Source organism: Dryobates pubescens, chromosome Z (genome assembly GCF_014839835.1).
Source record: "Dryobates pubescens isolate bDryPub1 chromosome Z, bDryPub1.pri, whole genome shotgun sequence".
Taxonomy (NCBI): domain Eukaryota; kingdom Metazoa; phylum Chordata; class Aves; order Piciformes; family Picidae; genus Dryobates; species Dryobates pubescens.
The window spans coordinates 65758569-65901288 of record NC_071657.1 but is presented as its reverse complement, the minus strand read 5'-3'; the positions used below and the strand labels follow the sequence as shown (position 1 = coordinate 65901288).

The 142720-nt window shown below is 46.3% G+C and overlaps 4 protein-coding genes across 6 annotated transcripts in view; 3 read left to right on the top strand and 1 right to left on the bottom strand.

The window, feature by feature from the left end:
• Positions 1 to 22431, top strand: part of SKOR2 (SKI family transcriptional corepressor 2) — a 32176-nt gene extending 9745 nt beyond the window's left edge. For 2 of the 3 annotated variants that reach the window (XM_054178478.1, XM_054178477.1), the window contains exons 5-9: positions 1880 to 1945; positions 2340 to 2438; positions 8166 to 8233; positions 20143 to 20207; positions 22279 to 22431. In XM_054178478.1, coding sequence (XP_054034453.1) covers positions 1880 to 1945; positions 2340 to 2438; positions 8166 to 8233; positions 20143 to 20205 — 296 coding nt within the window. In that variant the 3' untranslated portion in view covers positions 20206 to 20207; positions 22279 to 22431. Of the gene's footprint in view, positions 1 to 1879; positions 1946 to 2339; positions 2439 to 8165; positions 8234 to 20142; positions 20598 to 22278 lie in introns of those variants that run through there. The other variant, XM_054178479.1, reaches the window with a different exon arrangement.
• A 33393-nt stretch (positions 22432 to 55824) lies between these two features.
• On the top strand, positions 55825 to 61259 carry IER3IP1 (immediate early response 3 interacting protein 1). Its single transcript, XM_054178485.1, has 3 exons — positions 55825 to 55936; positions 58569 to 58670; positions 59923 to 61259. Exons 1-3 carry the CDS (start codon positions 55846 to 55848, stop codon positions 59976 to 59978), a joined length of 249 nt encoding a protein of 82 aa, XP_054034460.1. The 5' UTR covers positions 55825 to 55845; the 3' UTR covers positions 59979 to 61259.
• Positions 61260 to 65292: 4033 nt separating this feature from the next.
• Positions 65293 to 83434, top strand: HDHD2 (haloacid dehalogenase like hydrolase domain containing 2). Its single transcript, XM_054178486.1, has 7 exons — positions 65293 to 65316; positions 70351 to 70461; positions 74189 to 74397; positions 77193 to 77277; positions 80640 to 80856; positions 81671 to 81734; positions 83148 to 83434. The coding sequence occupies exons 2-7, from the start codon at positions 70361 to 70363 to the stop codon at positions 83249 to 83251; spliced, it is 780 nt and encodes a 259-aa protein (XP_054034461.1). The 5' UTR covers positions 65293 to 65316; positions 70351 to 70360; the 3' UTR covers positions 83252 to 83434.
• A 3144-nt stretch (positions 83435 to 86578) lies between these two features.
• Positions 86579 to 122049, bottom strand: KATNAL2 (katanin catalytic subunit A1 like 2). Its single transcript, XM_009901696.2, has 14 exons — positions 121883 to 122049; positions 120513 to 120555; positions 119978 to 120104; positions 116926 to 117021; positions 115760 to 115858; positions 115015 to 115092; positions 109438 to 109536; positions 108855 to 108918; positions 106743 to 106861; positions 103868 to 103959; positions 100897 to 101007; positions 89396 to 89558; positions 87044 to 87146; positions 86579 to 86758 (listed from the first exon to the last, which is right to left on the bottom strand). Exons 1-14 carry the CDS (start codon positions 121953 to 121955, stop codon positions 86619 to 86621), a joined length of 1407 nt encoding a protein of 468 aa, XP_009899998.2. The 5' UTR covers positions 121956 to 122049; the 3' UTR covers positions 86579 to 86618.
• Positions 122050 to 142720: the final 20671 nt, after the last annotated feature.

Here is a 142720-nt window from a genome sequence, read left to right as displayed (position 1 = left end):
TTTTAAATGTATATGCCTGAATGAGTGGTTGGGTTTTTTTTTTTGTTAAGGAATGAAGAGAGAGCAGATGCTCAAATGCGTAACTGTTGGATGTGTTTCATTTACTGCAAGGTGTACTGGATTTCAGAGCACACTGACACTTAAAAACATGAATGTCTTACAGAAAGATTCCTGGCTACATGTAAACCAAGACTTTATAATTCAGCTTTGGATTGGTTGATGGGTTGGACGTGATGATCTCAAAGGTCTCTTCCAACCTGGTCTATCCTATCCTATCCTATCCTATCCTATCCTATCCTATCCTATCCTATCCTATCCTATCCTATCCTATCCTATATTAGCTTACTGTGATGACCTGCTGTCAAATGCATGGTGACAGTGCAAGTGCTTTAAGTTTCTATTTCTGCTCTCTTATTTGTCCTGCGATGGGTTTATATTTTCAAGAAACCCCAAGGTATTTCCTCTGCCATTCTTTGTTCCAAATACAAAAACACAGGAGCAGCTTTACCTGTGTGTCTATCTTGTGATTGCTCATCAGTAGAGTTAATCCTGCATATTCTATTTACTGGCTAGACTAAGACAAGAATTAGCTCAGTTTGTTCAAGAATAGAATTAGAACAGAATAGAATAGGATAGGAATAGGAATAGGAATAGGAATAGGAATAGGAATAGGAGTAGGAGTAGGAATAGAATTAACCAGGTGGAAAAGAATAAAATTAGCATGGTTTGTAATAGAATAGAATAGAATAGAATAGAGTAGAATAGAATAGAATAGAATAGAATAGAATAGAATAGAATAGAATAGAATAGAATAGAATAGAAGTAGAATAGGAGTAGAGTAGACTAGAATAGAATAGGATAGGAATAGAATAGAATAGAATTAACCAGGTTGGAAAAGACCTTTGAGATCATCGATATTTTCCCAATTATTGAGAGCCATTTCTACTTCACCTGTAAATAGCAGAAAACCTCCCATTTATTTCTGCTACAATGGTATTTTTTTTTCCTTTTAAAAACATTTTTAATAGGGTTTTTTTGTGTTTCAAAATGCTATTCATACAAATGAAAGGAAGTCTTTCCAGTTTCAGAGGATAGTTAAAATACCACTCTCTGTCAGAAGGTTCATATCTAAGTCATCCAGCTGAACTGAACATATTGTGTAAGTTTATTTGAAAAGTAAAAAGACTGGAATAAGCATCATGTGCATATATCTGGAACTAGTAAAATTGTGTTATCTAGAAACTTCTGTACTCCTCTATGATTAAAAGTTACACAAGCAACTTAAGACAGAATTCTCTGAATTAGTTAACCTCAGGTGTACCTGTTAGATGTAAGTGCCACTAACATCAGTTTTAGGTCATCTGGGTATACATTATATCCAGTTACAAGCCCATGCCACAGAGTTCTAGAAGATGATAAAAACCTCATGATGCAAAAAGGATTTTGCCTGTGGATCATGAAACAGGGTCCTGGTCAGGTGGACAGCATGGACTTCTCATTGTGAAGAGAGGAGGTGAGACTGAAGAGAAGCCTCCGCCTGATTCTTACCTTCCTCCTAGTCATTCTCCGGAATAAGAGCATGTTCAAGAGGGGTTAGAGGCATAGCAGGGATCGGTTTGGCAGATGTGCAAGCAGAGCTCTCCTAGGTGTCAAGGAGACACTGAGTCTTGTCTGCAGGAGGCTATGCAAATACAAGCCTTGCCAACATTTATGGTATGCACCCAGTGATACAATAGATAAACCTTGATCTTATGCTTTCTGTATTTTTCTTTTTCTCTCCAGATTCACGGAAGCAGTTGCCTGGTGAGGACAATACTGATGAAAAGCAGTATCAGTAAATCAATAACTTTTTTCTTTGGTTTGTTTTTTGTTTTCCAAGGCGAACACACACAAGAAACCAATTCACCTCATTCTCTGAAGAAGGATGTAGAAAACATGGGGAAAGGTAAAATAAATAAGGGCCTTTTACGTTACCAAACTGCTCTTTGTTTTAATAGAATATGAGGATAATAGGGGGCACTTTTGTTCTGCACCATATTTTAAGCTTGTCAAGTACCATATGAATAATATATGGACCTTTGGGTGGATATAATTGAGATTAATGCATATATATCAATCAATACATGACACCGTAATATAATACTTTAAAATAATATATTACATTGATTTATATTCATGGCTTTCTGCACAAAATCTATTGTAGGTCTATGCAACACTTTTTTTACTTCTTTTAGAACTGCTAAAATATTTTGTCTTGCAGTAATGAATTGCTCTGCAACTGTTCTTTCAAGAATTATTTATACAGATTAGCAAAACCACTTTTCTTCTCTCTTTGCTAGAAGAACTCCAGAAGGTTTTGTTTGAACAGATCGACTTACGGAGGAGACTAGAACAGGAATTCCAGGTGTTGAAAGGAAATGCATCTTTCCCAGTCTTCAGTAAGACACATGCCTGTGGTTTGGTGTTATTTGTGGGTGGGTGGTTGTTTTCACATTATTAAAGTGAGAGAAGTGTGTTCTCAATTGTGTTGCCAGGATCTTTGGCTTCATTCTGCTGAGGTTGATGGCAATCCTGCTGTGGCTTTGCACACTGCCTAAGCAGTACTTTGTAGAGGCAATCTGAAGCTGGATGCCTATTTTGGTGTATATGAGGTTTGTGGTGACAGGTTGCACAAGATGATCCTCGAGGTCTCTTCCAACCTTAGTGATACTGTGATACTGCAGTACTGTGATTTTCTACTGGTTTTGATAACATCAAATACAGTGAATAAACAACCATGGCTGGGATTTCTTGAGATTCAGTGATGTCCATGGCCTTGGTTTATTGGAAGCTTTTGGAGGCAAGGTACCTTGTAGTCATCTTTAGGTGTTTCTGGCTGATACTAGAGAATTGATATAGCTTTTGTTTAAGGAGCAGAAGACCTGTTTGGGTTTCTCCTCTTGAGATGAGCTATTTGAGATGATGCTTCCACCACAGCTGATCAGGGGGGTGCTGGTATCCAGGGGTGATGGAATGTTATGAACATGGGTTATGTAAAAGAAAACAAAATGGACACTTAATAGGGTTTTCATGAAGCTGTCAGAAAATTGAACTGTGCGCATAGCATTGGTTGAGGTCTTTGGAGGTAACGCTGGCAGCAACAGGGAAAAGTGTGCAAGAAGACACAGGGCTCTCCAAAATGCAGTGAATGTAGTGTTACAGATCTGGAGTGATCAGGACATCTCCATTGCTTTTTGACTGCCTGTAACACGGCAGCATGCAGAGATCAGTACCGTCCTGCAGGCTTTCACATCCCTGCCTTTTACAGCTCTGCAGCTCTTTGCCCAGTCTGCCCTTCAGTATTAAATGCAACCTAGAGGAAAAAGCATCTTTGAGTCCAACCTTTTCTGCTTTGTGAAGTCCAAAGGAGGTCTGACAGTATTTCCATTCATTGTTTTCCTGCTGTTGATGTTATGAGTTCTGTTTAAAACTCTTGCTTTTTGTCCTTGTGTTCCTGTGAGACTATACCCATAAGGAGCACTGCAGAGTTACTTGACTTGCAGCAAGCCAAGACAGATTTGGTATGACCCTGCCAGACTGATGTCATTTCTTTCTGCCCCTTGCTAACTTTTCTTAAGTCCTTCATGACTCAAGTGTCTCACCAGCACTCAATGCAAAATGTCCTTATGTTGGTTTATCATAGTTTCTGGAAGAGTTCAGAAACTCTCTGTTTTATTAGTCCTCTGAGTTCCTTTGTAGAAACTGGGGGGGACAAAAACCCCTGTATTACCAGTACAACCCACTGTTGCACCTCCCTGGATTGCTAGAAAAGCCACTTTCCTGTTCTTTAAAGAAAACAAAATTTTCCCTTTTCTGTAGCATCAGGTAGAGTAAGTTCAAGGAAGCAAGAAAGCATGAGGAGTCTGGGAATGACTCTGCCTTTAGCCCAAATATTGAAAGATGTAGACCCCTTCATAAATAAAGGAGAAGAGCTGCCTGAGGTGATACAGATATTAATGAAAGAAGGATAACCTCATCCTTCAATATAGATTCAGTCATTACTTGGGTTTGGGAGTGAGGTAATTGTCACATAATTTCTGTAGATCAAAACACTGCTGGTGTGGTATTGGTGAAATGGCATCTTGGAGTTTTGCCATTCAGGTCACTCATTTATCCTTTTGTTCTTTTACAGTAAAATTAATGCTCTGTCATTGCCATGTAAATAAACACTGCAATTAAACCACATGAAATACAATTCAGATAAAAGAACACATACGGCCGACCAAGGAAGTGGCGACTGAGCATGCCGGCTTGAAAAATAGGTGGTTTCAGCATACCACAAAGCAGTGGTCAATTTTCTTCAGGATTAAAATAGAAAACAGACAGTGTGCTATAAACCATGTGTACAAGTGACCGTAAAACCTCTTTGCAGATTTAGATTTACCAAAATAACACCCCGCCCCCCGCACGTGTAGTCATACAAGAGGAAAGGGTGTTTGTGAAGAAAGTAAGTGTGAAATCTAAGGTAAGTGCAGTTTGTCCTCTAGAGCAGTGTGTGCTCCAGCAAAAGAGGTAGGGTCTCTTCCAGGCTCTTGCTGCCACACAGGGTAGCTCCTTTGAGTCAAGGAGTCGGGAGGGGTTTGGCCAAACTGTTTGTTTTGCCAAGTTTTCCCAATGAAAGGAAAACTGAGGTAAAATTAAAATTGTATTGCCAGATTTATCATGGCTTGGAGACACTTCAGGAGGCTGTAGGAGAGAGGGAAGAGAAGGAAGGTAGTAGCCTTTATTTCCCAGTCTGGCTCATGCAGCATCAGGCTGAGTGGCCGTGGGGACTGGATCTCAGTCCCATCTGTGCAGATAGGAGCACACTAGCAGGATAATTTTCAGTCCCACAGCTGGTGGTTATTCACTGCCTCTGGATGAATAAGAAGCCTTTGGATTTAAGTCTACTCAACCTTTTTTATAAGGAGAAAATTCATCCCCATTTCAGCAGCAGGCAATATGTGAGACACATGTGTCTCTCTAGGATGTGCTCCTGTTGGGTTTCCAGGAGTTAACTCCAGAGTTAGGTTTTTGGGGGTCTTGCGTTTGGAACTGAGCAAATTTGGGGCATTACACATTAATGGCATCAAACCATCAGCCACAGAAGTGCTGTGGTGCCTTGTGTGTAAGTGGTGTTTGGCATGGAAATTAATGTTAAATGAGAACTGATATTTGCAAGCTCCTTCAACAGTACTATGCTGCTCACTTCTCCATGGCTAGATCTGCTTGAAATGTAGCCTGTAATAATTCACAGAACAGCAGACTATCTTCTGCTGTTTGTGCCTTAATGTTGGTGTGTTTTACTTGAAAGCTGCATGTAAGGTCTCTCAAAGCAGAGATCACTCAAATTAAAAAGGTCAGGTTACTTGAAGTAAATGAAGGAATTCGCTGTCTTGATAGAAATCTGAGTGCTGTGTGTGGTGACAGCGTACTCTTCCAGAACCTTCTGATGGTATGTACTTTTGACTTGCATGCATTTTGTCCAGCTGAATTTATCAGTGAGGTAATGAAATGGTGGAGACATAGCCTGGATAGTTAAAGTACTTAATTTTGTGTTAAGAAAACTATTTAAATATTCATATGGTTTCTCTTGGGTATTGCTCGTGGCTTTGTCTCTGAGCAGCCAGACTCAGATAAATGCTGCTGGAAAAATTGCCGTCCTTACCATGAACACCTCATTTCCACCATGAGCCTGGACATGTGCAGTGCAGGACTGAGCAAGATTTCTGAGCTGTTTGTTCCGAGAGGTGATGAGACTGTGAAGAGGCAGCCAGGAAAAAAGCATGGAGGAGGGAAGGAAGATGTCTCCACGTAGCCTACTCAGAAAGTGGAGGTCATGTGTAGAAGGTAGCACAGATCTATCAGTCTTTAGTGATCAGGACGAGAGGTGCTGACTAGAGGTTTTTATACAGCACAGATTTTGGGGGGGCAGGAAGAGAGGAATTGCAAACCTGCTTTATTTCAGTCAGCTTCTTTTTATGGTTAAGTTGGAGCAGAGTAAATAAGCTGAAAATGTCTGTGGATATTTACTTGAAATTTGCAGCATGTTATGAAAATAGTGTCATGTCCTTTTCTGTGAGGCCACGATGGACTGCTGATGGTTTCAGCCTGACAAGTTTTCTCCCTCTTTCTTTGTTTCGTTGGTGTTTTATATTCTGAAGTGCCTCATTGCCTATTAAACAACTTTCACTGATTGTTTAGGGGGCAAAATGCTTGTGTGAGAGAGTGCCCCCTTGTACTTTTCTTCCAGCCCTTTCTTATGCCCACACTTGCTGGGGACACATCCCCTTCCCCCACAGGCGAGGTACAACCTTTGTCTCTACTGTACTGTGCTGCAACTGCGCATTGATTCCCTGCTTTTGGAGTTTATAGAATCATAGAATCAAAAAGGTTGGAAAAGACCTCAAAGATCATCAAGTCCAACCTGTCACCCAAGACCTCATGACTACTAGACCACAGCACGAAGTGCCACATCCAATCCCCTCTTGAACACCTCCAGGGACGGTGACTCCACCACCTCTCTGGGCAGCACATTCCAATGGCTAACAACTCTCTCTGGCAAGAACTTTCTCCTCACCTTGAGCCTAAACTACCCCTGGCACAGCTTGAGACTGTGTCCTCTTGTTCTGGTGCTGGTTGCCTGAGATAAGAGACCAACCCCTTCCTGGCTACAACCACCCTTCAGGTTGTTGTAGAGAGCTATAAGGTCTCCCCTGAAGCTTCTCTTCTCCAGGCTAAGCAACCCCAGCTCCCTCAGCCTCTTCTCATAGGGCTTGTGCTCGAGGCCTCTCCCCAGCCTCATTGCCCTTTTCTGGACACGTTCATGAGTCTCAATGACCTTCTTAAATTGAAGTGGGTAAGCTCCCAGAACTGCACAAGGACGCAGATTATTAATAGGAGGCACTCGTCCTCACATGGACTCAAATCCTTGTGTATTTAGGCATTTCTGCAACTCACATTACTGGGCTGTCAACATATCCCACAGTTATTTAATCCACTAACCCTCCCAACACACTTGGCAGGTGAAGCAGTGCTATTATTCCTGCTTTAGTGGTGGTGAAGGGACGCATGAAGAGACTAATGCACAGAGTCCCGCAGAACAGGTGTTGAATCCAGGCTTCCTGAGTACTAGGCCAATGTCCCAGGCACAAACATGGCTGTTTAACCCTTTCAATTGGTTGGTTCTGAATAAAGTATTTTAGCTGCCTTGGCATTGTAGTTCCCTTCTCCAAGGTCTGTGTGTTGAGGTGCTCAGTGCTGTGTTCTGTTGGTATTCACCTCGCTTCTTCCGTGGTCTGGGACAGGTTTGTTGCCTAGATCAAAATGATGTTGGTTGCAGTGATTTTCTTTCCTCTTCCATTGCTCGTCATTGCACCTAGGTCTCCCATCACTCCAGTCTCCAAGTTACTTTCTTATTTTAAGTAGATCTTCTTATGTTTTTGTTTTTACCACCCTCCAAAAGCCATGTTATGGAACACAGTTAATCTTCTACCAAGTCGAATTTTGTTTGAAATGGTTACTGAGGAGGAAAGTAAGGGAAGGAGCTGATACCAGTGCAGAAAGGCTGGCCTGGGCTGTAACTGAGCTCTCTAGGATCTCTCTTCCAAAGACCTTTTCCCTTCTGGGTTCCATGTCATTGTTTATGGAGCTTTAGCCTGAGTTTTGTTCAAAGCTGTCGGCACTGTGTTACAAGCTACAAATCAAATCCTACCTCCTTGAACGCCTTCTTTCCTCTCATGTTCGGACTTTGCTGTTGATGCCAACAGATTCGTGCCAAAGCAAAGCAGAACTGCTTTTGCTCCCTCAGTATTGGCAGAAGTTTGACTAATGACTGCAGACTGTTGCCCATTGAGAAAAAATAACTGGGGGAATAACTGCTAGCAGCAGAAACTTAATAGCCTATATTTGCTAATTGGGGAATTGGCCGAATCCATTTTTTCCCAGCTTTTCTGCTACCTGTTGTGTCTCCTGCTTGGTAAGTTTTTCTTAGGCACCTCTTTTAATTGGGTGAAGGGCTTTGTAGTGCTTCATGGCTCCTCTGTGGTGACTTGGTTTGATGTAATTCGATTTATTTCAGCTCTGCAGGGTCATCTCTGTTTTAATTACTGCATCTATTTATTTTTTCCCCTCTTGCCCTGTTGCAGATAATTTTCAAGATCAGATGAAGCGAGAACTGGCATACAGAGAAGAAATGGTACAGCAGCTACAAATTGTAAGTCTGCTTTCTCTGCTAAAAATCTTATGAGCTGTCACTTTATGGTTTTTAAATGCATTCCTCAAACATCTCCGTTGTGAGCTGTGTGTATGTACTGGTACCAGCCTTGTAGTACCTTATGCTTAGCAAGGTATAAGGATGCAGTTCTCAGCTGGTTTAGAGTCTAATTACCTGGAGATTTACTTTCTTATGGTAACCAGATGGGTCTTCATGTTTCAACTAAACCAAATGCATTGACTCAAAAATGAAAGGTGCTTCCTCAGAGCAAAACTCAAACCTTAAGGAGTTAAATGTTTCTACCTTGTAGGAGTTTCCAAGGAGTGCTTTTCAGACCTCAATTGTTGCAAGACCAGCTTCTCACTGGCAAATACACTTTAGGATGAGTGTCTTTTTCAAATTTCAGTCTCCAGAAGAAGTGCTTAGCTTAGCAGTGAAGGATTGCAGACACAAGTTCCTGTTTGGTCTCTTGCTTGTTGTTTTTAAATTGACAGGGATTCTGCCTCAGTGTGTAAGTATAACTCTAGATCACTGCATACATCTGTGCTGTCTTGAAAATTTGATGTACTTAATCCAGTGGAAACAAAGGGTGGAGTATGTGAAGTTGTTTCTTACTCAGATGTCGCTTAGTCTGGTTTCAAGAAGCAGAGCATTGCCTGCTTATGCTCGTTTTGATAGTGCTCTGTCTGTGATCAGTCTGATGTTCTCAACAGGATTTTTTTTTGAGGCAGACTTGCTTCAGAGATATCCCCACTTACCTGAGTCATGCTCAAGCATCTAAATTTTCCTCATATTTGTCACAAACCCTGGTGTAGGGAAGGCACTGTCAAGCCTCCTGGTACTGTCATTTTCTAATTGATGGGCTTGGACATAAAATAAAGCTGAAGGCCAGGATTGTCAAACTTGTGCACCTGTGTTTAGAGGCGCTTAGGAGTGCCTTATTTTTAGACCAGCTGAATGTTCCTGCTCCCTGATCCTGCTGACTTGAGAGATTTCAATGAGAGATGGAGGAGATTGTTTGCAGAGGGAATTTAAGTCCAGAGCATCTTTGAGATATTTTGCTGCTGGTCTCCATTCTTTTTTTATAACACATTATTGTGTTCCCCTTTGTGTCCCAATGCCAGGCAGGGAGCTTGGCTCAATCTATGAATTGCATTGTACTTCTCCTGCTGCTTTGGACTTGATGCAGGTGGCCTGTTTGATTCCTCCTGTGAAACATGCTTGAGCACAAAGTTTGTGGGCCCGCTTCAGCCTTTATCTCCTGTGTCAGCTGAACTTGGGGCTAACTAACTTCCCTCTCAGGGAGAGAATAGGTCATCTTTGCCGTTCAGTTTGTGGCCCAGTTGTGAAGTTCTGACACTGGATATCCCAGACCTCCAGTGAGCCAGGTGTGATGATTTTTTTCTGATTTTCAAAGATGAGGAGAAATCACAGGGTTCAGTGTAGTGCATTTTCTTGGGTAGGAAGATAAATATGATGATGTAATTCACACCCTTTTCACTTACTGAAATCATTGGAGGTGGTGGAGTCACCGTCCCTGGAGGTGTTCAAGAGGGGATTGGATGTGGCAGCTGGTGCCATGGTCTAGTAGTCATGAGGTCTTGGGCTGACAGGTTGGACTCGATGATCTTTGAGGTCTTTTCCAACCGTGTTGATTCTATGATTCTATGATTAAACAGAGCTTCCTGCCTGGACTTAGAACAGTTCAAACGTCTTATGTATCATAGTGTCAGTCAGGGTTGGAAGGGACCACAAGGATCATCTAGTTCCAACCCCCCCTGCCATGGGGACAACCCACACTACATCAGGCTGCCCAGAGCCTCATCCAGCCTGGTCTTCACTACCTTCCAGGGATGGGGCTCCAACCACCTCCCTGGACAACCCATTCCAGGGCTTCACCACTCTCATGGGGAATAACTTCCTCCTCACATCCAGCCTCAATCTCCCCACCTCCAGCTTCATTCCATTCCCCCTAGTCCTAGCACTACCTGAGATCCTGAGAAGTCCCTCCCCAGCCCTCTTGTAGCCCCCCTCAGATACTGGAAGGCCACAATTAGGTCACCTAGGAGCCTTATCTTCTCCAGACTGAACAGCCCCAACTCCTTCAGTCTGTCCTCATAGGAGAGGTGCTCCAGCCCTCTGCTGATCCTCGTGGCCCTTCTCTGGACACCTTCCAGCACCTCCAGATCCCTCTACAGGGGCTCCAGAACTAGAGGCAGTACTCCAGGTGGGGTCTCCCCAAAGCTGAGTAGAAGGGGAGAATCACCTCCCTTGCCCTGCTGGCCACACTTCTCTTGCTGCAGCCCAGGATCTGATTGGATTTCCGGGCTGCAAGTGCACACTGAGAGCTCCTGTTGAGCCTCTCATCCCCCAGCACCCCCAAGTCTCTCTCCTCAGGGCTGCTTTCCAGCCAGTCACTGCCCAGCCTGGATTTGTGCCTGGGATTGCCTCGACCCAGATGCAGATGTACTGCACTGACAGTTTAGGATCTCTTCACTAACTGTGGCTGCCAGAGTTTAATTATTGCTAAATGTTGCTCACATTTAGGTGTCCCTCCCAGTTATCAGTGAAACCAATTAAAGAATGTTTGCACATGAAAAATGAAGAGACTGATGAACAAAGTGTGTTTTTTAAGCAGGTTCAACTCATCCCACTCGGTGGATGACAAGGGAGGTCAATCTGTGTAACACCCTGAATGGGCTCAGCCTGCCTGACAGGGCCACAAGGGTGGTAAGAGCCACACTTCAAAGTTGAATTCCTCCTCCAGCTTAGTGGACAATGAGGACTGTCCTTGCTTGCCGGGGCTGAAACAGCAATAGAATCATGACAGTGACCCTGAGGAAAACAAAACCCAACAATTTATTGTTTCTTTTTCTAACAACTATCAACAAGTGTTGTGGATAAGGGCACTTTGTCAGAAGAGTTATTTCCTTACCAACTGATTTACAACAAACTAGGCAATGTCTATCAAAAAAGGCAAAACAAACAAAACAAGAAGAAGAAAACTGAGATAAAAGAGAAAGAGGAGAGTGAGGTAGAAAAAAGAGAGGTTTCATTACCCTTAGACCCAGTGTTGTTGTGCTTGATCTGTAAGTGGTGGGTTGACGAAGGTCAATGCATGTGCTCACCCTTATATATCTTAGTCAGTCTGGGACCACCTTTGGGGTGGCCACTGTAAACTGGGTGAGAAAAGGAGGCAGCAACAGACCAAAGTTTGACCTGTCAGCCAGTGCATGCTCAAACTGATGTTTTCCAGCTGTTTGGGGGTGTAGAGAAAAGCAGATCCCAGCTCTGCTTCTTCAGGGCTCAATCCATCTCTCTCATGATGCCCCTAAGAATGGTTCCAGCTCAAATTGTTTTGAGACAAGACAGGCCAAGCTCCTTGTTGGTCTTAGACATAGGTGCAGAAATACTCAGTAATGTTTTGGTTAACAACTTAAATGGAATCAGCACTTCTGATGGGATAATCTGTGCAGTTAACTTTATTCATTAATGTGAATGTATCTTGTATGGGTCTATCTAGAATTAAGATTCATGAGCTGAATGCCCTAACGATAGAACTCCTTTGGTCTTCACGGGTTGTGGCGTGGATGAATTGCAGCTTTTACTGCAGAATACAGAGAAAAATATCATTACTTTGGGTTTTATGTGCTTGGTGGTTGTTTTGTTTTCACCAGAGGCAGGTTAGTTCTTTTTCCTGTGCTCCTGGGATGTGATGCTACCGCTTTAACAGAGCTGCCTTCATCTTACTTTCTTGTTAAGATAGGATTGCAAAGAGGAAAGCGAAAGCACTTAATGCATGCTTAACTCTTCATTTTACTTGCATCTTCATAGGTGTATACCTTTGTAGTACTGAGCTCAAAACATGCTGGTATACCTAGCCACAGAACTTGATGTAATTGCTTTTTTAACTTCCAAACAACAGAAGTTCATAGACTCAGCTTTCTTTTGTCTCTTCTTACCACTGACGGGTTGCACAACTTTAATGAGTCCTTCCTGAAGGCTTGTTCCATGATCATGAAGACATCTCTTACAACTGTGTGTACCAGAGGCAGCTTAGTTTTGCCAGAATCATAGTTTCACTTGCCCTGAGCTGTGGTTCTTGAAGCTGCACAACTGTGTAGTCAGGTTAAAATGAGCTGCCTTGGTGTATTTGATGCATCAGTAATGTCTGGAATACAACTAGCTGGAGATAAGCATGTAAAAATGAACCAAATATAATTGTACTTGAAAAGTCCCTACTGCAAACACCTGCTGTAACCTGACTGTTACACAGAAAGGACTGCTTGCAGGTAGTGTTTCATGCCCAGCCAGTACTGAACACCAAACGTAGTGCTTTTATCTCTCAGTTCTTGGGTGACATTGTGAAACTGCAATGCAGAAGACGATGATAAATGGCCGCGTGTGGAGGGCAGCCGCGCTGAGTGGGGTGACAGCTCCGGGGGTGCTGGCGCGGGCTCCGGCTGCCCTCTGCTGCTCCCTGGCCCTCACTACACCCGTCATTAAAAGTCTCGGTTAAAGCAGTGTTTAATCAATGAGCTTTTATTTTAAAGCTCTGTGGGCTCCAGCCTTTAATAAAAGTGGTTTATGGCTTCCTAAAAGTCAGGAGCAAGGCTCAGATCATTGGGAAGGTGGAGGGTGGGCCCTGCCCTATTACATACTCTGCACCTCATGTTTTTGACGTTACCTGGCTCAGTAGGTAGCTGGAACAGTGGGACATTGTGTGTCCATCAGCAGTATCTCTTGAGAAAGGTGTTGCCCAGTGTCTGAAGCAGCTACCGGGAAGTATTGCCAACCTCTTTGTGCCAGGAAGCAAACAGTCATCATATTTAACAGCAAAATGGGTCTTAAATCACTGAGTGTTTTTTTCTCTTCCTCTTCTTTGAAAGTGCTGCTTCCCAGGTTGGCTGAGTGCAGTGCATATACTTGGAGGTCATACGTAAGATACAGATTTTATATATGGGTTTGGGCATGGCTCTTCTGGCTTCTGTTATTAAGCCATACAGAAGGGGCCACTGAGAACAAATCACTGCCCAATGGGTTGGGGTGAATTCTAACATGGCACCTGTGGTATGACATCAGAAGAGCTCGTCTGGATTTGCAGTTGTCAGTTTCTGCCCAGTGTGACCAGAATTCATCTGTCAGGGTGGCCCAGTCAGACTAACAGGGGCCACGAGGATGAGCAGAGGGCTGGAGCACCTCTCCTATGAGGACAGACTGAAGGAGTTGGGGCTGTTCAGTCTGGAGAAGAGAAGGCTCCGAGGTGACCTCATTGTGGCCTTCCAGTATCTGAAGGGGGCTACAAGAAGGCTGGGGAGGGACTTCTCAGGCTCTCAGGTAGTACTAGGACTGGGGAGAAGGGAATGAAGCTGGAGGTGGGGAGGAAGTTCTTCCCCATGAGAGTGGTGAAGCCCTGGAATGGGTTGTCCAGGGAGGTGGTTGGGGCCCCTTCCCAGGAGGTGTTTAAGGCCAGGCTGGATGAGGCTCTGGCCAGCCTGATCTAGTGTGGGTTGTCCCTGCCCATGGCAGGGGGGTTGGAACTAGATGATCCTTGTGGTCCCTTCCAACCCTGACTGATACTGTGATACTATGATAACAAAAGCACTGAGTCAGCTCCTGTTTGAGGCTCTGTATCTGTCATACTGTCTTCTAAGCAACTGTGTTAGTGGATCACATTTTGAAAGTATAAACTTTCTTCTTAGCTGCCTGGTGGGAGAGAAAGATCAGAAGCAGCATTCCCAGCTTGACACTTTTTATTCTCTTATATTTTTGTGAATCCCTCTAAAACATTGCCACAGAGAAGTAGAGCCGCCAAGTAACAAATTTGAGCCTCCTGCTAATAGCCTAGCTTTTCATCATTTCCCTTCAGGAATCCCTTAACAAGTAGTTTGTAGATTCCCAGGAATCACTGACCACAGTTACAACCTGCCAGGAAAAGCTGCAGTGGTGTTTACCTACCCTTAGCAACCTCAGTTACTTGGATAGCTATAACCAGGCAGTGAACAATTCATCTAATTTCACGTAGGTGTAGAAGGCAACAGGTCTTTCACAGTATCACTAAGGCTGGAAGAGACCTCAAGGATCATCGAGTCCAACCTATCTCCACAGACCTCACGACTAGACCATGGCACCAAGTGCCACATCCAATCCCCTCTTGAACACCCCCAGGGACAGTGACTCCACCACCTCCCTGGGCAGCACATTCCAATGACGAATGACTCGCTCAGTGAAGAACTTTCTCCTCACTTCAAGTCTAAACCTCCCCTGGCACAGCTTGAGACTGTGTCCCCTTGTTCTGGTGCTGGTTGCCTGGGAGAAGAGATCAACCCCTTCCTGGCTACAACCACCTTTCAGGTAGTTGTAGAGAGCAATGAGGTCACCACTGAGCCTCCTCTTCTCCAGGCTAAACAATCCCAGCTCCCTCAGCCTCTCCTCACAGGGCTGTGCTCAAGGCCTCTCCCCAGCCTTGTTGCCCTTCTCTGGACACGTTCAAGTGTCTCGATGTCCTTCTTAAACTGAGGGGCCCAGAACTGGACACAGGACTCAAGGTGTGGCCTAACCAATGCAGAGCACAGGGGCACAATGACTTCCCTGCTCCTGCTGGCCACACTATTCCTTTGAGGCATGTGAGTTATGCAGGCAGTCCTTTGTCTTTTCAGCTCAAGTGGAGAGTGCTGGTTTTTTCAAATTTCTTTATATGTCCATGAACTGAATTCCTCCCTCATTGCCTCACTTTGGGCAAATAATAATATTCAGAGCTCAGAAATGGATCTAACTGTAAGTCATCTACTATTGGCCTTCTACTCCTGGTGCTGCTTTGAAGCAACTCTGTTCTTAAGAGGCAGGCAATAAAATAAATCAGGAACTATCTACCTGCAAAATTGATTTCTATTTCTGCATCATCTTTCACCCTTATCTCTAAAGATTCACATGGAGTGTTTAAAAGAGGAAAAAAACCTGCTTCATGGTAATGCTGGCAGATCTTCAGAGGCATGAGATCATGTTCCTCTGGGTCCTACTGTAATTAAGAAAAACACCAGTAGGTTTAACTCCTACTTTAGATTGTATGAAGTGTAGTAGCTTGAAATTTACCACCACATTAAGTAGGTGCTTTGTACAGTTAATGTATTCATTATACAAACAGGGAATATCCACGTTCGTGTGCAGGGACCTTGGTCATTGTATTGCCTCTCACTCCAAAAAGTAGAGGGAGGAAATAGCAGTGTTTGATTGGGATTTCTGCTTTAGTCCTCTTCTTAAATTGTTCAGCTAGATTGTTTGATTGTTGACATCTGTTCAGAACCTTGGATTTCTTGGGCTGCATCTTGTGATGAAGTCCCTGTCTCCTGTCACCCAGATAACAACAGGTGAAAGAGTGTATCTGGAGCTCAGTGTCTACTATGTCTTACAGATTCCAATACAGGTTTCATTACTTTGCTCCACCCAAGGGAAAACAAAACAAACCCAAAATGCTTATGTTTTTTGACATTACTTTCATCTATGCTTTAGCAGTTGGGATAATACAGTAGTTTTGTTTCATAGAATCATAGAATCAAGAAGGTTGGAAAAGACCTCAGAGATCATCAAGTCCAAGCTATCACCCAACACCTCATGACAGCTAAACCATGGCTTCAAGTGCCATGTCCAGTCCCCTCTTGAGCACCTCCACGGATGGTGACTCCTCCACCTCCCTGGGCAGCACATTCCAATGGCCAATCTCTCTTGCTGGGAAGAACTTTCTCCTCACCTCTAGCCTAAACTTCCCCTGGCACAGCTTGAGACTGTGTCCTCTTGTTCTGGTGCTGGTTTCCATATGTTCTGTTACCTTCATTTGATTTTTGGTGGAGTTCCCTTCCAGATTTAGTGGTACAAAATGGAAACAGTCCTTTTGATGCCACAGGTAGCATACACATCCCTGACTGTGTGCAGAAAAGTGAGCTGAGAAGTACTGCGTTTAGCAGAATTTTGTTTGCCACTGTCTGCTTTTTTAAGGCAGGTGACTGGAAGATGACAATGCATCAGGGTGTGTTGTGGGTTGGTAGGAGGGAGCTGTGCCTCTTTCTCCAGTAAAGCCAAATGTCAAAGAAGCACCATGTAGAGTTAATGACTATTAAGAATGGAAGCGAAAGCTTCCTTTCTGTTAGAAACTGTAGAAATTCTGAACAAAACCAGATGTGTATGTACCAGCCACAAGCCAGACCCTGCCACTGCCTGTGGGCAAAATAATTTTTCTATGGGATTGGTGTTCTCCACTTCTTAAATGTACATGGGATGGAGACTGAGTGCTCCAGCATTGCCAGACTCTCCATTGCCTCACATCCTGCGTGGAACAGTGCTGCTCTGAGCACATGCCACTGCCCACCCAGACAGGAACAGTCTCTGTTCATCTCATACAGCTGTAAATACTTTCACAGGGCAATAGTGGAGGCTCACACTCTAGGGCATGCTGTTGGCACTGAGATTCCTCCTCCAGCTGTCAAAGGCTCGGTGCATGCTTTTTCTTTTGCTTGATCTCAAGCGTCATTCTGTCCATAAGCACCATGGGTGCAAAACATGAAGTTTTCCAATGGCAGTTAAGCTGCACATCTGTCTCCTTCCCTACATAAATATGTACTTTGCATTTAGAGGAGCTATCCTGGCTGGATAGTCTTTTGACTGAGGTCTTAAGTGCATTCTATGGAAATGAGAATTAACTAAATACCTGTAGATACTCATCAGATAGTAGTGCTTTGGGGTGCTGAAGATACCCTCTTCAAGCAACAGAAGTCAGGGTGATGTGTCATTGTGTACTCCACCTAGAGAGGGGATGCAAAGATGAAATCTCCAAAAGAGGGTGGTGTGCAGGTAGCTACACTTTGATGTCCAAGTGTGGAATGGAATGGAATGGAATGGAATGGAATAGAATAGAATAGAATAGAATAGAATAGACCAGGTTGGAAAAGACCTCAGAGATCATAAAGTCCAACCGATCACCCAACACCATCTGATCAACTAAACCATGGCACCAACAGCCTCATCCAGTCGTCTGAAGTGTAGCAGGGATCTGACATATGCTTTAGAAGTTAATCCCCAGTCCTGTCTGGTTACTTGCACTTTGGTCATGTTGTGGAGCAGAATTGGAACTTGCAAAGAAGGATGTGTTCCAGGAGTGCACACAGGATTGTACTCTTGCTCTTAATGTGCCTAGGACCAGGCTAGAGCTAGCCCAAAGGAAGAAAAGGAAACAACAAAAGAAATGCAGTATAGGTACAGGGGTTTTCTCCATCGCAGATCCACTTCCCTTGTCATATATTTCCTATTAATGTGGACTCTTTTCCTATCAATGTGTTACTCATAAGACACAGAATGCTTGCTGCTTAAAACCAAACTGTCTTGCTTCCATTATTGCTGGCAGTGGTGGTGCACCCTTTGATAAGCATAGTACATTGGATCTCTGTGCCCATTTGAGTGCAAGACACCATGATTACACAGAAGGGGACTATATTGCCATGGAGAGCCTTAAAAATCCACTCCACTGTGGCACCAGAGTTACCCAATGCTCATCTATCAGCAAGCAGACATTGTAGGTAATGCTGTCAAGAAGGTGACATTGTAGGTGATTTAACTCAGGAAGAAAGTGGCCACTTCCCTATTGAACATCCACCTCAGTTTCATTTATCACCAGGAGGACAGATAAACTGACACATTGAAAAGATGCTGATGTGCCCAATATAGCAGAGAAGTGGATTAAGAGCAGTCAGTTTGTCAGGATGTGTGCTGCTGTCTTATCTAGGTCAGTACAGCTTGGGAGATGTCCTATATAACTGGCGGCCATGCGGACCGGTGTTGCCTGTTGGCCCTTGTGAGTGGGAGAAAGGAAGAAAGCAGCTGGTACAGCATCAGGGGTCTCAGATGAAATGTGCTTATCCAGGCAGTTCCCTTTGGAGCTAAACCGTGGAAATGGGTGATCCAGTAAAGGGGTTGTTTGCAAACCCTTCTCTGCTGTGGTTTGGAGAGGAGCTTTGTAGCCTTCGCAAACACAGCTCGGGAAGGCAGTTCAAGAACCTGGTGGAGAGGAGAGCTCTGTTTCTTGGGGGGATCTGGCAGCAAGCTTCCTGATTGATGGGGTTTATCTTCAGTTGAGGGTAGGAGTTATAAGACTAGCCAGACAGAGCACCTTGTCTTTTCAGGTCATCAGTGGTTTGAGCATCTCAGTTCTTGCACACACATTTCCCTTTCCTGAAGGCTGTTCAATGGGGAAGTATCTTCCTTTCCCTGAGAGGCTTCTGCTTTCACTCAGCCAGACAGCTCATCTTTGCAAACACAGCTGCTTTCTGGTGCTGCTGCTTCAAGTAGATTTCCCAAAAGATGAAAGGGTTAAGTCCTGAGCTGCCCATGCCCCTTTCTTCCCTCTTCCTGAGCCTTGCCTGCTCTTTTTCCTCCTTAAGAAGGTCAGGCATGGAGAAAGATGATACTGCAGCACAGAAACACTGAGCACAACTCACACAAACGTCCTCACATACTGTGGGTGTAATGTAAGTAAAACCAAAGAGGGATGCACAAGAATGTCTGTTAGGTGCAGGTACAGGTGTGGAGGTAAATGCACATGCTTCTAATGTGTTACCAAATGAGTGGGGCAAGTCAGCTGGATCCTGTGCATTTGCCTGTCTGTTCCTTCTGCTGTTTGTGCAGCTTGGGGCCTTGCTCCTGACTTCAGCCCAGCCTGTTCCATAGAATCATAGAGTGATTTTGGCTGGAAGGGACCTCTAAAGGTCATCTACTTCAATACCACTGCAGTGAGCAAGGACATCTTCAACTACATCAGGTTGCTCAGAGCCCTATCCAAACTCACCTGGGATGTTGACAGGGATGGGGAATCTACCACATCTCTGGGAAACCTGGACCAGTGTTTCACCATACTCAGAGTAAAAAGTTCCTTCCTTATATCTAGCCTGAATTTCTCCTCTACAGTTTAGAACCACCTCCCCTATTGCTGTAACAGGCCCTGCTAAGATGTCTGTCCCTAAAGCTTTCTCTTCTCCAGGCTGAACTCTCTCAGCCTGTCCTCACAGGGGTGGTGTCAGCTTGCAGTAATATATTTGACATTATTTGTGAATCTATACTGGGTGTCTGACAGCAGAAGCACATCACCTCAGTGTGCAGCAGCACCTGGGAGCGCAGGGACATAGATTTTCTGATCTCAACCTGAATTCCTCCAAGCGTCCTTCCAAAAGGCAATCTCAAAGAAGAGTGAATTTATAGTCACTTAGATTCCCAGCTAGGGAGACATCTCAGAGCAATTTAGTTTTGTTGCATTCTGAAGGCCCAGCACTGAAAAAGAGCATCCCCATACTCCATTCCCAGTAGCCTGTGTGCACATCATCCCACTTTGTTTCTAAATATAACTGTTCCCTAATATCCCTATGTTCTCTGTTTTTCTTTAATTATTTGTTCCACTTCAGTGGCTTCCCTCAGATTGGTGTGAGTCAGAAATAACTATTATGAATTTCCTAATTATGGTGATATAAATAAAAGAAGTCTCATACTCCCAACCTGCTGTATATCAGCTGTGCAGGGATCAGTGTTGTGTTGCCTGCACTGCTTCCGACAGCTGATTTTTCTCTTCACACAGAGTAGCAGACTGAGCAGTGGTTTAATTTTTGCCAGCAACTGCTCTAACTAATGCATTGGATGACGTTTTCCATGTTGGATTTCAAGACCTGTTGTTTTAATTTGGGCCATTTTAGTTTTATTTCTGCTTCAGCATTCTTGCAGTGTTGTGAAGAGTCCAATCCTTTAATTTAAGGCACTGTTTCCTAAAATTTTACAGAGAAGCAAGCAAAGCCTTTAATTTACAGGGTTTCCAGCTTGGAGGTCTCATTAGCCAAATCTTGACTTAAAGCAATGTCTTTGTTTCTGTGTCATTGCAGATTCCCTATGCAGCAAGCTTGATCAGGAAAGAAAAGCTTGGTGCACACCTCAGCAAAAGCTAAAGGTGAGCTTGTAAAAGAAGAGATCTTACTCTGTCTGACCTGGACATCGTGGTTTTCTTTGCAGGCACTTACAAGAATTAAGAGGATCTTTCTGTTGCTTGATGTTACTGATTCTGGTCTAATGATTCTGGTCTAAAAGCTCTGTCTGTTGAGGTGTTGTGCTGTGGTTTAAAGCTATTAAGAGACATGTCACTGGAATTTTGAGGCTTCACTGGGCTACCCCAGGATCGAGAACTGACAGCTGTCCGAATCCTGAGGTCTAATCTCCTAAGCACGTGCTTCTGCATTCTGGCTCTGGAAAGTGGTGCCAAGTGGAAAGAGGGAAACACCTTTGCATTCACAATGCAGTAAAAGTTCACACACAGGCAGGTAGGGATGGGGGATTCTGCTCATAATGGAGCTGCTTCATCTCTGGGAAAGGGCAGTGTGTTTTGGGAGCTTTACAGAACTACGCTGACACTGTCTTCTGCAGCTCAGTCTCCTGCAGCTACTCTGCTGCCCATGTGCAGGATCTTCCTCAACCTTAACACTGCATTTTTCAAGGGTACTTTTTAGGAGCATTCAGTTAGAGGAAACACTTTCTCCATCAGCAGCCTCAGAGATTCCAGTTTTGTGTGCTGAAGCCTTAACATTTAAAAGAAAGTGGTTTTGGTTGGGGGTTTTTTTTTGTGTTGGTTTTGTTTGTTTGTTTGTTTGTTTCCCTGTGAGTGGTTGATTTTGTTGTGGCTGTTGGTTTTGTTTGTTTGTGGGGGTTTTATGGTTTTTTGTTTTATTTTTTTCTGGTAAAAGAAGAAGATTAGGGCTTTGAAGCAAAGAGCTGGTAGCCCTGCTACTGTGTTACGCCACAAAATCTGGCTTGTGGATTCACTCCAAAAATCCCTGAGGTGGAATACATGGATTAGTGAAAAAAGGAGCTATTTGTACACAGAAACTTCACTAGTGCACAGTGTACAAGTACTGCAGAGAAAGTCAGGGGCATTTGAGAAGGGTTTGATAGTATAGATGGTGGAGTGCTACCTAAGCTATGGAAGAAGCAAATACTTTAAACCATTAGGGTTAGGATAGAGAGATGATCAAGTATCTGTGGGCTTGAGCTCTGGCTGCTGAGATAAGGAGATTCACCTAACCATCAAGCTGGTTTGTTTTGCCCTCTTGTGCATACTTTCTTACTGACTGCTAGTGTTTTCCAGTTGAGTCTACATTAATCTGAGCCCTGATTTAAAACAAATTCAGTGATACTAATATCCTGAATAAAAAAGTATGCCTCCTCAGTCGAGAAGCATCAGGTCTGGCCCTGAATGCCTTGTCCAAAGCACTGATCTGCAATAACAGTCTGCCTGAGGATGACAGCATCAAGATGCAGAGCACTGTTTGTTCCCAGCACCAGGGTTTCATCAGCTGACACTCCCTGCAAGGAAGGTGCTGGCATCACAGCTACAAGCGTTTCCTACTTGTTTGCTGAGAGAGTGAAGGATGGATGCATTTCTCACGCTGTTTTTGTTTTCAGTGGCACACCATCCCTGCAGACAACAGGGATTTCTCTAAGTAGGCCCTAGTGGTTATGAAAGATTAGTTGTTACTTAACTGCTAAGCTAAATCAGTCAAGCAGAGAATCACAACTATATTGTTCAGAAGCAATTTCAGATTCGCAGTGAGCCAAGCAGAAAAGAGTTGCTTTAAGAGGAAACATGTATGCATGTGCATACCCACACAGCACACTGCGGGGGTGAAGCCCCCAGTGTGTTGCAGAGCAGCTACTCAGGTAGTGCTCTGTGTTTCTCAGCTACCCTTTGTTGGGCTTCATGTTCCTTCCCACTGCAGGTCTTGTGTTTAGCCGTGCTTCAGTCAGTTACACTTTGCACTTTAATGTGAGCATTTCCACATTTCATTCCTACAAACTAGTGAAGTCTCAGAGGATGCTTCTGGTGCAGGTGACTTGTGTGTATGCCCTTTTTTTTTTTTGTTGGACTGTAAATAAAGATTATAATTATTTGAGTAAAGAAATCTCAGACTTGGGCTCAGTGTTGGTAACATTACATCTCTTTTTTTTAATTTTTTTTTTTCCATTCCCAGAAGCACAGAATCTTTTGCAGCTGTTATCTTGTGAGTTACAACCCACCACTCAGAAACCTGACTTGTATAAAGACTGAGAAAAATGGAAGGGCTTGGGGATTTAAAGAACAAACAAATCGGGTTTCCTCTGAACCCAAGGACAAGTGACCTCAAAGCATCATGGACAACCATGTAAAAAAATAGAATGTAGCAGCCATTTATTAGTTAAAAACAAACAAGCAAACAAACAAACAAAAAATACAAAACAGAATGGACAAAAAAAAAAAAGAAGAAAAAAAAACAGAAAAGAAAAGGGGAAAAAAAAGAAAACAGACAAAAAAAAAATCAGATCAAAAAAATCAGACAAAAAAATCAGATTAAAAAAAATCTGACAAAAAAAACAGATAAAAAAAAAACCAAAAAAAATCAGATTAAAAAAATCAGATGAAAAATATCAGATAAAAAAAAAATCAGACCAAAAAAATCAGATGAAAAAAAAATCAGATGAAAAAATCAGACAAAAAAAATCAGATGAAAAAAAAATCAGATGAAAAAATCAGACAAAAAAAATCAGACAAAAAAATCAGACAAAAAAAAAATCAGATGAAAATATCAGACAAAAAATATCTGACCAGAAAAAATCAGACAAGAAAAAACTGGCAAAAAAAATATCTTGGGGGAAAAAAAAAAGTAACAAAACAAAGGAAAAAAAAATATTTTAAAAAAAAAATGCCTGTCCTGGATCTTTTTTGGTGGTACCAAAGTTTAAGTCTTTGTGTTTTTAGGACTACTGAACTTGATAGAGCAAAATGCTTTCAATGAATGGTACAGATGAGCTGTGAAAGGAACTGCCGAGCCTTTCAGCGCTGCAAGCGATGACGGCGTCTGCCAGCTCGTCTCTTTACTTTTGAATAGTGATTGTTTTATGTTAACAAATGCACATCCAACCAGATGGGCCTGAGCCATGTTTGGATGGATTAAATGGGGATAAAGCAGCATTAGCCATACACAGTGCTTTTTAAAAGCAGACTGAAAAATTCTCACACCCTTTTTTCCCTCGGCCCTTTGCTCCTCCTGTATTTTGCCTGCTGTATGAATTACGATTGTACTCCTCTGGAAATATTTTACAATTTAATATTGAGTGTAATTAAGAATATAATCACTGTTATCAGAAAAAAAAAAGGAAAAAAAAAAGGTATTTAACTCTGTTGTAGTTTCTTTATCATTCATGTGGATAAAAAGTCTATAATAAAACAAAAAAAAAGAAAACTATGAGAAAATAGTTGGAGCTTCTCTGTAATTTAATGCTATGCTTACTCCCTTAAAGCAGTAAATCTGTAAATTTATCCCCAAGAAGACTTTTTCAGAAGTTTTTTTGATCCAGAGATACAGTGTTGGAAGTATTTCATGGCAGGAATCCTCTGCCTCTGGTTATTTAGAAAATGCTGGAAAGCAGAATTAGTGGATTTTCAGGAAGTGCCTTGCAGATCTTATGCTAAACTTAGAATTAGAATTAGAATTAGAATTAGAATTAGAATTAGAATTAGAATTAGAATTAGAATTAACCAGGTTGGAAGAGACCTTTGAGATCAAGTCCAACCTATCACCCAACACCATCTGATCAACTAAACCATGGCACCAAGTGCCTCATCCAGGCTCCTCTTAAACACCTCCAGGGATGGTGACTCCACCACTTCCCTGGGAAGCACATTGCAATGACCAATCTCTCGTTCTGTGGAGAATTTCTTCCTAAGATCCAGCCTAAACCTCCCCTGGCACAGCTTCAGACTGTGTCCTCTTGTTCTGGTGCTGCTTGCCTGGGAGAAGAGACCAACCCCCACCTAGCTTACAACCTCCCTTCAGGTAGTTGTAGAGAGCAATAAGGTCTCCCCTGAGCCTCCTCTTCTCCAGGCTAAGCAACCGCAGCTCCCTCAGCCTCTCCTCACAGGGCTGTGCTCCAGACCCCTCCCCAGCTTTGTTGCCCTTCTCTGGACACCTTCCAGCAACTCAACATCTTTCCTAAACTGAGGGGCCCAGAAGTGGACACAGGACTCAAGGTTGACTTTGGAAGACCACAGCCATAGTCTTCAAGGTGTATTCCTGAAGGTGTGCAACACCCTGATGACCAGATCTTTCCTGAGTGACATTTGTCTTCATGCAAAAGGTCTCAGACCCAAGCACAGTGTCATTTCTGTGCATACAACTGTATAAGAGATTGTCCACAGCAATATACCAGCACCAGTATCTGAAAGTGCTCTTATCCACCCCTGGCATTTGAATGCTTTGCCAAGTTGCTCTCTCATTGTTCTCCTTGTTCCTAGCAGATCCCTGAGAGGTGAAATCAGCTGGCTTTACAGTTGCTTGGTGCAGCCTAACAGATCTGGAAGGCAGGGCAGGAAGGGCACACACTGCCTGTTTTCATGCCCTTGCCCTCTTAGTTTGCTCCTTTAGCAGGTGAGCTGATGAGCCTCAAATACAGGACTCAGAGAACTGGTGGCATTGTGGTGTGGAAAAAAAGCAAGAGAAGTGCTGTAAAAGCTGGACCAGGTCAGACCAGAAGCTCATCTGTGCCAGTAGCCTGTTCCCAATAATAGATGAAATCATACACTTTGTGAAAGCACACAAGCAGTTAGAGGTACATTCCCAGAATATTGTTTTAGCTTCTAATGATTTATTGCTCTTGGGTTTTCTTATCTAGACGTGATGTCTTGTTTTTAATAACCCTCAATGGATTTTTTTCTCTCTTGAACTTGTCCAGTGACTTTTTAAATCCTAGGCACTTTTAGCAGCTTAAAGCATCCTGTGGCAACAAGTTCCACAGCTTAAATACAAGTTGTGAGTGAAAAAAGCAAACACCAGCTTCTGATGTTCAGAGCTGCCCCTTGTGAGCTTCACTTTACATCCTAGGCTTCTTTTACTGATGAGATCTCTTGCCAGTTGACTGCTGGCAATACCTGACTACCTCCTCCATGCCAGTCATGATTTCATAGGCATTTACTGAGCCTTTTTGGTTGTCTTTTATCCAGTCATCCTTCCAGCAGAAGCAGTCCCACAGCTTTGTAGCATGTACCTTTTTCTGATCAGCTACAGCTTTAGCTGTGTGGAGTATTCAGGATATAGGATACAAGACAGATGGTAGTGCAGAGTGACATGATGATACTTTCTGTGATGAATGAACTCGACTGTAGTGTGGTGGTAAAATGTCTTACCACTATAGATCAAAAATTTTGCCCAGACATAAAGTAATCCCATTGCTCAATAAGAAATTACTGCTCTAATGGCTTCTGAGTGCCAGAGCTTCTGGATGTGGTCAGGCATGCATTGTCCCTCACCATTTGAGAGCAAGCCTTTTCAGACCCAGGAGCAGACACAAAGGATCTACAGCAGATTTATTTGCCTTCTACTACCTTCTCAGCAGTGTTCAGACCATCATGTTTCCCCAGTGATTCCCATAGCAAGTAAATAGTGCATCCCTATGTTGTTGAAGTTGTGAAACCGTGTGTTAAATGGGTATTTGACACAAATGACACAGTGGTTGTACCACCAGCATGTTCCAAACTGAACATTCAGACCCAAAATGTCCAATTTAGTGGTGGTGAATGGTGCCACATCCAGCTGGCAGCCAGGCACTAGTAGCGTGCCCCAAGGATCAGTGCTGGGCCCTGTGCTCTTTAACATCTTTATTGATGATCTGGATGAGGGCATTGAGTCCATCATCAGTAAATTTGCAGATGACACCAAGCTGGGGGCAGGAGTTGATCTGCTGGAGGGTAGAGAGGCTCTGCAGAGGGACCTCGACAGACTGGACAGATGGGCAGAGTCCAAGGGCAGGAGACTGAACACATCCAAGTGCCAGGTTCAACACATTGGCCACAGCAACCCCATGCAGAGCTACAGGCTGGGGGCAGAGTGGCTGGAGAGCAGCCAGGCAGAGAGGGACCTGGGGGTACTGGTTGATGGTAGGCTGAACATGAGCCTGCAGTGTGCCCAGGCAGCCAAGAGGGCCAATGGCATCCTGGCCTGCATCAGGAACAGTGTGGCCAGCAGGAGCAGGGAGGTCATTCTGCCCCTGTACACTGCACTGGTTAGGCCACACCTCAAGTACTGTGTCCAGTTCTGGGCCCCTCAGTTTAGGAAGGAGGTTGACTTGCTGGAACAAGTCCAGAGAAGGGCGACGAAGTTGGTGAGGGGTTTGGAGCACAGCCCTGTGAGGAGAGGCTGAGGGAGCTGGGGTTGCTTAGCCTGGAGAGAAGGAGACTCAGGGGTGACCTTATTGCTCTCTACAACTACCTGAAGGGAGGTTGTAGATAGGCAGAGGTTGGTCTCTTCTCCCAGGCAGCCAGTACCAGAACAAGAGGACATAGTCTCAGGCTGCGCCAGGGGAGGTTTAGGTTGGATGTGAGGAAGAAGTTCTACACAGAGAGAGTGATTGCCCATTGGAATATGCTGCCCGGGGAGGTGGTGGAGTCTCCGTCATTGGAGGTGTTCAGGAGGAGACTTGATGGGGTGCTTGGTGCCATGGATTAGTTGTTTAGGTGGTGTTGGATTGGTTGAAGGGTTGGATGTGATGATCTTGAAGGTCTCTTCCAACCCGGTTTATTCTATTCTATTCTATTCTAATTTGCCCTTGGTTTGTTGTGATAAACCTCCCAGTCAGGAAAGGGAAATGCCAACTGCCTGGTTTGTAACTGATCTGCAGACCACAGCTGCAGCTCTGAAGATGGAACATAAGTCAGAATCCAGCATAAATGAGGTGTTTTGAACGAAAAAATCATTTCTCATGCTGATAAGGCTCAAGAACGTGATCCTAGAAAACAAACAGAGCAGCCACCACCTAAACAAATCTACTTTGGTAAACATCCGTGGAAGTTCCTTATCACCAGTTGCTTTCTGTTTGCTTTCCTCTTGTGCCAAAGTTCACACATGCTAAAGTGATGAGGATCCCATTAAAAGTTTGTGTTTCACAGACTCAACCCTCCACCAGCTGGCATCATAAAGAAAATCAAAACCAATAAAATAAAAGGATGCTGAAGGATAGTTGGACTTGGTGATCTCAGAGGCCTTTTCTAATCTAAATGCTTCTGTGGATTATCCAGTATTTGCTACAGTTGCATATGCAGTATACATGGAATGCATAAAATGGTTTGAATTGGAAGGAGCCTGAAAGATCATCCAGCTCCAGCCACCCTGCTCTACACACATACCCTAAGGCTGTGTCTGTACTGATGTTCTCCGCACTTGAACTCGCCTGTAAATTGTTGCAGTGCCTCAACAAGGGTTGTGTTTCAGCCCACCAATGTCCTGGGATGGCAATTCAGCCATGAGCTGCAGTCCTTCTTGGTGGCAGCTTGGGTATGGCCACCCTGAGCTGAAAGATCAGGGTTCTGTGGCATGGATACAGCTTTTGGGAGCCATAAGGGAGCAGTCCCAGCCATGGCTAATTTTCTGGGATAGGATAGGCTGTGTTGTTGCTGTCCCTAACATGAGATGAATGTCATGTTAATGTGGAAAATAAAGATTCAATTTCTCCTACCCATGACATAGTATCAGGGTTGGAAGGGACCACAAGGATCATCTAGTTCCAACCCCCCTGCCATGGGCAAGGACACCTCACACTAGATCAGGCTGGCCAGAGCCTCATCCAGCCTGGGCTTAAACACCTCCAGGGACAACACCCCAACCACTTCCCTGGACAACCCATTCCAGGGCTTCACCACTCTCATGGGGAAGAACTTTCTCCTCACCTCCAGCCTGAATCTCCCCACCTCCAGCTTCAGTCCATTCCCCCTAGTCCTAGCACTACCTGAGATCCTGAGAAGTCACTCCCCAGCCTTCTTGTAGCCCCCTTCAGATACTGGAAGGCCACAACTAGGTCACCTCAGAGCCTTCTTTTCTCCAGACTGAACAGCCCCATGCAGCTGATGAACAAATGCCAGGCTCTGCACATGGGTCACAACAGCCCCAGGCAAAGCTACAGGCTTGTGGGAGAGTGGCTGGAAAGCTGCCCATCAGAAAAGAACCTGGGGGTATTGGTTGATAGCCATGTGAGCATGAGCCAGCAGTGTGCTGAGGTGGCCAGGAAGGCAAATGGCATCCTGGCCTGTGTCAGGAATAGTGCGGCCAGCAGGAGCAGGAAAGTGACTGTGCCCCTCTCCTTGCCACTAGTGAGACTGCACCTGAAATACTCTGTTGAGTTTTGGGCACTCACTACAAGAAGGACTGGAACATGCCCAATGAGCAATGAAGCTGGTGAAGGGTCTAGAGAACAAGTCTTATAAGGAACTGCTGTGTGAGCTGGAATTGCTCAGTTTGGAGAAGAGGAGGCTCAGAGGAGATCTTACAGCTCTTTACAGCTACCAGAAGGGAAATTGTTGAGAGGTGGGTGTTGGTCTTTTCTCCCTAGTGTGAAGTGATAGGATGAGACAAAATGGACTCAGGTTGCACCAGAGGAGGTTTAGGCTGGATATTAGAAAAAAATGTCTTCACTGAAAGGGTTATCAAAGACTGGAATAGGAGGAAGGTGGTTGAAGCTCCATCCCTGGAGACATGCAAGATCAGACTCGACGTGGCCCTGGACAGCCTGCTCTAGTTTGAGGTGTCCCTGCTGACTTCAGGATGGGTGGACAAGATGACCTTTGGAGGTCCCTTCCAACCCAATGCAACTTGTGAACCTATGAATCTGTGGTGGAGTCACCATGCCTGGAGGTGTTCAGAAGACATGTAGACCTGGCATTTCAGGATATAGTTCAATGGCCGTGGTGGTGTTACACTGGAAGTTGAATTCTGTGATCTTGGAAGTCTCTTCTAACTGAAACAATTCAATGATTCTAGCACCTTTAAGAAACCTGAGTACTTGACCAGATACCATGTGTACATCTGAGAGGCTGCATTACACATCTTGGTTTTAGCTTTTCTTTCAGCAAACCCCCCTGAGAATCGCAAAAACCACAGTGTGGTCTACACACTGAGCTGTGATTTGAATTTTCCTGGGTGCTTGAATGAGCAATAAATAGATTCAAAAAGGTCATTAGCAATTGACAGAATCAGATTGCACATGAACTGCCCCCAATATCTTCAGACTGAGTCCTCTCAAAGTAGTGGTGCTTCTTCAAAAATTAGGACTTACCTCATTTCCCTCTGAGATACTGCAGTGCTACAGGCTGGGGTCAGGGCGGCTGAAGAGCAGCCAGGCAGAAAGGGACTTGAGAGTACTGGTTGACAGCAGCTGAACATGAGCCAGCAGTGTGCCCAGGTGGCCAAGAAGGCCAAGGGCATCCTGGCCTGCATCAGGAATTGTGTGGCCAGCAGGAGCAGGGAAGTCATTGTGCCCTGTGCTCAGCACTGGTTAGGCCACACCTTGAGTCCTGTGTCCAGTTCTGGGCCCCTCAGTTTAAGAAGGACATCAAGACTCTTGAATGTGTCCAGAGAAGGGCAACAAGGCTGGGGAGGGGTCTGGAGCACAGCCCTGTGAGGAGAGGCTGAGGAAGCTGGGGTTGCTCAGCCTGGAGAAGAAGAGGCTCAGGGGAGACCTTATTCCTGTCTACAACTCTCTGCAGGGAGGTTGTAGCCAGGAAGGGGTTGGTCTCTTCTCCCAGGCACCCAGCACCAGAACAAGAGGACACAGTCTCAAGCTGTGCCAGGGGAGGTTTAGGCTGGAGGTTAGGACTAAGTTCTTCCCAGAAAGAGAGATTGATCATTGGAATATGCTGCCCAGGGAGGTGATGGAGTCACCATCCCTGGAGGTGTTTAAGAGGAGCCTGGATGAGGCACTTGGTGCCATGGGTTAGTTGATTAGATGGTGTTGGGTGATAGGTTGGACTTGATGATCTCAAAGGTCTTTTCCAACCTGGTTAATTCTATTCACGGTATCACAGTATCACAGTATAACTAAGGTTGGAAGAGACCTTGAGGGTCATTGAGTCCAACCTGTCACCACAAACCTTATGACTAGACCATGGCACCAAGTGCCACGTCCAGTCTTCTCTTGAACACCTCCAGGGACGGTGACTCCACCACCTCCCTGGGCAGCACATTCCAATGACGAACGACTCGCTTGGTGAAGAACTTTCTCCTCACCTCGAGTCTAAACCTCCCCTGGTGCAGCTTGAGACTCTATTGAGATTCTAGTCTAGTCTAGTCTAGTCTAGTCTGTTTAGCCTAGTTAGTTATATTGGTAAAGTCTGTGCCAAGCAAAAGCAGGAAGGTGTAGGAGATATGTGCTTTCCCTCACTTGAGAAAATGGGAACAGGCCTTCTCTCAGAACTGCACTTCTATGTGCCTTCAAAACATCTCCCTCAAAGACCTTTTTTACCTTCTGTTGACCTCATGCTGGAATGACAGGTGAAATCCTCTTCATCCTGAGCAAACTATTTGAAGTGGACAGCATGTCTGACTATTTGCTGCTCATGAGACTGAGCATACTGATGGATAAATACCATGATTATCATTAAACAAAGAAGCAAAACATAACAAAAAAGCAACTCTGCATGAATAGGGCCAATAAAAGATGTTTCAGTAAAGATTTGGGAGTTCTGTGTGAAGTGGGTATGTCAATCAGGATAAAATCTCCTTTTTCACAGTACTGATCAACTCTTGGCTGTTGACTCTTGTCTTTTCTGTGAGGGACCAATGTTCAGATATACTCAAAATACATTTCTTCTCCATAATTTTCATGGAGAACTTCAAGGCTGTTGTGACAAAAGTTTTGTATACATTTTGCAGTGTGCAAAAAATTAGCACCCTCTCAGCCAATCTCTGTGGATTTTTTAGGATGTATCAAGAAGGAATTAACTAAAACAAAGCCTTAGCATTCACTCTGACCCTCTTGGACAACCACTTTTACCCCACTGGTTTTCATAGCAAAAATGTTGGGAGAGGTCCTGTAGAACACCAATTTCCTACCATCTTCTGTAGCTCTTTCTCTTCTAAGTGGTTTGTCTGTGGAATTTATGCCCAGATGAGCATGGCAGGGGTGGTGGGACTAGATGATCTTTAAGGTGCCTTCCAACCCAAACCATTCTGTGATTCTAAATCTATTCTGACACAGTTTTACTCAGCTAGCTTGGATTACTTAGTATATTTTTGAGAGGGCTTTTTGTCACTGCAGTAAGATTATCCTTGATACGTGTGCTGATGTGAAGTGTTTAATCTCCAAGCTGCTGGCTGAGTATCCACTAATAAATCCCAGAGCAGGTAAATAACCTACAGCCATACTAAGAAGCTCAGGCCCTGCATATGGCTTAGATCCTGAGCCCTGTGGTTTGAGTCTCTGCAGCCACATTCACGCTTGGCTGGTTGCCCTGGTCTCACCTGGTTTGTTTTAACTGTGTGGGCAGTTTGCAGTGGTAGACTGCACCCAATCTGCCCTAGATAAGATGTTCCTGCATGTAAGAGCAGCTTCCTCCACTTCAGCTGTGATTTCAAGCTTCTCCACAAAACTAAGTCCAAAGTCAGGCAAATACCAGGATAAAAGGAAAGCAAGAAAGGAAAGAAGGAAAGCAAGCAAGCAAGCAAGCAAGAAAGAAAGAAAGAAAGAAAGAAAGAGAGAAAGAAAGGAAGAAAGAAAGAAAAAAAGAAAGAAAGAAAGAAAGAAAGAAAGAAAGAGAAAGAAAGAGAGAAAGAGAGGAAGAAAGAGAGAAAGAGAGGAAGAAAGAAAAAGAAAGAAAGAAAAAGAAAGAAAGAAAAGAAAAGAAAAAGAAAGAAAGAAAGAAAGAAAGAAAGAAAGAAAGAAAGAAAGAAAGAAAGAAAGAAAGAAAGAAAGAGAAAGAAAGAAAAGAAAGGAAAGAAAGAAAAAGAAAGAAAGAAAGAAAGAAAGAAAGAGAAAAAGAAAAGGTAAAAGGATGTTATAGATCCCCTTCAGGAATATGGTGAGACCCCACCTGGAGTACTTCCTCCAGTTCTGGAGCCCCTATTACAAGAGGGATCTGGAGGTGCTGGAAGGCATCCAGAGAAGGGCCACGAGGATGAGCAGAGGGCTGGAGCACCTCTCCTGTGAGGACAGACTGAGAGTTGGGGCTGTTCAGTCTGGAGAAGAGAAGGCTCCGAGGTGACCTCATTGTGGCCTTCCAGTATCTGAAGGGGGCTACAAGAAGGCTGGGGAGGGACTGCTCAGGATCTCAGGTAGTGATATAGGACTGGGGGGAATGGAATGAAGCTGGAGGTGGGGAGATTGAGGCTGGAGGTGAGGAGGAAGTTCTTCCCCATGAGAGTGGTGGAAGCCCTGGAATGGGTTGTCCAGGGAGGTGGTTGAGGCCCTGTCCCTGGAGGTGTTTAAGCCCAGGCTGGATGAGGCTCTGTCCAGCCTGATGTAGTGTGAGGTGTCCCTGCCCATGGCAGGAGGGTTGGAACTAGATGATCCTTGTGGTCCCTTCCAACCCTGACTGATACTATGATACTATGATTCTAATATTCAGAATAACCCACTGCCTTTTCCTTAATGTCTCTGAAAGTTCTCACAAGAGAAATTTGCAGAGAAGGATGTGTCCCACTCACAGACTCACAGAATACAAGTTGGAAGGGGCCCCACAGGTCATCTGGTCCAACCTTTTTAAGTGACAGTGTAGTTTAAGTCAGATGGTCCAGCACACACAGAATAGAAATAGAAAAAAAGAAAAAAATAATAGGATAGGATAGGATAGGATAGGATAGGATAGGATAGGATAGGATAGGATAGGATAGGATAGGATAGGATAGGATAGAACAGAATAGGCCAGGTTGGAAAAGACCTTCGAGATCATCAAGTCCAACTTATCATCCAACACCATCTAATCAACTAAACCATGGCACCAAGTACCCCATCCAGTCTCTTCCTAAGCACCTCCAGTGACGGTGACTCCACCACCTCCCTGGGCAGCACATCCCAATGGCCAATCTCTCTTTCTATGAAGAACTTCTTCCTAATATCCATCCATTCCATTATGTCTTCACACTGGCATGTACAAGGGATGGAGATCTACAAGATAGATGTTCAGTGCCTTGCAAGAGTGAAGTCTGCTTTGTATTTAGAATCTTTTACCCTCAGGGCAAAGGTCTGGAAACCAGAGAAGTCAGTAAAGAGACTCCCTTTGACTTGACTGAGCTTTGGGTCAGACTTAAAATCACAAATGGACTTCACAAGGCAATTTAAGTTTTGGTTTGAGCTTTCTGTTTGTTTGATAAAGAAGGAGAGCATGGGTGTTTGCCTGAATATAAACTCCCCCTTTCCCAGGAAGCCTTTTGTGGCATATACAATGTGGAAATGTTTTCTAACACCATGCCTGCTCTGACTGAAAGCCAAACAAAAGGCCAGCGATGCCCTGTGGGTGGGAGAGAAGGTACTTACATAGCAAGCGCCCTTCTCTACAAATGGCACAGCATGGATAACTGGTACATGTGGCTTAACCAAAAACATACTGTCAGGCACCTGCAGGCCTTCTCTCCAGTGTTCACCTCTCTGCAAAATCTGTTTCATGCAGTTCATTCACTGGTTTCATGCACCAGAGAGGGAAACTCCCAGCCATGGCCATTTCCTAAATGTGCTGAGTGATTTGGACTGTGGACATCTGAAACGGTGCCAAACAGTCTCCAGGGGATTTGGAGAGGTGCTTTGGTCCTGTTTGATGTTAGCAGTGTGGCAAGAGGAGATGGAGTTCTTTTGCAGCTATTTATCTAAGGCACAACAGAAAAGTGCGTCAGTCTGCATTGTTAGTTTTGAAATACCTGCCAGCCTGGAGTGTATTAATGCATGCTGTGTGAACAAAAAAGGAGTCTCCACCCTACAGCACCACTCCTTCTCTGACCACAAAGCACAGGTAATCTCCTGTGTTAGAAGATAACTTAGTGCAGCTGCCTGCTCTGCTCCTGTCTGGCAGTGAGGACTAGGGGCTTTTGCAGAGCACAGCAAGGCCCAGATCTGCAGAGATCCCTACTGGAAGTATGGAAAGAGGTGGATGCTGCAGGGCAGCATTGATAATGTCCTCCTGCCCTTGGTGCACTGAAGAACAGCTAAGCCAGGCTGCAACACTAAAACAAAGCATGTTTGAAACATAACTCTAAATTTGCCATCAACAAATAACAGCCTAACAGCTCCTTGGAATTCCTACCTCCTTCCTTTCAGTGTGAACAGGCAGTCTGCATTACCCAAAAACCAAGGATGTGGCTTAGACCTACTGTGGTCCTCTAGTCACCCCTTGGCCAGCAGCCGTCTCAGCTATTGGCATTCCCTTGCCTGGAGTGCACCCAAACCATGGGGCTGCCTTCCCTCTCCACCCCACCTGCTGAAGGAGACCCAAATACGTCCCTGTTGGGACATGACATGTTTCTGCAGTTCTGCTGGAGGAGTTCATGCAATTGCAACATGCCAGAAGGAGTCCAGGGCCCAACGGAAGCTCTGGCTGGCTTCTAGGCGGAGCCTAGCTGGGTGTCCCGCTCCACCACAAAGGAATTGCTTAACAAAACAGTGGTGAGTAAAGCCTCTCTTTGATCCACCTCCACACTTTATTGATTGTCTATAAACAGAAGAGATTATTCTGCCCTAATAAAAACCATGGAGAGAAGAAAGCAATCAACAGAGGCAAATGAAGTGGCTCAATTAGTCTGAAACCCTTCAGACCAGCTTGACTTTCATGCAAGGTTTTAGCAGCATGGTGCTAATGGAAGGATCTCCAGCAGTCACAAGGTAATACAGACATTTGTAATCTTATTCTGCTCTAGATTTAAATTACTAGGCCTTAATTTCTTCATTATTTTCTTTCAAGATGAAGGGTGACACTGCAGTACTCCTTAGGACATGTCTCTGAGGTGACAAAAAGAGACCACATCATGGGAGGGTAGAGGAGTCTGTATTAAGCAAGTGATCTTCTATGCTCAGTAACACTCAGCCCAGCTCTCCTTGCACCAGCAGAAATTTCACATGAGACCCTGAGGCAGCTTATGGGACAACATTTCAGCTTACTCACAGACACATGCACTCATGGATAAGAGGCAAAGCCTGAACAGTCACTCAGCTGCAACATTGTGCTGCCTGGTTTTTGAACAAGGAGGAATTCCTCTGTCTCAGCTTTGATAGGAGGGGTAATGGCTGCAGAGAGAGGACAAGGAGTGATGGTTTTAAATTAAAAGGGGGGAGAATCAGGCTGCTGAGTATGGTGAAACGCTGGCACAGGTTGCTCAGACGGATGATAGATGCCCCATCTCTGGAAACATTCCAGGTCAGGGTGGATGGGACTCTGAGCAACCTGATCTAGTTCAAGATGTCTCTGCAAACTGCAGGAGGATTGGACTAGATCACTCTTAGAGGTCCCTTCAACTCAAAGTCTTCTGTGATTGTCATATACACTATTACAGTCTGAGGAGCATTTCAGAGCTGGTATATTTCCTTGTATAAATATGAGTATGGGTTCTGGCTTTGCTTTTTTCCTGTAGCATTGTATTTTCTGTAGTGGCTCACTTTTTGGTGGCACATGCTGTGTCTACAAAGAGTTTTTACAGTCATTCCATTTCAAGTTAAGATATTGTTGCAAAGAGAGTAGAATTTAAAATGCAGCCTTTAGGGGTAAGCTTTTCTTACACCTGAGAACATAGTGGCAGTTTTATTCTTGGGTTTATTAACTCAGTATCATCAGGCTGCATCCTGTGAGCCCACATTTCATTTCTGTTCCAGAAAAGGAACTAGAATAGAATCCAGCAACAGTCAGAAATTTGTGTGTCACACATTCAAGCTGAAAATGTGTGTGTGCATGTGTGTGCCTGTGTGTCTGTGCAGATGTGTTAGTACAAGGTAACACCTGAATGAGGCTTGAGCAATGGTTCCCATAGTACTTCTTATCCATTCCACTTTCCACTTCTAAGCTGGGTCATAGCTTTAAGCTTCTGCAAGAGGAATTCCTAACCGTGCCACAGACCTTTGACTAAATCTAGACAAGCTGTTAGTTGCAGCTTCCTGTCTTGACAGTTGTAGCCAGGTGGGGGTTGGTCTGTTCCCCCAGGCAACAAGCACCAGAACAAGAGGACACAGCCTCAAGCTGCACCAGGGGAGGTTTAGGCTGGATGTTAGGAAGAAATTCTTCCCAGAAAGAGAGATTGGCCATTGGAATGTGCTGCCCAGGGAGGTGGTGGAGTCACCATCCCTGGAGGTGTTTAGGAAGAGCCTGGATGAGGCACTTGGTGCCGTGGTTTAGTTGATTAGATGGTGTTGGGTGACATGTTGGACTCAGTGATCTCAGAGGTCTTTTCCAACCTGGTTAATTCTAATTAATTCTAATTCTAATTCTAAAGTTCCAGCCCTGCCTTACACATGTGCTGTGAGGAAAGCTTCACCAACCATTTTGGGAAAATCAGTGCTTGGATAAAAGCTTTTGTAACAAACAGTATTGCTGTGGTAATGTTTGGTTTGTTTGGGAGGTTTTGTTGTGGGTTTTTTTTGCCACAAAGCAAGACATTTGATTTTGGATCATCATCCAAATAATGATGATCATAATCCAAATAAACCCATCATTTTTCTATCCAGTTTTTGATCATTCCTAATTTCTTTCTTATGTGATGACTGAGATGTTTTACAGGAGTTTAGAACTCCATTGCTGGAGGAAGTAAAAGAAAACTTAGAACCTCAGCTCACGTACTTGGACACAGTTACCTTCTCTGCTGAAGTCTCCCTCTGTGTCCTGGGGCAGCTTAGGTGGAATTAGATAAAAGTGTGTGCTAGATGTCATGTGCTTGTCCATCAAAAGATTAGATCATAGAATCATAGAATCAATAAGGTTGGAAAGGAACTCAGAGATCATCAAGTCCAACCTGTCACCCAACACCTCATGACTAACTAAACCATGGCTCCAAGTGCCACATACAATCCCCTCTTGAACACCTCCAGGGATGGTGACTCCACCACCTCCCTGGGCAGCACATTTCCAATGGCCAATCTCTCTTTCTGGGAAGAATTTTCTCCTCACCTTGCTGGCTCATGTTCAGCCTACTATCAACCATACTCCCAGGTCCCTTTCTGCCTGGCTGCTCTCCAGCCACTCTGACCCCAGCCTGTAGCACTGCATGGGGTTGTTGTGGCCAAAGTGCGGCTCCCAGCACTTAGACTTGTTGAATGCCATCCTGTTGGGCTTTGCCCATCTGCCCAGCATGGCAAGGTCCCTCTGCAGAGCTCTCCTACCTTCTAACAGATCAACACCTGCTCCCAGCTTGGTGTTCTCTGCAAACTTACTAATGATGGCCTCAATCCCCTCATCCAGATCATCAATAAAGATATTGAACAGGATGGGGTCCAACACTGATCCCTGGGGGACACCACTAGTGCCTGGCTGCCAGCTGGATGTGGCACCATTCACCAGACAAACACAAAGTAAAAGTCAAGGTACCTAGCTAGGGAAGATTATTGCCTTAAGAGAAACATTCAGATTAAATTCTGCCTTTTGGATTTGCCCCTCAGCCCATCTTGCTTTGATTTCCAGTCTGCCAAACTGCAATTAGCAGAACTTATTTCACAAGGAAGCTGCAAAGACGATTCATGTTAGAGGTGATGAAATGCTCAGACATCAAAAATGGATCAAAATACATCTGCTGAGTTTGGACATTAAACTGTAATCTGACTGTGTGTTGGCTTTCTGTTTCAGGATGGTCTGGGCTGGTGATGGTCTCCACAACACAGTGGTTTCTGAGGAAGAAGGTGTTTTACTCTCTTGTTTGTTTTCATTACAATTTTTGCAGTGTTTCTTTGTCTGGTGACAACTCTGTAAAATTAGCCAGCACAGAGCTATGAATGAGCTCAGAAACAATGAACAAGTAAGCTGTATTAGACCTGTTTCAGTTGGGGCTTTGGAGAGGGAAGAGTAGTATATCATAGTATCATAGTATCAGTCAGGGTTGGAAGGGACCACAAGGATCATCTAGTTCCAACCCCCCTGCCATGGGCAGGGACACCCCACACTAGATCAGGCTGGCCAGTGCCTCATCCTGCCTGGGCTTAAACACCTCCAGGGACGGGGCCTCAACCACCTCCCTGGACAACCCATTCCAGAGCTTCACCACTCTCATGGGAAAGAACTTCCTCCTCACCTCCAGCCTCAATCTCCCCACCTCCAGCTTCATTCCATTCCCCCTAGTCCTACCACTACCTGAGATCCTGAGCAGTCCCTCCCCAGCCTTCTTGTAGCCTCCTTCAGATACTGGAAGGCCACAAGGAGGTCACCTCAGAGCCTTCTCTTCTCCAGACTGAACAGCCCCAACTCCCTCAGTCTGTCCTCATAGCAGAACTGCTCCAGCCCTCTGCTCATCCTCGTGGCCCTTCTCTGGACACCTTCCAGCACCTCCAGATCCCTCTGGTAATAGGGGCTCCAGAACTGGAGGCAGTACTCCAGGTGGGGTCTCAGCAGAGCTGAGCAGAGGGGGAGAATTGCCTCCCTTGCCCTGCTGGCCACAATTCTCTTGCTGCAGCCCAGGATCTGATTGGCTTTCCGGGCTGCAAGTGCACACTGAGAGCTCCTGTTGAGCTTCTCCTCCCCCAGCACCCCCAAGTCTCTCTCCTCAGGGCTGCTTTCCAGCCAGTCACTGCCCAGCCTGGATTTGTGCCTGGCATTGCCTCGACCCAGATGCAGGACCCTGCACTTGGTCTTGTTGAACCTCATGAGGTTGGAAATAAAACTTCATGGTTAGTGGAAATAAAACAAGCTGTTGCCACAGAATAGAGACGTGAGAGACTTGAAGGCAGGAGTAGATAGGAGATGTAGTCCAAATTCACACCTTTATGTATGGAAATAAATGCCAGTTCAAAAAGTGTGGAAGTAGATCAAAAAGGGTGGAAGTAGATGGGAAGTGTTGGCTAGAGAGGCAGTAGGATTCAGGATTCTGCTAAGGCTTTACTCTGAATAGGTAGATAGTATGTAGAAAAACTTTGTGTGCTAAATGAAGGTCAGATATCTCCACCTTGAGATCCACAGGGCTAGGCTTCACTCTCAGCCCTGAAAAGCTGTGTTGCTTTGTCCTTTGGTAAAGATCCATGAGCTGATTAACTCAGCTGTGAGAGTTTTGTGGAATGCCCTCCAAAGACCCTAGCAGCTGGTCACCCTCTTCCATCCCTGAAGGGACCATCAGTGTCTGCAGCCTGTAAAACTCAGGGGTCATTTCACAGGAGGTTGCATTGTGTGAAGCCTTTTGCTGGCAATACTCACCTGTGATCTCCATGCTCTCCTCAAGGTTCAGCATCATCTGTTTATGAGATCACCATGCTGTCTCTCAGTGGAAGCCTCTTACTGCTGGTTGCCATCACGGTAGCAGTAAGTGTTCTCCGGAGGTAAGTGTTAGGGCAGTGGGACAGGGCTGCAAAGGAAGTGTTGCAGCAATGAATTCCTGCAGAAGCAGGGTGTGATCAGGGAGCCCTTAGGAAGGACCAGCCAAGCCATAGTGCTTCTTGGGGTCTTGCTTTATTCAGGCTCTTTAACCACCATCCCATAGCAGGCTTCATTAACAGTTTATGGAGAACTGCTAGGGTGGGTGCTTGGGTAATATCAGTTTAGACTCATGAAACCACAGAATCATTTAGGTTGGAAAAGAGCTTTAAGACCATGAAGTCCAACTATTAAACCAGCATTGCCAAGAATACACCAGTACACCACATCCCTCAGCACTACATGCACATGTCTTTTAAATACCCTCAGTGTGGGTGACTCCACTAGTTCCCTGGACAGCCTGTTTCAGTGCTTGACAACTCTTTCACTGAAGAAATGTTTCTTAAGGTCCAGTCTCCTCAGGTGCAACTTCAGGCCATTTTCTTTTGCCCTATCAGTTGTTATTTGGGAAAAGATTCCAATCCCTCACTTCACTACAACTTCATTTCAGGGAGTGGTAGAGAGGGATAACCCTGTGGTGTATTAAGAAGAGTGTGTCCAGCAGATCAAGGGAGGTTCTCCTCCCCCTCTACTCTGCCCTGGTGAGAACTCATCTTGAGTACTGTGTTCAGTTTTGGGCTCCCCAGTTCAAGAGGGACAGAGATCTGCTGGAGAGGTCCAGTGGAGGGCAGTGAGGATGATTAGGGGCCTGGAGCACTGCCTGGTGAGGAGAGGCTGAGGGCCCTGGGGCTGTCTAGTCTGGAAAAGAGAAGACTGAGAGGGGATTTAATAAATGTTTACAAATATCTGAGGGCTGAGGCTCAGGAGGGAGGTGGCAGGCTCTGCTTACTTGCTCCCTGGGATAGGACAAGGAGCAATGGATGTAAGCTGCAATACAGGAAGTTCCACCTCAACACAAGGAGGAACTTCTTTACTGTGAGGGTCACAGAGCACTGGAGCAGGCTGCCCAGAGAGGTTGTGGAGTCTCCTTCTCTGGAGACTCTGAAGGCCTGTCTGGATGTGTTGCCCTGTGACCTGAGCTAGATTGTGTGGTCCTGCTCTGTCAGGGGAGGTTGGACTCGATGGTCTCCTTGGGTCCCTTCAAACACCTGACATTCTGTGAGCCTGTGATAAGGTCTCTCCTCAGCCTCCTTTTCTCCAGGCTAAAAGTCCCCTTAGTTCCCTCAGCTGCTCCTCATAGGACTTGTGCTCTAGATCTTTCACCAGTTCACTGCACTTTAGGGCAATAATATTTGGGTTTGTTCTATATCTGGACCAAACTTTTCTCCCTCTTCTTAGACTTTGAAATGCATATTTACAGGTATTCTACTTTGCTCCTCAGTAAGGAGAGACACAAGTCCCTGATTTCTCACTACTGTTCTCCAAGAACAACCTGAAATCACAGAAGATGCACATTCTTTGAGATGAGAAAGTAAATAATAATGTTTTGAGAAATTGCATCAAACAAAAATGTTATTCAGCTTTAACTGAATGCATCTAGCCAAATGGAGGAGGGTCATCATAAGATTAAAGGGCCTAAGATTAGGGAGAGAGAATAGAATAGAATAGAATAGAATAGAATAGAATAGAATAGAATAGAATAGAATAGACCAGGTTGGAAGAGATCGTCAAGTCCAACTATTCCCCAACACCATCTCATCAACTAAACCATGGCACCAAGTGCCTCATCCAGTCTCTTCCTAAACACCTCCAGGGATGGTGACTCCACCACATCTCTGGGCAGCACATTCCAATGGCAAATCTCTATGAAGAACTTCTTCCTAACATCCAGCCTAAACCTCCCCTGGCACAGCTTGAGACTGTGTCCTCTTGTTCTGGTGCTGGATGCCTGGGAGAAGAGACCAACCCCCACCTGGCTACCATCTGCCTTCAGGTAGTTGTAGAGAGCAAGAAGGTCTCCCCTGAGCCTCCTCTTCTCCAGGCTAAGCAACCCCAGCTCCTTCAGCCTCTTCTCACAGGGCTGTGCTCCAGACCCCTCTCCAGCTTTGTTGCCCTTCTCTGGACACCTTCCAGCAACTCAACATCTTTCCTAAACTGAGGGGCCCAGAACTGGACACAGGACTCAAGGTGTGGCCTAACCAGTGCTGAGCACAGGGCACAATGACTTCCCTGCTCCTGCTGGCCACACTGTTTCTCATCCATACCAGGATGTCATTGGCCTCCTTGTCCACCTGTGCACACTGCAGGCTCATGTTCAGCCTACTCTCAACCAGCACCCCCAGGTCCCTTTCTGCCTGACTGCTCTCAGCCACTCTGACCCCAGCCTGTAGCACTGCATGGGGTTGTTGTGGCCAATGTCTAGAACCTGGCACTTAGATGTGTTATGAACAGTTCACTTCCATAATTAGTTAAATCAGCTCTATCCAAGCTATCAGTTCTGTACTGCCATTAGATACACTGAGTTATTAATTGGATTGGGTTCAAGATACAAAGAGCTCTTCATAGTTGTTTGACACCTAATGATTTCTTTTGCTCCATCTCTGTTGTGCCAGGCACTGCACATCAAGCTTCTCCTCCAAAGATCTCAGCAGACCTGTGGTGGTGGAAAGTATTACAGTGATGAACCCTAGCTCTGTTAAGATTTCAACAGTGGATTTGAGTGGCCCAGTGTGTGTCAGTTACATTTCTGACAAGCAAACTGTATCCCCAGAGCTGGCCACCACTCACGAGACAATTTCCATTTTCGAGCTGCCCCTCTTCTCCTTTGGTGTCTCAATGACACCCCCAGATTCAGAGCAGTGATGCCCACAGCTTCTTCCACTTGCAGCTTTCTTCTGGGGAGAAGGTGATGAAGGACTTGGGGATATATGCTGGTGACCTTATGTACAAGATGTGATGGACTTAATTTTCTTCACCATAGCTTTGGACTGTGAATTCAAACCTCACCAGTATTAGAAAATGCAGTAAAATGGACTGTTTCATGGCAGTGGAATAAAGACATAGACATGTGCATCTCTGGTGTGTTGTGTTAAAATGTACCTTAGAGATGTACATCTTTCTATGTGACCTCTTCCTGTGGGATGTGGTCCCCATCCACAAGAAGGGTCAGATGGAGGAACCTGGAAACTCCAGGCCAGTCAGCCTGACCTCAGTGCCAGGGAAAGTGATGGAACAGATTATCCTGGCGGCAATAACTGCGCACCTGAAGGATGGCCAAGGGCTCGGGTCCAGCCAACATGGATTTAGGAAGGGCAGGTCCTGCCTCTCCAACCTCATCTCCTTCTATGATCAGGTGACCCGTCTGGTGGACATGGGGAGGCCTGTGGATGTGGTCTACCTGGACTTCAGCAAGGCCTTTGACACCGTCCCCCACAGCAAACTGCTGTCTAAGCTGTCAGCTCGTGGTTTGGACAGCAACACTCTGTGCTGGGTTAGGAACTGGCTGGAGGGCCGAGCCCAGAGAGTGGTGGTGAACGGTGCCACATCCAGCTGGCAGCCAGGCACCAGAGGTCTCCCCCAGGAATCAGTGCTGGGCCTCATCCTCTTTAACATCTTCATTGATGATCTGGATGAGGGGGTTGAGTCAGTCATCAGCAAGTTTGCAGATGACACCAAGTTGGGAACAGATGTTGGTCAGTTAGAGGGTGGAAGGGCTCTGCAGAGGGACCTCGACCAACTGGACAGATGGGCAGAGGCCAACAGGATGGCACTCAACAAATCCAAGTGCTGGGTGCTGCACTTTGGCCACAGCAACCCCATGCAGAGCTACAGGCTGGGGTCAGAGTGCCTGGAGAGCAGCCAGGCGAAGAGGGACCTGGGGGGTGCTGATTGACAGCTGCCTAAACATGAGCCAGCAGTGTGCCCAGGTGGCCAAGAGGGCCAATGGCATCCTGGCCTGCATTAGGAATAGTGTGGCCAGCAGGAGCAGGGAGGTCATTGTGCCCCTGTACTCTGCATTGGTTAGGCCACCCCTTGAGTCCTGTGTCCAGTTCTGGGCCCCTCAGTTTAAGAAGGACATCGAGACACTTGAACATGTCCAGAGAAGGGCAACAAGGCTGGGGAGAGGCCTTGAGCACAGCCCTGTGAGGAGAGGCTGAGGGAGCTGGGGTTGTTTAGCCTGGAGAAGAGAAGGCTCAGGGGTGACCTCATTGCCCTCTACAACTACCTGAAAGGTGGTTGTAGCCAGGAAGGGGTTGGTCTCTTCTCCCAGGCAACCAGCACCAGAACAAGAGGACACAGTCTCAAGCTGTGCCAGGGGAGGTTTGGGCTGGAGGTGAGGAGAAAGTTCTTCACTGAGAGAGTTGTTAGCCATTGGGATGTGCTGCCCAGGGAGGTGGTGGAGTCACCGTCCCTGGAGGTGTTCAAGAGGGGATTGGATGTGGCACTTGGTGCCATGGTCTAGTCATGAGGTCTGTGGTGACAGGTTGGACTCGATGATCTTTGAGGTCTCTTCCAACCTTGGTGATACTGTGATTCTGTGATACTGTGATGAGTCATGGAGGGGGAGAAATGCAGGGGAGGATTTCTGGTAACTCTTACAAAGGTTTCCTTCTCCCTGTGACTCACATGTGTATCCCACACATTATGCTGAGACCTAACCTTCTGCACATGGCTTCCAATTGCGTGGTGCCACTTCGTGGCTGTGCTGTGTTACTGGACAGAATGCAGCCTCCTAAGTCACCATCTTTGTGATTTGTCTTTTATCTGCCCACTTTTACAGCCTGAAGGGAAATACCATTTATTAATCTTTAAACTGTGTGCTGCAACTTTCCCAGTATGGCTGGCCTCTGTTGTCACAGCAGCTTGCTAAAGAACCAGCTTGGCTGTTCTCCCATTCCAGATGGCAATTCCAGAGGACAGAGTGGTCTGCAATCTGACATGGAGACAGCTGTGCTCTCTGGATCTGGCCAGCCTTGTCCAGTTTCATGCCCTTTGCTATCTATTGCTAGGGTCTGTGGGGTACTGTGATAGGTTAAACCTACTGTCAGCATGGTATGAATAACAGAAGCAAATGTTCAAGTTAACCCATGCAGAGGGACCTTGACCGACTGGACAGATGGGCAGAGTCCAATGGGATGGCATTTAATAAGTCTAAGTGCCGGGTGCTGCACTTTGGCCACGGCAACCCCATGCAGAGCTACAGGCTGGGGTCAGAGTGGCTGAGAGCTGCCAAACGGAGAGGGACCTGGGGGTGCTGATTGACAGCTGCCTAAACATGAGCCAGCAGTGTGCCCAGGTGGCCAAGAAGGCCAATGGCATCCTGGCCTGTATTAGGAATAGTGTGGCCAGCAGGAGCAGGGAGGTCATTGTGCCCTGTGCTCTGCATTGGTTAGGCCACACCTTGAGTACTGTGTCCAGTTCTGGGCCCCTCAGTTTAGGAAGGACATCGAGACACTTGAACGTGTCCAGAGAAGGGCAACAAGGCTGGGGAGAGGCCTTGAGCACAGCCCTGTGAGGAGAGGCTGAGGGAGCTGGGATTGTTTAGCCTGGAGAAGAGAAGGATCAGAGGCGACCTCATTGCCCTCTACAACTACCTGAAGGGTGGTTGTAGACAGGAGGGGGTTGGTCTCTTCTCCCAGGCAACCAGCACCAGAACAAGGGGACACAGTCTCAAGTTGTGTCAGGGGAGGTTTAGACTCGAGGTAAGGAAAAAGTTCTTCACTGAGCGAGTCATTCGTCATTGGAATGGGCTGCCCAGGGAGGTGGTGGAGTCGCCGTCCCTGGAGGTGTTCAAGGGGAGATTGGACGTGGCACTTGGTGCTATGATCTAGTTGTGAGGTCTGTTGGAACAGGTTGGACTTGATGATCCTTGGGGTCTCTTCCAACCTTAGTTACTGTGATACTGTGATACTGTGTGATACCCCTTTTTGGAAGAATACGCATTGTCAACAGGACTTTTCTCCTGCTTCCTTCAACTTTCCAGCTATTTGTATGGAAATCGGCCACAACATTGGCCACAACAACCCCAGGCAGTGCTACAGGCTGGGGTCAGAGTGGCTGGTGAGCAGCCAGGCAGAAATGGACCTGGGAGTACTGGTTGTCAGTAGGCTGAACATGAGCCAGCATGTGCCCAGGTGGCCAAGAAGGCCAAGGGCATCCCGGCCTGGATCAGGAACAGTGTGGCCAGCAGGAGCAGGGAGGTCATTCTGCCCTGTGCTCAGCACTGGTTAGGCCACACCTTGAGTCCTGTGTCCAGTTCTGGGCTCCTCAGATGTTGAGTTGCTGGAAGGTGTCCAGAGAAGGGCAGCAAATCCGGGGAGGGGTCTGGAGCACAGCCCTATGAGGAGAGGCTGAGGGAGCTGGGGTTGCTTAGCCTGGAGAAGAGGAGGCTCAGGGAAGACCTTATTGCTCTCTGCAACTACCTGAAGGGAGGTTGTAGCCAGGTGCGTGTTGGTCTCTTCTCCCAGGCAACCAGCACCAGAACAAGAGGACACAGTCTCAAGCTGCTGACTGGATGGGGCACTTGGTGCCATGGTTTAGTTGATTAGATGGTGTTGGGTGATAGGTTGGACTCAATGATCTCAAAGGTCTTTTCCAACCTGGTTAATTCTATTCCTATTCTATTCTATTCTATTCTATTCTATTCTATTCTATTCTATTCTATTCTATTCTATTCACTTAGACCCAGGCGGGGAGCCCCTCCATGGCCTGGGGGGGAAAGAACCAAGTCCACCTGGATCAGGTTTCCGTAATCCCCAGGGCTCTCACAACCCTCCTCATCCCAGGATGGGTGCAACCCAGCACACCACATGCAATGTTTTTCAAACCAGAAACTTAGGCACAGAAAGGTGAGACTCTCCTGCACAGTCATTAGGCATTTCACAGACCTCAGTGAAAACCCATGTGCTGTGCTGCAAACAATGTTCAGATTGCAGTATTACAACATCTCTGTATCTGTCCCCCAAAAAAGGCAGTCTGAGTAACTTCTCTATTAGCAGAGCTGGAAACCAGACCTGATTCTGAAACTGAGGGAACATGTCAGCTGTCCCTGCTGGAGGCTCAGTCACAGCAGGATCCTTTGATGTTAGCTATATTAATGTTCAAAATATTGCTGCTGACACCATTTTCCATGGTCTGGTGAGAACATGTTTGCACATCCATGGTGACAAAGACCTACTCCTTGTCTGTAACAGTCCATGCCACTTTGATCTCCCTCTTGTATAATACCTGTATTTAGTTTGCTGCTTCTGCCTGTCCATTGCCCATATCAGTAGTGTCAGACACCCCTTCTCTTTGCTCTCCTTAATACCCCTGCTTTTTCTTCATGCTGCTCACTGCACAAATACCAAATCCCCCCTTGTCAAAATTCATGGAGCTGTTTTCTGTTCCTCCTCTAAATCTCTCCTTAAGACCTGCTGCTACCTCAATGCCTGCAAATCCTGACAGTCTGTCAGTGGTAAGGCAGGGCTAAGCAGAGACTTCCAATTCTCTGACAAAGTCTATTTGTTTTCCTGCTGCCTTGCTCCCTGTATTGGCCTCCTTTTGATATCCACAGTCTTCCACCTGAGACATGGACTGCAAAACCCCCCATGCCTGCCATCTCTGAAAAATTATCTATATGGTACAGAGCATAACAGGCTTTGGTTCTGGGCTGGTGTATTTCTGCATGAGCACAACACTGAGGTGACTGAGGTGAGGATAACAGTAGTCAGGCTACAATATAATGTAGTGTAAAGTAGTACTGTGCTGTCCCTAATACCAAGATGAACAGCAGTATGTGTGTGTGCATGTATGCACTAGGCAACAAATCACATTTAAAGGCTGCTGTGGTTATGGAACCAGGTATGATAAACTTAGAAATTGGCATTAATAAATGCAGGTGTACATGCAGAATTTTGTGTTTGTTTTTCCTTTTTTTCTTCAGTTTCCAGACAGTCCTTTTCTGTATGAAGCCATTAATGTCCTCTCAAAGTACAAGTCTTAGGAAAGGTGGCAGGCTGTGTTTGTGAAGGGGATGTCTATTCAAATGAGCAGGGGCAGAGATGATACTGGGCAGCCCATTTAGAATCAGGGATAAAACAAAGGTGCTTCTCATACATAGCTGAGGAAGAGTAAGAACCAGATGCACACTCCCTCAAATGTACAAAATCTTAGAATCACAGAATAGTTTGGATTGCAAGGGACACTCACAGATCATCTAGCTCACCTCCCCCATCCCCCTTCAGTAAGCAGAAATCAACTAGATCAGCTTGCTCAGATCACTCTCCAACCTGACCTGGAATGTTGCCAGGGATGGGGCATCTACCAGCTCTCCGGGCACCTCATGATCTGGATGAGGGGATTGAGCCCATCGTCAGTAAGTTTGCAGATGACACCAAGCTGGGGGCAGGAGTTCATCTGTTAGAGGACAGGAGAGCTCTGCAGAGGGACCTTGACAGGCTAGACAGTGAGCAGGGACATCTTTAACTCAGTCAGGTTGCTGAGATCTCCATCCAACCTGGCCTTGAATGTTCTGAATGAAATGCTCTGCAGAGAGACCTGCTCTGTAGGCTGGACAGATGTGCAGAGTCCAAGAGCATGAGATTGAACACATCTAAGTGCAGGGTTCTACACATTGGCCACAACAACCCCAGGCAGTGCTACAGGCTGGGGTCAGAGTGGCTGGAGAGCAGCCAGGCAGAGAGGGACCTGGGGGTACTGGTTGAGAGTAGGCTGAACATGAGCCTGCAGTGTGCACAGGTGGCCAAGAAGGCCAAGGATATCCTGGCCTGCATCAGGAACAGTGTGGCCAGCAGGAGCAGAGAGATCATTCTGCCAATGTACTCAGCATTAATTAGTGCTGAGTACTTGAGTCCTGTGTCCAGTTCTGGGCTCCTCAGTTTGGGAAAGATGTTGAGGTGCTGGAGGGTGTCCAGAGAAGGGCAACAAAGCTGGGGAGGGGTCTGGAGCACAGCCCTGTGAGGAGAGGCTGAGGGAGCTGGGGTTGCTTAGCCTGCAGAAGAGGAGGCTCAGGGGCGACCTTCTTGTTGTCTACAACTACCTGAAGGGAGGTTGTAGCCAGGTGGGGGTTGGTCTCTTCTCTCAGGCAACCAGCACCAGAACAAGAGGACACAGTCTCAAGCTGTGCCAGGGGAAGTTTAGGCTGGATGCTAGGAAGAAGTTCTTTGCAGAAAGAGAGATTGGCCATTGGGATGTGCTGCCCAGGGAGGTGGTGGAGTCACCATCACTGGAGGTGTTTAGGAAGAGACTTGATAGGGTGCTTGGTGCCATGGTTTAGTTGATTAGATGATGTTGGTTGATGGGTTGGACTCGATGATCTTAGAGGTCTCTTCCAACCTGAACTATTCTATTCTATTCTATTCTATTCTATTCTATTCTATTCTATTCTATTCTATTCTATTCTATTCTATTCTATTCTAGATATATATAGATATAGATATAGATATAGATATAGATATATATGCATACAAGATACTACCAGCCTCACCAGCAAATATCTAAAGAACCAATGGTCAAAGCCAGATCAGAAAACAAACTCAGCATATGGTGGTAGGTGAAGTGAAGGGTGTAGGGGTTGAAGCCGTAGTAAGTCTTTCTTTGACCTGGTATATGCTCACCAGGAATGAACTCACATAATCCTGAAAACGTGCATGCAACAAGCTTCTTAATGGCAGAAGATACTTCTGCCCAACAAGCTATGACAGACAATATTGAACAATAAACAAAGAATAAAAAATGCCAAGGTCCTCACAATACTTCACTAGCCTGAAGTTTAATCCTTTGACATCTGTAAGGCGGTTTTCAAGCTCTTCTTTATGGTGATTGACTGCACTCTGCAGATGACACCACAGGAATTTACTGCAGTGAAACATAACACCATAATGAAGAGAAGAACATGCTTTCCTTCTAATGCAACTTTGTCTGGTTTTCCCTTCAACCACGTAGGATGATGGTTCAGAGGTACAACTCCTGTGGTTGTTAAGTTGCCATGATGGATTTCACAAAAGGGAAAATCACGTCAAGTGTATGTAAACTTGACAGCAGATGCTCTTTAGATATACATCTTAATTATGGGTAAAAATACTAAGCCATAACTTGTATACTTATTTTTAAAACCTTGGGGTTTTGGTTTTTTTCAGTGCCATAATTCTAAACATTAGCTCTTCACTGAGGTTAGTGTTTATTTATAGGTTGGATACCGTAAAGCGGTAGCCCAGGAAATGCTACTTGATGATGGTGGTTCTTAGGCATGCCTCTTAGTGACCCCTCGTATTTATCTGTATTTAATTATAGAATTACTGCCATGGTGCCCTAAGTTATATCTGAGAATAAAAGGCAGTTCCATTTGTGAGACCATTATATGCCAGCACTCACAACTTCTTGAAGAATAGTCATGACCTTTGGGATGAAATACTTTTCAGCTCGGTATTGACTTTCCCTCTGTGCATGGAGTTCGGTAAAAATCATGATCAGCATTTTAAATTATTTATAGCCATGTGGAAAAAGATGGTTTGAATGATTAAAAACAAAACAAAAAAACACAAAACAAAACAAAAATCAAAACCAAGAAAAAACAAAAAGGGGCAACCAAAAAAACCCCAACAACACCCCAAAAACCCAAACCAACCCTTTTTGCAAACACTGGAGGCCCTGGGGTAACTAGAAATGGCATGGCCCAGAGAGTGGTGGTGAATGGTGCCACAGCCAGCTGGCAGCCAGGCACCAATGGCGTCCCCCAGGGATCAGTGCTGGGCCCCATCCTCTTTAACATCTTCATTGATGACCTGGATGAGGGGATTGAGTCAGTCATCAGCAAATTTGCAGATGACACCAAGTGACGAACAGATGTTGGTCGGTTAGAGGGTGGAAGGGCTCTGCAGAGGGACCTCGACCGACTGGACAGATGGGCAGAGTCCAATGGGATGGCATTGAACAAGTCCAAGTGCCAGGTGCTGCACTTTGGCCACAGCAACCCCATGCAGAGCTACAGGCTGGGGTCAGAGTGGCTGAAAGCTCCCAAACAGAGAGGGACCTGGAGGTGCTGATTGACAGCTGCCTAAACATGAGCCAGCAGTGTGCCCAGGTGGCCAAGAGGGCCAATGGCATCCTGGCCTGTATTAGGAATAGTGTGGCCAGCAGGAGCAGGGAGGTCATTGTGCCCCTGTACTCTGCATTGGTTAGGCCACCCCTTGAGTCCTGTGTCCAGTTCTGGGCCCCTCAGTTTAGGAAGGACATCGAGACACTTGAACGTGTCCTGAGAAGGGCAACAAGGCTGGGGAGAGGCCTTGAGCACAGCCCTGTGAGGAGAGGCTGAGGGAGCTGGGGTTGTTTAGCCTGGAGAAGAGAAGGATCAGAGGTGACCTCATTGCCCTCTACAACTACCTGAAGGGTAGTTGTAGCCAGGAAGGGATTGGTCTCTTCTCTCTAGCAACCAGCACCAGAACAAGGGGACACAGTCTCAAGCTGTGCCAGGGGAGGTTTAGACTTGAGGTGAGGAGAAAATTCTTCACTGAGCAAGTCGTTCGTCATTGGAATGTGCTGCCCAGGGAGGTGGTGGAGTCACCATCCCTGGAGGTGTTCAAGGGGAGACTGGACATGGCACTTGGTGCCATGGTCTAGTCATGAGGTCTGTGGAGACAGGTTGGACTCGATGATCCTCGAGGTCTCTTCCAGCCTTGGTGATTCTGTGATACTGTGATGATTAAAAAAATTTAAACTGCCATTTTTTAGGAGATTTGTAGACATACCAACTTAAAAAACCTAGATGAGAAATAAGTTGTGTTGGAACTCCTGAGCTCACGAGTGTGCATTCAGAAGGGCCAGCACACCTGAACTGCTGACACACTAACTACTGACACTCATGAAGTTAACCACACACAAAAGCATTTGCAGGATCAGAGCCAACATTTGGACATGTTTTGAACTTTCCTAGGACAAAACACTTCAGGTATATGCTTAAATAACCTCAGTCTCACTGGAAATGCAATAGATATTTTACTTAGAGAATCACAGAAGCACAGAATCATAAAACACCCTGGGTTGGAAGGGACTCCTAGCAGTCATCTATTCCATGGCCCTGCAGTAAGCAGAGGCATCCCCAACTAGATCAGGTTGCTCAGAATCCAGTCAAGCCTGAAACAAAATATCTCCAGGGAGGAGACCTCCACCACCCGTCCGTGTGACTTGTTGCAGTGCTCCACCATCCTCACAGGAAAGAACTTCCTAATGTCCAACCTAAATCACAGAATCATAGAATCAACAAGGTTGGGAAAGACCTCAGAGATCATCAAGTCCAACCTGTCACCCAACACCTCATGACTAATTAAACCATGGCTTCAAGTGCCACGTCCAATCCCCTCTTGAACACCTCCAGCAATGTGACTCCACCACCTCCCTGGGCAGCACATTCCAATGGCCAATCTCTCTTTCTGGGAAGAATTTTCTCCTCACCTTGAGCCTAAACCTCCCCTGGCACAGCTTGAGACTGTGTCCTCTTGTTTTGGTGCTGGATGCCTGGGAGAAGAGACCAACCCCCACCTGGCTACAACCTCCCTTCAGGTAGTTGTAGAGAGCAAGGTCTCCCCTGAGCCTCCTCTTCTCCAGGCTAAGCAACCCCAGCCTCTCCTCACAGGGCTGTGCTCCAGACCCCTCCCCTCTGGACATGTTCCAGCGTGATGTGGTGCTCTCTCTTGCTTCCAGTTCAAGATGTCAAAACTTAATGTAATTTAATAGTAATGATTATTGAGGTGTATAACACTACCTCACTGACTATACTAAAGGAAGTATATTTGAAAGAAAAGCTGAAGACAAGAAGCAGCTGAGGTGTGGCTTTCTTCCTGGGTAATTTGCTTGGTGTCTGAGCATCAATCGATCATATGGTCCCAGCAACTGATTGCTGAAGTGCCTGACCATCTTGTGCTTGCTGGTCAGTGGATCTTACCCATGGATATATATATACACATATTGATAAAATGAATGATTTCCCCAGATCCTATCAGAAGTCTGTAGCAGAGCAAACAATTGAGATGGGGGTCTCTCCAGTCCACCACATTAAGCACAAAGTTATCATTTCTATTGTAGCAAATGAGTCTAATAACCATCAAAGCACAGTGATTATGCAAATCGTTGTACCCTGATAGAGTAATAAAAGCTATCAGCCATCCGGAGTTACAGGGCTTGCATATTGTATGATTACTGAGAAATAAAATCAGAGTGATTATGCAAATGACCCCTTCAGCCAATCAGACTGGAAGATGCAAGGGGGGGGGGGGGAACAGTGTATTTATGCATCAATAACTATACAGTATCCCTGAGCTCCAGTTATTATTATTCTTGTTATTTGACTGCAGAAGGTCCTGATCAATCCAATATAAAATATAATTGTTTTCATTTGGCTGCTGTTATGATTCTTGACTTCTGCAGACATTGCTGCTCTTGTGGTTGGACTCGATGATCTAAGAGGGTGTTTTCCAACCTAGACTATTCCATGATTATATGATTACATTTGGGATAAACAACAGTTGGGATCTGAGCTGATGTCCTGGTAGAACAAAAAACATAAAACAACATAAGGAAAAAACAAACCAGTTATTGTCCTTAAATATAACTCCCCTCATCTTTGCGAGGGTGACGGAGCACTGGAGCAGGCTGCCCAGAGAGTTTGTGGAGTTTCCTTCTCTGCAGACATTCCAAACCTGCCTGGATGTATCACAGTATCACCAAGGTTGGAAGAGACCCCAAGGATCATCAAGTCCACCCTGTCACCACAGACCTCATGACTAGACCATGGCACCAAGTGCCACATCCAATCCCCTCTTGAACACCTCCAGGGATGGTAACTCCACCACCTCCCTGGGCAGCACATTCCAATGGCGAACGACTCGCTCAGTGAAGAACTTTCTCCTCACCTCCAGCCTAAACTTCCCCTGGTGCAGCTTGAGACTGTGTCCCTTTGTTCTGGTGCTGGTTGCCAAGGAGAAGAGACCAACCCCCTCCTGTCTACAACCTCCCTTCAGGTAGTTGTAGACAGCAATGAGGTCACCCCTGAGCCTCCTCTTCTCCAGGCTAAACAACCCCAGCTCCCTCAGCCTCTCCTCACAGGGCTGTGCTCAAGGCCTCTCCCCAGCCTTGTTGCCCTTCTCTGGACTTCTTCAAGTGTCTCGAGGTCCTTCTTAAACTGAGGGGCCCAGAACTGGACACAGGACTCAAGGTGTGGCCTAACCAATGCAGAGTACAGAGGCACAATGACCTCCCTGCTCCTGCTGGCCACACTATTCCTAATGCAGGCCAGGATGCCATTGGCCTTCTTGGCCACCTGGGCACACTGCTGGCTCATGTTTAGGCAGCTGCCAATCAGTACCCCCAGGTCCCTCTCTGTTTGGGAGCTCTCCAGCCACTCTGACCCCAGCCTGTAGCTCTGCATGGGGTTGCTGTGGCCAAAGTGCAGCACCTGGCACTTGGACTTGTTCAATGCCATCCCATTGGCCTCTGCCCATCTGTCCAGTCGGTCGAGGTCCCTCTGCAGAGCCCTTCCACCCTCTAACTGACCAACATCTGTTCCTCACTTGGTGTCATCTGCAAATTTGCTGATGACTGACTCAATCCCCTCATCCAGGTCATCAATGAAGATGTTAAAGAGGATGGGGCCCAGCACTGATCCCTGGGGGATGCCACTGGTGACTGACCACTGGCTGGCTGTGGCACCATTCACCACCACTGTCTGGGCTCAGCCTCCAGCCAGTTCCTAACCCAGCTCAGAGTGCTGCTGTCCAAGCCATGACCTGACAGCTTAGCCAGGAGTTTGCTGTGGGGGACAGTGTGAAAGGCCTTGCTGAAGTCCAGGTAGACCATATCCACAGGCCTCCCCACATCCACCAGGTGGGTTCCTGTGGATGTGTTCCTGTGCAGCCTGCTCTGGGTGACCCTGTTGTAGCAGGGGGTTTGGACTAGATGATCCAGACATCCTGTCCAAACCCAGTCATTCTCTGTATTTTTGCATATAAAGTGCTTCATGGTTTTGTCTAATTCTACCTACATTATTTAAGCAATATGTGATATCTGTGGGGGCTACCTCACAGCCTCACTCGGGGATCGTAGAATCATTAAGGTTGGAAAAGACCTTCAAGATCACCAAGTCCAACTGTAACCCAATTACCATGACCACTATACTATATCCTGAAGCATCACATCTACACTCCTCTTCAGTGCCTCCAGAACCTCTCTGGGCAGCCTGTTCTAATGCAGCAACACTTTTCAATTTATTTATTTTTCCTAATATGCAATCTAAACTTCCCCTGGCACAACTTAAAGCCCATTTTATCTCATCCTGGTTACTTGCATGATGAGACCATCACTGGCCTCACTACAACCTCCTTTCAGGCAGTTACAGAATCACAGAATCACCAAATCACCAAGGTTGGAAGAGACCTCAAAGATCAGTAAGATCTCCCCTTAGCCTTCTCTTCACCAGACTTAACAACCCCAGTCCCCTCAGCCTCTTCTCATACAACATGCCTTTCAAACCCCTCACTGCCTTGTTGTCTTCTCTGGACATCCTCCAGGACCTCAGCTTCTTATGCTGTGTGGCACCTGGAACACCCAGTTATGTCTGGCTGTTAGGAAGAAATTCTTCCCAGAAAGAGAGATTTGCCATTGGGATGTGCTGCCCAGGGAGGCGGTGGAGTCACCATCCCTGGAGGTGTTTAGGAAGAGACTGGATGAGGCACTTGGTGCTATGGTTTAGTTCATCAGATGGTGTTGGGTGATAGGTTGGACTTGATGATCTCAAAGGTCTTTTCCAATCTGGTTGATTCTGTATTCTGTAACTGAACACAGTACTGAAGCAGTCGCTTTACCAGGGCTGAGTACAGGGGCACGACCACTTCCCTACTGCTGCCGCACACACTGGTTTTTATACAGACCAGGGTGCCGCCGGCCTTCTTGGCCAGCTGGGCAGGCTGCTGGCTCATGCTCACGCCCAGATCCTTTTCCACCGGGCTGTTCTCCAGCCCGTCCCCCCCAAGCCTGCACTGTTGCTTGGAGTTGTTCGTGATCCAAGCGCAGGACCCGGCACTTGGCTCGCACTTGGAGGATGTTTCCCTGCCACCTCGCGCTGTCGGGAAGGCGAAACATGAAGTTTATTGACCGATTCCCGCCTGCCGCAACAACCACCGGACCCCTACGGGACGACGTGAAGGGAACCCAACCCCTGCCCACGCCTGCAGGATGGCCCCGCCCGGCCCCGCCCCGCCTGCAGAAAGACACCGCCCCCCGCTCCCCTCACCGCCACCCCCGGCCTTGAGGTCCCGCCCCAGCCCCTCCCCGCCCCAGCCCCGCCCCGCCACGTCCCGCTCGGCCGGCGGCGCACGGCGGTGGCGGGACCATGGCGTTCACGCTGTACTCGCTGCTGCAGGCCGCGCTCCTCATCGTCAACGCCGTGGCTGTGCTGCACGAAGAGCGCTTCCTCCGGCACGGTGAGCCGCTCCGGCACGGGCGGGGCTGCGGGGAGCGCAGCGAGGCGGGACTCCAGCCCAGGCCCGGGCCTGGCCGCGGCGCGTCACGGCCGCCACGCACACACCCCGCGGCCCGCAGCCCGCCCGGCCGCGGCCGCACGGCTTGTGCAGAGCCCGGGGGTGTCGCAGCCGGCCCCGCGGGCGCGGGGAAGTCGCCCTGTGCGGTGCGGTGAAGGCCTCTCCGGGCTCGCCGGCCTTCGGGGGCCCGGTGCTGCGGCCCCGGCGCTGCGGCCCCTCCGCTGCCAGCGTTGGATGTCAGCGTGCAAGGCAGTGCTCGGGGGGTCCCGGCTTGAGGGTGGGTTTCCTGCCGCTGTGCTTGGTGCCGCTCTGGTCTCTCTCCCCATACATTTCTGGGCTCTCTTCAGTGCGTTTGCACTACTCCACCTCCCGTTTCGTGTCAGGATATTGTGGTAGCGTGAGGCGTTTCCTTTCGTCTCGCCATGCCTTTTTCCGGCGAGATAACTGCTTCTCGGGTTTTGTACCTTCACGCCTACGTTTTGGTGCTGCTGAGGGGAGATCACAGCACCAGAGATCCCCGGGGCTGACCATCCTTGACCCTGCAAAACACAGAAAACCCACGGGCACAAAAATCTGCAGAACAGAATAGGATAGAGTAGAATAGAATTAACCAGGCTGGAAAAGACCTTTGAGATCATCGAGTCCAACCTATCATCAGAGCACCCCCCCAAAAAAAAAAACTTTCCTGTGATCCAAGGTTTCCCAGTTTTCTCATCTGAAGAATTCTTGCTCCTCCAAACCAGGCTGAGCTAGGATTTTTCGGCAGGGGTGCAGATAATTATAGCTATGTTCTGTTTCCCAGTAGGGACCTAGGGTTTGCTTTCCTGATGAGCGGCTTGAGGAAAAGGAGATGTGGAGGTGGTCAGGATGGGTGGTCAAGCAACTTCGTGGCTTTGGGACACTTGTGAATAGCTCCAAGCTTAACTGTGTGAAAGCAGTGGCTCATGAGAGAGAGAGGAATCGCCTGCTGCCCCCAGTCTGATGCCAGCAGTGTGAGGGAGACTATAAAGAGGAAAAAGTATCACTCAAAAGTTGTCTCTGGAGAAAAGAAACTCATGGGTTGTGCAGTGCAGCTTTGGATAGTGACAGCCACTCCTTTCTCTGTTTTGCTTAGCCCCTAACAGTTCAGGACTCATATTCCGTGGTCCTGTCTCAGTACATGCTTTGTCTCTCCACAGTGGGTAGGGAAGAGTTTCTCCCTTGAAGGGCTCAGTACTTCTTTTGCCCTCTGAGAAGTTCCCAAGTTGTGGGTTACAAAAATCCTCATCCTGATGTGGAGTTTATACTGTTTCCTGCTATGCAACTTATTTCTCAGTGCTGAAGCATCACTTCATACCCAGTTACTTCATGCTTTATTTTCTAGTAAAGGACAGATTGTGGTTTGATTTTATTTCTGCTTTTTTTGAAGCCCAAATAAACTCTAGCATGTGAGGGGTAGTGGTACTTAAAAGGTGAGGGTTTCCTTTACACAAACATTGATCTGTCATCATCGTTGTGTTCATTACTCACAGAATGCTAGGGGCTGGAAGGGACCTTGAAAGATCACCTAGTCCAATCCCTCTGCCACAGCAGGACCTAGAGAAGGTCACACAGTAGTGCATTCAGCCAGGTTTTGAATATCTCTAGAGAAGGAGACTCCACAACCTCTCTGGACAGCCTGTTCCAGTGCTCTCTCACCCTCACAATGAAAAAGTTTTTCCTTATATTCATGTGGAACCTCCTATGCTTCAACTTGCACCCATTGCCCTTTGTCCTATCACTGGACATCACTGAGAAGAGCCTGGCTCTGTCCTACTGACAACCATCCTTCACATATTTATAACTACTAATGAGGTCACCTCTCAGTCTCCTCCAAGCTAAAGAGACCCAGCTGCTTCAGCCTTTCCTCATAAGGGAGATTTTCCACTTCTTTAATTATCTTTGTGGTTCTGTGTGGGACTTTCTTAAGCAGTTCCCTGCCCTTCGTGTACTGAGGGGCCCAGAACTGGACATAGTATTCCAGATGCAGCCCCACCAAGGTTTAAATATGTTATCTTAAAATCCCGTGGTGAATAAAGCTAATTGGTTTGTAGTTTGTCTTTCAGTGCTAGAATAAACCATATTATTAGAACCATAGAATGGTTTGGGTTAGAAGGGACCTTTAAAGGTTATCTAGTCAAACTCACTAGCAGCGAGCAGGGACATTTTCCACTGCATGAGAGGTGGGGCATCTGCCACCTCTCTGGGCAACCTGGACCAGTGTTTCACTATGCTCAGCCATCTGAATCTCCCCTCTTCTAATTTTAAAACCATTACCCCTTGTCCTGCAGCAACAGGCCCTGCTAAGATGTCTGTCCCCATCTTTCTTATAGGCCCCTCTCAAGTACTGAAAGGCCACAATAAGGTCTCCCTGGAGCCTTCTCCAGGCTGAACAACCCCAACTCGGCCTGTCCTCATAGGATAGGTGCTTCAGCACCCTGATCATTTTTCTGGCCCTTATGTTCAAGACAGAGCACTCATTAATACTGCTGACAACATTTGTTTCATGGTTTGGGGTTCTTTTTCTAACATACCTGGCTGGTTTTATGTGACACAGTTGGCTGGGGAAGCGACCAAGGGATTGGAGGATTTGGAGAGGAGCCAGGAATTAAAGCACAGATAACGAACCTTATTCGATCTGTACGAACTGTTATGAGAGGTAAGGTGATGATCCTTTGCTTAAATATTGTTACCTCTAAAGTTTCGTTTCAGCTGCTATTTTTACTTGTCATTTCCAACCTGTGCTTCCTTCATGTGTGGACTCTTGTGTAGATCCCAGCTAAGGTGCCTTAATTTTGATAAAAGGTAAAAACATTCTCTGACTCTTGACTTCTGCTGTTGCTGCATCTTGTCTTTGCTCAGAGTTTGGGAGCTGGAGGAAGGCCTGGGAGGTAGTCAGTGTACAGTTAGCATCACCTTGGCTAAATTAAATGTTAAGTGCCCTGTGAGGGAAATAGATTTCTGGGACTCTTAAAGGTAAGGTAAGCAACCAAGAATCAGGGGAAAAAAGTAAAGACTTCAATTTATAAGTTACTGATAGTTTTCTTCACTGTAAAAGCAAGAATAGAATAGAATAGACAAGGTTGGAAGACACCTTCAAGATCGTCATGTCCAACCCATCATCCAACACCACCTAATCAACTAACCCATGGCACCAAGCACCCTATCAAGTCTCCTGAACACCTCCAATGATGGTGACACCACCACCTCCCCAGGCAGCCCATTCCAATGGGGAATCACTCTCTCTGTGTAGAACTTCTCCCTAACCGCCAGCCGAAACCTCCCCTGGTGCAGCCTGAGACTGTGTCCTCTTGTTCTGGTGCCTGGGAGAAGAGACCAACCTCTGCCTGTCTACAACCTCCCCTAACATAGCAGTAGACAGCAATAAGGTCTCCCCTGAGCCTCCTCTTCTCCAGGCTAAGCAAGCCCAGCTCCCTCAGGCTCTCCGCACAGGGCTGTGCTCCAGACCCCTCACCAACTTTGTTGCCCTTCTCTGGACATGCTCCAGCAACTCAACATCCTTCCTAAACTTCCTTTCATAGGTGGTGTTAACAAGAGGAAATCACAATCTGGCCTATCTTGCCCACCACAGAGTGAAAACAGCAGCAAAGCTGAGGGTAGAAACTAACTTGGAGATGGTTTCATTTCATCTGTTGAAAAGGTCATTTGGATTAAAGTTAAAACATTTTGAGATGTAGGAAAATATTTATGCTGTTGCTTTCTGCTAATTTTTAGTATCCTAGGCTTTGATCCTGGCTAATCCTATGCTAATCCTGAATTTCACATTAAGTGTATTTTTAAAGTTTTGATGGATTTTACTCCTTAATAGGTAGTTTCCCAAGATAACAGTAAGTTACCTTCACTTCATGACGTGGAAAAGTTTCACAGTTGCTCTTTGTCTTCCTCTGCAGTGCCATTAATAGCAGTGAACTCCATTACAATCGTTCTCCTCCTGTTGTTTGGCTGAAAGTACCTATGGAAACCATTTGGACATCCAAAGAAACAAGTTTCTCTCCACCACTGCTCTGAGTTTTTGGGGATACAGCTGTCAATCTGACACTCAAAGTAATAAAGACACTATTTCCACCTACCCCATTTCCTAATGTTCACTTGCAGTTTCATTAAACCAAGATAATGGGATCAATGCAACAACGCTGCAAATGTATTGGACTGTGACCAGTTCTGCTGCCGCCTGTTAAGTAGCACTGATTGTTAGAGTACTGCAATGATTGTTGGCAGTTTTTAAACACCTTGTTACTCAGGGATGAATTTCCTTCAGTAAGCTTCCCAATTTACTTTTACATTAAAATAAACAACAGTGATTTTTATTTCAGGCACCACCATGGTACTGTTTTGGAGAACGTGAATTAGGCTCTGAAAACAATGTTGTAAGTTACTGGAGTTGTGGTATTGAGGGAGGTAAAATTAGCTGGGTAAGGTCCTGATGCAGTTTGATTGAAACCAGAGTTTTTCTCTTGGTGTTTCAGAGCCTTTTCAAATCAGCAAATGTTTCATGCTAGTGGTAGAATAAGTTGAAAACAAGTGCAATTCCTATGCAAACTAAAATTAGCTGTACCTAAAGCTGAGCAACTCAGTGCTAATTTAGGCTGGCAGGTGATAGCAGGGATTGTTACTGCTCTGTCAAGGATTGCTGCTCTTTCTAAAATGTGTGCTAAACTTCTGCTTGGTGGTTAGTGCTTCAGAAGTGGGGAACCATTTTGTATTCTGAGCTTCTTTGGAAAAGTGGGAAGGGAATACTGTGCCCTTTCCAAATGCAATGCCTCTTCTGTTACTGCTGCTTCTTCCTCTGTCCTGCATCTTCCTTTGTTAAATGAACAGTTTTGAAACCATGGGTATGATCTTGCCGTTCTGTTGCAGAGAGTATTGCTGATTGCTTCGGTACAGGTTATGTCTCAAGTAAGACTGCTGGGTTAGGTCCAGTGTTACATAGCAAGTCTGAACTGAAGAAGGCTGCTTCTCATTCTTTAAAAAAGTTAGAAACCTTACATGTGTTCCTCTGCTAAAGTGTCTCAGCTTATTTTTAAGGAGAGGAGGCCAAAGGAAACCTGGCAGTTTAATTAACTTAAAACACCTTGGTTTATTGTCTTTTCTTCTGACATCTTGGTGACTGAAGCACTCCCTGTTGTATACAAAAACAGATCTGTAAAATGTGTAAGTGAATTTAAGAATCTTCAGTTGCAGTGTTTTGCAGAGTAGAGTATATCCAGGAAGAGAGTTTTATGTTGTTTCTTGGGGTTTTTCTAGTGAAAACATGTAAATAAATTCTAAGTTAAGCAAACTCTTTCATAACTGTGTACAGTGGGAGCACCCCAGAACTCAGTCTCATCCTGTTTCAGATAAGAGAGTTACTGTTCTTACATCACATACTTTTTTCTCATCCCTGTGGCACTTGCAAGTGAAGCTGTGTTTTGGTTTATGTAGCAAACCTAATGAGCCGTGGTAATGTTGGCCAGAGGCAGAGAAGGATTGTGCTAGCCTTTAAATTCTAAAGTAGGTAGGTCCATAATAAAGTATTTCTGTGTAACAATCTTAGTGTAATTCAGAGGTGATGAGGCCACAGACCGGATCAGTTACTTTCATATATCTGTCTTTCGTGGAAACTGGACAGGATGTGTGTGGAGCAATAAAACCTGAATGGTGTGCAGGCCTTTCTGTAAAAAAGCAGTGGTAGATGTTTCCACTGCTGATGCATTGGGCTGGAGTACTGAATGATTTAAAGCATATAGCTTGCCCATCATCTCATTTCGTATGTATGGACTGTTGCAACACTAGTTCTTACTAAAATAAAAGCCAGTGCTGAAGATTACAAGCAACACCTTTGAAAATAGGTGAGAAGTGATTTCCCTCATTGTGTCTGTTCAGAAAGGCAGAAGCTTCAATGCATGGCTTGTGGCACATGGGCAGATTGTTTCAAAAGCAATTTGGCATGTGCAGTCAAAAGGAGCAGTGGTTCTGTGCAGCAGGAATCCTGCATTTGAGCAAAACTGGGACACATTTTAGCTGGCAGATGCAAAATGATGATTCAGAGTGGGATAGCAGCTAAAGGTCAGGTCTCCCAGGTAATAAGCAGGGAAGAATGTGTTCAGAGAAGGGCCACGAGGATGAGCAGAGGGCTGGAGCACCTCTCCTATGAGGACAACCAGCACCAGAACAAGAGGACACAGTCTCAAGCTGCGCCAGGGGAGGTTTAGACTCGAAGTGAGGAGAAAGTTCTTCACTGAGCAAGTCGTTTGTCATTGGAATGTGCTGCCCAGGGAGGTGGTGGAGTCACCGTCCCTGGAGGTGTTCAAGAGGAGATTGGATGTGGCACTTGGTGCCATGGTCTAGTCGTGAGGTCTGTGGTGACAGGTTGGACTCGATGATCTTTGAGGTCTCTTCCAACCTTAGTAATACTGTGATACTGTGACAGACTGAAGGAGTTGGGGCTGTTCAGTCTGGAGAAGAGAAGGCTCCGAGGTGACCTCATTGTGGCCTTCCAGTATCTGAAGGGGGCTACAAGAAGGCTGGGGAGGGACTTCTCAGGATCTCAGGTAGTGACAGGACTAGGGGGAATGGAATGAAGCTGGAGGTGGGGAGATTGAGGCTGGAGGTGAGGAGGAAGTTTTTCCCCATGGGAGTGGTGAAGCCCTGGAATGGGTTGTGCAGGGAGTTGGGTTGGGGTGCCGTCCCTGGAGGTGTTTAAGCCCAGGCTGGATGAGGCTCTGGCCAGCCTGATGTAGTGTGGGGTGTCCCTGCCCGTGGCAGGGGGGTTGGAACTAGGTGATCCTTGTGGTCCCTTCCGACCCTGACTGATATTATGATACTAAGAGGGCAAAAGAATAACCAGCAGACAGGCAGAGAAAGGAGTGTAAAGCGTGGGAACAATACTGCCATCTCACACGTCTTTGAACAGTTCTGCTGTGACTAAATTCAAACGAGGCAAAGCACCTCAAACCTGGCAGAAGTTCAGGCTCTTCAGTAACAGGGAACATGGAAGAAGGTTTCCATGTGTCAGAGAGCTCCATGCATGAAGTACTCTGTGCTTCAGTAGTCATTTCAAACCCAGCATAGAAACCACAGAATCACAAAACAGTTTGGGTTGGATGGGACCTTGGAGATCATCTAGTTCCATTCCTTGCCATGCTCACTTGGGCATCAACTCCATGGACAAATGCCTTAGGCAATGACAATAACCAGAATATTTTACAGATCAGCATGAGGGCTAAGACTTTCCAGTGTAGAATAATTTGTTCTAGTAAGGGTGCAAAGAGAAGATGCTTTCACAGCAGTAGATTGCAGTGTGGCAGTACCAGTTGTAGGTGGTTGTGTAGGGAAAATGAAGCTCCTGGGACACTTCAGAGGCTTCAGTGAAAATACAAGAATAAAAAGATCAGTTCTGTATAATGGTACTGCTAAAGGTTTTGTTTTGAAGGGCATGGGGGCAAGGGAAGGGAAGAGTAAGAAGGCAATGGGTTTATACATGAATAAATGAATCTGGAGCCCCCTGTAATTATTTTTGACATCTCACCTCAGTCACAAAATGGTTTGGGCTGGAAGGGACCTTAAAGACCATCTAGTTCTGCCCTCCCTGCTATGGCCAGTGACACTTTCCACTGGACCAGGTTGCTCAAATATCCATCCAAGCTGGCTTTGAACACCTCTAGGAATGTGGCATCCACAGCCTCTCTGAGCAAACTGTGCCAGTGCCTCACTACCCTCACAGTAAACAATTGCTCCTTCATCTAATCTAATCTAATCTAAAACTACCCTCTGTTTAAAACCATTATCCTTTTTTCTGTCACTACATGCCCTTGTAAAATGTCCCTCTCCAGAATTCCTTTAGGCCTTGTTTAGGTACTGAAAGGCCACTATGATGTCTATCCAAAGTTTCTCTTGCTGAGGCTGAACAACCCCAACTCAGCCTGTCCTCACTGCACTTTGAAAGCGCACTTTGCTGGATCATGTTGAGCTGCTTGTTAACCAACATCCCCAAGTCCTTCTCCACAGGGCTGCTGTTAACCCATTTCTCAGCCTGTGTTTATGGATACCTGCCCAGACCCAGGTGCAGGTCGTTGCACTTGGCCATGCTGAACTTCAGGGGGTTTGCAGGGGCTTACTTCTCAAGCTCGTCCAGGTCCCTCTGGATGATATCCCATCCCTCCAGCATGTTGACCTATTGCATCCAATGTGTGCATTTTCCACAAAGCCAGCGTTGTGAGCACAGCCTGGGCTGTGCTGTTTGCAAAACCTGGTGATTTATTGTTTTATTTGTAGTGATAGGTCCCAGAGCATGATTCACTTATCATAGTCACGGAGTGGTTCGGATTGGAAGGAACCTTTAAAGGTCACCTAGTCCAACCCCTCCCTGCTTTGAGCAGGGACATCTAAGTAGATCAGGTTGCTCAAAGTTCAGAGTGTAAAGTTTGCTCTCGAAAAGCTCCACCTCTTCAACTGCTGTCGCCTTCTAGCCTCAGCACGACGTAGTGCTCGGAAGGAGGAAGCCTGACAAGCTGAAAGACTGCATTGTGAATGTACATCATGTATATTGTGAATGTACATCATGTATATTATCCTACAGACCTTGGACTTTTTGATGCAGTCACAAGGTAAAACTGCAAAAGCGTGCTATCTGTAACTCGTTGATGTGCCCTCACGTCTTGTGTAATCCCGGCTGCAACAGCTTACAACGCCTCTGCCAGACGACCACGGCACACTGTACTGGCATCGCAGCTGAAGCGCAGTCTGCACACACGGGGCCTTCTCCTGTCCCTGGCGAATCGTCCTTACAATCCTCTTTCCAACGAGCAGCTGCAGGAAGCTTATCTTCCAAATGACCACAAACAACACTCGCGGGGTGCCGGGATACGCACAAGGGTCGCATGCCCCAGACGTGTCGGGGCAGCCCGTGGCTCTCCCCTGCTCCTCACCACCCCTGCGGGCGCAGCGAAGGGCTGAGCACAGGGCAGGGCACAGGGCAGGGCACAGGGCAGGGCACAGGGCAGGGCACGGCAGCCACCTGCCTCTCCCCACCGAGATGCTCCGCGGGTCCCCGCCCTCAGCGCCGCCGAGGCCCCCGCGGGCTGCCCGCCGCGCTGCCTGACGGCGGCTGCCGAACACCAGTCGCAGACAGCGGTCTTGGAGGGCTGGGTGCCGCCGGGGTTCCGTGGCTGTGGCTGCCATCCCGGCGGCAGGCGGCCCCCGGCGCTCAGGCGGACAGGCCCGGCGCCATCAGGGCCCCGTGGGGCGGGACGGTGGCGGGCTGGCCGCGGGGGCGCTGGCGGTGCTGGCGGTGCTGCTGGAGGCAGGTTAGTGCCGGCGGAGGAGCGCTGTCACCACCGTGCTCTCCCTTCTCGTCCGAGGGGGCTCGGCCGCCCGCATTGCTGGGGCGCGAACGGGCGTGCGCAGCCCTCCGCGTCTGGGGAACGGGAGCTCGGTGTCTCCCCTGGTGCGGGGTGGACCAGCCCACCGGCTCGCTGTGAACCGGCGGGAAAAGGCGGCACCGTCTCCTTGACGGGGAGGGGTAGCGGTGTCCTTGTGCCTTTCCCAGCCTGGCCAGGGGAGAGGAAGATACCTGTCCTGCTCGCGGGGCAGGGGACCGGCCGCGGGGCTTTGCAGCGAGCGGCTTCCAGGCCCGGCGCCTCAGGGCGCTGTGGCCGCTCCACAGGGGAGGCCGTGTGGGCTCTCTGTGGGGTTGGATGGGTAGCTGTGATGCCTGCGGCCCTCCTTCCCTCAGCCCTGAATCTGGGCCGCTCAACTGCCTTCTGTTGCTCTTCAGGGGCTCCAGCTACGCTGTCGAGCTTGTGATGGCATCTGAGGGAAAGGCCTGGCCTTCACCCTTGGCACTGCAGAGGTCCAGTGTGGTGGTCTGGTGGTGAGCAAAAAGGAGCAGGAGATGGGGGAGGCTTGTCTTGCATAAACGTTGGAGGCAACCCTGCCGTGCAGAGCAGCCCCTCCGTGACCACAACATAGCTATGCCATTGCAAACCATGCTACAGTGGGACAAAGCCTCTTTCCCTATAGACTGTGGCCTCTTGCTAATATAGAATAGAATAGAATGGAATGGAATGGAATAGAATAGAATAGATCAGGTTGGAAGAGACCTCAGAGATCATCAAGTCCAACCTATCACCCAACACCATCTAATCAACTAAACCATGGCACCAAGTGCCTCATCCAGGCTCTTTTTAAACACTTCCAGTGATGGTGACTCCACCACCTCCCTGGGCAGCACATTCCAATGGCCAATCTCTCTATAGAATTTCTTCCTAACATCCACTCTGAACCTCCCCTGGCACAGCCTGAGACTGTGTCCTCTTGTTCTGGTGCTGGTTGCCTGGGGGAAGAGACCAACCCCCACCTGGCTACAACCTCCCTTCAGGGAGTTGTTCAGAGCAATAAGGTCTCCCCTGAGCCTCCTCTTTCTCCAGGCTAAGCAACCCCAGCTCCCTCAGCCTCTCTTCACAGGGCTGTGCTCCAGACCCCTCCCCAGCCTCATTGCCCTTCTCTGTACACATTACAGCAACTCAACATCTTTCCTAAATTATTTCCCTAATAGCGCATGTAGGTTCTTTAGACTGACAAAGACCAGGTGGGAGCTGGTCTCATGTCTTGAGCAGCCTGAATTACCATGTGGCTCCATCCAATTGCTGCAGCCATAGTGCCTGCACAGAGGTGAGGTTCCTCTGACATGTTGGGCTGTGCCTATGAAAGCTGAGTTACTGAAGTTTTTCATGTCTTTCTTGCATGGCATGAACTTTATACTTAAGATTAGGCTATGCTGGAAACTGGCTTTGCAAATAACTTCAGTAATTCCTGAATAAATGCACTGTGAAAAAGGGGACAAACAGAGATCTAGGGTAAAAGAGGAATAGCAACAACAAAAGAAGTCCTATTTCTGTTAAACTGAGGACAGACTGAAGGAGTTGGGGCTGTTCAGTCTGGAGAAGAGAAGGCTCCAAGGTGACCTCATTGTGGCCTTCCAGTATCTGTAGGGGGCCTACAAGAAGGCTGGGAAGGGACTTGTCAGGATCTCAGGTAGTGATAGAACTAGGGGGAATGGAATGAAGCTGGAGGTGGGGAGATTGAGGCTGGAGGTGAGGAGGAAGTTCTTCCCCATGAGAGTGGTGAAGCCCTGGAATGGGTTGTCCAGGGAGGTGGTTGAGGCCTCGTCCCTGGAGGTGTTTAAGGCCAGGCTGGATGAGGCTCTGGCCAGCCTGATGTAGTGTGGGGTGTCCCTGCCCATGGCAGGGGGCTTGGAACTAGATGATGCTCGTGGTCCCTTCCAACCCTGACTGATTCTGTGATTCTATGATTCCATTGTCATCAGCTGTGCTTTCCAGTGCAGTTACTCTGCAGTTGTGTGTCTTTGACTAGAGAATTTATATAGTAGCATCTTGTTCAGTTGTCTTTTTAATATCTCTCAGCAGTCAAAATTCCCTGTGTCAGAGTTTAAGTGGCTGAGGGAAGAGTGTTGTGTTTTTTTTTCATGTAGGTAATGCAGAGTCCTCCAAGTTCCATTCTCTTCAGACACATTGTTTGCACTAAGCATTTTACTTAGAGAAGATGTCTCAGAAACATCATGCCCTCTTTTCACATGCAGTGGGTGAAGCTTCCTTTGTAGTTCTCTTACAGACATTTTACCTTGGCCTGTGTTGTAACAGATATACCCTAAACCAAGCATTTTCTTTTCTTGTTGCAGAGAACCAGCAGGAGTAATTAAAGTGCAAGCTCAGAGTTCTCTCTGCGTGTGTATTGTACCTGAGACATCAAGTTCATGTGGTCTTTATCATTGATAAGACAGTCTGCAAAGAGGAAGCTGTCCAGATAGAAAACAAAATTTTTGAAGGCAGGTCCTAACATTAACTAGAGAGAGGAGGACATTTTTTTACAGTGAGGGTGGTGAAACACTGGCACAGGTTACCCAGAGAGGTGTTAGAAGCTTCATCCCTGGCAACACTCCAGATGGGGTTGGACACGGCCCTCAGCAACCTGATGGGCAGAGTCCAAGGGCAGGAGATTGAACACATCCAAGTGCCAGGTGCTGCACATTGGCCACAGCAACCCCATGCAGAGCTACAGGCTGGGGTCAGAGTGGCTGGAGAGCAGCCAGGCAGAGAGGGACCTGGGGGTACTGGTTGATGGTAGGCTGAACATGAGCCTGCACTGTGCCCAGGCAGCCAGGAGGGCCAATGGCATCCTGGCCTGCATCAGGAACAGTGTGGCCAGCAGGAGCAGGGAGGTCATTGTGCCCCTGTACACTGCACTGGTTAGGTCACACCTTGAGTCCTGTGTCCAGTTCTGGGCCCCTCAGTTTAGGAAGGAGGTTGACTTGCTGGAACGAGTCCAGAGAAGGGCAACAAAGCTGGGGAGGGGTTTGGAGCACAGCCCTATGAGGAGAGGCTGAGGGAGCTGGGGTTGCTTAGCCTGGAGAAGAGGAGGCTCAGGGGAGACCTTATTGCTGTCTACTGCTACGTTAGGGGAGGTTATAGACAGGCAGAGGTTGGTCTCTTCTCCCAGGCACCAGAACAAGAGGACACAGTCTCAGGCTGCACCAGGGGAGGTTTAGGCTGGATGTTAGGAGCAAGTTCTACACAGAGAGTGTGATTGCCCATTGGAATGTGCTGCCTGGGGAGGTGGTGGAGTCACCATCACTGGAGGTGCTCAGGAGGAGACTTGATAGGATGCTTGGTGCCGTGGTTTAGTTGGTTAGGTGGTGCTGGATGGTAGGTTGGATGCAATGCTCTTGAGGGTCTCTTCCAACCTGGTCTGGTCTATTCTATTCTATTCTATTGTATTCTGATCCAGTGGAAGATGTCTCACTGCAAGGGAGTTTGACTAGGTAATGTTTAAAGGTCCCTTCCAACCAAAGCATTCTATGCTTCCACTGCATGTTTTTTAAACCTATGTATTACACTTCCTGTCTCTAACCAAGACAGCTCAACATGAAACAGCTGTGGTGACTTGCTGGTGATGGCAGATCAGGTAGTTGTTGCTGCCTGACAAACAGGAGAAAAGCTTTTGTATCCTGCATTTTTGAAGGAATGGCAAACATGATTGTGGAGCAAAATACAGCACCTGCCACACAGATAATGATCTGAAGAGAGGCTTTTAGCCAGATGACTTTTGTAATAACCTCACTGTTTCTTCCCCAGTGCCTTTAGAGGACACAGTCTCAGGCTGCACCAGGGGAGGTTTAGGCTGGAGGTTGGGAGGGAGTTTTACACAGAGAGAGTGATTGCCCACTGGAATGGGCTGCCCGAGGAGGTGGTGGGGTCGCTGTCACTGGGGGTGTTCAGGGCGAGGCTTGACAGGATGCTTAGTTGCATGGTTTAGTTGATTAGGTGGTGTTGGATGATAGGTTGGACACGATGATCTTGAAGGTCTCTTCCAACCTGGTCTATTCTATTCTATTCTATTCTATTCTATTCTATTCTATTCTATTCTATTCTATTCTTTACCCTTTGCTGGCTTCTGTTCTGGGCTGTCTCCTGTACCTGTTTGAATCATAAAATCATAGAGTCAGCAAGGTTGGAAGAGACCTCAAAGATCATCAAGTCCAGCCTGTCACCCAAGACCTCATGCCTATTAGACCATGGCACCAAGTGCCACATCCAGTCCCCTCTTGAGCACCTCTATGGATGGTGACTCCACCACCTCCCTGGGTGTCAAAGTTTGCTGTTCACTCCTGCTTTGCAAGAGGACTGAAATAACCCTTTGAGGTGCTGAACATCTTTGAGCCTTGAGAGCTTCTAGGCAAAATCCATGCTGGCGCACTGGCAGACAACCTCAGAGTGAGCTAAGAGTTAGAGCAGCTGATTCGTGCTGGGGGCCGGATCGCCATAGATCTCGCCTGAAAAAACAGAACTGACAATACGCACTTGTGCAGAGCGTTCTGAGCTTTATAGTCAGAGCACTGTGTCATTGCTGAGTACTATTATCTTTATTTTTACTCGAACAGTGCCATTGGTGTCGATGGGACTTGCCAAAATGTGCTTGCTGAGACCTTGAACCGGCAATACCAGACCTAATGATCCTCTTCCCAGCGGTCTTAGCTGTTCAGAGAATATTTTGACGTGCACAAATAAAGACACTTAAAGAACAAATAGCACCTGATTTCCATATACAGAGTCTTTGGGAAAACACCACCCCATCAATTATGTATTTTTTTTAAACACTGCCTTTTATTTCTCTGTCTGAAGGGGCCCATTTAATACTGCGAGTAATGTTCTGAGTAATACCGGGCTTGGCACAAATGAGGCGCTTAACTCAGTTCCTTATTTTTATTATCCATTGTCTGCTAACCACTTTTCTGTTGTTTCATTTATTTGCCTTTTCCCCAGAGAAGGGAGGATGGCAGCTCGGCGTGTGCTGAAAGCTGTCTTGGTGGATCTCAACGGCACACTTCACGTTGAAGACTCGGCTGTGCCAGGCGCGCAGGAAGCTCTTAAAAGGCAAGCTACCTTTTTTGGTTTCCTCTGATAAGTTCTGTCAGCACAGAGGTGCTTCTTGGAATGGACCTGAAGCTGCTCCCTTTTTGTGCTGTTGTAGATAAGCAAATACGTGGCCAAATTCTGCTTTTATTTACACCTGTGTTGGTACCAGGAGAAACCAGCAAAAGGCCTAAATGAAAAGTTGGCATCACAGAATCACCAAGGTTGGAAGAGACCTCAAAGATCATCAGGTCCAACCTGTCACCACAGACCTCATGACTAAACCATGGCACCAAGTGCCACATCCAATCCCCTCTTGAACACCTCCAGGGATGGTGACTCCACCACCTCCCTGGGCAGCACATTCCAATGGCAAACAACTCGCTCAGTGAAGAACTTTCTCCTCACTTCGAGTCTAAACTTCCCCTGGCACAGCTTGAGACTGTGTCCTCTTGTTCTGGTGCTGGTTGCTTAAGAGACCAACTCCCTCCTGGCTACAGCCACCCTTCAGGTAGTTGTAGACAGCAATGAGGTCTCCCCTGAGCCTCCTCTTCTCCAGGCTAAGCAACCCCAGCTCCCTCAGCCTCTCCTCACAGGGCTGTGCTCAAGGCCTCTCCCCAGCTTTGTTGCCCTTCCCTGGACACGTTCAAGTGTCTCGATGTCCTTCTTAAACTGAGGGGCCCAGAACTGGACTCAGGACTCAAGGTGTGGCCTAACCAGTGCAGAGTCCAGGGGCACAATGACTTCCCTGCTCCTGCTGGCCACACTGTTCTTGAAAATATGCCACCTGAGGCTCCAGATCTTTCTGAAGTTGCTCTCTTTGTCTTTGAAAGTATTTTTTAATTCAGAATGTTTCAGCAGCCTTAACTGAAGTGGAAAGTAAAGCTAACCTGAATTACCCAACATACACTGAAGTCACTTCAGCTCAGCTGGTCCCCAGTGCTTTGTTTAACTACAGGAACCTAATTGTATGTCTGAGCCCTTTGTCTGTGGTGAGCTAAGGTAGAATAACAGAGCAGCTTGGTGCAGTGTGCAAGGCATCCTTTGCAGAGTTCTCATGTAATTTGTCATTAGGAAAGGGGTCTTTACTACTAGGGGGGTGGGATACTGGAAGAAGTTGAAGGTCCCATCCCTGAAGACATTCAAGGTCAGGCAGGCATGGTGGGCCTCTGAGCAAACTGATCTAGTTGGGGATGTCCCTGCTTACTTCAGAGGGGTTTGACTAGGTGACCTTTAACGGTCCCTCTAGGTAAACAAACACAGCTGCTTTTTTAGGATGGGAAACATTTGATAATACAGCCCATGTGCTGTGGAAATTTCAACTCACTAACAAACAGGACAGTTTCTTTTCTGATGAAAAGTTGCCCAGAGAAACTGAGGTGTAGCAAAATGAATGGGAAAGCAGGATATGGCCCACCAGGATACTTGTAATGTTGTATCACACTGTTTTCCTAGGAGGAACTGTGCTGAGTTAAGAATGAGACATTTTTACTGGAGTTTTATTGGCTGCTTAAATTTTCACAAAGCTAGACTGCTGCTCAGAGGAAAAGTTCACAGAGGGATTAGGAAACTCTGCATTTCTTTTAAAAAAATAAGTGTGTGGAAATAATTATTTCCTGAAGGTGTAAAATTGCAGCCAAGTAAAAACTTCTAAAGCATTGGGTGCTTTTCTATTACCCATTCATTGGACCTTGTCTACCTGGTCTTTCATGCTGTAGGGAGAACTTGTTCCAGATGAGGGTCAACATTCAACCTGATCTATTCTATTCTATTCTATTCTATTCTATTCTATTCTATTCTATTCTATTCTATTCTATTCTATTCTATTCCATTCCATTCCATTCCATTCCATTCCATTCCATTCCATTCCATTCCATTCCATTCCATTCCATTCCATTCCATTCCATTCCATTCCATTCCATTCCATTCTCCAAAATCTGTGTATGTATATAAAAGTAGTGATACTGTCAAAAGTTGCTCAGTATGTCCTGTCTACTGCTCATTTCTGAGCCCCTCAGGCAGAAGGCTGGATAGAAGAAATAGCTTCTGTAGAATCAGAAGACAAACTGCTTTATAAAGTCATTGGTTCTTCTCTGTTTTCTGCTTCTGCTTAATTCCTGCTGAGCTGTGCTCATGCAGGCCCTGTCCGGGCTCTGAGAAGGGAAGGGGAAGATAAGGGTTGAGATGCAGGGAGAGTGTGATGCTATTTCTCAGCTTCAGCTTGTCACAGGTGTAGAGAGCAGCTGTCATCATTTCACTGCAAAGAACAGCAGGTCTTTTTGCTTAGAAGTTTGAAAAAATACTTTCTCATGCCTTCTTTGTGCTAATCCACATCATTGTCCTTCCTAACAGGAAGCCAAAGTGATTGGCATGCAGTTTGCAGTGTATCTTTCTGAGCAGCAGACCAGACAGGAGAACAAAGTGGCAGGTGCAAGCCAGTCTCCACCACTGACCAACTTGTTTCTGATGTTCCTCCTGCAGTCACGATGCAAGTGTTTGTTTCTATAGCAACAAACAGAAAGTGATGGTGGGGGAATAATTAAAGGGAGCACTGTTGAAATTGTCACTTAAGATTGTCTGATTGTATGACAGTGTGTACTGCCAGTGCAGGGCAGTAATGTGCTTTTATGTGATACTGGTGTTTCTCAGTAAGGGGAGATACAGCTGCAGAAGCTGGTATAAAACCTCCACACACGTAACACTGGCCTGTGGAGCATCCTGCATCTCCAAATCAGCCACAGCTGCTGTGAAATTCCTCTGGCATGTGGAATTCAATATATTAATTTAGCATCAAGGTTCGTTTTTCACTTTGGTCCAGGATGCAGTTGATCCAGAAAACAGGGCTGGTTTATTTATTATGTAGTCTGACCTCAAAGGCTTTTTAAACTCACAGCTGTTGATCATTGATGAGTTTGTTACTATGACAAAGCTGGAGTTTGGATTCTCCTTTTTGCTCCTGGCCTTTCCTCCAAGCAGGAGAGACTTGATCTTGTTCTGATAGCTGTATTTCTTGCCATCTATTTCACATTGCCCTCCAGTTCCACAGAAGTGAACAACTTTGTGGTTCTTGTGTGACACCAGTCCTCTGGTGTAGTGGGTGGGAATTTCCCATTACATTAACTAGGCACAGCCAGCTCAGATGGAGGCAGATAGAAGGTGCATTTGCAAAGCAAAAACTACACTCTACAATGGAATGCAGTGAATAGGCACAAAATACACAGGTATTTACAATCAGAAAATCCCTCTGGGATCCCAGAGAGCAGGGAGCTGCTCCACTGCCCCCCTAAAAACCTCCCAAAGCCCCCTTGTACCAAAAGGGAGAGAAGCTGGAAGACGAGCAGTGTTAATCTTACCTGTTTCTCAAGGCCAGCCAGAAAGCAATGAGGTTCTCCCCAGCAAAGCAGAACAGCCAAGCAGCTAAAGAAGAAGAAAAGGAATGGGGCTGAAAGCAAAATGTGTGAGATGTTTATAGAACCCTTGCTTCTATCCCAGATACTCTGTCCAATGAAATTTGTTTAGAACAATCTTTTGTTTCCCTTTTTACACCCAGTGGTGAATCGTTTATATTTCTCTACTTTTCTGCTTGAAATCTGCATCTAACTTTTCAAGGCTTAGCCTAAAACTGCCACACCTGGGGATGTGTAGTCTTTTTGTCTGCAGCCTGTAGAGGAACAGTCCTTGTTTGGTCCCATTTTGATGTAGATAGGAAGGTGTTGTGACCAGCTTGCCTTTGCTCTTCGTCCGTCAGGCTGCGCGGCGCACCAGTTACCATTCGCTTTGTGACCAACACAACAAAGGAGTGCAAGAGAGATCTGCTGGAGAGGCTGACAAAGCTGGGATTTGACATTGCAGAAAATGAGATCTTCACATCTCTGACAGCAGCCAGAAATCTCCTGGAGCAAAAGCAAGTGCGGCCTCTCCTCCTGGTGGATGACAAGGCCCTGTCTGACTTCACAGGTGAGGTGGTAAGAAAGCAGCGTGGGGGAAGTCACTGAACTACTTGAGGCAAAAGAGTGCTCTCTGTTCTGTAGAATGACAGACTTGAATAGAATAGAAATAGACTAGACTAGAGTAGAATAGAATTAACCAGGTTGGAAAAGACCTGGCAAAGATCATCAAGTCCAACTTACCATCCAACACCACTGAATCAACTAAACCATGGCACCAAGTGCCTCATTCAGTCTCTTCCTAAACACCTCCAGTGATGGTGACTTCACCACCTCCCTGGGCAGCAAATATGCTGCTGGCCATGATGATGCCTGAAATTCTAAACTCTCCAGATTCATAAAGGTCCTTTGTTTTAAATTAATGATAGACAGCCTGAAGTGAGAGATTCTTGAGGAGTACTGTGAAATAGTCAGGAATTCAGGTAATTTCCAGTGGAGGGGAAAAAAACAAGTAATGCTTATCACCAGATCATCAGTTTTATTGCACCAGTACTGATTAGTTTCATTGCAAGGTTGTGTTAATTTGTTAGAAATCAGGTTTCCCTCAGCTGTTGCACAGAGGTTTTGCTCATAAAGAGCTGACAAGCCATCATGTGAGCTCATGCAGAAGGCTCTCTCTCTTAACAGATCATTACTAAATGTTAAATCTCCTGGTGGTTATCATTAACTTACCTTGTACTGAACATCTAGGCCTCACTCCATGTACTTTGGTGCCATAACTGATGGCTGAAAATTTATCACCCTGATTTCTCTTTAAAGTCCTGCTTTAGTTTCAGATGTTCCCATTTCCTTCCCTCAACAATAAGGGGATTAGAAGATATATTCTGACTTGGACATGTCTGATGGTTGCCTGAAGGTAGAACACTTAGTCCTTGACTTAACCACTTTGTTGTTGTTTTAAGCATGGTGACAAATAGCCACTTTTTAACATACTGAGAGTTCAAAGCTGAGCCTTTCACTGAAAGTCAAGAAAGCAAAGATGTGGATGGCCTGCCCACTGCTCTCTGCCCCTGAACTGAAATCCTTATGAATGTGAAACTTAAGTAGGTTATAATCTTGGTAGTAACTAGAGGGTTCCTGTTAAATTTTAGTGCCACAGTCTAGTCAGTAATCTTCAGAAAGATAAGTGTTGAGGAAAAAAGCCTCTAAGGGCTCTGAGAGCAATGAAACCTGATAATCTATTCTACATAATATTGTATCCTGATAAGTATGCCTCTAGCAGTATTCTGTATTTGCATGCTTGGGAAGGCTTTCTGGGGTCAGAGACAGCAGCTGTTGCACTGAAGGTATTTAAATCAGTTTAATCTCCATCTATTTGGGATCTTTGCATCAGTTTTACAGTAGCTGATGCTAATTTTTATAAAAAATGGCAGAGAGATCCATGGAGAGTGTTGGTGGCATTGTATCTGTTACCTGGCACTTGGATGTGTTCAGTCTCATGCCCTTGGACTCTGCCCATCTGTCCAGCCTGGCAAGGTCCCTCTGCAGAGCTCTTCTACCCTCTAACAGATCAACTCCTGCCCTCAGCTTGGTGATGATGGACTCAATGCCCTCATCCAGATCATCAGTAAAGATATTGAACAGGATGGGGCCCAGCACTGGTCCCTGGGGCACACCACTAGTGCCTGGCTGCCAGCTGGCTGTGGCACCATTCACCACCACTCTCTGGCCTCAGCCTTCAGCCAGTTCCTAACCCAGCTCAGAGTGCTGCTGTGCAAGCCAGGGGGCTGACAGCTTGGCCAGGAGTTTGCTGTGGGGCACAGTGTCAAAGGCCTTGCTGTACAAAGTACAATGCTTCAAATTCCCATTAATGGCTACTATTGAATTGTTCTTGGCTAATCTCTCTACTGAAGTTGTTCACAGATGGATGAATGTAATGTATTCTTGGTGAAAAGACCCAAGTGCTTTTAAGAGAGATGTCACCAATCCGCATGGCGTCTCCCTCAGAGATGCATTTTGCTGTCTGAGCTGACTGAAGGGCATGTGGCAGGAGATGGCAGCCAGCAGGCTACAATGACAGCCCCTGGAGACCTTGGAGCTCTCATTGTCCCTGTAAAGGTGTGGAATATAATGCTGTGTGAAGGCAGAACAAAGCCCCCATCAGGTGCAGGATACAGCTAATAACTTAACCTGTCATCAATAAAACCATCTGGTATTTCTGTTCCTCCTCTAGGTGTTGCTCTGCTTCCATTGCTGGTTCTGTGCACAGGTGACACTGCCATGTAAAAAGAGTTGTTCTCTGGAGGAGTTCAGGACAAAGGATGTGCAAACTATTCTCAAGGAGAGCAATGCACATTACAAAAAAGACCTTCCAGAAATGCAGTGCAAATCTAGTGTAAAACTTCTAGATCATACTGCAGTGCTGTCTACCATCATAACCAGGCTGATATGTAGAGCAGCAGTCAGGCTTTGTACACACTGGGTGGAGTTTTCTCTGACTAGAAAGAGCAGAAATACTGTGTGGAATTCACTGGTCTTTCTGCTCTCCTGTTCCACAAAGCAGATGAATATATATATAAACAGATTCTTAGATAACAGGGAGTAATGCAGTTTAAAAAGTGATTTGAGCAGCCTGCTGCATTTCAGTGGAGGCACTGGGAGAGTGACTGTTTGACAGCTGCATTGTTGTGTTCACTGGAAAGGTTGGCAGAATGTTTTCCTCACTTCTAAAGGGCATAAAACCAGTCTGCATGGTGTGTCTGTGCCAGAAAGTGCTCATTTTTGATGTAACTGCAAACACTGACTGCATACTGCAATGTAGGAGCAAAATTCTCCTGAGTGAAGAGTCCTGTTCTGATTTTCCAGGTATAGCCACTGATGACCCCAATGCAGTGGTGGTAGGACTGGCTCCTGAGCACTTTCACTATGAGATGATGAACAGAGCATTTCGGTAAGCCGGCCTCTCCTCATGGTTTTGTGAGTGGCAGCTGTCTCGTGCTGGGTTCTGTACCTCTGCATGTACAAGGAAACCCTTCCCACATGGGAAGAAGGAAGGGGAATCAATATCCAGCCCTGCTTATTAGAGGTTTCAGTCTGCAGATAAACTGTAGAAATACAGTCATGGCTGCCACTGAGGTGAAAAAGTTGGCAGTGTTTCCAGAGGAGATAACCAGGGGTGTTGGTAAGTATCTGGGAGATGGTTTCTGCATTCAAACCTCCACCCTTGGAGCTCAAATATTACAGGGAAGTTGATGCAGTATTTAGGGCAGAATATTCCTCATTTAACTAGTGCAGGATTTCTGGCAGTTTCTTCTGAAGCATCTTGTGTTGAGGAGTGGCCAGCTTAGTGTGCTGGGCTAGATGAACTTTGGATCTGATCTGGTCTCTCTTATTTTTAAAGGTATTTGTCTTGTGTGCATTAAGAAGAGTGTGTCCAGCAGATCAAGGGAGGTTCTCCTACCCCTTCATGCTGCCCAAGTGAGACCTCCCCTGGAATATTGTGTCCAGTTCTGGGCTCCCTATTTCAAGAGGGACAAGCATCTACTTGACAGAGTCCAATGGAGGGCTGCAAGGATGATTAAGGGATTGGAGGAAAGGCTGAGAGACCTGGGGCTGTTTAGTCTGGAGAGGAGAAGACTGAGAGGGGATCTAATAAATGTTAGTAAATATATGAGGGCTGGGTGTCAGGAAGGAAGGGACAGGGACAGCCTCTTCTCAGTTGTGCCCTGTGATAGGACAAGGGGCAATGGATATAAACTACAGCACAGGAATTTCCACCTCAGCATGAGGAGGAACTTCTTCACTGTAAGAGACACACAGCACTGGAACAGGCTCCCCAGAGAGGTAGTGGAGTCTCTTTTCTCTGGAGACTTTCAATACCTGTCTGGCTGCATTCCTGTGGCAGATTATATGGTTGTATGGTCCTCTGGCAGAGGGGCTGGACTCAAAGATCTCCAGAGGTCCCTTCCAGCCCCTAACATCCTCTGATCCTGCATGTTGATTAAAGGACAAATGTGGTAATTTTTTTCAGTGGCTGTGCCTGAGTGAGGATGCAGTAGTGTGTGAAAAGGTGCATAGCCATGCATCTTTTTCTCTTTCTAGCTCAGCACAGTGCTCTTGATTTTAGCTTGGAAAAACCTTTTATCTTCAAAGACTGGAACATGAGCCTGTTGCTGAATTCATTCCCTGTAATGTGACTTTTGTCTCTTGTGAAATGTGCAAAGAAAGGTTATCCAAGGGCACCCCTTACCCTGCACCCCAGCAGAGCCTGCACAGTGTCCATCTTCACAGAATCACCAAGGTTGGAAGAGACCTCAAAGATCATCAAGTCCAACCTGTCACCATGGACCTCATGACTAGACCATGGCACCGAGTGCCACATCCAATCCCCTCTTGAACACCTCTTGAGTCCTGTGTCCAGTTCTGGGCCCCTCAGTTTAGGAAAGATGTTGAGCTGCTGGAAGGTGTCCAGAGAAGGGCAACAAAGCTGGGGAGGGGTTTGGAGCACAGCCCTGTGAGGAGAGGCTGAGGGAGCTGGGGTTGCTTAGCCTGGAGAAGAGGAGGCTCAGGGGAGACCTTCTTGCTGTCTACAACTCCCTGAAGGGAGGTTGTGGCCAGGTGGGGGTTGGTCTCTTCTCCCAGAAAACCAGTTCAGTTCAGTTCTTCACTGAGAGAGTCGTTTGCCATTGGAATGTGCTGCCCAGGGAGGTGGTGGAGTCACCATCCCTAGAGGTGTTTAGGAAGAGCCTGGATGAGGCACTTGGTGCCATGGTTTAGTTGATTAGATGGCGTTGGGTGATAGGTTGGACTTAATCTCAAAGGTCTCTTCCAACCTGGTCTAGTCTAGTCTAGTCTACTCTAGTCTATTCTACCTGGAGGACTCCTCTAGCACGTGTCCTGTTGGTGCAGGACACGTAGCTGCTGTCTCTGCTGTAAGGGAGAACTACCAGGAGTGGAAGCATCAAAGATGAGGTCCAGATTCTGTGTAAAGAAGCCCTTTTATACTCCCAGTTATTACTTTGCTGTCACTGGTCCACTCTTCAGGCACCACGGGTGCTAATCTGACGTGCTCCCTGCCACAAAGGTTTTACAAGGGAAGAGACAAGAGCAGTTAGGTCAGTTGGCAGGTAGAGATGGAACCTCAAGGAGGGTGCATGCTGGTGTATCAGGGCAGAAACAGGCCTGTGAAAGGTGGAAGAATCTCAGCTGTGGGCAGGGAGCAGTTCCCTGTCTGGACCATCACTGCACTCACTTCTTGAAGCCCCCTGGTGCTGTGCTCAGCCAAGACTCCTCCTCCTCACCCGGGGAGGTGGTGGAGTCATCATCATTGGAGGTGTTCAGGAGGAGCCTTGATGGGGTGCTTGGTGCCATGGGTTAGTTGTTTAGGTGGGTTGGATTGGTTGAGGGGTTGGACACGATGATCTTGAAGGTCTCTTCCAACCTGGTCTGGTCCTATTCTATTCTCTTCTATTCTATTCTATTCTAAACACTGCTGTATGGTGTATTATGACCTTCTCACTCTGCTCAGAAGTATTAGGAGTCTGCTTTGAACTATCTTCCACTTGAAATTTCTGATGCCCACTAGCAAGGAGCCCAAATTCAGCTTTGTTTCTAAAAGTCTCAGTAGTAGTGCTAGTAACTGAAGGGTTCCATGGGACACAAATGCATCTAATCTCTGCTTTTAAAATGCAAATTCTTACTGTAATCCGTCCACTGTTAAAATACAAAGTGAAGGTAAAGTGATGCACTTCCTACTTGGGACCCTCTTGAGCACCCCTCTCTGCTGGAAACACAATGCTGTGACAGGTGATACCAACAGCCCCAAGAGTTGCTGGGCTGTGAACTTCCTGACAGCAGCATCCAGAAAGCATCACAGGGTTCTTAGTCCAGGTGAGGAGATGAAGGCTGTGGCCATCAAACCGATCCCTGCAGCCACTGCCTGTGGAGAATGCATTCTGAAATGCATCATGGAGGTTCTACTGTTAGGATGTTTGCCTCAGTGAAAAGTGAGGCTGCTTAGAGTAATGGACCTAATTGCATGAGAGTCATAGACAGGATTTAAAAGTAGTTACCTCTTACAATGCTCAACATAAATTCTGTGTTTGAGGGTTGTGGGTTTTAGCTGTTTCTGGGGAAAATAAAGGAAGGAAGTTTATTTTTAACTCTCCAGATGGATGCTAGCTTGCATTATGATTTGAGGCTTCATGAAAGTCAGTGTCAGCAAATTAAATAACAGCCAGGTGAGGCCTTCAGCTGTAAAATACCATTTCTATTACAGTAATTGTTGTGCTTTCTTCTTCATCCATTCTTCAGGTTGATTTTGAATGGTGCTCCTCTTATAGCTATACATAAAGCCAGATACTTCAAGAAAAAAGATGGCATGGCTCTGGGACCTGGGCCTTTTGTAACTGGGCTGGAATATGCAACAGACACCAAAGCAACAGTGGTGGGGAAGCCAGAGAAAACCTTCTTCCTGGAAGCTCTGCGGGGGATTGGCTGTGCCCCAGAGGAAGCCATCATGATTGGTGATGTATGTGGGGACCTCACCCCCTGACACCTGCCTGTGAACCTAGTGCTCACTTCCACTGCTTGTGGTGCCTCTCAGGAACTGATCTTCCTACAAGCACTGGGATTAAATGAGAACTGAACATTGAACACTCAAAGCTTTCAGGGTTTGCTGCAGTCCATGAGGTTGCTTCTCTGACTTCAGCTGCTGTTTGATCAGGCAGGAATCATGTAGTGAATCATTCCTGTGACAGTTTGTCCAGTCTGTAGCTAGAAGATTTGACTTAGTGTAGCTGCTTCTTAAGTGGCTGGTTGGTGATATGCAAAGCAGAGAATCATAGAATCCCAGAAATGTTTAGGTAGGAAGAGACTTTTAAAATCAAGTCCAGCTGTTAGCCCAGCACTGCCAAGCCACCATCAAACCGTGTCACCAAGTGCCACATCTACATGTCTTTTAACAGCCTCCAGGGATGGTGACTCCACCACTTCCCTGGGCAGCCTGGTTCAGGGCTTGACAGCCATTACCAGGAAGATATTTTTCTGAATGTCCAGCCTCCCCTGACATAACTTGAGGCCACTTCCTCTTGTCCTATTGCTGGTTCCTTGGGAGAAGAGAGTTGTAAGAGAGCAGTAAGGTTTCCTCTCGGCCTCCTTTTCTCCAGGGTAACTAATCCCACTTCCCTCAGCCACTCCTCACAGGACTTGTGCTCTGGAGCCTTCACCAGCTTCCTTCCCCTTCTTTGGACACACTTGAGCATCTTAATGTTCTGTGTGTCATGAAACTGAGCAAATGTGATCTGTGGCCACTAACAGCCCTCTGATCTCCTGTTCTGCCCCAGGACTGCCGAGATGATGTTGGCGGTGCCCAGAACGCAGGCATGCGTGGGATTTTGGTAAGGACTGGTAAGTACTTGCTGGAGCCATCATTCTGGAAGGCAGCTGGGCATTCAGGGATCAGGCCCCGTGTCCTGGCACACTCTCTGCCCACAGTAAAGGTCCATGCTGTGCCCTGTGTTTAACCTTGGTGCCATTCCTGTGGTTTGTTACACCAGGTACATCACCTTCTGCATTTTGGGGTGAATTGTGTTCAGTTCTGGGCTCTGCAGTTCAAGAGAGACAGTGGAGAGCTACAATGATGATGAGGAGACTGGAGCATGTCTCTGATGAGGAAAGGCTGAGACACCTTGGGGCTCTTCAAGTGGGAGAAGACTGAGAGGGGATCTTATCAATGTTGATCAAGATCTAAAGGGCAGGTGTCAGGAGGATGGGGCCAGGCCCCGTTGCAGTGGTGCCAGTAATAGGGCAAAGGGCAATAGGCACAGACTGGAGCTGAAGAAGTTCCATCTGAACATGAGGAAAAACATTCTTTAGGTGTGACAGAGGGCTGGAACAGGCTGTCCAGAGAGGCTGTGGAGTCTCCTCAGGAGACTTTCAGAACCTGCCTGGACATGGTCCTGGGCAGCCTGTTCTGGGTGACCCTGCTCTAGCAGTGGGGTTGGACTAGATGATCTCCAGAGATCTCTTCCAACCCCCACATTCTGTGATTCTGTGAATTCAGCAAACAGGTTTTCTCAGCTGCAGTGGGGCAGCCTGTCAAGCAGGTGATTGAGTCAGGAGAGATCACAGTATTTAATGCTTCAACAGTTCTACAGCAGGGTCTATTATGGGGCAGCTGACCTCATAGGTGCGAAATTTTTGCTCTGAAGGCTAAAGTCTCAAGCACTAACTGTTACTGTGGCATCTTAGATGGCCAAAAGCAGTTGTAGCAATGTAACCTCTGACCGTTCCAGAGCTCCAGTGGCATTCCTTATGATTACACTGGCAAGTACAAAGCCATTTTGCTTCAGACAAAGGTGGAACCACAAGGGACTGGCAGGTGTTATCAGTGTCATTGACAGTGCTGTAGGCTGGGTAAGGTCTGTCTGAAGTGGGAGCTGCTCCTGCCACACAGTACATTATATTGAAAATGAAAGCAAGCAGTCCTGCTTTTCCTCTTAAAATCCACAAGGGAAGCCAACAGCCCAGGTATTTCAAGAACCTACAGGCAGTAGGCAGTGGAAGAGCAGTGCCAGTGCAGCAGCGTGAAACCAGTGCAGGAGTAACTCATGAGCCAGAGCTGCCCCTGAAGGAACCTTCAGTAAGACTCAGTGTTTGTTTAGAGAGGACTTGTGAGATGTTGGTTGGAGACAACCTCAGATGGGCATTTCTTCTTCTGCATCTGTTTGTTACTGCTCTGAGGAAGCTGTAAGTTTCATGGAGGGGAAAGGGATACTGAAAGTAGCTTGGTAACTACATCAGTTTGTTAATGTGTTACAGGTAAATATCGACCGGCAGATGAAGACAAAATCAATCCATCTCCTTACTTAACCTGTGAGAATTTCCCAGAGGCAGTGGAACATATCCTACAGCATCTGCTCTGAGAAAAGGAGCACCTTGTTTCAAAAGGCATCTGTGTAACAGCATTTCCTTTATCCCTGCTTCAAAAACTAAGGTCGCAGGATCAATGCATGCATCACTGTGTCAGAAGCCTAGCCAAGGAAGGGCAGAAGGACTGTGGATACCCAGCAGGCGAGACAGAAAGGCTGCAACCAGCTCAGCTGCTGAAAGGCAGCACGGTAGAGAATCCTATTTATTTTCATTTTTCAGGGCATAACTGGTGAAAGGCCCTGCCTGGGAAGAGCCACGTTCCTGTGCTGAATAAGCTAAACTGAGAACACCCACTGCAAATACTCAAGCAAACAAACCTTGAGGACTTAGCAGAACCTTAGTCAGCCTGCACTGATTTCACTCAGTGTGGCTCTGCTCTGCTTCAGTTTAAAGGTAGAGATTATGCAAATGTAGAAGTTACTTCTAAATTAAAATACCACCATTGTTTAATAATAACTACGGCTGGTATCTTTCCCCCCACCAGCACAGAGCCTGTGCTTTGCTTTTCCAAGCTTTACATAAAACTGTCACCACTTTACAGATGTTTTAATTAGATGCTGTTATTAAAAAGAATGGTACAGAAACAAAAATCTGCTGCTGGATGCCTTAGAGGCTGCGAGTTTCTGGATTTAGGCTTCAGCAGGGTCCTATTAATGCTGCAGTTGCAAAATTTCACCGTGGTTGGGGTATGTTTTTGTTCCTTAATGTTATGGGAAGAATCCTTCCCGAGCCACAGGGACAGATTGCAGTTTTCACACAGTTGGTTGGTAGAGCTGTAAAATGAAATTTAATTCTGCAGCGTGCAGTGCTCCTCCCGTGTGCCAAGCGCCCCAGTACCAAACAACTTTGTAACCATGGCAAATAGCTTTTCTGGTCCATTTGTAAACTGTAATAATCAAAGTCCCTTACAGCTGTTCTGCAGTGCTCCTGAGTGTTAAATTATTAGATTGTAATTATACTTTACTGGAGTATTAACCTTACTGAAAATACAGCTCTGTGCTAATGAGCCATGCTCGCTCTTGTTAAGAAGAGCCATTGTGATGGGTGAATGGGAAGCTCTCCTCACAGGGAAGAGCATTGGCTGCACCAGGGGAGGTTTAGGTTGGATGTTAGGAACAAGTTCTATACAGAGAGAGTGATTGCCCATTGGAATGGGCTGCCTGGGGAGGTGGTGGAGTCACCATCATTGGAGGTGTTCAGGAGGAGACTTGATGAGGTGCTTGGTGCCATGGGTTAGTTGTTTAGGTGGTGTTGGATTGGTTGATGGGTTGGACGCGATGATCTTGAAGGTCTCTTCCAACCTGGTTTATTCTATTCTATTTGCCTGCTGCCTCACTGGGTGGGTGGTTACCTGTGCTCAGATCTAGTCTCTGTCCAAGACAGAACATGTGGACAGAGTAGACTGGGCCACAGAAACAGAAGCAAAAGATAAACCCCCAGCTTTGTGTGCCCTCCTCACACATTTCATGCTCATGCCAACAATTCTGAACCTGCATGGGTTTCTCTTGTGGCTATGCTAGGGAGGTGTTTGGCCTGTTGTCAGGGTTGGATCTGGGAGGTGGGAGATCATAGAATCACAGAATCAACAGGTTGGAAAAGACATCAAAGATCATCAAGTCCAACCAAGACCTCATGACAACTAAACCATGGCTCCAAGTGCCATATCCAGTCCCCTCTTGAACACCTCCAGGGACAGTGACTCCACCACCTCCCCCATTCCAATGGCTAAGAACTCTCTCTGTGAATATCCTCTGGAGAAACTGGCTGCTCATGGCTTGGATGAGTGGGCCCTTTGCTGGCTTAAAAACTGGCTGGATGGCTGGGCCCAAAGAGTGGTGGTAGAGTCAAATCCACTTGGCAGCCAGTCCCAAGTGGTGTTCTCCAGAGCTCAGTACTGGGACCATTTCTCTTTAATATCTTTACCAATGATTTGGACAAGGAAATTGAGTGCACCCTCAGTGAGTTTGCAGATGACCCTGAGATGGGAGGAGTGTTAATCTGCTAGACAGTAGGAATGGCCTGCAGAGGGATCTGGACAGCCTGGATTAATGGGCTGAGGCCAGTGGTATGAAACTTAATAAGGCCACGTACTGGGTCTTGCACTTGGGTCACAATAACCCCATACAACACTATGGGCTAGGGGCAGAGTGGCTGGAAAGTGGCCTGGCAGAAAAGGACCTGGGGCTGCTGGTCAACAGTGATATGAACATGAGCCAGCAAGGTGCTCAGGTGGCCAAGGCCAACAGCATCCTGGTCTGTATCAGGATTAGTGTGACCAGCAGGAGTAGGGAAGTGATCCTGTCCCTGTACTTGGCACTGGTGAGCCCCACCCTTGAATACTGTGTTCAGTTTTGGACATTGAGGTGCTGGAGTGTGTACAGGGAAGGGCAATGAAGCTGGTGAAGGGTCTGGAGCAGGAGTCTTCTGAGGATCTGGGTCGTTTCTCCTGGAGAAAAGGAGGCTCAGAGGACAGCTGCTTGCTCTGCAACTAACTGGAAGGAGGCTGGAGCCAGGTGGGTGTTGGTCTCTTCTCCCAAATAACAAGTGATAGTACAAGAGGAAATGGCCTTAAGTTGCACAAAGGGAAGTCTTGGTTGGATATTATGAAAAATTTCTTCCCCTTAGGGGTTGTCAAGCCCTGGAAGAGGCTGTCCAGGGAAGGGGTGGAGTCACTATCCCTGGAGGCATTTAAAAGCAGTGTAGCAGTGGCTTAGAGGTGACTTGGCTGTGCAGGGTTAACACCTGATGATTATTCTGTTCTGTGATTCTCTAGAAGCAGGATCCTGTAAAGACATTGCCCACTGTGAGTGACATTAGAACCAAAAAGAGACTATTGATGCTTCAGAGCTTCCAGGGCATGCTGGAAAGCATGTGAGACCACAGTACTCATAGTAAGCAGCTGCACATCACCCTGTGCAAGGAAAGCACTGGGAGAACTGCAAAGAGGGTAACACCCAGCTCCAGTTCTACCCCACACCTGTAAACAGCTGGCACGAATAGAGGCTGACAAGCAAGCTGTCCCCAAGTGCTTTACACATCAAGGCTGGAGTCTTCATTACATAGCAACTGCCACTGCATTTATTTCCATGAAGAATGTGTTTTGAATGCTGAAAGAGGCTAATTAAAAACAACCAAACACTCCACCCCTGCTATTAAACGCTCAAACTGAAGATTTCTCCCTGACATCTCTCACTGCCTTGTCTTCCCTGGAAACTTCAGCACTTCCTTCCTCGGTGCCATTGGGTCCTCTGGAGGCAAGGCAGTGCCATTCTGGATAGCAAACCTCTTCAAAGTTGTTGATCTTTGGTGGTGTTTTTTTTTTCCTCCCCTTCTTTTCAAACTGACTCGATTCAAACTCTTTCAGACTGACTCAAATTCTCTCTGCCAAGCTGTGTACTTCTGGCACAGGTTCTTTGCTGAGGGCTTGGTGTGGGCGATCGCATCCAGGAAATCCGCTGTTGTGATCGTGTCTAAGCGGATCGTGGGCAAGTTACTGCTGCCTGAAGAGAAGAGAATTGATTACATTCTGCTGTTGTTACCTAATGCAACACTTAACATATGAAAACAAAGTCTCTGTGCACAGAGCACAGATACTGACAGCTTTAAGGAACAGCCACATTCTGAGGAGCGTGAGGATAGGTGGCTGTTTCAGACATGGAGTTTAAAACTTGGGTAAGCAGATAACAGAGCTCCACCTGCTGGGGTTAACGCTGCAGTTTCTAGAGTCAGAGATCTCAGTAGCTCAGCAGCGGCCAGCACCGATTCTCTGCTCAGAGCTGTGATACCTGGCTGGTGATTTTCCAGAGCGTCAAAGATTTTCCTCACTGGCCTCATGGCTGCTTCCTTGCACACCAGTTTTATGTCGGAGCCCGAGTACCCATCTGTCTCCTGTGATGGGGTCAGAATGACACAGCACAGCTTACAGGCTCACACATTAGACAGGAATGGCATTTACAGGCATATATATTGATACTAAATTTATGCAGTGTCTGTTCTTGTAAAGTCTATGTCCCTCCCCTGATGTGTTCAAGGCCAGGCTGGATGGGGCTCTGAGCAGTCTGATCTAGTGGAAGGTGTCTCTGCCCATGGCAGGGGGGTTTAGAACCACACAATCTGTCAGGTTCCTTCCAAACCAAACCATTCTGTGGTTCTATGACAGTATATATATGTGTCCAGAGAAGGGCCACGAGGATGAGCAGAGGGTTGGAGCACTTCTCCTATGAGGACAGACTGAGGGAGTTGCGGCTGTTCAGTCTGGAGAAGAGAAGGCTCTGAGGTGACCTCATTGTGGCCTTCCAGTATCTGAAGGGGGCTACAAGAAAGCTGGGGAAGGACTTTTGAGGGTGTCAGGGAGTGACAGGCCTAGTGGGAATGGAACAAAACCAGAAAAGGGTAGACGCAGAGTGGATGTTGGGAAGAAGTTGTTCCCCATGAGGGTGGTGAGAGACTGGCACAGGTTGCCCAGGGAGGTGGTGGAGGCCCCATCCCTCGAGGTTTTTGCATCCAGGCTGGATGTGGCTGTGAGCAACCTGCTGTAGTGTGAGGTGTCCCTGCCCATGGCAGGGGGGTTGGGACTGGCTGATCCTTGAGGTCCCTTCCAACCCTAACAATTCTATGTGTGCCCTCCCCTCCACATGACATAGTTCAAAATATGAATGCTCACAGTACCTTGTGGGAGCAAGGAAAACACTGGGCATTTTCTTTCTAAAGGACAATTTCCCATGGGTCTGTTCCCAGTTTCCCTTTTAGCAAAATAACTATTTCCTCGTTTACATTTACGGCACAAAACCTGAGCAGCATTGTCTCTGTGAACAACCACAACAAGGGCCAGCTGGGTAAGCTGTAAGACACTGTCAGATAATTTAGAATGTGATAAAGGGCTAAATGAAAGCCTGGGTCTCTCATGCATCTCTTCTCGGTCTAAATGCACTTCTCCTGCAGTAGTGGAGCTGTGACAAACCTTCCCAACACAATTAACTGTTCATTACCCTGTGGAATTGGAAGTGCTCCCAGCTTGGTGAGAAGAGTGATAAAATATACTGTTGCTGGAAGTCTCCCTGTATTTAAGGCTGAAAAGTTGGCCCAACAGAGAGGATCATAATACACCATTTTGCAAGCAGAGATGAGTGAAACCAGTGATTTCCATGGACAGGTACATGCCTGTGAAATGCTAAGGCCCATATCTTGCTGTTCTCCCTTTGCCCTGACTGAGCTGAGGTCCCTCTGCTGGATACAGAAGTGCTGTCCTAATCTTTCCCTGATCTCTTCTGCCATGAAATAATCCTAGAACCACAGAATGCACTGGGTTGGAAGGGACCTTTAGAGGTGTAGCCCAGTCTCCCTGCATCATCAACCACATTCAGAGCTCCATCCCCTGTGGCATAAAATGTTTCCAGGAGTGGGGCAATCACCACCTCCCTGGGCAAACTGTGCCAGTGTTTCACCACCTTCAATGGGAAAAAACCCATCCTTCTGGATCTCCCCTCTTTTGGATCAAAACCATCACCCCTTGTCCTGTCTCTACAGGCCCTGCTAAAAGGATTGCCCTCATCTTTCTTACAAGCCCCCTTTAAGTACTGAAAGGCCACAGTAAAGGCTTCCTGGAGCCTTCAGTTCTCCAGGCTGAACAACCCCAACTCTCTCAGCCTGTCCTCATAGCACAGGTGTTCCAGCCCTGGGATCTTTGGTGTGGTGTCCTCTGGACCTGCTTCAACAGGTCCATGTCTTTCCTGTGATGGGAACTCCAGAGCTGGACACAGCACTGCAGGTGGAGTCTCAACCAGAGCAGAGCAGAGTGGCAGAATCCCCTCCCTTGACCTGCTGGCCATGCTGCTGCTTTTCACACAGTCACAGAAACATTCAGGTTGGAACAGACCCTCAGGATCACCAAGTCTAACCAATAACCCTACTCTACAAGGCGTCACCCCTAAATCATATCCCCAAGCACCACATCCAAACCACCTTGAAACACATCCAGGGTTGGTGACTCCACCACCTCCCCGAGCAGCTAAGTCCTCTGCAGTGCTGCTCTCTGCATCCCCCAGCCTGTACTGATACCCTGCTAGTGGTGATCTGAGTCACTCATGTTTAATCTTAAGTACCAATTGGGCATTGTCCCTGCTGCAGTCCTGTCTCACCTGTCCCAGCAAGCTGTAGTCCAGATCTGTTCTCAGCTCCACTCCTCCACTGCTGCTCAGAGGGGGCAGCCAGTGCTGGATCATCACCTGCCGTGCTTCCTTACTCGGCAGGTCAACCAAAATCCTCTTCTCCAACCGCCGCAGCATAGCAGAGTCTAACTCCCTGCAAGTAAGGGAGGAGGGAAATTGTCTGTGTGTGTGTCACGGCTGAGACATGGCTTTGACATGGCAGACTGAAGGGTTTTGAGCCCCACCAGGAACTCTGACAACCCAGTTTTGGGGCAAAAAAAGGAAAGGGAGAAAGAAAAGGGTTAATGATCTAGTGTGCTCCTATCCAGTGTGTCAGTGACACACTGGGTTGTGACAAATAGCAGAAGCTGTGCTTGTCTTCACTGCCTCTGGTACCCATCTGCAGCATCTCTCATGAGTAACAACCTCTCCCTTTCTCCCTTTGCTATTAAGGTGACACTACAAAGTCTGTCTGGGGCACTCTCGGGACTAATTAATTGCTGCTTTGTAATGGATGCTTAGTAAGTGTAAAGTGCAGGCTGAAGGTCCTGACTGCAAGGGTCATGTCTGAGGCTGCTCCTCTAGTACTGATTATAAAGAATAGAATAGAATAGAATAGAATAGAATAGACCAGACCAGACCAGACCAGACCAGACCAGGTTGGAAGAGACCTTCAAGATCATCGTGTCCAACCTATCATCCAACACCACCTCATCAACTAACCCATGGCACCAAGCACCCCATCAAGTCTCCTCCTGAACACTTCCAGTGATGGTGACTCCACCACCTCCCCAGGCAGCCCATTCCAATGGGCAATCACTCTCTCTATGAAGAATATAGGCATAAAAGAGAATATCCTTATACAAAGGATCATTGTGAAAGGACAGGCTGGATATATGTGTCAGTGAGCCAAAAATCAGGATGCTGTCAACCCTTCTGGAAGTGTTTCAGCATGAGGGGAAAAAATAAAGAAAACAGATTTTTAAAAATACCCAACAAAGGCTAAAATACAAAAGATTGTGGCTGCTCTTCATTTTGACTGGCTCGTGATGCACACAGGAAGCTGGAACAGTAGCAAAAAAGCATGGTTCTTGCTGTTCTTTTCCCACTGCTTTTCATCACCGCCTAGACACAGTCCCATCCTGCCAGTGCCACCGGTCTTGTCAGGTGCCAGCCGTCAGGGTGTGCCAGCAGTCGGGGTATGCCCAGTGCCAGCTGCTCTCAGGCACATCCACACAGTTTGTTTTCATCTAGGTGTTTGTTTTCTTTCCCCCAAGTGCTTTTCAGTTGTTTGCATCTAACAGGAACGCAACAAAGCAACTGACTAGAAACTCCTTCTCCTTCCCTTGTCACCGTGTAACAGGAATGACCTGCAGGTACCCTGGCCATCCACACCATTTCCAAGCAGAAACAGCTGCTACAAGTATTTACTCACTGGTAAGTCTCCAGTGCCTTACAAAAGCTGCTCTGGGCTATTATCCCTTCCAAGTGCTGTACAGTCTTTCTCTGCTGGCCCCATTCAGTCACAGACACGTTACATCAGCTTAAAATATAATTCAGTCCTGATACCTGCTGAGAAATTCTCACCAAGGAGAAATTCACTTCAGTGTATCTTGCACAGACAGAAAACCAGAAGCCCCAAGCACCATTTCCACTCTTGCTGGGTGAGCAGAAGGCGCCAGCTATTAGAGGACTGCACCTGCAATTGCTTCTTCTATGAAACCCTTCTTTAGAGGTTGCTGAAAAGCAGCTCAGGATGGATCTGTAGCACACCAATGGAGCTTATTTCTGTCATCTTTGGTGACTTGCCTTTATCTTTTTATCAGCAAATCTCTTTTACTGGCATAGCACATGATAAGGAAAACCCAAAATGCACACCCAAATCCCTGTCTGAGGTGCCTGCCTACCTTTTCTACACACTTCAGCACACCTGGCTTTGCACTCAATGGGAGCAGAAGTGTTGCTCTCCACAGAAAAGGACCTCTTGGTTTGGGAGAGCTTGTTCCACATGCACTGAGCCAGGGGCAATGAAAGTTAAGATCAGAAAACTAGGTCAAGGAGCTCAGAGGACAACAGAAATTCACTGTATCACAGTATCACCAAGGTTGGAAGAGACCTCAAAGATCATCGAGTCCAACCTGTCACCACAGACCTCATGACTAGACCATGGCACCAAGTGCCACATCCAATCCCCTCTTGAACACCTCCAGGGATGGTGACTCCACCACCTCCCTGGGAAGCACATTCCAATGGTTAACAACCCTCTCAATGAAGAACTTTCTCCTCACCTTGAGCCTAAACTTCCCTGGCACAGCTTGAGACTGTGTCCCCTTGTTCTGGTGCTGGGTACCTGGGAGAAGAGACCAACCCCTTCCTGGCTACAACCTCCCTTCAGGTAGTTGTAGAGGGCAATGAGGTCACCCCTGAGCCTTCTCTTCTCCAGGCTAAACAACCCCAGCTCCCTCAGCCTCTCCTCACAGGGCTGTGCTCAAGGCCTCTCCCCAGACTCGTTGCCCTTCTCTGGACATGCTTAAGCAGGTCTATCCCAGTACTACTAACCAAGGCCTTGGAGGTGAATATCAGAGTTTGCTAATTGATGGCTGTTGCTATATCAGTGTTGTGTTTACCATCTTTAGATTTAAGGTGCTGTCTAACATGCAGTGCAATGCCTTTCACACAGGGTCCCACCCAGGCCAGATCAAGAACCATTTTAGTACCCACTCTCCTTCCAAATGTATTTTTCAGCTCAACTTCTCTTCAAAATTGTTCTGCTCTGATGGTAATAATTATTCTCTCTCTGGCCAAACCCTTGGCTGCTATTTACCCATATTACAGGGCACAAGTTCTTAAGGTTTCAGATAATGCAGGCACAGCCAGAATCTCTGCGAATCCTAAAATACTCTAAATGATGGCATTTTCCCATCACTCCTGTTTCAGAGCATTCCTGGGGTGCCTCCCAAGATGACAGTTTCATGTGATCCCTAGCCATGCTCTGGAAGTAAGTCTGCTGATGCACAGAAGCTGCTCTAATTATCCAGAAGGGTTACAGTGACCCTCCCTGCTGGCTAAAGAGGAAGATATTTTTGTGAAGTGTTCAGGTTATTTGCTAAATTGTTTTCTTAGTGATCAAATGCAAAGACAAGAGAAGTTAATCAGAGCAGAACAATAAGCACTGACCCAACCAAAATACTCTCTGAAACAAGAGCCAGCAGAATGTATTGAGAAATGCTCATGAAAGGATACATGAAGCTGTATACAGGATCTACGAAAGTGAGTGACTCTCTGGAGCAACCCCAGGTTGACATCAGGAGGCATCATGCCTATTTTCATTTCCAGGGGGGGAAAGGGTAACAATGAATTTTAGGCAGAAGTTAAGAGTCCTCAACAGCTCCAGAAGTGAACCCAGAAACAGCAACAAGGGGCTGACAGGTCCATAACTAATCGCTGCCCAGCGTCATCACCAGCACAGCACTCTGGAGGAAAAAGGCACCAAGAATGGGCAAGCTTCTTATCCTCCCCACCTCCCATCCTCCTGTGGAGACAACCTGCACAGACTCTCCTCAAAGCTGAATGCATTTCCTCATGTTACATCCTCTTCTGCTCCCTTGTGGTCTTCCCTACACTGTCCTTTGCTCTTCTTCCTCACCCTCCTTCACTGTACACACCATGCACAGCAGAGAATGAAGGAATGGGCTCACTGCAGGATGTCAGATCTGACTTGGGTTTCACAGCCCAGCTCTCCTTAAGCTCATCTTGGTCACACACTCATGGTTCTGACAGGACTCAGCTTGGACAGAAGAGGTGATATGATCAGCCTGTGTCAAACCTTCACCTGCCCTGAGAGTGGGAAGGGAGAAGAAAGCACCAGTGCAATGGAAGACAAATTGAATGCACTATTGCATTAGGAAACATTCACTACATGGTTAAAGATTTCTTTATTGCTTCACTACAAAGGCCTTTCCTTTATTTAATTATGTGGAATCATTTCAACAAGTAATTTGTCAATAGAAGTGCCTTCCTGATGAGCAGCAAAGAGTGAGGCTGGGCAGCAACCACTGGCTGAAGAAGAAGATCAATAGCTGCAGTGCGGCTTAGGGCAGCATAAAGAGCTTTGCTTAGGCTTCTTTTCATTCATTTAAAAGCAGCTTGTACTAATTTTTTTTTCATGACCAATAAATATCCAAGTTAAACAAATCTCTTGAAATCCAGCTCAGTACAAAATGTTTGCAAGAACACAGGGCCGTGCTGAGAAGCCACAACCCTGGACTGCAGCACAAGGTATTTTCAGACTTTGCTATGAAAGATCCCTATGCAGCTGAAGTCTGGAACCTCACAGCAGGGCTGAATGCCACCTCTCAGCTCAGTCAGACTCAGGCCGAAGGGAGAACAGCAAGATATGGGCCTTAGCATTTCACAGGCATGTACCTGTCCATGGAAAGTACACTGAAGGTTGTGAACCACTGGCACAGTTTGCCCAGAGAGGTGGTAGATGCCCCAATGCCTGGCAACATTCCAGCTCAGGATGGATGGGGCTATGAGCAAAGCAATGTAGCTGACAATGCTCCTGCTCACTGCAGGGGAAGTTGTCCTAGATGAGTTTTAAAGGTCCCTTCCAAAACTAAACACTCTATGATTTGCTTGAGAGTGGGTGAATTCCAGCCTGCCCATGAGCAATGTGGGGAAAGTTCAGAAGGAAATTCTAACCTCTCAGCTGCAAAACTTCCCAAAGTGAGAGCTGGCTTCTCCCAGCAGCTCAGCTGCCACTCTTGTACAGATTTGCCAGCTTTATGTGTGAGCAGTTCCTCCAAAAGAGAAAGGTTGTCACTTTGGATGCACCCTAAAAAGCTGTGTGGTTTTTGACATCTCAGAGAAGATACTTTGCCAAAGTTAGCACTTCAGAGTTACAAAATGATCTGAAACCAAATGTGTAAAACTTCAAGAGTGTATTCTGCAGTTCTTTTGCATGGATTTCCAGAGAGAGTTTATTGGTTGCATAAGGCAGACATATTAACAAGATACATGCTGGAGTCTTATACAGAGATGACAGCCTCAGGCTCACATTAATACATCTCCAAGATCCCCAGATCCAGCACCAGCCACAAGGTGACCTTCAGAGCAGTTTCTGCGCCTGAATTCTCTCTCAGTGGGTTTCAAATACACAATTTTCCCTTTCAAACCAGCGTGCAGGGGTAGGAAGATGAATCTTCTAAAGACAGGTGGTGCTTTTCAGAGCTGCCATGCTGCAGCATTACATGTGAAGCTTAGCTGCTCATAAGGTAATTTAAGAGATCACAAAAAGGTTCAGTGCACAGCTCACTGTCTCCTTCTAGCAGGGTAATGATGTTACAATAACATAAGCATTTATGGTGTATGACTAACGAACCATAAAGAGACAAATGGATTATTGATTCTCTCTCAAGCTTAACTATTCACACACAGTAGCCATTTATTTTTCAGCATTTTCCTATGCCACTGGAACATGTAGATGCTTCCTTTCATGTAGACACTGTAGCACAAAATGGGGGTGGATTTTGTAGTGATTTAAATTCATGAGCTTGTCCAAGACATAAACCCCTCAAACCAATACACAGACCTTGCTACTGGGGCTACAGAAGCCACTGAGGGCTTTGTACTCATGCTAGGAATCAGCCTAACTTGTAGACCTCATCTCCATATAGATTTTAGTTACCTACACAGGCCTGGAAAACCCTGTGCAGGCCACAGAGAGAGACAGGTAAGAACCCTGAATATGTTGCCACTCTGGCACTTGAATTTCAGGAGGTGAGGTGTCTGCCTGCTGGCTTTCAGAAGCATCCTTCCTTAGCTGCATGGGAAACACAAGGTTTTGCATTAGGAAGGAAAAAATGTAGAGGGAGAGACAGGTAGAAGGAGGTGGACTGGGTCTCTTCCTATGATGGAGGGAAACTCCAGCCTTTTATCAGAAAACTCTAATTCAAGTGAGTTCTTAGGTATTTAGTGCATCTAATTCTAATGAGGGATACTGGAGGGTGTCACACTGCCTGTTTTTATGCAGCAGCTCTGCCTCTATGCCAAACCTGGAAGACCACTACCCTTAGGAGTTCTTACATTCAGAAGAGAGAAATAGTTTCAATTATTCTTGTGATATCTAGATTAGGTCACTGCTTGGATTTGCAGAATCACAGAATGGCTGAGGTTGAACAGCATCTCTTGGAGGTTACTTAGTTCAGCTCCCTGCTCAAATCAGGATCAGTAAAAGCAGGTTGCTCAGGGCCACATCCAGACACCAGTTAAGCATTTTCAAGGACGGACACTCCACAACCTCCCTGAACAACCTGTGTCAGTGTTTGATCATCCACAGAATCAGGGAATGTTAGGGGCTGGAAGGGACCTCAAAAGATCATCCAGTCCAACCCCCCTGGCAGAGCAGGAGCACTTATACCAGGTCACATGGGAACACATCCAGGTGGGTTTTGAATATCTCCAGAGAGGGAGACTCCACAACCCCCCTGGGCAGCCTGTTCCAGTGTTCCATCACCCTCACAGTGAACATTTTTTTCCTCATGTTTCGATGGATCTTCCTGTGCCTCAACTTCCACCCATTGCCCCTTGTCCTGTCATTGGGCATCACCAGAGGAGCCTGGCACTCACTCTTTACATATTTATAAACATGAATGAAGTCACCTCTCAGCCTCCTCCTCTCCAAGCTAAAGAGCCCCAGCTCCTTCAGTCTCTCCTTGTAAGGAAGATGTTCCACTCCCTTAATCATTTTCATGGCTCTGAGCTGAACTCTTTCAAGTCTTTCCCTGTGCTTCTTGATCTGAGGGGCCCAGAACTGGACACCAGGGCAGAGTAGAGCAGGAGGAGAACCTCTCTTGACCTACTGACCACAGGCCTTCTAATACAACCCCAGATACCATTGGCCTTCTTGGCCACAAGAGCACATTGCTGGCTCATGGTCATCCTTCCATCCACCAGGACCCCCAAGTCCTTGCCTGTCCATGTCTTGCTGAATGGCAGCACAGCCCTCTGGTGTGTCAGGCACTCCACCCAGCTTGGTGCCCTCATCCAGGTTGCTAATGAATATATTGAACAGCACTGGTCCCAGTACTGACCCCTGAGGGAATCCACTAGCTACAGGCCTCCAACTAGATTCTGTCCCTCTGACCACAGCTCTCTGACTTCTTCTCTTCAACCAGTTCTCAATCCACCTCACTCCCTGATCATCCAGACCACATTGCCTCAGTTTTGCTGCAGGGATGCTGTGAGAGACAGTGTCAAATGCTTTACTGAAATCAAGACAAACCACATCCACTGCTCTACCATCATCTATCCACCTGATTATGTCCTCATAAAAGGCTATCAGGCTGGTCAGACATGACTTCCCTTTGGTAAAGCCATTTTATGAGATTGCTGTGGACTTACTCTTCCAGTCTGCTGAGGTCCCTTTGAATGACAGCACAATCCTCTGTTCTGTCAACTAGTCCTCCCAGTTTTCTGTCATCTTGAAAACTTGTAGAGGGTTCACACTGTCCCATCATCCAAGTTGTCAATTAAGACATTAAAAGACACTGACCTCTATGGGGGTCTCAGCTGCCCTTAACTGCTGTATCTGTCAGCATCACAATCATTTAGTTTAACAAGTCCAACCATTAACCTAACACTGTGAAGTCCAGCACTAAACCATGTTCCCAAACACCACATCTACGTGTCTTTTAATGGAATGATAGAGTGTTCCAGGGCCTGACAACCCTTTCAGTGAATAGTTACCTCTAGTATCCAACCTAAACATCTCCTGGTGCAAGCTGAGGCCATTTTCTCTCAGTTGTTTTGCTGCTGACTGTCTCATAGGAGAGGAAACTTGCCCCCTACCTTAGGTGTCAAAATTATGTGATGTGGACATTGCCCACAGGTCCATGAGACAGTGGTCTGGGGTAAAACCCTCCGTTGTCATGCCAGAAATACTGCATGACAGAGCTGTTGACAGAGCCATGGAGACTTGAGGATATCCATTCTCCTGTATCTCTTCTCCCAGGTAACAAGCAATAGGACAAGAGGAAAGCCCTCAAGCTGTGCCAGGGTGAGGCTTAGAATCATAGAATCATAGAATTGTTAGGGTTGGAAGGGGCCTCAAGGATCCTCCAGTTCCAACCCCCCCTGCCATGGGCAGGGACACCTCACACTGCAGCAGGTTGCTCACAGCCACATCCAGCCTGGCCTTAAAAACCTCCAGGGATGAGGCTTCCACCACCTCCCTGGGCAACCTGTGCCAGTCTCTCACCACCCTCATGGGGAACAACTTCTTCCTAACAAACAGAACTTTATGTAATCAGGTAATACAAAGCACAATTACCTTAGCCTGTTGCAGAAAAGGCACAGCAAAATGCAGAAGGCAGCAGCAGAACCCAGCAAACTAAACCCCAAGCCCGCAAGCCAGCTCCCCACCCCTCCCATCCCTTGCCAACACAAGCAGAAGAGACCCATGCTCCCAAACCTGCAACAGGAAGCCTCTCATGTTACAATCTGAACTTCAAGATCCATGATACTTTGCTCCAGCCAGCATTTTCGTTTTGAAGTTGGCATGACATCAATAGCAAATTCAACTCAACCTGTGACATGACTCCACCACTTCCCAGGGCAGCCTGGTCCAGGGCTTGACAATCCTTTGGGTGGAGAAATTTTCCTAATGTTCAATCAGTTCTGGAGCCTCTGTCACAGGAAGGATCTGGAGGTGCTGGAAGGTGTCCAGAGAAGAGCCATAAGGATGAGCAGAGGGCTGGAGCTGCTCTGCTATGAGGACAAACTAAGGGAGTTGGGTTTGTTCAGTCTGGAGAACAGAAGGCTCCGAGGAGACCTGACTGAGGCCTTCCAGTATCTGAAGGGGGCTACAGGAAAGCTGGGGAGGGACCTTTTAGGTTGTTAGGAAGTGACAGGACTGAGGGGGGATGGAGCAAATCTAAAAGTGGGGAGATGTAGGGAAAGAGGCTGTGCTAAACCAGCACAAGTCACTATCCCTGAAGGTGTTTAAAAGATCTGTAGATGTGGAGCAGAGGGATGTGGTTTAGTGGTGGATTTGGCAGTGCTGGGTTAACAGTTAGGTCTTTTCTAACCTAAGAGCTTCTGTGACTGTGACTCAGGCTTCTCAACACCATTATGTTTTGAAATGGGCCAGGCTTTACAGGCCACATGGGACTGCTTGAAAATACTACCTTTGGGCCTTAATTCTAAGGCACTTATGTCACTTCTGTTGTTTAATTCTCTCTGCTGTGCTCCCTTGGCCTTTCAGCTAGGCAAACCAAAAAGGGGAACAGCTGAGAGGAATGCAGCATTACCACAAGCTGTGAGAAGAACATTAGGAGGGGTGTCATAGCTGGGCAGTGCATTTGCACGTCATACAAAACAGAACATGCACTAGGCATTCAGGCATTTTAAAAGGGCTCCAAAGCAAGCAGCTGTGGATGGAATGGAATGGAATGGAATGGAATGGAATGGAATGGAATGGAATGGAATGGAATGGAATGGAATGGAATAGAATAGACCAGAATAGAATAGAATAGAATAGAATAGAATAGAATAGAATAGAATAGAATAGAATAGAATAGAATAGAATAGAATAGAATAGAATAGACCAGGTTGGAAGAGACCTTCGAGATCATTGAGTCCAACCTATCACCCAACACCATCTGATCAACTAAACCATGGCACCAAGCACCCCATCCAGACTCCTCGTAAACACCTCCAGTGATGGTGACTCCACCACCTCCCTGGGCAGCACATTCCAATGGGCAATCACTCTCTCTGTGAGGAATTTCTTCCTAACATCCAGTCTAAACCTCCCTGTCATTCAGACTTGGACACTCTGTACACCCAGCAACAGCATTCTGATCATAGCACACAGAGAGACCTGTCCAACACCTCTCCCTATGGCAACATCATGAGAATCAGCCAAAAATCACTCATCATGAAGAGCAGTCAAGGTGTGAAGGCTGTGGTTTTGTGGGTGCAGAGCCCTCCCTTGCTCCCAGCCAGTTTTGGATGCCCTGTTCTGTGGCTGTCACACTGCAGAGCCAGGCAAGCACCACATCAATGAACAATGTGCCTTTCAATCAGATTCCAGGTATTTCCAATGCTGCTGAGCTGCTCACACAAGATCATTTGTGTGCATTGGCCTCCACCAAATGTTTCCCAGACAGTGTTTTTAAGTTCCCTGGAAACAAACTGCTGTGGTCTCCTTGTCAGACTGCTAGCTTGATCACCTCCACATGCAAGAGGTGAATAGATCCACTTAGGTCTCCATCCTTTTTGGAACATAGCTATCAAGAAAGACCTCGGTGCTAATGGTGATCAGCAGACTGCAAGAACACTAGACACTGTCAGTGCCCCAGCAGACATGGTGTTATTTCCCTACTTCATGTGTACTTCAGGGAAAGGAAGAAAAAAAAACCTTCTTACACCAAACTCATCTGGTTTGCACACATCTGCCTCCAAGAATGTCCATCACCAAACAGGTGATTTCCACAGTTCACTTTGCTGAGGTTTGCCTCTCTGCTTGCAAGGCACAGGTTTCTCAGCAAGGAAAGGCATTCATCTATTCAAGAGTTTAAGGACTGAACCTGGGAAACGTCAGGGCAGGCAGAAATTCACAAACTGGTTCCAGATCTATGAAAGCTAACTTCAAGTCCACCATGAACATGCTTTGATTCCCTGTATAGGTGTTGGTTTCTGCTCAGGAAGATGATTAGTGAGCTACACATCAGACTGCCAAAACTATCTGTGCTTAACCAACAGCAATTGTTTTCCCTGTAACCATTTGATAAAGTTTTGTATCAAACAAAAAGCATATACTACAGTAGCTCAGATGAATGACCAACGTGCTGTCTCTGACAGTGGCCATGAGAGATGTGATTCAAGAGGAGCACAAGCTGGCCTTTTTCTGCTGTGTGTTGGACTCCTCTAGCATCCACAGTTGTTAAACTACAAATGTTACCTCTCTACTTCATCTTCCTCCTAATACACATCCAGCCCCTCTTGAGAACCAAGATGATGAAGTGTCCTCGTTCCAGTCTTAAACAGTTTGTTATTCTGATCTAAATTATGCCAAAGACACTGAGGAATTTTGTCCCTCAACTTTTAAAAGTCATATCTGACACCAGTAAGCCCAGCATTCCTATTTATGGAGTATCCTTCTAAGCACTAGATGTTTTAAGCACCTTACAATTCCAGGCTGAAACCCTTCTTAGCTTAAACATAGTAAATAACTTGCCTGTAAAGTCAAATACTCCATTTTAAATATTAGCAGCTGGCAGTTCCAGCATATGTTGACTTTATTATGGATTATTCTCATGTGGCACAAATAGCAAGAATTGTGGAGTTTAAAAGTAAAAGCTCCAAATTAAGCTTCAAATGCTTTAACCAAATATCAAGGCTTTTCTGAGAGAAGTCTAAGCAAAATCTTTATCTGTGCTTAGAAGCTCATGCAAATGTATTCAAAATGTACTCTCTGGATCTCTTACCATGGCAGATTGGAAGCTGCTAAAACAAATACAAGATCATCAGATCGGGCCAAGCCATCCATCTGCACCAGTAATTCTGTTTTCATCCGCCGACTTCCTTCGTGTTCACCACTACCAAGATTCAGAGAAACACGATTTGCTCAGTGCATTAAAGTAATCATCTTTATTTATACAGTGTCATTCACAGCCAACTGAGCCCCTGACACAGTTTTGCCCCAGTTCCAAGCATGATTAAGCTCCATTAGCTAACATCTAAGCACTAAAAATCAAGCTTTCTAATGATTACTTAAATGGACTCTTTTCAGTGCATTAAAGTGTGGAGAATTCACTACTGCTGAATCCAAGGAAAATAGGGTTTTTTTTTGATTCTTCTTCAGATTAATCTCCAAACAGTGTTGATGATTGCTGGAAAACAGCCAAGGCTTTGACCAAACTACGTAAGAGATTTTTTTGTAATGTGATAGTTGCCATTAAATAATTAACACACGTGCCTATCAAGGGCACCTGCTGTCATCTTCCCATGAGTGATCTTTAAGTGGCCACCAGGAGATGCACCTACTGCTGGAATAAACATTTTGCAAAATGTTCTATCAAAAGCAAAGAGAAAATTATGCCAAACTGAAATTAATGTGACAATGGGGCAGAGACCACACTGAAAGGATCCTCCCTCAGAAGGAGAATGGGAACTTAAGCGAAGTGCTAAGAATTCTGGCCCAAATCCACCCATCAGTTCTGCAGGAAACCAGCTTGAACCCTTGGTCCCAAATGTGGTGTTCTTGGAAGCTCCTGGATCAAACCCAGAGAAAACACTGGGGCCTTAGATGGTAAGAGCTACAGTTCAGGTTTAATGGCTTATTTCTGCAAACCACATATTGATGCTATGTCAATATTGAATAAGGATTTGTGAAAAACAAAACCAGCTACATCATCATAGCTAAAAATCCTACAGAACCCAGTGATGTTAATGAGAGCTTTTAAAATATATATATATATATATGTGTGTGAAGGCAAAGTTTGTCACAGTATGAATAGCTACTAAGTGACAATTACTACAAGTTGTATCTTTACAAACATGGCATGTTCTCTTTATACATCTTTGTGAACGTGTAATTTACAGTACAGCAAATCCACTGTGATGGACTCCTAATGGTTATAGTCATATTTTTCTATTTCTTCTGCTTCTTCCTCATCCCTAACCTTTGAAATCTGGTTTTACCTATGAACTATATATGGCATAGATGACAGTAATAACATCCTCCCATTCCTTCATCTGGAACTCTTGGCAATGCCATCAAAACTCATCCTGTTAATGAAAATGCCCTTCCACTTTGTATCCACTCAGTTTTGCCCTGCTACACCTAAACCTGACCAAAGTCTTACAAAATCAGGTGCTTCTTACTCACCTCTAACAAGTCATCTGTTTGCATTCCCTCACTGCCTTTATTTCCACTTCAAATCCCTTATTTTTAAGTACTGCACCACTGGTTATACACTCCTGCACCTTCCTCCTTCTCACAGTCTTGCTGGACCCATAGTCCCTTGCTAGCGTAGAATAGTTTTGGTTGGAAAAGACCTTTAAGACTTAGCCCAACTGTAAACCAAACACTGCCAGGTCCACTAGTGAACAATGTCCCTCTGCACCTTATCTGCATGCCACCTGCACAGGTGGCAACTGCATGCCTTTCCTAGAGAGTCTGTTCCAGGGCTTGACATCCTTTTGGTGAAGAAATTTTTCCTAATGTCCAAGCTAAACCTTCCATGGGCCAACTCAAAGCCATCTTCTTCTGACATATCATTTGTTACTTGGGAGAAGACACTACAGCCTCCTTTCAGGCAGGTGCAGACAGCAATAAGGTCTGCCCTCAGCCTCCTTTTTTCTAAGCTGAATAACCCAGTTCCCTCAGTGCTCTATACAGGACTTAAGTTCTAGACCCTTCACCATCTTTGTTGCTCCTCTTTGGATGTGCTGCAGCATCTCAGTGTCTTTGCTGTAGTCAGGGGCCTAACACTGAACACAGTATTCAAGAATCCACACAACCTGTCTTTCACACTTGCTTCCCTACTGCAAATAAAACAACCACTACATCTGACTCTAAATCCACACAATGTGTGCAACACCTCCATGAAGTGGTACTTTGGAGCTGATAGACATTCTGATGATAACACACTGAGAAGCTCCTAAAGTTGTGAATGGAATAAAAGAATCATAGAATCAATAAGGTTGGAAAAGACCTCAAAGATCATCAAGTCCAACCTGTCACCCAACACCTCGTGTCTAACTAAACCATGGCACCAAGTGCCACATCCAATCCTTTTATGAACACCTCCAGGGATGGTGACTCCACCACCTCCCTGGGCAGCACATTCCAATGGTTAACAGCTCTCTCTGTGAAGAACTTTCTCCTCACCTCCAGCCTAAACCTCCCCTGGCGCAGCTTGAGACTGTGTCCTCTTGTTCTGGTGCTGGTTGCCTCTGAGAAGAGACCAACTCCCTCCTGGCTACAATCTCCCTTCAGGGAGTTGTAGAGACCAAGAAGGTCTCCCCTGAGCCTTCTCTTCTCCAGGCTAAGCAACCCCAGCTCCCTCAGCCTCTCCTCACAGGGCTGTGCTCCAGACCCCTCCCCAGCCTCACTGCCTTTCTCTGGACACGTTCAAGAGTCTCAATGTCCTTCTTAAATTGAGGGGCCCAGAATATTGCTTAATAAAACTCAAGAAAATTACCCTTAACACTGAATGTAATTATAATGCAAATAAAACCTAAAAGCCAAGTCTTCCAGGGGCCCAGCCATGCTCCCTGTTGAAGTGTATAGAGTAGCCCTCAGGCTTTAGTTTAGCTAAGGTTTGTTTCTAACAGGCATACTCTATAAAAATTGGTCAATATCTGAACACACACACACACACACACGAAAAGTAGCAGTAAAAAGGGGATAACCATTCTCCTAAAGCCACAGGAAATGGTTTCATCAGTTACCCAGAAACTGTGCCTCTTTGACTCATAACTGACTCCAGCTCATCCAAGAAAATCGTGGAAGGAGCATGGTACCGGGCAAGCTCAAATAACACCTGTGTAGAGACAAGAGCAAATGTGAGAGGAAAGATAAACTAACACAAAAGACATTAAAAACGTTGGCACAGAAGATAAAGAACAGCGTCCACATTCCAAACTTCTAGCACAAAAAAGGGCTATTTGCTGGGAAAAAGCTCTGGGTAGGCTGAGGGTCCCCAGATCTCCTCAAATTCTGAAAGGTTTGTAAAGGAGATAGAAAGAACACAGCATTGTAATCCTCTCTTTATGTGTAAACCTTTCTGCCTAAATCCTATCAGAGTACCCTGTGGATAATAGGATAGAAGAAAATGATCCATCAGAGGATTCTGGGAACTCCTAAACTGTTATCAGAGATTAAATATCTGTCTTTTGTTGTTGCTCCATTTGTAGGTTGTTGGGGTTTTGGGGGTTTTGGGGTTTGGTGGTGTTTTGGTTTTTTTTAATAAGGATTTGAGAAAAGAATATTAAAAGTCAGCTGAGACATAATGAAAGAAAATGGATTGAGTCTCTTGAATAGAGCAGTTCCTTTGTTTTCCCCAGTGGACACACAAACTGCTTGAATAATCAAGATTTAAAAAGTAGAATATTAAGCTGACACACACAAAAATCTAGGTCTGCCCTTTGAAGTTTCATTTGGGTTTTTTTGTTTGTTTGTTTGTTTTGATTTTTTGGGGGTTGTTTTATTTTGGGTTTTTTTCTGTAAAGATGAAGAAACATACATTGCCCTTCTCTGGACACATTCAAGTGTCTCAATGTCCTTCTTAAATTGAGAAAAAAAAACTTCTAGCAACTCAACCTCTTTCCTAAAGTGAGGAGCCCAGAACTGAAGGGAGGTTGTAGACAGACGGATGTTGGTCTCTTCTCCCAGGCAAGCAGTACCAGAACAAGAGGACACAGTCTCAGGCTGCACCAGGGGAGGTTCAGGCTGGATGTTAGAAAAAAGTTCTATACAGAGAGAGTGATTGCCCATTGGAATGGGCTGCCTGGGGAGGTGGTGGAGTCGCCATCACTGGAGGTTTTCAGGAGAAGACTTGATGGGGTGCTTGGTGCCGTGGGTTAGTTGTTTGGGTGGTGTTGGATTGGTTGATGGGTTGGACGTGATGATCTTGAAGGTCTCTTCCAACCTGGTTTATTCTATGTATTCTATGTATTCTATGGACACAGGACTCAAGGTGTGGCCTAACCAGTGCTGAGCACAGGGCACAATGACCTCCTTGCTCCTGCTGGCCACACTATTCCTGATGCAGGCCAGGATGCCATTAGCCTTCTTGGCCACCTGGGCACACTGCTGGCTCATGTTCAGCTGCTGTCAACCAGTACCCCCAGTTCCCTTTCTGCCTGGCTGCTCTCAGCCACTCTGACCCCAGCCTGTAGCACTGCATGGGGTTGTTGTGGCCAAAGTGTAAGACCTGGCACTTAGATGTGCTAAATCTCCTGCCCTTGGACTCTGCCCATCTGTCCAGCCTGCAGAGCAGGTCCCTCTGCAGAGCCCTTCACCCTCTAACAGATCAACTCCTGCCCCCAGATTGCTGTCATCTGCAAACTTACTGATGATGGACTCCATCCCCTTGTCCAGATTATTAGTAAAGATATTGAACAGGATGGGGCCCAGCACTGATCCCTGGGGGACACCACTCTTGCCTGGCTGCCAGCTGGATGTGGCACCATTCACCACCACTCTGGGCTCAGCCCTCCAGCCAGTTCCTAACCCAATGCAGTGTGCTCCCATCCAAGCCAGGGGCTGACAGCTTGGCCAGGAGTTTGCTGTGGGGGACGGTGTCAAAGGCCTTGCTGCAGTGCAGGCAGACTACATCCACAGCCTCCCCACATCCACCAGGCAGTCACCTGGGCATAGAAGGAGATAAGGTTGGTCAGGCAGGACCTGCCCTTCCTAAATCCATGCTGTCTGGGCCTGATCCCTTGGCCATCCTCTAAGTGCTGTGTGATTGCACTCAAGATGACCTGTTCCATGATCTTGCCTGGCACTGAGGTCAGGCTGACAGGCCTGGAATTCCCTGGCTCATCCAACCAGCCCTGCTTGTGGATGGGCACCACGTTGCCAGCTTCCAGTCTTCTGGGACCTCTCCAATGAGCCAGGACTGGTGAAAAATGATGGAGAGTGGCTTGGCAGCTCTTCTGCCAGCTCTCTCCTCACCCTAGGATGCATCCCATTTGTTCCCCTGGACTTGTGAGTAGCCAAGTGGCTCAGCAAGTCCCTAACTACTTCCTCGTGGATTTCAGGGGGATTATACTGCTCCTTGACCCCATCCACCAGTACATTTACCCATTTACTGTCAAACTACCTCTCTTAAAACAACATGACATCTGTGTTTGATTGTACAAGGGAATTCTTTGCCTATTCTGTGCCCTGAAAACTAAGAATAGTTGGGACTCTGGGGATTTAAATAGCATTTTGTAGGGAGCTGAGGAGCAGACCCTTGCAGAAAGGCAGTGAAGTGCTTTGAACAGGTCACTAAACAAGCACTACTTTAGTCAGGAAATCCACTTGCCTGTCTCTTATTTAGGGAGTCAAAAACCTTTGCTGCCTTCAGGACATCTGCTTCTCCTTACATTACAGAGCTAAGATTCCACAGCAAGAATTCACTGTGAGTCTTCTGCAGAAGTGATGTTACTCTCAATTTGAGAACAAGGTATGGAATGCAACACAAGTTTTTGCCAAGACAGGGGAGATTATGAGTATCAGGTGAAGACTCACTTTCCAGTTCTTTGTCAAACTCCAGTTCCTTCAGTGAGAACATGCTGTGTGTTGAAGGATCATGGATGAGATGATTATTCTTACCCTGACAAGTTTTTCTGAATCACCTCTCCATTTGCTGACAATGGTGGAGGCTGAAATGTTGAAAAAGGTGGTATTGCATTCTGTGGCAACAGCCTTAGCAAGCAAAGTTTTTCCAGTACCTATAAACAACAACATTGAAGAAATTCACCCTCTGAAGAAATGTAATGCAAATACCTGCATAATTCCCCTCATCCCATAACCAGTGAGATAAACCCAGTAAAACAGAACTCATAGAAACATACAATGGTTTGGGTTAGAATAGAATCAACCAGGTTGGAAAAGACTTTTGAGATCATCAAGTCCAATCTATCACCCAACACCATCTAATCAACTAAAACGTGGCACCAAGGGCCTCATTCAGATTCATTTTAAACACTTCCAATGATGGTGACACCTCCATGGGCAGCACATTCCAATGGCAAATCACCTCTTCTGTGAAGAGCTTCTTCCTAACATCCAGCCTAAACCTCCCCTGGTGCAGCTTGAGACTGTGTCCTCTTGTTCTGGTGCTGGTTGCCTGGGAGAAGAGACCAACCCCCACCTGGCCAAATCTTAGATGGCTTCTGTGGCAACTACAAGCAAACAGTCACATGAACAAATGGATTTTACTGCAGTGACAGCCTCTGTGACCTCGCTCAGGTGGTACTTGTGCCCTCTGTCCGCTCCCAGACACACTCATGGTGGTAGTGTTTCTGCCAAAGTGGAGCAGAAGCAGCAGTGACAGGTTGGTGCCATGGACAGTGGCATTGAGTGCACCCTCAGCAGGTTTGCTGATGACACCAAGCTGTGTGGTGCAGCAGACAGGCTGGAGGGAAGGGATCCATCCAGAGGGACCTGGACAGGCTGGAGAGGTGGCCACAAGCCAACCTTATGAGGTTCAACAAGATCAAGGGCAGGGTCCTGCAGCTGTGTTGGGGCAATCTCAAGCACCAATATAGGCTGGGCAGGGACTGGCTGCACAGCAGCCCTGAAGAAAAGGACCTAGCAGTGCTGGTGGATAAGCAGCTCAACAGGAGCCAGCAGTGAGCACTTGCAGCCCAGAAAGCCAATCCCATCCTGGGCTGCATCAAGAGAAGCATAGCCAGTAGGTTGAGGGAGCTGATTCTCCCCCTCTACTCCATGCCGGTGAGACCACAGCTGGAGTACTGTGTCCAGTTCTAGAGCCTCTATTACAGGAAGGGACTGGAGGTGCTGGAAGGTGTCCAGAGAAGAGCCACAAGGAGGAGCAGAGGGCTGGAGCTGCTCTGCTGTGAGGACAGACTGAAGGAGTTGGGGCTGTTCAGTCTGGAGAAGAGAAGGCTCTGAGGTGACCTAATTGTGGCCTTCCAGTATCTGAAGTGGGCTACAAGAAAACTGGGGAGGGACTTTTGAGGCTGTCAGGGGGTGATAGGACTGGGGGGAATGGAGCAAAGCTAGAAATGGGTAGATTCAGATTATATTTCAGGAAGAAGTTCTTCCCCATGAGGCACAGGTGAGATACTGGAACAGGTTGCCCAGGGAGGTGGTAGAAGCCTCATCTCTGGAGGTGTTTAAGGCCAGGCTGGATGTGGCTCTGGGCAACCTGCTGTAGTCCGAGGTGCCCCTGCCCATGGCAGGGGGGTTGGAGCTAGATGATCCTTGAGGTCCCTTCCAACCCTGACAATTCTGTGATTCTACAATTCTATGAAGCTGTGCTAACATGGAGAAGACCCAGCTAGGACAGCAGAGTGCAAAGCATCCACCCCATTTCCAAAACCAACTCCCAAATGCAGAAGGGAGACAGAACATTTTCCTCAAGAAGGTGAATCTGTGCCAGATTAATTCACATTTTGTTGGATCAGGTCAAGCCAAACTTGATTAATATGGTTCAAGCTGAGTAAAACCAGAGATAGGTGTTCTTACCCCTCTGAATGGCTTGGGTTAAGCACTGCTTCTGGAAGATTCACATGCAGAAAGCAGTCAAAGGTTGTGAGAAAAGCAAGTGGGCAGATTTGAGGAACAGATGTAACCATCCAACATTGTCTCCTTTTATTTCACACTGTAGAACATGCTCTTTATTAACGCATGTCATCTAATTAGTATCAATGACTTACCCACGGGACAAGAACAGAAGCAGTGGTAAAAAAAATGTACCTGGTGGTCCATACAGCAATAATCCTTTCCAAGGAGACAGAACACCAGTAAACAGCTGTGGGTACTGTGTAAATAGAAAAGTAATTCAGGGATTAAAAATGTGTCACCTAAAACAAAACGTGATGGCTTCTAACCCCCACCTTCAGTGTTCCTAACTCACAGAAAACCTAAGAAGTGTGAAGAGAGGGGGGATAAAACCCTCTGAGTACTGATCTGAGTACTGAGAAAAATACTGTGTTTACCATTTGAAATCTCTTTGGAGTAAATTCTTCAAATGCAATCCTTTTGCTATTCTCTCTGTAAATACTTTTGCAATTCATTACTAGAGGCCAGATCCAGCATCCCTTACATTGACAGAGGTGCCAAAGAACAGCAGTCAACACATAAATTTTAAGATTAAAAGGCCATTTTCCTATAGGATAATACGTATGCTACTGTCAGATGACATAGCAACAAGAGTAACACTAACATGAACTGCCTACAAAAGCACAGAAATGGTGAGAACTCTGAAACTCCACCGTGATTACAAGGGAAAACCTAATGAGCCCAGCAGTGGTGTGCTGAAAACTGTTTAGCACCTTACCCTGATAGGATAAACAACTGCTTCCTTCACTAGCCTTTTAGCTGCATCCAGTCCAATAATATCATCCCACTTCACATTTGGATTATGGAGGTATATGTCCTGCAACATACATCATACCCTGTTAGGGGACCTTCCTCTGCACGAGGGTAATGCCCTCCAGCCAAGTAAAACAGATTCTGCTATAAAATAAGAGTAGTATTAAGTGACACAAAACCTGTGCACTAGGGACATCCCAAGAGGAAAGCATACACAGCAATCATTTCTACAGCATAGTCACATTGTTCCTCGCTTACCCTCAAGCCCCTAGTGTCCCTGAAAACACAGACATATAGATGGATATATAAATATATATATATATACACACACGTCTGTGGAGTTTATGGTCACATATCATTGAATCACAGAATGGCTTGGGTTAGAAGGCACCTTAGGGGCCATCAACCACAACCCCCTCACCATGGGCAGAGGTGTCCCTCAAACAGACTCAGCTGCTCAAGGCCTCATCCAACCTGACCTTGAACACCCCCAGGAAGGCGGCAGCCACAACCTCCCTAGACAACCTATTCCAGAGTCTCATCACCCTCACTGAGTAACTTCTTCCTAAGACCCAGTCTATACCTAGTCTCCCTCAGCTTAAAACCATTTCCCCTTGTTGAGACACCCTTATGAAAAGTCTCTCTCCAGCCTTCCTGTATGATCCCTTCAGGAACTGGAAGACTATGCATGGTGTTAGTTACCAGCTAACACATGAAGAGCTATCATGACATGAAGAATTTGTACTAACCCTTCTGTTTTATCACTGATGCTGGCAAGGACTGGATATTTTTAAAAGAAGTATAAGCAATAGAAGTGGTACATTGGTTAATGTTTATATTCACCAAAATCTGGAAGTAAAGGACTTTGGTAATTACAATTACAACACAGTCTTCAAGTTCAAGCACTCTTTTGACATTAATTCTTCAGTGAATTTCTCTTATCTCTTTTTTGAACATGCTTATTCTTTAGTAATGAGTTCCACAGTAGATTTGCAGATGACACCAAGCTGGGTGGCTGTGTTGATCTGCTAGAGGATAGGGAGGCTTTGCAGTGGACCTGGACAGGTTAGACCGATGGACCAAGGCTAATTGTATGATGTTTAACACAGCCAAGTGCCAGATCCCCCACTTGGGTCACAACAGCCCCATGGCAAGCCACAGACTTGGGCATGTGTGGTTGTCTGAGAGGACCTGGGGGTCCTAGTTGACTGTTGGTTACACATGAGTCAGCAGTGTGCCCAGGTGGCCAAGAAAGCCAATGCATCCTGGCTTGTATTAGAAACACAGTGGCCAGCAGGAACAGGGAGGTGCCCATCCCCCCATACTCAGCACTGGTGAGGCCACACCTTGAGTATTGTCTTAATTTCTGGGCCACTCATTACAAAGGACATTGAGGTTCTGGAGTGTGTTCAGAGAAGGGCAACAAGGCTCCTGAAGGGCCTGGAGCACATGGCCTATGAGGAATATCTGAGGTTGTTCAGTTTGGAGAAGAGGAGGCTGAGGGGAGACCTTAGTACTCTCTACAACTACCTGAAGGGAAGTTGGAGCGAGGAGGGGGCAGCCTCATAGAATAGAATAGAATAGAATAGAATAGAATAGAATAGAATAGAATAGAATAGAATAGAATAGAATAAACCAGGTTGGAAGAGACCTTCAAGATCATTGTGTCCAACCTATCATCCAACACCACCCAACCAACTAACCCATGGCACCAAGCACCCCATCAAGTCTCCTCCTGAACACCTCCAATGATGGTGACTCCACCACCTCCCTGGGCAGCACATTCTAATGGGCAATCACTCTCTCTGTGTAAAACTTCCTCCTAACCTCCAGCCTAAACCTCCCCTGGTGCAGCCTGAGACTGTGTCCTCTTGTTCTGGTACTGGTTGCCTGGGAGAAGAGACCTTCTCCTTGGTGTCAAGAGACAGGACTGGTGGACATGGTTACAGGCTGTACCAGGGGAGATTCAGGCTAGGTACTTGGAAATACTCCACAGAGAAGGTTAAACGTTGGAGTGGTCTGCCCATGGCAGGGGTGGAGTTACCATCCCTGGGCGTGTTGAAGCAGCCTATGGACCTGGATTTTAGGGACATTGTTTAGTATTGACCCTTCAGTACTGGGTTGAAGGCTGGCCTGGATGATCTTTGAGGTCTCTTCCAACTGGATGTTTTCTGTGATTCAGTGACCATGCACAACGTGAAAAGACTTGTTTGTTTTAAACTTCGTGCTCAGTAATTTTGTGGCTGCTCCTATTACCTCTGCTGTTACTTACGAGTAACAGTGAAAAATTCCTATTTACTCCACACTATGCAAGGTTTTATATGATGCAAGAAAAGCCCAGAGAAACTCTGTAACAGGAGGAAAATTTTCCTCTAAGCCTCTATCAAAAGATAGTAGGTAATTAATCTATGCCCTGAAGCACTCACTAAATTAATTTCATTTAATTCATCAAACTTTCCAAATCTATGAATCTTTCAATTTGCCCTGTAATATTTTGCAGCTTTGCATTCCAAAGACTAATTGTTCCTCAGAAAATATCATATCTTCAAGACAAATACTTGGGATAAATTCTGCTCTCCAATAAAAAGCAGGCAGTCCCCAGAGAATGGAGAAAAATTATGTGCTCATATGGGAGGGGAGAATCAGATTTAATACAATTAGAAAAAATATTTATATAGACTACACTTTCCCTTTCTATTAACAGCAAATTAAGATGAATCAGGTTTGTGATACTAAGTAGAGACTTCCATAACTGTTTCCAAATTAAATTAGATTGGGTTGTGAAATAGATACCACATGCTATTTGTTTTTATTGATTTACACAGTGTTGATTACCATAGCAACTAGGAACATACCATAACAAAGGTTAAAGCAACCCTATTCTTGAATAGAATAGAATAGAATAGAATAGAATAGAACAGAACAGAACAGAACAGAAATTAACCAGGTTGAAAGAGACCTTCAAGATCATTGAGTCTAACCTATCAACCAACACCATCTAATCAACTAAACCATGGCACCAACTGCCTCATCCAGTGTCCTCTTACACATCTCCAGTGATGGTGACTCCACCACCTCCCTGGGCAGCACATTTGAATGGCCAATCTCTCTTTCTGGGAAGAACTTCCTCCTAACCTCCAGCCTAAACCTCCCCTGGCTCAGCCTGAGACTGTGTCCTCTTGTTCTGGTGCTGGTTGCCTGGGAGAAGACACCAACCCCCACCTGGCAACAACCTCCCTTCAGGGAGTTGTAGAGAGTAAGAAGGTCACCCCTGAGTCTCCTCTTCTCCAGGCTAAGCAACCCCAACTCCCTCAGCCTCTCCTCACAGGGCTGTGCTCCAAACCCCTCCCAGCCTTGTAGCCCTTCTCTGACACCTTCCAGCAACTCAACATCTTTCCTAAACTGAGAAACTGGACACAGAACTCAAGGTGTGTCCTAATCAGTGCTGAGTACAGGGGCAGTAGAGGAGTGGACGCTCATTTCTCCTTGTTTTGGGAGGTGTTTCAGCAGTTGTAGACAGCAGTAAAATCTTCTCTGAGCCTCCTCTTCTCCAGGCTAAGCAACGCCACCTCCCTCAGCCTCTCCTTGCTAAAGCAGCAGCAAGAACAGCAAGGTTTATGATAAATTTAAAACCAGACAGGAATTGAAATGAGTGAGAATTTTCTTACTTTAAAGTTAGAAACCTCTTAGACTTTGATTCTACTAAACTGCACATCCAAAACTTGCAGAACAAGAATGGGGGCCATACACAGCTATAAAACACAGTCAGCAAGGGTCTCTCAGGCTTTTAAAATAATTGATTTAAGTATGTGGGAGCAACAGCTGATACAATTTCTAATGCTTATGTCACAGCACTATCAAATACTTGAACATCATGAAGCTTTTTGGACAAATACCTTGTGGGGCTTGGGAGATGATGCATGTAAAGCACTTATCTGCTTCATAGCCATTAGAATAGAATAGAATAGAATAGAATAGAATAGAATAGAATAGAATAGACCAGGTTGGAAGAGACCTTCAAGATCATCACGTCCAACCTATCAACCAATCCAACCCACCTAATCAATTACACCATGGCACCAAGCACCCCATCAAGTCTCCTCAGTAGCATGGGACCCTTTGACTAGACTGCACTTCAACCTGTGTGTGCAATTAAATTGTGCTGGTGACATTGGGATTCCCTCCAGTTGTCAAAATGCCCATCCTGTAAGAATTATCAGTCTGCCTTGGGATGTCCACGGATGCCCATGCAGCTCCTGTGCTGAGATAAGGGAAGGGCACTCCTTGCAGAGCCCTTAGTAATAGCATGTCAAGTGAAAAAAACAGGGAACCCAAGTCATGCAGGCAATCTGAAGCAAGGCACAGGACCAGGATTCTAAACAATGCAAGAATATCACTGTCTAATAATTTGAGCACATCTTCTCAGAGTCAGGATGTCACTGTGGTACCGCAGCAACACTCACGCTGAACACAGCTCAGGGTGTTGAATGGAAACTGCACCCACAGAGTTGAACCAAGGTTTTTCCCCACCATTTGACCACAGTTAAGCAATACATCAGATAATAGCTGGTATCAGCAAATATATTTAAATCCCTCTTTTCAGCAAAGTAGTGTACATTTTCTGTAGCAAGAAGAGCAAAGGGAAAAGCTATTCTGGTCTCATGGGTACAGCATGATTTGACTACATGTTCCCCATCACAAAGAAACACTCTTAATTACTTCCTCTCATTGTGTATCAGAAAGAAACACCCTAACATGTAAAGAAATACATAGAATACATAGAATAAACCAGGTTGGAAGAGACCTTCAAGATAATCACGTCCAACCCATCAACCAATCCAACCAACCTAAACAACTAAACCATGGCACCAAGCACCCCATCAAGTCTCCTCCTGAACACCTTCAATGATGGCGACTCCACCACCTCCCCAGGCAGCCCATTCCAATGGGCAATCACTCTCTCTGTATAGAACTTCTTCCTCACATCCAACCTAAACCTCCCCTGGTGCAGCCTGGGACTGTGTCCTCTTGTTCTGGTACTGGCTGCCTGGGAGAAGAGACCAACCTCTGCCTGTCTACAACCTCCCTTCAGGTAGTTGTAGAGAGTAATAAGGTCACCCCTGAGCCTCCTCTTCTCCAGGCTAAGCAACCCCAGCTCCCTCAGCCTCTCCTCATAGGGCTGTGTTCCAAACCCCTCACCAGCTTCGTTGCTCTTCTCTGGACTCGTTCCAGCAACTCAACATCCTTCCTAAACTGAGGGGCCCAGAACTGGACACAGTACTTGAGGTGTGGCCTAACCAGTGCAGTGTACAGGGGCAGAATGACCTCCCTGCTCCTGCTGGCCACACTGTTCCTGATGCAGGCCAGGATGCCATTGGCCCTCTTGGCTGCCTGGGCACACTGCAATGTGTTGACTTGTTGGGAGTTGCATGACAAGAAAAATTGCTTGCACGTTCAAGAATAAGTTACTGTCGGTAACAGTAAAATGAAACACACAGTATTCTCAGGTGACAAAAAGAGATCTTTCTGCAGCTGATCTTACTCTGCTTACAACCATTGCAAGCTCTTTCATCTCACCAGTCATGCCAGTAAAAGCACTAAGGGGTTTCAACAATCGTTCCTAAAAAAAAGAAAAGCATAATTTCTTGTCAGACTTCAGTTATTTTTAAACAGACAAACTATGACATAGTTTCAAAAAGGCAGATACAAATCATAGTATTATCAACTTTGAAAGCTGTAAAAATATGGGTAATTACAAAGATTTTGATGTGAGCCATATTGGCAGTAACTAACATTTTCATTTTACAGAATGCAATCCGTAATTAACATTAAACCAAACAGCTCTCCCGTGGCCCAGGTACTCCTATACAGATTAAGAGAAGTGAAACACGTAACTGCGGGCCACTGCATTGTCACAGTGAGACACTGGGTGTCTCCAAGCGCAGGAGGTGTCAGGCAGACTGGCACCGTATCAGCTGGATGCATTGTAAGAAACTACCTCAGAGGTTCTGTGCCTTTCCGCAGTCTCTTCGTTTTTGGTAAATCACAAGGTAACATTTGTGTACTTTACCTACTTTCATGTTGAAAGAGTAAACAACTGTCAACAAATTAGGCTGCTATCAAGTGTTAACTGTCCACTCAAGGAGGAAATTTGCATCTCAGAAATATAAGTGCTTTCTTAGCACTTGGGAACAAAGACAACATCGTTGCCGTACTTTGCTCTGATCTTGATGATGTAAAACTTACATTCATATTCATTGGGTGGACGTACCAACAGAAATACTTACAGCTGGATCTGGATCGCAATTAAGGCTGTTCAAAGCTATTCTGTTTGGTGATACTTTGACAGCATCCTGAATCATTCCATAGAAATCAATTACTTGGCCCTGAAAAAAATAAAAATAAAGTTTTGATGGGCTTTAACTGTTAAAACTGCAGTGGACTAAACTTTGCTTGCCACTTACAGTTATTAGTTTCCCTACTGCACAAGCAGTCCTAAATATGGCAAAACCTGACCACAGAACCTGTGGTAGCAATGGGAAAAGAACAAACATCTCCTCAGTCATTGCAAAAATTGAACTGCAAGGCCTCTAATCATCTCATTCAGGAATTTGAAAATTGGCTTCAATTTTAGTTATTACCACTGGATTTTAAAACAAGAAAGTTTTCCCTTTTTGATGATGCTGGCAATACCGTTTAGTGCAAGCAGAGCCTCCAATGCAGTGAATTCCTGCTGATGGGATTAAAAGTAACTGCTGTCTTTACAAAGGAAGAATTGTCTGAAGGGGGGCTAGAAGAAGAAGGGAGGGGAAACAGACAGTTTCCCTTACCTACATGTGCAAACAACAAAGCATCAGCTGCAAAAGACCTTTATCTTAAATTCAAGGTAAATCAGTGGGAGTCTGTCAGAGGATGACAAGACACTGAACATAGCCTAGACTCTTGAACTTTCTGGCCAGCGCGCAGGCTTAATAGACTTCTTAATATTAGCTTCTCCACCCAAAGTCGTGAAGAACCTAACTTGAATGAACATACAATGTATGTAGTAGTAGGGGGGGTTGCATGTGAAGGGGGACATGCAGTAGGCGTCTGGGGAAAGACTGTAAATCCTGAGTACCTAGCCTATAGGGAAAAGGAGAGGGAAATTTGCGGCCAGGATAAAAGGGAGCTGCATCTCCCAGCAATTTGAGAGATACCACCAGGAACTGTCCTGTGGACTCTCCCTTTGTTTGAATAAAGCCTTACCAAACTCCTCTGTCTCCGTTGTGAACAGGAACTTCTAAGTTCCTTACACTGCCAAAAATAATAAACTGACCCTTTACCTAATTATAAAGGAAAATTTTACATAAAGATAGACACAAAAAGCTTGCATTTGATATCTGTGAAAAACTTCCATGTGCTCTTTTCTACATTCGCATTTCTATCATAAATTGCAAGCCAGGTTTCCACCAACCCTTCTTGGGTGAGTGCTGTCACCTCCAGATTTGTTGACTGCTGAGATGCTTAAACCAAAGTCCGATTGCTCCAGAGCAGTTGCATTTTCATTATTCTAAAGGAAACAAAAAAACTATTTAAAAACAGATATGTAGCCAAGTAGATATGTTACAGTTCACCTATAATATGCATCATTCCATCTCTTCATATATGTCCAGGTAAGCTGTGTCATTGCATGGAAGTTGCAGCAGTAATCACAGTATCACAGTATCACCAAGGTTGGAAGAGACCCTGAGGATCATCGAGTCCAACCTGTCACCACAGACCTTATGATTAGACCATGGCACCAAGTGCCACGTCCAATCTCCTCTTGAACACCTCCAGGGATGGTGACTCCACCTCCAAGGATGGTGACTCCACCACCTCCCTGGGCAGCACATTCCAATGATGAACGACTCTCTCAGAGAAGAACTTTCTCCTCACCTCAAGTCTAAACCTCCCCTGGCACAGCTTGAGACTGTGTCCCCTTGTTCTGGTGCTGGTTGCCTGGGAGAAGAGACCAACCCCCTTCTGGCTACTACCTCCCTTCAGGGAGTTGTAGAGAGTAAGGAGGTCACCCCTGAGCCTCCTCTTCTCCAGGCTAAACAACCCCAGCTCCCTCAGCCTCTCCTCACAGGGCTGTGCTCAAGGCCTCTCCCCAGCCTTGCTGCCCTTCCCTGGATACCCTCAAGAGTCTCAATGTCCTTCTTAAACTGAAGGGCCCAGAACTGGACACAGGACTCAAGGTGTGGCTGAACCAGTGCAGTGTACAGGGGCACAATGACCTCCCTGCTCCTGCTGGCCACACTATTCCTAATACAGGCCAGGATGCCATTGGCCCTCTTGGCCACCTGGGCACATTGCTGGCTCATGTTTAGGCGGCTGTCAATCAGCACCCCCAGGTCCCTCTCTGTTTGGGAGCTCTCCAGCCACTCTGACCCCAGCCTGTAGCTCTGCATGGGGTTGTCGTGGCCAAAGTGCAGCACCCGGCACTTGGACTTGTTAAATGCCATGCAATTGGACTCTGCCCATCTGTCCAGTCAGTCGAAGTCCCTCTGCAGAGCCCTTCCACCCTCTAACTGACCAACATCTGCTCCTAACTTGGTGTCATCTGCAAACTTGCTCATGACTGACTCAATCCCCTCATCCAGATCATCAATGAAGATGTTAAAGAGGATGGGGCCCAGCACTAATCCCTGGGGGATGCCACTGATGACTGGCTGCCAGCTGGCCGTGGCACCATTCACCACCACTCTCTGGACTCGGCCCTCCAGCCAGTTCCTAACCCAGTGTTTGTCAGAGAAACACCACTGTGCATTTAATCAGACTGTATCTGATTGCAGACAGCAGCGGTGAAAACTCTAGAGCTCTAGAGCATTCATGTCACGTATTATTACATTTCATTTTAACTGTAGAAATCTGCACATTACATAGCTATGAAGAGAAACATGTACTGAACAGCAGAAACAACAAGCAAGCATAAGGCACAGTATGTCAACTCAGAAATGAGTTGTAATTTTAGGATTATGGGTTACTTTGACATTCCCTTCACAGCAGTCACTTGCTGTAGTTTACAAAAGCAAAGTCTTTTAAAGGGTGAGAGAATTGGTGTGAGATGAGATCCACCCTAAGCAGCAGAAGGGCCAAGGACTAAAGGAAAAAAATAAAATAAGTCTCTCTTCACAGTTCCTCAAAAGCTCCAACAGACAGGGTGCCTGCCCACCCACCTGCTGTTCCTGCTCCTTCTCTGTAAGGGATAGTAATAAAGTAGTTTTCACAGCAATCTTACCAAAATAAGACTCACAATACTGAAAATTGCAGAGCCAAATTACTCCCCTTATCTCAAACATCTTACATGCTGTGAAGGTTCTTACAACTGACACCAGACTTCCAGCTTGGATTATTTGTCTGGCTTTTTGGCATTGAAAGATCAATCTGCCAGAGGTAAGAGGAAAACTCCAGTCACTTTCAGTACAGGTTGGATTATAAGACACCTTTTCCTGGAATTTTTGCCTATGACTTGCTCCTCAACTGGCAGCCAGAAAGCATAGTGTCTTAAATCTATAATCCTTGAACTACATAATTAGTAAAACCCATTAGTTCACAGCGTCACAGTATCACCAAGGTTGGAAGAGACCTCGAGGATCATCGAGTCCAACCTGTCACCACAGACCTCATGACTAGACCATGGCACCAAGTGCCACGTCCAATCCCCTCTTGAGCACCTCCAGGGATGGTGACTCCACCACCTCCCTGGGCAGCACATTCCAATGACGAACGACTCGCTCAGTGAAGAACTTTCTCCTTACCTCAAGCCTAAACTTCCCCTGGTGCAGCTTGAGACTGTGTCCCCTTGTTCTGGTGCTGGTTGTCTGGGAGAAGAGACCAACCCCTTCCTGTCTACAACCACCTTTCAGGTAGTTGTAGACAGCAATGAGGTAACCCCTTAGCCTCCTCTCCTCCAGGCTAAACAATCCCAGCTCCCTCAGCCTCTCCTCAGAGGGCTTGTGCTCAAGGCCTCTCCCCAGCCTTGCTGCCCTTCCCTGGACACCTTCAAGAGTCTCAATGTCCTTCCTAAACTGAGGGGCCCAGAACTGGACACAGGACTCAAGGTGTGGCCTAACCAATGCAGAGTACAGGGGCACAATGACCTCTCTGCTCCTGCTGGCCACACTATTCCTAATACAGGCCAGGATGCCATTGGCCCTCTTGGCCACCTGGGCACACTGCTGGCTCATGTTTAGGTGGCTGTCAATCAGCACCCCCAGGTCCCTCTCTGTTTGGGAGCTCTCCAGCCACTCTGACCCCAGCCTGTAGCACTGCATGGAGTTGTTGTGGCCAAAGTGCAGCACCCGGCACTTGGACTTGCTAAATGCCATCCCATTGGACTCCACCCATTTGTCCAGTCGGTTGAGGTCCCTCTGCAGAGCACAATTGCTGTGTAGCTCACATCCCTTTGCCGGCTATAGCTTTTCAAAACAAAATCACATTAATTCCAACTGTAATGTTGTCACAATAAAACATGTTTAGACCTGTTTGGGGCTCTCCTTAGTGGATGATTTAAATTCGTTTGCACTCCCAGGTGATGCTTTTGACAATGGTTGTTCCACTGTCTGATGATATTTGAGCCTTGGGAGATTCTGAGAAGAGCTTGATGCCCTAGAATAAAAACCCAAAAGTCTTGAAAGGTTTTATCAACTTCTTTCTTCAAAGTACTAAAAGATTAAAAAGTAGCATTTTCAAACAAAACAGTTTGGGGTTAACTTTGCTCCCACAGATGTTAAGGCGCAAGTTTCAACCACGGCAAATTTCAGTGCTTATTGCTTTCAAACACATCACTCTATCTTATCCACTCTATAGAAACTGTGTAAATTGTCTGCATCTCCAGTTGGGAAACAAGTTTTTATTTTACTCTAAAAGATACAGAAAAATGCATCACACAGTCAGGAACATGACTGAAGGCTTTAGTATTCCTGCAGTATCACAACATTATTTTACTCATGCTTCATATTGCTTTTATAGTAAAATTTCCTGCACAGGAAAAACAAAAGCACACATTTCTCTTACCTTCTTGGTCTTCCTCCATTTCTTAGCTGTTGCTTCTTTTCCACTGGTGCAAAATAAATATTAAATGGAAAATAATGAAGGAGATAAAAAGGGCAACTGGTTTTTGTTGTTTTGGTTTTGGCATTTTTTTGCTTATGGATTGTTAAATTTCAGGCTAATTCTGTCTTTGGTTCCTTTGCTTACTTTTTAAAAACCAATTTCATTTTCACATTAAAAACAGTACCAGAAATTAGACCAAACACAACAAACTTATTTACTGTATCATATAGAATGATTATTTAATGCTAATCATCTCTTCCTTGCTGAAATGGGAAGTAAGAATTTACCTCACTCTCCTTAATAGTAATTTTATCACATGTGACATATCAAGACACCACCAATCCCTTTGTTTTTTGTCCTGCAAGACTGCTTGTCTTTGTAGTAACACCAATCACTAGGTTCTACCTGTAAATCTTTTGCATGCAGATAATGCTTGCTTCCAGCTATGACTGATCTTCCATATCACTGTGAGTGTACTGATGACCAGCAGCTTTAGTATCTTTCCAAACAATTTAACCTATGCTAGTAATTCTATTATATTTATATGATGCTTCATTTACCTGTGATTTCAAAGTTGCTGGCAGCCATGTGTAACAATGATGACTGCTCAGAGATGTTCCCTGGCCAGTCATCCTCTTTTCTAATGGATGTGTTTTTCTTACAAGACAAATAAGTAGAGATGTTGGTGTTTTCTGCACCCTCCAACCTCTTCATAACTGACTCATATACAGCTGTTCTTACACCTTTCGTAAGTTACATTTTGTGCTCAAGCACGAAACCATTCAGGCCCTTAGGGTCATAACAAAACATCCATGTTCTGATTTGCCTAGTTATGCATCATTCATTCATACCCCAGACATTAAGTGCTTTAGAGCAAATAAACCTATTACTTGTTTGACAGATTACCTTTAATATATGCAAATATGAAAACAAATGGTTAATGAGACTAGTAGCTTTTAAGCACCTGGTTTAATTTAAGTGAGTTATTTTAATTGTAAAATTAAATCCAAAATGGAGCAACCTTACTATTTGTCCCCAGGAAAAGAGAACACATCTATGCCACAGCATTTTGGGCTTACATGGCATTTTCCAATATCAAACCAGTTTTTGAAAGTGAGAGTAATATCACCTTGTTCCTTTTAAGAGAGAGGGAAGAGCAGAAGGGCTCAAAGCTCCAGAATTGAGATTCTGATGTTCTGTGTGCTTAATCTATTGCCCTGTAACTGTAAGAGAGTTCTAATCACTGACAAACAGGAGAAGGGTGGCAAAAGTATCAGGCAAACCTTAGGCTTTGAGAAACAGAAGCTTTCTTGTTGAATACAGCCACATACCAGTGTCCAGGACCTTTTTGGTAATTTTAGGATACTTTTGAAATTTTACAAAGTAATAGCTTTCATATTCCATCAAAATTGTTTCAAGATCAATGTTGTCACAAACTTCAAAGCCACGTAAAGTTAATTTTGTTTCTTGTTCCAAAGCATTTGCAGCATCAACATACCTGGTTCAAAGAAACCCCAAAGATCAGAAAAGTGAGAGTTACTAGCTGATCATGATTTTTGACAGAGAAAGCAAACAATATTAGTAAGCACATGATATTTTTAACCCATCCACAACTCTACTACAAAAGCATGGATTCTATTTAAAACCCCTTTGCTGATTGCTCTGAAGTGTTTTTAAATTATGTAGGACATTTGTTGCTGTTGTTGTTCCAGAAACTAAAACAATTTAGCAAAGTAAACTGCCAAGACAGATAATAGTAGTTTACTTCACAGTATCAGCAAGGTTGGAAGAGACCTCAAAGATCATCAAGTCCAACCTATCACCCAAGACCTCATGACTAGACCATGGCACCGAGTGCCATGGCCGATCCCCTCTTGAACACATCCAGGGATGGTGACTCTACCACCTCCCTGGGTGGAGGTCCCATCAAACCAAAGAGCCATGCTGTCCATCCACCCAAGAGAGGACAAAAGGATACTTTATGGGAGGGCAAACACACACAAACCCACAAATGCAGAGCACTATTATTTAATGCACATACCCTTCCTCCGTTAAATAATGCAAAATTAGAATGAGAAGATTTTTTCGACGAGCTTCTGTTCGTAGCTCCTCCTGTGGATTAAGACAAAACTCTGGATCAAATGTAATATTCTCTTTTTTGCTGTAAACAGCATCTAAATGTAGCCCATGGAAACAAACAAATTAAGGCGACAGCACATAAGAACAGTAAAACAACTCCCTGTTAATAAACAGAAGGGAAGTGGTGTTTAGTGTAATTTTTCTTACGCATTATCAGGGCTACTGGGTGGGGAGAATCCTTTTCCTACCGAAGAGAAAATCATTTTGAGGTTGAAAAATTATTTACTTCCCTTACTATGGTTATGAATCTCCAACATGTTCAAGCCTGATGAGAATTTCAGTGTGCATGAGTCTTGCAGACCTCATGAATAGTGTCTGCAAGGGAATCGTGCCTGTTGTGTCCCTCGCTCTAGAAACTAGAAACTGAGTGGTTGAAGGCAGGGGGATGGAGAAGAGGTCTGGGCCTGCATAACTACACTGTAAGGACCAGCTATATATTATTAGGAAAGAGAAGGTGGCATAGGAAGATCCCAGAAGGAAAACCCACCCAAGAACCACAGCTGAGGGCACCCATAATAAACACAGGGGTAGCTGGAGAAGCAGCACCCTTGGATATGTCAGTGCAGCATTGTACAAGCCATTCATGGCCTGACCCAAAGCCCTTTGGAGCAAATAAAAAAGACCCTTGCTTCCAGATACAACCTGGATGGGGTGCAATCAGGGAGAAGGGCAAGAAGAGTCGAATCAAATCGAATAGAATCGAATAGAATCGAATAGAATAGAATAGAATAGAATAGAATAGACCAGGTTGGAAGAGACCTTCAAGATCCTCGTGCCCAACCTATCATCTCCCAATTTGTGGACCCTGATCTATAAACAGAAGTGAAACACAGAGTTATTTAATAATTAGTAGTTTGGGATAACAACAGTCTTGTCCAACTTTAACACAGGAGTGACCAAAGGTCTTGACATGCAGATTTCAATATGGAGTCAGTTGGAGGATTTATTCACGCAGATTGGAGAAGTCAAAGCCATTCATGAATGGTTCAGTGACCACAACATGGCAGCGTAAAACATACATGTCATCTTTCAGTGACACTACATCAGGGGCATGGGGGAGGCATAAAGTGCAATATCAAGTAGAGCAGAAGAGGCAGTGGAAACTGGAATCTTCTAAGATACTGGAAAAAAGCCTGACTGATGAAACATGAGATACATGTTGAGTGTCTGCAGAGAAATCCTGAGATTTCAGAGTCGCTCTAGAAATCAGCATATTGACTTTGGTCTGTGGGAAGAGGTTATTTTCAGATAGCTTTGGAAGGCTATAGGGAAGATTTGCCTTTGCTCAAATTAGAGAAAGCTATGTTTTTGTCTTTGACTCTGAGGGTAATGTAAACACCTTGTAACCAAAGGGGAGAAACTGGGCTGTGACCGTTTGAGGCTGTGCCTTTAAGAGAGAGACAGTGTTGGGAACACTCTGGCTGAATGTTTTTGTATCAAAATGAAAACATGATATTCTAAACGGTAAATTGGTAGATGGGCAGAATGCAACTTTAAGTTGTAAGGCAGTTGGAATTTTTCGGAGTTTCAGCCTGTTCTGCCGTTCCAGCCTGTTCTGCTTCTGTGTCTGTCTGCTTCTCAGCGAACTAGATGGAGCTGACCTTGAGATAAGCAAAACTAATTCCTGCATGTGCTTTTGAAGCCTAGTAACATCTCTTTTCCTTAATAACTGCCTTTCTTTCTCTCTCTAACCCCTTTTTGGGAAAAAAGGGAGGTAGGGGGGGAGAGAGGGGGTTACAGGGAGGGAAACCCTCCTCGAGGAGGGAATTTTGTTGTGTTATTTTTCTTTGCTGTGTATTTCTGTATATATTTTATATACATTTATATATATTTATATACATTTATATATATTTATATACATTTATATATATTTTACAGTATTTATACTGTATAAATTGTGTTAAATATAACCTGCATTATATATATGCTTGTAAATATAGCTTTGCTTCTCTGACTGAGTTTAGCTGTGGTTTCTTACTCTGTGGGGGAGGGACAGCTAGGCCCTCTCTCAACCTACCACACCGGGCAGAATTTTTTGGATGTGTTAAAATGCTGTTTTGTTATTTTGACCTATTGTATGCCTTAATTACACACATGCCAGTAGAAAATGACCAATTGAGATGTGACACATGTGCTTTCTGATAGACTAGATAACTTTGCTGTATAACATAATAAAGGTCTTCACCTGCTTACATCTTGTCCTGAAAGTATTTCACAAGGCAAATATAACATCAATATAAAATCTATATTATTACAACAGTCAGCATGGCTTCACCAAGGGCAAATCCTGACTGACAAGCCTGGTGGCCTTCAAAGAACAGGTGACAACATTAATAGCTGAGGGGCAGCAACTGATGTCGTTTACCTGGGCCTGAGCAAAGCCTTCGACACTGTCCCCCACCATATCCTGGTCTCCAAGCTGGTGACACATGGGTGTGATGGGTGACCACTAGATGGATACATAACTGGCTTGATAGCAGCACCCAAAGAATGGCTGTCTATGGATCCATGTCCCAGGGGAGGCCAGGGACAAGCAGAGTCCCTCAGGGATCAGTCCTGGGACCAGGCTTGTTTAACATGTTCGTGGGTGCCATGGACAGTGGCATTGAGTGCACCCTCAGCAAGTCTGCTGATGACACCAAGCTGTGTGGTGCAGCAGACAGGCTGGAGGGAAGGGATGCCATCCAGAGGGACCTGGACAGGATGGAGAGATGGGCACAAGCCAACCTCATGAGGTTCAACAAGACCAAGTGCAGGCTCCTGCAGCTGGGTCGAGGCAATCCCAGGTACAAATCCAGGCTGGGCAGGGACTGGCTGGAAAGCAGCCCTGAGGAGAGAGACTTGGGGGTGCTGGTGGAGGAGAAGCTCAACAAGAGCTCTCAGTGTGCACTTGCAGCCCGGAAAGCCAACCAGATCCTGGGCTGCAGCAAGAGAAGTGTGGCCAGCAGGGCAAGGGAGGGGATTCTCCCCCTCTACTCAGCTCTGCTGAGACCCCACCTGGAGTACTGCCTCCAGTTCTGGAGCCTCTATTACAAGAGGGATCTGGAGGTGCTGGAAGGTGTCCAGAGAAGGCCCACGAGGATGAGCAGAGGACTGGAGCACCTCTCCTATGAGGACAGACTGAAGGAGTTGGGGCTGTTCAGTCTGGAGAAGAGAAGGCTCCAAGGTGACCTCATTGTGGCCTTCCAGTATCTGAAGGGGGCTACAAGATGGCTGGGGAGGGACTGCTCACAATCTCAGGTAGTGCTAGGACTAGGGGGAATGGAATGAAGCTGGAGGTGGGGAGATTGAGGCTGGAGGTGAGGAGGAAGTTCTTCCCCATGAGAGTGGTGAAGCCCTGGAATGGGTTGCCCAGGGAGGTGGTTGAGGCCCCATCCCTGGAGGTGTTTAAGGCCAGGCTGGATGAGGCTCTGGCCAGCCTGATCTAGTGTGGGGTGTCCCTGCCCATGGCAGGAGGGTTAGAACTAGAGGATCCTTGTGGTCCCTTCCAACCCTGACTGATGCTATGATACTATGATACATTGGTCTGCCTCATTGGGATCTGAAGCTGGGACCACAGAAAAATGAGGTATGGCTAAAGCCACATTTAGGTAAATAAGTTATTTTCTTTCCTTTTTAGGATGCTGGCATTATGCACTGAGAACTGGACTCAATGAGCCTTATGGGTCCCTTCCAATTTGAGATATTTGAAGATTCTATGATTCTGTGATTAATTATGAGGAACCCAGTGTGAGCATGAAAGGGCAGCACTTAATCAGTGGATGGGGAAAGAGCAGCTGTTCCTGTCGCTTGCACAACACACGCAGATTCACGATCACACTGCACCGCAATGCACACACTGACTCCCACTTCCATCCCCAGTTTCTTGTGTGCCAGTTGAACACTGACTACATCCATCCTCAAGAAAATCCCTATCACAAATGTTTTGACCCTGCAGGTGAGAAACACAAATCTTTGACTCTTCATACAGGAAACACAGCACCAGTGCCTGTAGCAATAACTGCTGATGCTCTCTGCTAGGGCCTGGCATACAAACAAGGCGAAGAATTACTACGGACCAAGGCTAATGTTTTATACTCCACAAGATGCCTAACAGGAATATCCATGTAGAAACACAATTACCTTATCCTTCTTGTCTCTTGGAAGGAAGCATCATTATAGCAAACTGCAGATACCAGAGAATCATATTTTTCCTAGGCAAAGGTCTTTTTGAGGGATGCAGTGTACTACAAACCCAATTTACCTCTGTAGCATGACTTTTCTTTGTCAGATTAGCTCTGTCTGCTCCTTCTGGATATCATACAGCATTCTGATGCTAATTTAGAATCATAGGATCATTTAGGTTGGAAAGACCTTTAAGATCAAGTCCAACCATTAAGATCAAGTCCAACTTTTAACCCAGCACAGCCAAGTTCACTATTAAACCATGTCCCTCGACATTACATCTATGTCTTTTAAATACCTCCAAGGGTGGTGACTCCACCACTTCCCTAGGTAGCCTGTTCCAATTCTTAACAACCCTTTAAGTAAAGAAAATGTTCCCTAATGTCCAATCTAAACCTCCCCCTGGAACAACTTGAGGCTGTTTCCTCTTACCGTATTGCATGTTTCTTTGGAGACCAACACCCACCTTGCCACAACCTCCTTTCAGGTAGCTGTAGAGTGATAAGGCCTTCCCTCAACAGTCTTGTCTCCAAGCCAATACCCTTCCATGCACTTGCCAACCTGTGAAATGTATCTGGCAGAGCAGGAGAATGGTCTCCCAGTGTAGGGGATACTCTCTGGTATGTTTGCTTCAGACGTGGGGCCATCTAGTGACACAATTAAGAAAGGGATGGGATTTGTTGTTACTGTTTCCTGCAGGGTGAAAATGTATTTGTATTTCACATATCAATGGAAAGATTGGTAACATCTTTGTTTTGTGTATCTACAGAGAAGAATCAAACTGGCTAGGGAAAAGGAAAGAAATCACACCTCACTTCTAGCCTTCACTACTGCTAAGAGATACTAGTGGTTTGGCTTAGGTAAGTTTTAAATAGAAGGAATCACTTGGAGATACAATGTTGTATGACTCAACACGCTGTTCGTTCAGTTTTACACACCATGAGTAGCTGGATTCACTGAAGCTGTAAATTTCTACTTGGATTTATTGAAGATGGACATACTTAGTCAAAAAAGGGCCTCAAGAACCGGTATTAAAGAGAGGAGAAGGAAGCTTCAGGGCTTCAGCTGTCAACAGAAGTTGCAACTAGCCAAAATAATGGCCTGTCTGGAGGCAGTGGAGAAACATAGTAAGGAATCAGGAGGTGTCAGAGCACCTCAGACCAGAATCATCGTTGGACCAAAGGGCACATGAAGAGTAGATGCTTGATCTGTAAGGATTTAATATCTCAGGGAATTCTTTGTCCAAGAATAGAATAGAACAGAATAGAATAAACCAGGTTGGAAGAGACCTTCAAGATCACCACGTCCAACCCATCAACCAATCCAACCCACCTAAACAACTAACCCATGGCACCAAGCACCCCATCAAGTCTCCTCCTGAACACCTCGAATGACGGTGACTCCACCACCTCCCCAGGCAGCCCATTCCAATGGGCAATCACTCTCTCTGTGTAGAACTTCTTCCTCACATCCAACCTAAACCTCCCCTGGCACAGCCTGAGACTGTGTCCTCTTGTTCTGGTACTGGCTGCCTGGGAGAAGAGACCAACATCCGTCTGTCTACAACCTCCCTTCAGATAGTTGTAGAGAGTGATAAGGTCACCCCTGAGTCTCCTTCTCTCCAGGCTAAGCAATCTCAGCTCCCTCAGTCTCTCCTCATAGGGCTGTGTTCCAAACCCCTCACCAACTTTGTTGCCCTTCTCTGGACTCGTTCCAGCAAGTCAACATCCTTCCTAAACTGAGGGGCCCAGAACTGGACACAGTACTCGAGGTGTGGCCTAACCAGTGCAGCGTACAGGGGCAGAATGACCTCCCTGCTCCTGCTGGCCACACTGTTCTTGATGCAGGCCAGGATGCAATTGGCCCTCTTGGCTGCCTGGGCACACTGCAGGCTCATGTTCAGCCTACCATCGACCAGTACCCCCAGGTCCCTCTCCATCTGGCTGAAAGGTCCCTCTCTGGAGTCACCCAGCTTGAGCTGAACATCCTGCTGCACCACTCTATTAAATTATTTATTTTTATGAGATTCTGTGACTGACATTCTGATGCAGGAAACCAACAGTTCAGACTGCACCTCTTCAACACTACCTTGGACAACCTCTTGATATGGTTATGCAGCCACACTGCTTCTGAGTTCATTAAAGTGCTATAATTTCACTTGCTTTTCAGTGGTGGCACAAAGATGAATTTTCAATTCTCAGGGAGAAATGGTGCTCTTGGATGAAGTAGGTTGGTTCCTGAGAGGTGCTGCAGCAAGAAATGAATCAGTTCTGAACTGTTATGAGCAAAGGAAAAACACTAGCACCCTGGGATTGAAAGGATCTTTTCCTTCTTAATGTTTTGAGGTGTTTGGAAAACAGATTTTGAATTGTAAGCCTTTCACCTGTTCTCCTGGAGTATCTGAATTTTCTGAAACAGGCTTGAAGGTGCAAGGAGAAAGCTGCTGACAGTCTCACTTGCACACTCCTGTAAGTGCAACTGCTCCTGCTGCCTTATGTTGAGAAACTTTAGTGTCTGCCACATATCAAAAGGCAAGATCACAGCTACCTCTGAATATTTAAACACAGTATAAGAACACAGCAGTTGCCATGGAAGACAAACACATCAAGTGTTTCATGTTTGAATATTTACAGTAATAGTCTGATGAGAGAATTGAATCTGTCTGATGAACAGACAGGGATCACAATTCATGCTTTTGGCACTTGAGTATTTGTATTTGGTGTGTCTTCTGCTGCTGTTCATCCTACCAGGTCACTTTGGGGCTGTTCAGTCTGGAGAAAAGAAGGCTCCATTGTGACTTAATTGTAGCCTTCCAGAATCTGAAGGGGGCCTACAAGAAGGCTGGGGAGGGACTTCTCAGGATCTCAGGTAGTGACAGGTCTAGGGGGAATGGAATGAAGCAGCAGGTGGGGAGATTCAGGCTGGAGGTGAGGAGGAAGTTCTTCACCATGAGAGTGGGGAAGCCCTGGAATGGGTTGACCAGGGAGGTGGTTGAGGCCCTGTCCCTGGAGGTTAGAATAGAAAATAAATTTAAAAAAAAAATTATTACAGTTATGCTGAGTTTACACTGCAGTTTTAGAACAAGTGAAAAGACACTATATAGTAACTATTAATTAATTAGAATAGAAAAAAACAGGTTGGAAGAGACCTTCAAGATCATTGTGTCCAACCCATCAAACAATCCAACCCACCTAATCAACTAAGCCATGCAACCAAGCACCCCATCAAGTCTCCTCCTGAACACCTCCAATGATGGTGACTCCACCACCTCCCCAGGCAGCCCATTCCAATGGGCAATCACTCTCTCTGTGTAGAACTTCTTCCTGACATCCAGCCTAAACCTCCCCTGGCAAAACCTGAGACTGTGTCCTCTTGTTCTGGTGCTGGCTGCCTGGGAGAAGAGACCAACATCCATCTGTCTACAACCTCCCTTCACGTAGTCGTAGAGAGCAAGAAGGTCACCCCTGAGTCTCCTCTTCTCCAGGCTAAGCAACCCCAGCTCCCTCAGTCTCTCCTCACAGGGCTGTGCTCCAAACCCCTCCCCAGCTTTGTTGCCCTTCTCTGGACACCTTCCAGCAACTCAACATCCCTCCTAAACTGAGGAGCCCAGAACTGGACACAGTACTCGAGGTGTGGCCTAACCAGTCCTGAGTACAGGGGCAGAATGACCTCCCTGCTCCTGCTGGCCACACTGTTCCTGATGCAGACCAGGATGCCATTGGCCCTCTTGGCTGCCTGGGCACACTGCAGGCTCATGTTCAGCCTACCATCAACCAGAACCCCCAGGTCCCTCTCCACCTGGCTCCTCTCCAGCCACTCTGACCCCAGCCTGTAGCACTGCATGGGGTTGCTGTGGCCAATGTGCAGAACCTGACACTTGGATGTGTTCAATCTTGTGCCCTTGGACTCTGCCCATCTGTCCAGCCTGTTGAGGTCCCTCTGCAGAGCCTCTCTACCCTCCAACAGATCAACTCCTGCTCCCAGCTTGGTGTCATCTGCAAATTTGCTGATGACTGACTCAATGCCCTCATCCAGATCAGGTTGGTGTTTAAGAGCAGGCTGGATGAGGCTCTGGCCATCCTGATCTAGTGTGGGGTGTCCCTGCCCATGGCAGGGGGGTTGGGACTAGATGACCCTTGTGTTCCCTTCCAACCCTGACTGATACTATGATGATACTATGGATTAGTCATGAAAAACAGCACAGAGATATCTAAATTACTTATTCCAATTCTGCCTAGTGTCTGCAAAACAAAAATTAAGAACCTTTCTGCATGTAACTGTTACCAAATCACAAACCTTGTGAGTCAGTGGTGAACATACCATTGCTTTCTTGAGCAACCCCGCGTCTCCCTGCTTTTCACCACTTATTCTACCATGTACCCTTTGAAGAGGTCAGTGAAGCTCTGTGTGTGTCAGTGCCACCAGCAGCTTTATCTGATCACTTAAAAAGGTCTCTGCCCACACTGGTCTCCTTTCCTGAACTGCAGTTTTTTCTCTAGGGGCTAATTCTCATTGCAAGTGTGTCCACAGTACAGACAGACACTGACACTGTCCACTGACACTGACACTTCTGCTGTGCTTAGAGAGGAAATGCAAAATCTAAGATGGCATGAAAAAACAGAGCAGCACTTACAAGTGCAAAGTTACTTAAAATTCAGTTTAACTTTATAGCAGTTTAGCCTTCCTGTTTAATTAGTATTTAGAATTGCACGTTGTTTATAGCCACTGGAATTTCAATAGATGCTTAAGTGTTTAAAGTTTAATAAGCTTCCACTCTTAAAAGAACAAAAAATGTAAGTAATTAAAATTTCAATTACTATAGGGGATTTTGGGGCCCATGCAATTAATAAAAGCTCAAGGCACTTAAGCATGATCTTGTTTTAAAAACCAAAATAGTAGAGGAGGTAACTAATTAGCTCCAACATGTACAGTGTATTTTATTTATTCCTAGCAAAATGAGAGGGTTGCACATTCCTCTTTGAGCTGTTTAAATTTAAACTCTATTAGAGACACTAGTTTTTAAATACAGTAGTTTCTATCCCTTTTGCCAAAATGCATTTACATTATAAATCACAGAATCACAGAATCACCAAGGTTAGAAGAGACCTCAAAGGTCATCGAGTCCAACCTGTCACCACAGACCTCATGACTCAACCATGGCACCAAGTGCCACATCCAATCCCCTCTTGAACCCCTCCAGGGATGGTGACTCCACCACCTCCCTGGGCAGCGCATTCCAATGGCAAACGACTCTCTCAGTGAAGAACTTTCTCCACACCTCAAGCCTAAACCTCCCCTGGCGCAGCTTGAGACTGTGTCCTCTTGTTCTGGTGCTGGTTGCCTCTGAGAAGAGACCAACTCCCTCCTGGCTACAATCTCCCTTCAGGGAGTTGTAGAGACCAAGAAGGTCTCCCCTGAGCCTCCTCTTCTCCAGGCTAAGCAACCCCAGCTCCCTCAGCCTCTCCTCACAGGGCTGTGCTCCAGACCCCTCCCCAGCTTTGTTGCTCTTCTCTGGACACCTTCCAGTAACTCAACATCTGTCCTAAACTGAGGGGCCCAGACCTGGACACAGGACTCAAGGTGTGGCCTAACCAGTGCTGAGCACAGGGGCAGAATGACCTCCCTGCTCCCACTGGCCACACTATTCATGATCCAGGCCAGGATGCCATTGGCCTTCTTGGCCACCTGGGCACACTGCTAGCTCTTGTTCAGCCAGCTGTCAATCAGCACCCCCAGGTCCCTTTCTGTTTGGCAGCTCTCCAGCCACTCTCACCCCAGCCTGTAACTCTGCATGGGGTTCTTGTGGCCAAAGTGCAGCACCCAGCACTTGGATTTGTTGAATGCTACCCTGTTGGCCTCTGCCCATCTGTCCAGTTGGTCGAGGTCCCTCTGCAGAGCCTCTCTACCCTCCAGCAGATCAACATCTGCTTCCAACTTGGTGTCACCTCCAAATTTGCTGATGATGGACTCAATGCCCTCATCCAGATCATCAGTAAAGATGTTAAAGAGCATGGGGCCCAGCACTGATCCCTGGGGGACACCACTGGTGCCTGGCTGCCAGCTGGATGTAGCACCTTTCACCACCACTCTCTGGGCTCAGCCTCCACCCAGTTCCTAACCCAGCTCAGAGTGCTGCTGTCCAAGCCACGAGCTGACAGCTTAGCCAGGAGTTTGCTGTGGTGGACAGTGTCAAAGGCCTTGCTGAAGTCCAGGTAGACTATATCCACAGCCCTCCCCACATCCACCAGGCAGTTACCTGATCATAGAAGGTAGTCTCTTGTGTAAATCCATCAAATTAATGGATTTACTAAAACATTAATTTATACCTATAATGTTTCATTATCATTTGATACTATATTTCTTCATGGATATATTCAATTAAATGAAGAAAAATGTTATGAGAGTAAGTCACAGTCTGGGAAGCCTGGAAATAATAACTATGCTACTCTAATGTCGTGTCTTTGTACCTCTAGCTGAGGCAGTACGTAAGATGAGTCCAGAGAGGTCTGTCATTACCAATTCAGACAAGATGCAAGTGGTTAGATCTGTAATCCCACAGGGAAAGACCTTAACATAATGTATGTGTGGTGACTTCACCTTCTGCAGGACCTAGGACAGCTGCCAAGTATGGGGTGCCTCAAGAGCAAGCTGATACAATGTCCCAGGAAGAGGAGTTGAGGCATAATAGACTTACCCAGTTTTCCTTCTCCCTCCATCTCCCAGGTGGCCAAGAAGGCCAAGGGCATCCTAGTCTGTATCAGGAACAGTGTGGCCAGCAGGAGCAGGGAGGTCATTCTGCCCCTGTACTCTGCGCTGATTAGGCCACACCTTGAGTCCTGTGTCCAGTTCTGGGTATCTCAGTTTAGGAAGGATGTTGAGTTGCTGGAAGGTGTCCAGAGAAGGGCAACAAAGCTGGGGAGGGGCCTTGAGCACAGCTCTGTGAGGAGAGGCTGAGGGAGCTGGGGTTGCTTAGCCCAGAGAAAAGGAGGCTCAGGGGAGACCTTCTTACTCTCTACAACTCCCTGAAGGGAGGTTGTAGCCAGGTGGGGGTTGGTCTCTTCTCCCAGGCAACCAGCACCAGAACAAGAGGACCAGAACAGTCTCAAGCTGTGCCAGGGGAGGTTTAATCTAGACGTTAGGAAAAAGTTCTTCCAAGCAAGAGAGATTGCCCATTGGAATGGGCTGCCCAGGGTGGTGGTGGAGTCACCATCACTGGAGGTGTTTAAGAGGAGACTGGATGAGGCACTTGGTGCCATGGTTTAGTTGATTAGATGGTGTTGGGTGATAGATTGGACTCCATGATGTTGAAGGTCTTTTCTAACCTGGTTAATTCTATTCTATTCTATTCTATTCTATTCTATTCTATTCTATTCTATTCTATTCTATTCTATTCTACTCTACCACCTCTCTTATGGTGTTCTCTCTTATGGTTTGTACCAGAACAGAACCAATTCTCTGCTCAGTGATTTTATTTTTCAGTTCAGCCTCTTCTAAGTAACTGCACTTTCTGAAGTTAATGGCATATATTTGCAGACACTGTTTGCTTCTAGCAGTGGTAACACTCAGTGTTCATAGTTATTACAAAGGATTGGTGTGCAGAAAGCCTCTTGCTTTTACTTGCTCCTGCAGAGACCAAGGTCACTGCTAAATCTTGTATACCATGTTGGGAGTCCAGTAAGTGAAAGGGTCCTAAGTATAAAAGTTGCATTTTCAGCAAGGAGCATACAGGGCAGGTGACCTCAACTTGACCAGTAAAATATCCCATTCCAGGTAGCTCACACTCAGTATGAAGCTGGGGGAATAATGACGGTCCAGTTCTCAGCTTCAATACCTGGCATCCAAGGACTCTGTCTGTTCTGCCTTCATGTCAGTCTGTGTGTTCCAGTTCCTGTCTGCCCCCAAGTTCAGACTGGACTCAGGGTTGAGCTCAATATTGGTTGTGTACATATTTACTTATCTTCTCATTAATAATATTTTATTTTCTTTTTATGGTTACTGTTTCATTCTCTTTCACATTCTCATACTGTTCCACACATTCTCATACTGTTTCAAACTCTTTCACATTTTTCCCCAGCCCACAAATTTCTCTCCCTTACTGCTTTTTCCTTTTGAGAATGGAGAGGGGTTAATAGAGAACATCTGCTGTTTATTTAGTGGCCAGCCCAGCCCTAACCCTTGATGGCAGGTTCTATTTGCAGCCTGGCCAGGCTTTTCAGAAGGCTGATGTTCAATTATAGTTTGGCTTGCTGACAGTACATTTTGAGAAACACAAGCAGAGAAGGGAAATGGTGACTTTTAAACAATGTATAACTTGGCTACCATTGAATAGAATTTCCCAGCACAAAGAAAAGGGACTTCTTTCCCCTCTTCTCCCTTCCAAGTTATACAAGCCTGCTGCAAACAATAGAGCTGGCAAAGTTTCTCAAGAAGGATTACAGATAGCTTTCATAATTAAAGACATACAACAAGCTCACCAGAGAAGTTATGGCTCTCCTAATAGTAACAGTGGGATGCACCTGAATGGGTTGAGGTCTTCAATCTGAAGACATTTTACAACTTGAATTTGGTGCACTGAAAACAAAAGCCTTCTGATTTATTTCTCCTCCTGCTACAATAGTTTCATGCTGTTAGTTCATGCTGTGATGCTAAGAGCCACCCACTGCTATCTCCCTCCTTTAACAGGAACACTGATGAAGCTAGGTTTTACCTTGCCAAGACTTCAGTAACTTGATGTGACAGGTAATACAAATAGAAATGGACATAAAATTGGGTACATTATTAAACACAGATTAGGGATGCCAGCTTTACTAAGTCACTAAAAAGCAATAACTCTCACATTCACTTACAAGACTTTGCAGACTTTACTGCAGTTTACAATAATATTAATTGAATCATAGAATTGTTGAGGTTGGAAGAGGCCTGTGAGATCATAGTATCAGTCAGGGTTGAAAGGGACCACAAGGATCATCTAGTTCCAACTCCCCTGCCATGGGCAGGGACACCCCACACTAGATCAGGCTGGCCAGAGCCTCATCCAGCCTGCTCTTAAACACCAACCTGATCTCCTTCTATGATCAGGTGACTGCCTGGTGGATGTGGGGCAGGCTGTGGATGTGGTCTGCCTGGACCTCAGCAAGGCCTTTGACACCGTCCCCCACAGCAAACTCCTGGCCAAGCTGTCAGCCCATGGCTTGGATGGGAGCACACTGTGATGGGTTAGGAACTGGCTGGAGGCTGAGCCCAGAGAGTGATGGTGAATGGTGCCACATCCAGCTGGCAGCCAGTCACTAGTGGTGTGCCCCAGGGATCAGTGCTGGGCCCCATGCTCTTTAACATCTTTATTGATGATCTGGATGAGGGCATTGAGTCAGTCATCAGCAAATTTGCAGATGACACCAAGCTGGGGGCAGGAGTTGATCTGCTGGAGGGTAGAGAGGCTCTGCAGAGGGACCTCGACAGGCTGGACAGATGGGCAGAGTCCAAGGGCACAAGATTGAACACATCCAAGTGTCAGGTTCTGCACATTGGCCACAGCAACCCCATGCAGAGCTACAGGCTGGGGTCAGAGTGGCTGGAAAGCAGCCAGGTGGAGAGGGAAAAGATTGGTGCCATGGTTTAGTTGATTAGATGGTGTTGGATGATAGGTTGGACTCGATGATCTTGAAGGCCTCTTCCAACCTGGTTTATTCTTTTTTATTCTAATTCTGCAATTCAGAAAACAGGCTAGACTCCCTCTAGAGAAGAGCCTTAGAGCAAGAATCTAAAAGCCTTCATGGCCACTTCAAGTTGTTTCTATCACTGACTGGAAAAAAAGGAAAAATAATCCCCATTGTCAAAAAGGGGAAGAAGGAAGATGTGGGCAACTACAGGCCAGTCAGTCTAACCTCTGTTCCCAGCAAGATCATGGAGCAGATCCTCCTGGAAACTCTGCTAAGGCTCATGAAGAAAGAGAAGGTTATTGGTGGCAGCCAACATGGTTTTTACCATGGGCAAATCATGCCTGACAAATCTGGCAGCCTTCTGTGATGGGGTAACAGTGTCAATGGAATACAGAAGCATAACTGATGTAATCTACCTGGAGTTGTGCAAAACATTTGACACTGTCCCCCACAACATTCTGGCCTCTAAAACAGAAAGACATGGATGTGATGGGTGACCATGCAGTCTATTAAGAATTGGCTTGATGATCCCTCTCAGGGAGTGATGGTCAATGTCTCAATGTCTAAGTGCAGACTAATGATGAGTGGTGTTCCTCAGGGGTCAGTGCAGTTCAAAGAACAGTGCTGTTTAACATCTTTGCTGGTGACATGGACAGTAGGATAGAGTGCACCCTCATTAAGTTTGCCAACACCACCCAGCTGTGTGATGTAGTTGACATGCTGGAGGGAACAGGTGCCCTCCTATCTAAAATGAACCTTGACAGGGTTGAAAAGTGGGACAATGACAACCTAATGAAGTTCAACAAAGCAAAGTGCAATGTCCTTCTCCTGGGTTGGGGTAATCCCAACCACAAATGGAGGCTGAGCAGAGAATGGATAGAGAGCAGTCCCGAGGAGAAGGACTTGGGAGTTCTTCATTGATTAGAAGATAAATGAGGCAGTAAAGTGCACTTGCAGTCCAAAAAGCTGCATCCTGAATGTGGACAGCAGATTGCAGGAGGTGATTCTCACCCTCTACTCTGCTCTCCAGCTTCCAACAAAAGGACACAGAATGTGATCAGAAGGCTGGAGCACCTCTCCTATGAAGACAAGCTGAGAAAGTTGTGGTTGTTCAACCTTGAGAAGGCTCCAGGAAGATGTTATAGCAGCCTTCCAGTATTTGAAGGAAGCCCACAAAACAGTCAAGAGAGCAAATCTAGGGAGACCTTATAGCAATCTTCCAGTACCTGAAGAGGCTCTACAAGAAAGCTGAGAAGGGCATGTAGCACTAGGAGAAGGGGCAATGATTGTAAACTAGAGAAGGGTAGATTTAAATTGGGCATTAGGAAGAAGTTCTTAACTGTGAGAGTGGTGGAACACCGGAACAGGTTGCCCAGGGAAGTGGTGGAGGTGCTATTCCTGGAGACATTTGAGGCCAGGCTTGATGGGGCTCTGAGCAGCCTGATGGAGTTGAGGATGTCCCTGCTTACTGCAGGGGGGCTGGACTAGATGACCTTTAAAGGACCCTTCCAAACTAAGCCATTCTATGAGCCTGACTTTTTTCTGAAGGCACATAGTGAAAGAGTGAGAGATAAGGTTTCAAACTGTAAGAAGCTAAATCTAGATTAGATATTAAGAAGAAAATCTTCACCACAAGGGTGGTGATGCACTGGAACAGGTTGCCCGGCACAACTGCAGAGGTTCCAACATTGCATTCAAATATAGGTTGGAGTGGGCATTGAGCATCCTGGTCTAGTATGAGGTGTCCCAGCCCACGATGGTGAGAGTTGGAACTAGCAGACCTTTAAGGTTCCCTCCAACTCAAACCATTCTATGATTCTATTGTGAGAGTTGTGAGGCACTGGAATAGGGTCCCCAGAGAAGTTGTGCCCCCTCCTTAGAAACATTTCAGGTGAGAGGGGATGGGGCTTTGAACAATCTGATCCAGACAAAGGTGTCTCTGACCATAGCAGAAGGGTAGGGATAGTCTTTAATGTCCTTTCTAACCCAAACTATTCTATGATTCTACTCTATGGTCATTTCAGTATCCCACCTTAGAACACCACTCTCGGTGGTTTGCATCTGAACCTACTTTAGGTCCCGACTGATCTGGAGACTCTCATACTTAAGCACAGTATAACCTACTAATCTAAGACTTTGACAGAAAACTGAGTTACAGAACCCGTTTTATCAGCACCCCTGTCATAGTCATGCACAGTGGGAAGAGGATTTGTGCATGCAGGCACAGCACCTCGCACAGCTCCAGGAAAGGTTTCCAACAGCCTGGCTGTGCAGCCCTGCAGTCTATCCTCCTCTAGTTCAAAACGACCAGCAGATGGAAGCACAGTAATAGGTTAAGAGACGCAGACCACTTGTCTCCGGTCTTCCTAGAGCTCAGCCCATCCATGGGTTGAAGGCACCGTGGGACTGTAGAGCCCTAACTTACAGAAAAGGGAGACGAGAGAACAAGAGAGATGGAGTTGATCCCTTTCGCTGGATCTGCTCCTGCGATAGCCACGCAATAGACAGGGGCTGTGGAGAGCCGGACGGCCTGCCCGGAGGAGCAGACATGCCAAGAAACACTTTTCCACTGCAAAGGGCGGGGAAAGGAGAAGGAAAGCCTCACGCAGCCCCCACCTCTAAGACAAACCAGGAGGGTTACCACAGCGCACATCCCTCCCCCAAGGCCCTGCCCTCCCCAGGCACCACCAGCAACTCCCCCACCCCCTGCCCCCCCGCGCCTGCGCACTGCGTAAACTTCCCTGCGCGTGCGCAGAACTGCCTCCCGCCGCGGTTCCCATGGTAACGGGGACGCGCAGTGGCCAGGCTTTCGTGTTCTTACCGCCTCCCTCGCCTGGTAGGCGTTTCTCAGAGTCCGGCAGGAAAGCTCCATCGGATCCGGCCGGCAGGTCCGGCCACGGGCGGCTGCAGCCGGTGCTCAAAGTCACAACGAGCTTAGGCAGAGCCGGGCTTCACAGCCCACAGAGGCTCCGCGGACGCCGGGAGGGAAAGGCCCGCCCCAGCTCCCGCACCCAGCCAATCAAAACGCCCAAGAGTGAAACAAGAATTGCCCAATAACGAGCGGAGCATGAAGGCCGTTTAAGAAGGAGCCAATGCCGGTAGGCAATGAAGGCAGGGCTAGCAGTAGTGGTAGCCAATCGGTGCAGGGTCGGGCCGAGCTGAGGTGAGCTGAGACGTGCGGTGGGGCAGTGCGTAGCACGTTGAGCTGACAGGCGGGAAGCGGTACTGTATCACAGTATCACAGTAACTAAGGTTGGAAGAGACCCCAAGGATCATCAAGTCCAACCTGTTCCAACAGACCTCACAACTAGACCATGGCACCAAGTGCCACGTCCAATCTCCCCTTGAACACCTCCAGGGACGGCGACTCCACCACCTCCCTGGGCAGCACATTCCAATGACGAACGACTCGCTCAGTGAAGAACTTTTTCCTCACCTCGAGTCTAAACCTCCTCTGGCACAACCTGAGACTGTGTCCCCTTGTTCTGGTGCTGGTTGCCTGGGAGAAGAGACCAACCCCCTCCTGTCTACACCTTTCAGGTAGTTGTAGAGGGCAATGAGGTCACCTCTGATCCTTCTCTTCTCCAGGCTAAACAATCCCAGCTCCCTCAGCCTCTCCTCACAGGGCTGTGCTCAAGGCCTCTCACCAGCCTTGTTGCCCTTCTCTGGACACGTTCAAGTGTCTCGATGTCCTTCCTAAACTGAGGGGCCCAGAACTGGACACAGTACTCAAGGTGTGGCCTAACCAATGCAGAGTACAGGGGCACAATGACTGGTTGGATCGGAGGGATCCAAATGAGCGTAGCCCTGTCTACCCCGCTGTTAAAGATGCCCAACTGACCTGGACAGGCGAGGTGCATCCAAGAAGCAGAGTGCAGTCCACTCCTCATATCTGGGATGGTGGCGGGCCTTAAAAGGGAGACCATCAGCGTGCTGCACTAAGGACACACGGAGCCCTTTCCAGATCAGGTGAAAGCTGTAGATGAACTCACTTTCCTGGAGGAGGCTGCAGCCTCCTGGGTTCAGGCTGTGAATTATTGGTGGGGTGAGTTGTGCCTGTTGGATACAGCTTGACTTTAGTCCAGATGGAGACTATTTAAAAAAAAAAATCTGAAAATACATGAAAAGGTAGTTAAAGCATGCAAAACAACCCCAAGTGCCAGTAAAAGTTGGGGACTGCTCTGTTGGAGAACAATGTTGGAGAAAGGGATTTGGGGGTCCTGGTGGAGAGAAGGATGACCATGAGCCAGCAATGTACCCTTGTGGCCAAGAAGGCCAATGGCATCCTGGTGTGTATTAGGAGTGTGGTTAGGAGGTCCAGACAGGTTCTCCTCCTCTCTTCCCTGGTAAGGCTGCATCTAGAATACTGCATTCAGTTCTAGGTCCCTCAGTTCAAGGAGAGGGAACTGCTTGGAAGAGTCAGCACAGAGCCACAAAGATGATTAAAGGAGTTGAACATCTCCATTATGAGGAAAGGCTGAGGGAGCTGGGTCTCATTAGCCTGGAGACTGAATCTCTTCTCTCTGCCTTATTACTGTTTATGTGAAGGGTGAATATCAGTAGGACAGAGCCAGACTCTTCTCAGTGATGGACAAGGGGCAGTGGGTGCAAGCTGGAGCATAGGGGGTTCCACATGAATATAAGAAAAAACATTTTCTTGGTGAGGGTGAGAGCACTAGAACAAGCTGCCCAGAGAGGTTGTGGAGTCTCCTTCTCTGCAGACGTTCAAAACCCAACTGTGTGACCTACTCTGGGTGGTCCTGCTGTGGCAGGGCTGTTGGACTAGATGATGTTTTTAGGTCATGCTGAATTGCAGGGAATCAAAATCATAGAATGGCAGGGGCCAGACCTCTGGAAAACTATCTAGTCCAAACCCCCCCCGCTAAAGTACATATACCTGGATCAAGGTTCACAGGAAAATGACCAGGTGGTTTTGAAAGTCTCTAGAGAATGAGGTGAGGAGAAAGTTCTTCCCAGAGAGAGTTGTTGGCCATTGGAATGTGCTGTCCAGGGAGGTGGTAGAGTTGCCGTCCCTGGAGGTGTTCAAGAGGGGATTGGACATAGCACTTGGTGCCATGGTTTAGTCATGAGGTCTGTGGTGACAGGTTGGACTTGATGATCTTTGAGGTCTCTTCCAACCTTGGTGATACTGTGTGATACTGTGTGAGAAGGAGACTTCAGAAGTTCTCTGGGCAGCAGGCTACAGCACTCTGGCACCCTCAGAGGAAAGAAACTTCTCTTTAAGGTCAAGTGAAACCTTCTGTGTTCTAGTATGTACCTGCTCCCCCTTGTCCTATCAATGGGCACCACTGAGAAGAGCTCAGGCCCAGCCTCATGACCTCTACCCTTTAGATATTGATATACATTTATAAAATCCCCTCTCAGTCTTCCCTTTTCCAGGCTAAACAGCCCTAGGTCTCTCATTCTCTCTTTATAAGTGAGATGCTTCATTCCCCATATAATTTCTGTGGCACTCTCTTGGACTCTCTCCAGCAGTTCCCTGTCTCTGTTGAACTGGTGAGCCTAAAACTGGATGCAATACTACAGGTGTGGCCTGAACAGGGCAGAGTAGAAGGGGATGAAGACCTCCCTCCACCTTGTGGCTGCACTCCTCTTAATGCACCTCATTGTTAACCAGCTCTCCTCGGCCCCTTCCCCCTCACCTGTTTCATACTTTGAGGATATCCAGCTAAGGTTGGGCCTCAGTCCGTGGAGGTAAAAGAGAAAGTCTGGGGGAAGAAAGACTTCCTTAGTCTCTCTGGAGAGTGACAGCAATAAGGAGCAATCTAAATCTACTCTAATTAATTTCAAACCATCATCCCTCATCCTATCACTGCAGGCCTTTGTAAACAGTCCCTCTGCAGCATTCTTCTAGGTCCCCTTGAAAGTGATAGATGCCTTACCAATAACCTTAGCTGTCTCCTTCTGCACTTGTGGGTGCATCCCATTGGGGCCTGTGGATTTGTGGGCGTCCATCTTGTCAAGGTGATCTTTAAGGCTGTCCTCCTAGAATAAGGAAGTCTTTCTGTAGTGAAGGATGCTTATGGTCAGGATTGTGCCCCAAACATTTCTGGAACATACTCTTCTGAGTGTTAACCCTCCTTTGTTTCCCCCTCCTTTCTGGGGGCGGCAGGAGGGGATCCTGGTGCCACTGAGTCCAGGTAAACAGCCTGGGCATAGCATATACTTACACCGTATTTGGTAGCT

Coding starts and splice junctions, on each gene's coding strand:
- IER3IP1 (XM_054178485.1), top strand. CDS start 55,846: ATGGCGTTCACGCTGTACTCGCTGCTGCAGGCCGCGCTCCTCATCGTC. Junction 55,937..58,568: donor AGAGCGCTTCCTCCGGCACG/GTGAGCCGCTCC, acceptor TATGTGACACAG/TTGGCTGGGGAAGCGACCAA. Junction 58,671..59,922: donor TGTACGAACTGTTATGAGAG/GTAAGGTGATGA, acceptor CTTCCTCTGCAG/TGCCATTAATAGCAGTGAAC.
- HDHD2 (XM_054178486.1), top strand. CDS start 70,361: ATGGCAGCTCGGCGTGTGCTGAAAGCTGTCTTGGTGGATCTCAACGGC. Junction 70,462..74,188: donor GCGCAGGAAGCTCTTAAAAG/GCAAGCTACCTT, acceptor TTCGTCCGTCAG/GCTGCGCGGCGCACCAGTTA. Junction 81,735..83,147: donor TGGGATTTTGGTAAGGACTG/GTAAGTACTTGC, acceptor AATGTGTTACAG/GTAAATATCGACCGGCAGAT.
- KATNAL2 (XM_009901696.2), bottom strand. CDS start 121,955: ATGGAATATGAAAGCTATTACTTTGTAAAATTTCAAAAGTATCCTAAA. Junction 117,022..119,977: donor CTAAGGAGAGCCCCAAACAG/GTCTAAACATGT, acceptor TGTTTCCTTTAG/AATAATGAAAATGCAACTGC. Junction 87,147..89,395: donor ACTACAGCTTGCTGGGACAG/GTGAGACAGGAC, acceptor ACCCCATCACAG/GAGACAGATGGGTACTCGGG.